Source organism: Zingiber officinale, chromosome 5A (genome assembly GCF_018446385.1).
Source record: "Zingiber officinale cultivar Zhangliang chromosome 5A, Zo_v1.1, whole genome shotgun sequence".
Lineage (NCBI taxonomy): Eukaryota > Viridiplantae > Streptophyta > Magnoliopsida > Zingiberales > Zingiberaceae > Zingiber > Zingiber officinale.
Genome location: NC_055994.1, coordinates 116,843,324 through 116,987,502, shown reverse-complemented (window position 1 = coordinate 116,987,502; position 144,179 = coordinate 116,843,324). Strand labels below are relative to the sequence as shown.

General features: G+C 36.8%; 3 protein-coding genes across 6 annotated transcripts; 2 read left to right on the top strand and 1 right to left on the bottom strand.

Moving 5' to 3' along the window:
- Positions 1-58,489: 58,489 nt before the first annotated feature.
- LOC121983168 (homeobox-leucine zipper protein HOX16-like) lies at positions 58,490-59,743 on the bottom strand. The gene is given in 5 exon segments (XM_042536127.1): positions 58,490-58,610; positions 58,756-58,986; positions 59,431-59,495; positions 59,498-59,557; positions 59,650-59,743. Coding segments are annotated over 5 exon segments (501 nt in total). The 3' UTR covers positions 58,490-58,559.
- Positions 59,744-70,052: 10,309 nt separating this feature from the next.
- On the top strand, positions 70,053-72,222 carry LOC121981459. Of its 3 annotated transcripts, none has more exons than XM_042533988.1 (3): positions 70,053-70,191; positions 71,110-71,481; positions 71,569-72,222. In XM_042533988.1, exons 2-3 carry the CDS (start codon positions 71,110-71,112, stop codon positions 72,166-72,168), a joined length of 972 nt encoding a protein of 323 aa, XP_042389922.1. In that variant the 5' UTR covers positions 70,053-70,191; the 3' UTR covers positions 72,169-72,222. The 3 variants fall into 3 exon arrangements, with proteins under 3 accessions (XP_042389922.1, XP_042389923.1, XP_042389924.1); XM_042533989.1 differs by having other exon boundaries at positions 70,053-70,305; XM_042533990.1 differs by having other exon boundaries at positions 70,053-70,383.
- Positions 72,223-81,041: 8,819 nt separating this feature from the next.
- LOC121981458 (protein CHROMATIN REMODELING 19-like) lies at positions 81,042-130,145 on the top strand. Of its 2 annotated transcripts, none has more exons than XM_042533987.1 (12): positions 81,042-81,737; positions 81,869-81,986; positions 92,556-92,596; positions 92,672-92,922; positions 93,002-93,182; positions 95,793-95,978; positions 96,043-96,210; positions 96,281-96,439; positions 106,414-106,485; positions 120,900-121,036; positions 121,121-121,339; positions 129,573-130,145. In XM_042533987.1, the coding sequence occupies exons 1-12, from the start codon at positions 81,198-81,200 to the stop codon at positions 129,730-129,732; spliced, it is 2,232 nt and encodes a 743-aa protein (XP_042389921.1). In that variant the 5' UTR covers positions 81,042-81,197; the 3' UTR covers positions 129,733-130,145. The 2 variants fall into 2 exon arrangements, with proteins under 2 accessions (XP_042389921.1, XP_042389920.1); XM_042533986.1 differs by having other exon boundaries at positions 129,559-130,145.
- The last annotated feature ends 14,034 nt before the right edge of the window (positions 130,146-144,179 follow it).

The window sequence follows — 144,179 nt, the reverse complement described above, 5'->3', positions numbered from 1 at the left end:
TATAAAATCTGATAAAGAAAATCAAAAATCAAAATACAAACTTAAATAAAAAAATTCAAAATCTGAACATTTTAAAACTCAACAAAATATAAATTATCACCAAGTTAATTATAACTATAAAAGAAATAGACATAAACCTAAATCAAAAAGGTTAAATTGAAGGCCAATAATTCAGGAGGAGGCTCCAGAATAGTTGACACCTCCAAAACTAACATACCCGACAGGGTAACCCAAACAAACTAACCCGGTAGGGTGATTAGGATTAGTTAAAAAGGGACCAGGTTTAACTTGAATCATGGTACTGGTAAAGTTTTTGGATGATAGTACGTTAGGGAAGCTTGGGCATCGCATGTCTAGAAAGATATGGCTTCGATCTGGTGCATTTGGCCAAGTGGAACTGACCGAAGCTACCCTTAAATGGATCCTAACTAGTTAGACCAAGGTTTAGTACTAAGCTCCGTGGATAGGACTATTCGGAAAACTTTGACGGCATGGTTACTCTAATGATGTCCAGATGACTCACCAGAGCCCAGAGGTTTATCCGAAGAATGCCTATTTGTTGAGACCAAAGCTAAACCTGAATCTAACACAAGTTAAACCAAACTCTATAATCAAATCAACTTCATCTCACAAAATTATAGAATTCCCTGATTGATAATTTAGATCGGGTGAGATAAATAAGGTTTAAATTAATTTTTAAATTAAAATTTTGAATTAATTTAAATCTCGAATTAATTAAATTTCGAATTAATTTACATTTTAAATTAAATTTTGAATTAATTTAAATCTCGAATTAATTAAATTTCGAATTCAAAATTTTAATCTTAAACTTAAAAATAAATTTCAAAATTTTAATTCTAAACTTAATTTCAAAGTTTTAATTTTAAACTTAAAAATTAATTTCAAAATTTTAATTTTAAACTTAAAAATTAATTAAGTTTTAATTTTAAACTTAAAAATTAATTTCAAAATTTTAATTCTAAACTTAATTTTAAAATTTTAATTTTAAACTTAAAAATTAATTAAGTTTTAATTTTAAACTTAAAAATTAATTTCAAAGTTTTAATTTTAAACTTAAAAATTAATTTCATAATTTTAATTTTAAACTTAAAAATTAATTAAGTTTTAATTTTAAACTTAAAAATTAATTTCATAATTTTAATTTTAAACTTAAAAATTAATTTCAAAATTTTAATTGTAAACTTAATTTCAAAATTTTAATTTTAATCTTAAAAATTAATTTCAAAATTTTAATTTTAAACTTAAAAATAAATTTCAAAATTTTAATTCTAAACTTAATTTCAAAATTTTAATCTTAAACTTAAAAATTAATTTCAAAATTTTAATTTTAAACTTAAAAATTAATTTCAAAATTTTAATTTTAAACTTAAAAATTAATTTCAAAATTTTAATTCTAAACTTAATTTCAAAATTTTAATTTTAAACTTAAAAATTAATTTCAAAATTTTAATTCTAAACTTAATTTCAAAATTTTAATTTTAAACTTAAAAATTAATTTCAAAATTTTAATTTTAAACTTAAAAATTATTTTCATAATCTTAATTTCAAAAACTTAAAAACTTATTTTAAAAATTAAAACTTAAAGTTTTTTAAAATTTTATTTATCAAAATTTAAAACTTAAAATTAACTTAAATAATGCTTGCTCAAAAATAATCTTAAAAGACTAACTTTAATTCCTACTTACTGTAGGAAACCAAGTGGATTTTGGATAGTGGTTGCTCCAAAAATATGACTGGAGATCATACCAAGTTCACTCAACTCACTTACAAAAGCTTAGGAACAGTTGCCTTTGGAAACAATGGCAAACTTAAGGTAATTGGTATAGGTAATATTGAATTAAAAATAGACTTTATAATTACAAATATTTTACTTGTTAAAAACTTTAAATATAATCTTCTGAGTATAAGTCATTTGTGTGATACTAGGTATAAGGTTAAATTTTTATCTACAGAATGTTTAATCAAATATCTAGATAATCCTACTGTAAGCCTAAAAGGTTTTAGAAAAGACAACATCTATGCCATCAACTTAACCACTTTTTCAATTAAGTGTTATTTAACACAAAAATAAGAAACTTGGTTATGGCATAGGAGGATGTCTCACACCAACTTTAGAAATATAAGAAAATTAAACGGACTAGTTAGAGGCTTGCCAAAATTACCTAACTTGGATTCAACCATATGTAATGCTTGTCAACAAGGTAAACAAACAAAATCCACTCACAAACCAACTAATCAGCCACAAACCAACTCAATATTAGAACTTCTACATTTAGACCTTTTTGACTCTCATGGAGTCAAATCAATAAATGGAAACTTATATTGCTTAGTAATAATAGATGATTATTCTAGGTTTACTTGGGTAAAATTCTTAAAACATAAAGATGAAACTTTTGGAATCTTTACAAACTTTTGCAAACAAATTGAAAACAAAAAAGATCTTAAAATTAAAAGAATTAGGAGTGACAATGGGGGAGAATTTAAAAATCATAACTTTAACAAATTCTGTCTTAAAAATGGCTACCATCACGAATTTTCGTGCCATAAAACCCCTCAACAAAATGAAATTGTAGACAGAAAAAATAGAACCTTACTTGAAGCCTCTAGAACTATGTTAAATGAATACAATTTACCTAAATATTTTTGGGCAGAAGCTGTCAGTACAGCCTGCTATGTACAAAATAGAACAATATTAAATAAAAGACATAATAAAACTTTCTTTGAAATATTTTATAACAAACAACCCAACATAAAGTACTTTAAAGTATTTGGGTGTCCAGCCTTTATCCTAAACACCAGAGAACATCTAGGAAAATTTACTTCTAAAATAGAAAATGAAATTTTTGTAGGATACTCACTAAATAGTAGGGGTTACAGAATATATAATAAAGTCACATTAAAAATTGAAGAAACGACAAATGTAAAATTTGAAGAATCCAAAGAAATCCCAGGATAAACCCAACTCCTACCAATTGAGTTCACTCAAGGTAATCAAGAAGAAACCAATCAACCCTTAAATCATGAAGAAGAAGAACAACCTCAAGAAAATCAACCCCCTAAAACTATAAGAGTGAACCCAAACCATCCAACTGATCAAATAATTGGTGACCCAGACCTGAGGGTCCAAACTAGATCATCATTTAGAAATCTAAGTCAATTCTCTTTAATCTCAAATATTAAACCCAAAATTGTAGCTGAATCCCTACTTGACCCAGACTGGATCATAGTCATGCAAGAAGAACTAGCTCAATTTGAGCGTAACGAAGTCTGGGACTTAGTACCACCACCCAAAAATAAGAAAATAATATAAACAAAATGGGTATTTAGAAACAAATTAAGTGAAACTGGGGAAATTACTAAGAATAAGGCTAGGTTAGTTGCCAAAGGGTTCAGTCAAGTTGAAGGACTTGACTATGATGAAACCTATGCCCCAGTAGCTAGATTAGAATCCATTAGAATGTTACTAGGTTATGCGGCCCATAAGGGATTCAAACTATACCAAATGGATGTTAAGTCAAGCACCCAGGGCATGGTATGAAAGGTTAACCTCCTACTTAACATCCAAAGGATTCAACCAAGGTCAAATTGATCCGACCTTGTTTGTTAAATCATTAAATAACGACATATTTATAGCACAAATATATGTAGATGATATAATATTTGGTTCAACTAACTCATATTTTTTAGAAGAATTTACTAATCTAATGGAACAAGAATTTGAAATGAGCTTCGTTGGAAAATTAACTTATTTCCTAGGATTACAAATCAAACAAACAAATGAAGGAAATTACATTTATCAACACAAATACACTAAAGAATTACTTAAAAATTCAGAATGGAAAATACAAAAGAAATTAAAACACCCATGGCAGTAAACACAATCTTAGGCAATGACCCAAATGGAAAATCAGTTGATCTAAAATATTATAGGAGTGCAATAGGTAGTCTACTTTACTTAACTGTAAGCCGACCTGATATTTTATTTGCAGTCAGTATGTGTGCTAGATACTAAACCTGTGTTAAAGAATCCCATTTGACTCAAGTCAAAAGAATTTTTAGATACCTTAAAGGAATAACTAATGTAGGAATTTGGTATCCTAGGACCACCAACTCTGAATTAATAGGGTATTCTGACTCAGATTATGCTGGGTGCAAATTAGACCGCAAAAGCACAAGTGGTGGATGTCAACTATGTAACAACCCAAATTTTCTCATTTCGAGTCCTAATAGTACTTAAAAATATTTAGAAATGCTTTATAAAAATTCTAGAGATTTTTAGAAATTTTTAGGGTATTTTTATACAATTTTTGGAGTTTGTTTGATATTTTTACCAAAAGAAACAAGTTGCAAAAAATAAAGAAAATTAGCCGAGATTCGAACCTGCAACCTCCGGTCAAACCAAGCCTTAAACAAATCCAGCTGACCAAGTGGTCAAGCAAGCGATTCTGTTTAGAAAAGGTAGCAAATTTATTTAAGATAGTTAACAGAATATTATAAAAGGGATAAGTTGATGTTGGATTTGTCTGTTTAGAAAAGGTAGCGAAGTTATTTAAGATAGTTAACAGAATATTGGATTATAAAAAGGATAAGTTAATGTTAGATTTGTCTGTTTAGAAAAGGTAGCGAATTTATTTAAGATAGTTAACAGAATATTGGATTATAAAAGGGATAAGTTGATGTTGGATTTGTCTGTTTAGAAAAGGTAGCGAATTTATTTAAAGAGTTAAAAGAAATATTAAGTTATAAAAAGGGATAAGTTGATGCTCTATTTTCCCGTGACTTAAACCATTCTCTCCTTCTCTTCTGCGTACGATGACGGAGCTCGGGCAGAAAACGAAAGGGAGTTAGGGCATCATCTCCGGCGGCCGACCAAGGTCCTAGAAGCCCTTTTTGTTCGGTTGTGAGTCCAAGAAGCAAGGTAAGTGCTTCTCACCTGCAGTAGGAGTAGTTTCAGACCTTTGTTTTTCTTGAATTCAAAGCATAAGAAGTGCTTATAGTGCAAATTTTTAATTAAGCCTATAGTGCAGATTTTAATTAAGCTTATAGTGCAGATTTTAATTAAGCTTGTAGTGCAGATTTTTAATTAAGCCTATAGTGCAGATTTTTAATTAAGCTTATAGTGCAGATTTTTATATAGGCTTATAGTGCAGATTTTAATTAAGCTTGTTGTGCAGATTTTTAATTAAGCCTATAGTGCAGATTTTTAATTAAGCTTATAGTGCAGATTTTTATATAGGCTTATAGTGCAGATTTTAATTAAGCTTGTAGTGCAGATTTTTAATTAAGCCTATAGTGCAGATTTTAATTAAGCCTATAGTGCAGATTTTAATTAAGGCTTATAGTGCAGATTTTAATATAGTGCGGATTTTTATGTAGGCTTATAGTGCAGATTTTAATTAAGCTTGTAGTGCAGATTTCTTAGAGCTTAAAATGCATATTTCTTTAGAGCTTGTAGTGCAGATTTCTTAAGAGCTTATGGTACAGATTTCTTTAAAGTTTATAGTGCAGATTTTTGGTGGAACTTATAGTGCAGATTTTTGGTGGAATTTATAGTGCAGATTTTTTGTGGAACTTGTAGTGTAGATTTTTGGTGGAACTTATAGTGCAGTTTTTAAAGAAAAAGATTATAGTGCAGTTTGGTTAAGTATTATAGTGCAGAATTTATGTTTGCATAGTATGCAGAAATAGTGTAGCATAGAATGCAGAATCTTGATTAGTATAGTATGCAGAATTTTGATTAGCATAGTATGCAGATTTTTGTTTATGCATTTCAAAGTTAGAATTTGTTTAAACATTTCAGTTTTTAAAGAAGCATTCTTTTATTAGAAGTATTAACCAGTGTAAGAAAGATAAAGAAAAGAAAGAGAAAGGCCAAGGCCTTAAGTAGATCCCAAAGTCAAGACTTTAGGGATTTTGGCACACAAGGTGCTTAAAGAAAATGCCGAGACATTATATATTAGAAGTAATAAAAGATAATAAGTATTTTACTTTATTTAAGAGGCTAGTACCTGACTTCCGAGGTTGTCGTTAAACAAATCCAGGTGTCCAATTCTGAGGTCTTGGCCTTGGTAGACCGAGGTCTGCTCTTTTAGGATTGGTGGCTCGCTACCCCAACCTATTAGGGAACGCGCATAAGATGGTACTACGCCTGGGCCCAAGAAGAAAGTTGATTATTATTTTAAAGTATTAAAGTATAAGTTTTTAAACAAGTAAAACAAGCTTCACATAAGTTTAAAATCCTGTAAGTTTAGTTTTCTTTTATGCTAGCATGTTTAGCATTTCAGCCTATTTGATTCCTTTACTATTGGATGAACATGAGTAGTCTTCAGTAAGTATTCAGCTAGTTCATGTTATAGATATATGTACATGCATATCGAGTTTTGTGAGTTAGATAGCGCTTACTAAGCAATTTTGCTTATAGTTGCATTTCCTCTTACTGCAGATAAAGGAAAGGAAAAATTATAGCAAAGGAAGGCGACAAGGAGGTGCGGATGGATGTGTGATGCCTGGACTATAGAAGCCTTGGGATTTAGCATAAGAATTTATTAACAAAGAGTTGAGTAGAATGTATTAGATGAGTCATTTAGTCTTCCGCTGCTAGTTAATTGTATGTTTTGAGTTCTCCGAGAGTTTTAGGAATTACTATCAACATGTGTGCAATGTTAGTTAAGTAAAGTTAGTAGTCCAGTAGCGCTCCACCCTCACAGTCCAGTAGTGAGGAGGGTGGGGTGTTACAAACTACTAGGTCCATCACTTGTTAGCTGGTTTAGTAGAAAGCAACACTGTGTTGCGCTATCTACAACTGAGTCAGAATACATAGCCATAGGAGAATGTGTAGCCCAATTATTATGGATGATGCACACCTTAAAAGATTTCAACTTAAATATCATAAATGTAAAAGTCTTAATTGACAATATTAGTTCAATTAATTTAACAAAAAATCCAGTGCATCATTCAAGAACTAAACACATTGAAATTATGCACCACTTTATTAGGGACCATGTCACTAAAGGTGATATTGAACTCAAATACATTGAGTCCAAGTCAAATTTAGCCGATATATTTACCAAACCACTCCCTGAAAGTGAATTTAGTAATTTACGTAGAAAATTAGGAATGTGTTTAATAGACTAGGATTTTCAAATTACAAAATTGTTTTAAAAAATGGTTATTTTTTAGGCTAAAATTATTTCTATTCTTATTTTTTAAAAACTTCCCTATTTTTAGATTTTTAAAACAGTTTTAGCCTTAGACTAATTCAAACTCCTTAGAAAGCATGTACCTATAGGACTAGTTTTTGAGCATCTCACCAACACCCTAGGCTTACCTTGCTTGTGTTTGACAAATATAGAAAAGGGGTGAGATGCATAGGCCACTTGCCTAAGACTTAAGATGCTTATTTCAGTGCATCAATATAAGTCTGGGCGTTAAATACAACATATACATTAATCAAGTTAAGTTATTCAATTTAAACTTAACTTGACTAACCTAGTGAAAACTACTGTCTTCTGACAGTCAGTCAGTAACTAACTGTTTAGACATTTGACTTGATGTCAGGTTTAGGGGGAGGAATAAAATCGAAATCTTTAAAGTTCAAAATTACTTAGGTTTTGGAAAACAATATCTTCTCAGTTTTTGAAAATTCGATTCTACTTAGTCTTTGAAAACTGAGCTTTTCAAATATTTTAAATCATGGTTTTAAAATTAGTATGTTAAACTTTGAAAATTTAATTTTGGAAAAAGAATTTTACAAAATTATTTTAAAAACTCCTACTACTTCATTTTGAAACATTATTTTGATTTTAATTCCAAAAATGTGATCTTACTTTATCAAAATTAGTTATGACAAACTTTGAAAACTAAAAGTAAAATTCAAAATCATTTTTCTTAATTCGATTTAACTTCACTTCATTTTGAAAATAACCCTGAATCAAGTCCTGAAAATTTGGTCGTACTTAATTTTGACAATTTGATTTGACAAAATTAGTTTTGAAAATTACTATCAACTTAGTTTTGAAAATTATTTTAGAAAGTGATTTTTTTTTAAAAACTTATGTTTGAAAACTTGAATTTTTAACTTTGACCTTAAACACTATACTTGAAAAATTAGCTATCTTTCAAAATTACAAAGTTATAAATCAGCTATCTTTCAAGACTTAGTTTTTTTTTAAAGATTTAAGAAATAAAAGCAAAATAATCTATGTTTTAAACTCCCCCAGATTAACTTGACATTATTTCTTACTTTGTCTGAAGTCTATATTTATGTTTACTTAATCCATGCTTACTTTTGATGAATGCCAAAGGGGGAGGATTAGGTGGTTAAGTTAGCTAAACCAAATTGAAAATACAAACTAACTTAAAAATCACATAAATGCAAGTTGTTACTTGTTTTTTCTTGCATATGTTTTCACTAACTTAACCAGGTTGTCATTCCATCAAAAAGGGGGAGATTGTTGGTGCAGTTTGTTGGGGTTGCAAGATTGCAAACATAGTCCCATATTGGAAATACATGGGAAAGATCATGGGTTTATAAGAGAAAAGATATCTCCATTGGTACGAGGCCTTTTCGGTAGAGCCCAAGAGCAAAACCATGAGGGCTTAGGCCCAAAGTGGACAATATCATGTCATTGTGGAGATATCTAAATTCTTTTCGATCCTACAATTGGTATCAGAGCCCGGACTGCCAGAAGGTTTAACCACCGACTGTGCACAAGAGCTATGGTCTGATTGAGCCATGTGGGTACAATATTGACCTCGAACAAAGAAAGTGGGGGCTCCTATGTTCGGATCAAGAGGACCAGACACTAGGCAGAAAGTCCTAGTTGCGACTAGGCAAGGAAGTCCTAGTAGGTCGGGTGGACCGAGGGGCAGGAAGACCTGGTGGGTCGAGGATCGGACGTGGGAAGCCTATGGTCCTTTGTTTGAGGGGGGGATTGTTGGGGTTGAAAAATAATTTTGAATTTTTTAAAAAACTTAAAATTCAAAATTATTTAAAAACTTAAATTTCAAAATTATTTTAAAAAACTTAAAATTCAAAATTATTTTAAAAACTTAAATTTCAAAATTATTTTAAAAACTTAAAATTCAAAATTATTTTAAAACTTAAATTTCAAAATTATTTTAAAATTAAAATTCAAAATTATTTTGAAACTTAAATTTCAAAATTATTTTAAAAAATTAAAATTCAAAATTATTTTAAAACTTAAATTTCAAAATTATTTTAAAACTTAAAATTCAAAATTATTTTAAAAACTTAAATTTCAAAATTATTTTAAAAACTTAAAATTCAAAATTATTTTAAAACTTAAAATTCAAAATTATTTTAAATTTCAAAATTATTTTAAAATTAAAATTCAAAATTATGTTTAAAACCTCTTCAAAATCACGTGGAGCTCATCGGAGGCGCCTCCCATCAAAAGGAGGCGCCCTAGTAAGCGGCGGGAAAATTCCCACCGCTTCGTCTTAAGGTGCCTCGGATCAACCCAAGGCGCCTCCAACGTATATAAGGCGCCTTAAACCTTGTTTTAAGGCGCCTTCAACACCTTATATCAAAACGAACAGAAGCTTTTCTGTTCATTTTCTGCCGACGCCGAGCACGCGATACTCGTGCGTTCTCTTCCCAACCAAGGCGCCTTTTACCTGTTTAATCTTCCTCAATACGTGACAATGCCTCCTAGGTATAATCCTAATCCCTTCCGATCAAGTTTTGCTTAGAATTTGTGCTTATTTCTGTCAATTTTTGGTAAAATCGTTAAAAATAGGAAACGCCGACATGTTGATCTTAATCCAGCTAGAATTCCATCAGCAGATATCAGATTCCCGACTATACATCTTAGGGATACCTTTGCTAATTACATCTTTGAACCTATCAAACCTAGATATGTAAACAAGACTTTTTATACCCAGTATTGTCAACCAACTATTCAAATGATAGAGCACTATCAACTGGATAAATTGGTTTACTGCACCGATACAGTGAACCAGGAGCTATGTGCACAGTTTTATCACAACCTTGAGAGGGTTGATGATAATAGGTACAGCACCAGAGTTTCTGGCGTGGACATTGAGCTTACTCCCACTCTGTTACGCACCACCCTAGGACTTAGGGTTTCTGAGTCTACCTTTCTATGCTACCCCAGTAGGGATCTGCCATTTGGCGATCCTTACTCCCACATTACGTTAGATACTATCTATACGTATTTCTTCGGGGGAGCGAGACCTGCTGACTTGACTGAGTTCAGGTCAGTTACTCTTCGGGTTCAGGACTACGTGATGTATAGGGTCCTGACAGCATGTATTCTACCGATCTCATCTCGGGATGTCCCGAAGATGAGATCTTCACACTCATTCTTCTTGTATGCCCTGTGTCATCGATTTGATATCGATATTGCCCTGCATATGTTCCAGAACATTATCTGTGCATCTGGGACAGTTACCTCCAAGATAGTCCACATGCTCTATTGTCATATTCTGACACGCTTCTTTTCGACCATAGAGGGTATAGATGTGACCAGAGGAACAGTCATTCCTCTTACTATATATGATGAGCTAGGATCCCATAGTTGTAGACTAGCCAGTGCCGATATCATAGCTGATGGAGTTCTAGCGTGGATAGGACGAGCACAGCAGGCAGCTGCCCCTATCGCTCCAGCAGCCGAGGATATACCGGGCGAGGGAGAGGAGTGGGCCGACTTCTTAGCCGAGGATTTGTTTGCTGATCCTTCCTCCTCTGCCGGACCTTCCACATCAGCCGGGCCCTCGACCTCGGCATCACTCTCTGTCGAGGATAGACTTGCTAGACTCGAGGTCGAGTCTATTCAGACACGACGGATAGTTCTCACCCTTCGATCCGAGATGGTTGCCAGGTTTACCTCCCTCCGAGACGAGATACGACGTCTGGGTCAGCCAGCACTGGCACAGCCCCATGCGCCACCTTCCGTTGTTGCTCCGCCAGCTGATACTCCTTGAGTCGATGATCCTACACTTTGATTCGACTATTTTGTGCATTGTATTAAGGACTTTTGACTATGAAACTGTGTATCTATTTTGTTAGACCTTCTTGATGTGATATCTACTTATTTGCATGCTCCCAGTCAACAGTTTACTTAGTTTCAAATGATCTAGAGGTTACTAATTTTTTAAATTTCTAGGAAAATAATGATTTCAAAATTCCAATTTCTTAGAATTTTCAACATTTGGATCTAGCTTAGGCTTTCCCCTAAATATCATGTTCCTCTAGCTTTAAGCCAGAGCATCTCACAGACACCTAGGTCTACCTTGCTTGTGTTTGAAAAACTTAGAAAGGCGTGAGATGCATAGGGTACAGCCTGGACTCAGGAATGCTTATATTTGTGCATCAATATGAGTAGGGGCGTTAAACACATCATAAATAATAATCAAGTCAAGTCTTCCAGCTCTAGCCAACTCTAGCTGGACCAAAGGTTAGACAATTGGGAAAAGTGTGTTTTAATTTTTTTTTAAGCATGATTGTACTTTAAGGTTCTAATCAAATTACTTTACCTGATTATTTTAAGGCTCTGATACTTAATCAAATTAAACTCAGTAATTTAATTTGACTCATGCTTGGACTAAAAAACAAACTACTGCTACTCTCTGTGTCCTAAAACTAAATATTTTTTAATATCAAAGTTTCTTCAAAATGCATATTCAAAACTTAATTACAGTTTTTCAAAACTTGTCCATGTAATTGAGTATTCAAATATTTTCAAATCTAGTCAACTTTTTATAACGTTTTAAAGTTTTCAAGTGACCTCATATTTTATAACTTCTAAGCAAATCCCTTTTTTGAAAATTCAAATACTCATATTTTAAAACTTAGTTAATTTTAAGACTATTTTAACTAGACTTAGTTAGATTGTACTCTAAACTTAGCTATTTGGCAAAATATTTTTTCAATACAAATCATTTCGAAGCTAAATATATAGCTAAGTATTTTCAAATTTGGTAATCTAAGAAGAAAATTTATTGTTATCCCTCTTTGAAAATTTTCATTCAGAAAAATACAAATCTACTTTCAAACTGGTTTATTTTTGATATATGGCAAAGGGGGAGAGTAGGTAAATTAAAGTTAAAAGAAAATTCAAAGTATTTAATAAAAGGAGGGCTTTTATTAAGGGGGAGTCTAATATTACCAAGTTAAAAGTTTCCAGCTTAACTGTTATTGCATTTGAAGTTTATTTACTTAAGCTTGGCTAACTTTATGCATATGTTGTTTTTTTCTTAACTTTGAATTACGTATTGCCATAATCAAAAAGGGGGAGATTGTTGGTGCGGGAAGCATCCGACGATCGAACCTAAGTTTTGATAATGGCAAAGGATTCAAAGTTAAGGTGCTTTGTTATCTGACAGCTTTTGCTGAGTGTTTCAGGAAAGTCCTAACTATGGTTAGGCAAGGTAAAACCCTAGGGGTGGTAACCCTAGGTCATAGGGGTGGTAACCCAAGGAAGTCTTGGCAGGTCGATGGCTTCAGCAAAAGTCCTAGGGTGGTAACCCTAGGTGAAAAGTCCCGATGTCGCGAACCGTGAAAGTCCGAATCGGCCGAAGCGGATGTTCAACGAAAGTCCGAAGCATCGAAAGCCGAGTAAAAGTCCATCGATCCGGAGGATCGACCGGCAATGTAAATCTCCCGAGTGGAGTAGGTGAGGACGTTCCCGTAGAGGGAACAGAGGCGTGTCGACCTAGGTTTCCTGGAAACCCAAGTCGACTTGACATCCGAGACCGTTAATACTTCATTTATAATATCTATTATATTATGTGCTAACTTTGCTGCAAGGTAGTGTTTGGGACTAACGAATCTTGCAGTGCAAAGGAGCAACTTAAAGCCTCGGATAAGCAGTGTCCAAGGCGCCTCCATGGAGCTTGAGGCGCCTGATGCAAGGTCGAACTGGTCAGAAGTCGCCAAGGCGCCTTGATGAACAAAGGAAGGCGCCTGAACACCAAGGCGCCTGTGAACAGGGAAGGCGCCGAGTCTGTGATAAGATTCACCTCCTCATCTCCCGGCCGACTGCTCAAGGCGCCTGTGAATAAGAAGGCGCCTTGAACACCCTTTATAAGGGGTTTCGACCAGCAGCTCCTAACAACGAACTCCAAGCAATCCTTACGCTACAAGCTGCTCTAGAAACACCCAGAAGTGCTGTTACAAGTCCCCGACAACCCGGAGCTTCAGATTCTGCTACTTTATTGTTGTCGGTATAATTTGTTTTAGTTCTTTCAATTGTAATATCTTATTGTACATTTTACGAGCTTATAGTTGTTGCCCACTGAAATCATTTCGAAGCTAAATATATAGCTAAGTATTTTCAAATTTGGCAATCTAAAAAGAAAATTTATTGTTATCCCTCTTTGAAAATTTTCATTCAGAAAAATACAAATCTACTTTCAAACTGGTTTATTTTTGATATATGGCAAAGGGGGAGAGTAGGTAAATTAAAGTTAAAGGAAAATTCAAAGTATTTAATAAAAGGAGGGCTTTTATTAAGGGGGAGTCTAATATTACCAAGTTAAAAGTTTCCAGCTTAACTGTTATTGCATTTGAAGTTTATTTACTTAAGCTTGGCTAACTTTATGCATATGTTGTTTTTTTCTTAACTTTGAATTACGTATTGCCATAATCAAAAAGGGGGAGATTGTTGGTGCGGGAAGCATCCGACGATCGAACCTAAGTTTTGATAATGGCAAAGGATTCAAAGTTAAGGTGCTTTGTTATCTGACAGCTTTTGCTGAGTGTTTCAGAAAGTCCTAACTGCGGTTAGGCAAGGTAAAACCCTAGGGGGGAAAGTCTTGGCAGGTCGATGGCTTCAGGCAAAAGTCCTAGGGGGTGGTAACCCTAGGTGAAAAGTCCTGATGTCGCGAACCGGTGAAAGTCCGAACGGCTGGGAGCGGATGTTCAACAGAAAGTCCGGAAGCATCGAGTGCCGAGCAAAGTCCGGTCGATCCGGAGGATCGTGCTGCAGCAAGTAAATCTCCGAGTGGAGTAGGTGAGGAGGGAACAGTAGGCGTCCGGTCGACCTAGGGTTTCCGGTTGGAAACCTGAAGTCGACTTGGACGGTCCGGAGACTGTTAATACTTCATTTATAATATCTATTGTATTATGTGCTAACTTTGTGCAGGTAGTGTTTGGGACTAACGAATCTTGCGGTGCAAAGGAGCAACTTAAAGCCCTGATGAACAAGGTCCAAGGCGCCCATGGAGCTGAGGCGCCTTGATGCAAGGTCGGAGTCTGGCAGAAGTCAAGGCGCCTTGATGAACAGTGGAAGACGCCTTGAACAATGAAGGCGCCGTGCAATGGAAGGCGCCTTGAGTCTGTGATAAGATTCGACCAGTTCGCTCCTCATCTCCCGGTGACCAGCTCAAGGCGCCTTGGTGAATAGTAGAAGGCGCCTTGAACACCTTTATAAGGGTTTCACCAGCAGCCCTAACAACGATTCCAAGCAATCCTTACGCTACAAGTCGCTCTAGAAACACCCGAAGTGTTATAAGTCCCCGACAACCCGAGCTTCAGATTCTACTTTATTGTCGGTATAATTTGTTTTTAGTTCTTTCAATTGTAATATCTTATTGTACATTTTACGAGCTTATAGTTGTTGCCCACGGAAAGCAATCAAGGATCGCGGGCCTTCGAGTAGGAGTCGCCTTAGGCTCCGAATGAAGTAAAACTTCTTGTGTCCCTCTGTGATTGCATTCGTTATTTCCGCTGCGTATATTTACTTTGATAGTTTTACGATTCCGATACGATCAAAATAGCCACGAGCGCTATTCACCCCCCTCTAGCGCGTCTCGATCCAACAATTGGTATCAGAGCGGGGTCGTTTTGAATTGGTGCAACCACCTTTCAAAACAAATTTTTCGCAGTTTTTTCCATTTTCGGAGTCGAATTAGAGTTTAGCCTTATAGCTATATTCTAATTTTTGTTTCCCTCGAATCGACTTTTGCTCGAAGTAGGTGCAACACCACTCGAGTTCGTTTTTTTATTATTCTTTATTCCAGTACTACTAATCCAAGACTTAGTCTTGGAACATATTCTGTTGTTTTCTTTTGTTACATAATGGTCCAACAAGAGGGTTTCAGCACTGTACGTCCCCCGCTATTCTCCGGAGAGGATTTTGGCTACTGGAAGGGAAGAATGGAAACGTATCTAAAGATACAATTCGAAACGTGGATGATCATAAAGACGGATCGAAACCGCCAATCGATGACGACCAGAAAACTACACCCCGCGAGAAGTGGGACGCTTTAATAAAAAGGTGGAAGCCGACGCCAAAGCTACCTGCACCCCCAGTGTGGTCTTACCAAGAAAGAACTCAACAGAGTTGGCCTGTTCTCCTCTGCAAAGGAGCTCGGGAAAAGCTAATCGAACTCCACGAAGGCAGACGACACCAAGGTAAGTAAAAGAGATCTTTTACTTAATAAATTATATAATCTAAAAATGCAGGAAGGCGAAACGGCGAGTTCTCTTCACGCAAGAATACAAGACATCCTTAACTCTCTTCACGGAATTGGCCAGAAGATAGAAAACCGGGACGTAATAAGGTATGCCCTAAACTCGTTTCCAAGGAATACATTGTGGGCATCAATGGTAGATGCCTACAAAGTTTCCAAGGATTTATCTTCTTTAAAACTAGATGAACTTTTTAGTGAATTTGAACTTCATGAGCAGACTAATGCACAGCCTACCGAGAAAGGTATTGCGTTGGTTGCAGGTACAAGCCGAACCCGGGAACCGAGACCACGACGGAGAACCGAACCAGCATCGGAAGTTGAACCAGACTCTGACGATGAAGAAGGTGACATTACAACCGAGCTGGTAAACCTCGTGAAGAAGCTCTACAAGACGAAAGGATTCGACAAAAGAGATCTAAAGAAGGCAGTAAAATCAAAGGAAGGCCCACAAAATACAAAGATGAAGTTTGAAGTTACATGCTACGGGTGTAACTAAAAAGGGCACATCAAAACCAACTGCCCTAACCTTAAGGAGGTCAAAAAGCAAAGAAGGAAAAAGGTCCTTAAGGCAACATGGGACGAATCTTCATCGGAGGACGACGACGACGAGCTCGAACAAACGAGTCTACTCACATTAATGGCCCGGGACCAAGTCGTCGAATACGGATGCGAGAGCGAGTCTGAGGCAGAGTCCGAGCAAAGCCACGGATCCGTATCCGTTTCCGAAGGACCAGACCCCGCTGTAAGTATCTCCCGGAGTCCGAGCAAAGCCACGGATCCTACACAGTTAACACTAACGATTTAACCCAAGTTTTGATGAAAGACAAATAGGTTAAGTTAGGTTTGTCGTTATGTAATGCTTTGATCGAGTATGCAGACTAAGTTCAGACAGGTTGACGGGCTGACCGGATGTCTGACACGAAGTCCAAGTGGGTCGACGGGCTGACCGGACGCTTGGCGAGAAGTCCAGCTAGGTTGACAGGCTGACCAGATAGCTGGCATAAAGTCCAAGCAGGTCGACGGGCTGCCTGGACGCTTGGCACGAAGTCCAGCTAGGTCGACGGGCTGACCGGATAGCTGGCACAAAGTCTAGATGGGTCGAAGGGCTGACCGAACGTCTGGCAGGTAAGTAAAGGTAAGTCACTAGAGGAGAGTGACTATGAGGATGCATCCCAGTTAAGGGACAGTAGGCGTCGGTCCAGTTTAGGTCCATTTTGGATCCCTAAATTGAGACACTGACTAGGTTCTGGTCTCGGGAAGACAGGACCTAACTCATAAATCTATATAAAATGTCTATAAATATATTTTTCTAACTCTATTTTGTAGAAACAAATGTAGAGCTTCAAATTCTGCACGCATAGCAACTGACAGAGCTTGATTCCGAGTTCGGAGTCAAAAGTTATGACCTTCGGAAGATGAATGTGTCAAACAAGTAGTTGGAGACGACTCGGATTAGCCAGATTCGAACTCTCCTCATCTGATCCGAATTTTTGGGATCTGATAAGCTCTGGAGACCCCTCCAAAGGGCTATAAAAGGAGGGGGTGCGCAAGCTTCAAGAACACAACTCTCAGAATGAAGAATCTGCTTCCTTGTGCTCCTGCTGCGCTGCGATCTCCGACAAGCTTTTCCTTTCTGTTCTATGTCTTTTTATTGTGACCTAGAAACGCCACCTGCTCCAACCAGAACTCGCACTTGGAGAATTTGGCATAAAGCTATTTCTGTTGAAGGGTCTGCAATACTATTCTCAAGTGCGTGTCATGCTCCTCTGGGGTTCTGGAATAGACTAGATTGTCGTCGATGAACACAATGATAAACTTGTCAAGGTATTCTCTGAACACTCTGTTCAATAAGTCCATGAAAACTGCAGGTGCATTAGTCACTCCTAAATGTATGACTACAAATTTGTAGTGTCCAGATCTGGTCTTGGAAATTGTTCTGAGTGTATCACTTTCTTTCACTTCCAACTGATGATACCAAAGTGTAGGTCTATTTTAGAGAACACTATTAGCCTTTTTAGCTGATCATATAGATTATCTATTCTGGAATGAGGGTACTTGTCCTTAACTGCTACTTTGCTCAGCGCTCTAAAATCTATGCACATTAGCATGGATCCATCTTTCTTCTTAATGAACAACTCTGGAGCTCCCCGGGGTGAATGACTAGGACGGATGAAACTCTTGTCAAGTAGCTCCTGAAATTGTTCTTCTAACTCTTTTAGCTCTGCTAGAGAAATTTGGTACAGAGCTTTTGAAATTGGGCTGGCGTCAGGAACCAATTCAATTTCAAACTCCGTTTCTCTGTTGGGAGGTAGTCCAGGTAGCCCTTCTGGAAGTACCTTTGGATACTCACAGACTACCCGAACATCTTCCTGCTTGGGTCTTTCTTGTTATCTTTGTCCTTCCAGTTCTGATTACTTAGCTGGAGTCTCTGTCTCCCCACTGTCTTGTCTTCTATCTTAACTGGCTTGTGTTGCGTTTGTTGTGCCTTGATGTTGTACAGATAATGCTCACTAATGCCCTGCTGACCAACTCTTCAACAATCTGTGGTCGGTGAGTTTCACTACTCACATTAAGTGTTATTTCTGGTCTCAGCATTCGGAGCATCAGTCTGACTCGTTCTTTCACTGTACTTACTAACTCTAGGAAAAGATGAGATAGCCTGTTGAACTTCTTGACTGCTTCTTCCACTGTTAGGTCACCTTGTTTGAACTCTATAAATTCCTCATAGTGCTTGTTGGTGATCTGTAGGTGGAAGTACTCTTCATAAAACTCTGACTGGAAATCAGCCCAGCTCATCTGATTGGCTGCCCTCTTGGTCTTTATCCTCTCCCACCATATACGAGCATCTCCTGACAGACAGAAAGAGGCACACTTAACCTTCTCGACTTCAGGCCAGTCAAGAAGCTCTATTGTGCTTTCAAGTGTCTTGAACCAAGCCTGGGCATCCCAGGGTCAGTCATGCCTGAGAAACTTTCTGGCTTCAGCTTTAGCCACTGTATTAGGGACGCTTCTTGTCTTCTAGGTGTTGTGGCGACTTCCAGGGCAACTGATGGGACTTCAGTCACCACTGGGGTCTCCACATTGATGATTGGGAAAGTGGGAGGAGCTGGCTTCTGATTGGCCATCAGATTGGCAATCACTTGTTGCTGCTCTACTACTTGTCTCTGGAGTTGAGCAACAACTTCAGAGAGATTGGGCTCAGTTGATCTAAGCTCTTCGTTCTCTTGATCTTGGTTCTCAGTACGAACGGTACGGGGATGTCCTCTTCTTGACATCTAGTTATACAGAGAAAAAGACTTGATATCTTCTCTACCCTTTCTAAACATACATATTTGTATATGAATAAAGAAAACAGCAAAAACTCTTATCTGACTTAAGCACTTATAAACAATTACTCTATACTGCAAATAATAATAAAGGAAAGCAATAAAGAAAGAACTTAAATACTTTCTTACTTGAAAACGATAAGGCTGATGCTGATGTGTGTGTGATGCTGGAGAATGGGAGCTACTCTGATACCAACTATAACGACCACCCTTCTTACTATACTATACTACTCTCTAAGGATGACCGTTACTTATATACTAACCCTACTTAACCGGTGTGATCGAAACCACGAGGAATCCCTACCGAAAAATTTCGGCAGAGTCTCCCTTATACCGGTGACCATAAACATTAATACATACACAGTATACACAGCCACAGGCGGTTGGAATATATATCAAACACCCACGCAGTTTAATAAGTGACAAAAACTATAATATCTACCTATTACATAGAAACTCATCACAGCATGCAAACTAAAACACTAATAAACTCAATAGAAACATAGAATATAAAATACAGTCTCAATGACATCAACCATAGAGTACAACTCAATTACTTCTTATCCACTAAACAGGAAAAACTCAAAACTTCCCATATCTCTCCATAGTCCTGGCATCACACACCTCCATCAGACATCCTCCTTGTCGCCTTCCTCTTTACACTTTAACTTTTCCTTTATCTGCAGTATGAGGAAAATAAATCTATAAGCGAAACACTTAGTAAGTACTAATCTATCTCACAAAAACTCAAAAGTGCATAAGATGCAAAGGATACTGAAACTGAAATGCTAAAAAGAAAAGGATAAGCATGCTCATCTAATAGCATAGCACTAAAATAAACTACATACTCATGATATACAAGAATAAATCTGTATGCTGGAAATAAAGCTAATCATGCTCAATAAACTCATAAGGAAAGTAAATGAAAACTAATACTGTATGCTTAGAATTAAAAGAGCTAAACTTTACTGGTTCTAAACATAGGTGATACTTGTTTCATTTACTTATAACCTTATACTTGAAATTAATATTTAACTTTCTTCTTCTCTTTCTTCTCTTTCTTGGGCCCAGGCTTAGTACCATCTTATGCGCGCTCTCTAATAGTGACTGAGGTAGCGAGCCTCCAGTCCTATGAGGATAAAGACCTTGGTCTTACCAGGGCCAAGACCTTGGATTTGGTCAACTGGATTTGTTTAACGACAACCTTGGAAGTCGGGTACTAGCCTCTTACTTTAATTTACTTGTTATCTTTTCTAACTAGACCTTGGTCTTTTTCTTACTTGTAGTTACCCATAATCCTCAAAAGGTTTAATAGGGCACATAATTATTCCACTAAAATACATGACTATTCATCTTATTAAAATAGCAAAAACAACTAACTATATGCTTCAGATTAAAGGGCTATTAAAAGCTAACTAACACATATATATTCATATGTATCAAAACAGGAATCTAGAAACTAAATTATAATTCAATACTGCTCATGCTATTCAAATACTGCAAGTGTATCTAACAAGTAGAGAATTGCAACTAACTGAGCATGCAATAAAACGAAAGCAAGCAAATCAAACTACAAGATAAGCTTAATAGATGTTCATGTTCAAGAAATTCAAGAAACTAACACTACATACTTTAAATGAAGGTTGTTCTTGCCCTTTTGAGTAGCAAGGAAAATACTAAACTCATTTTGACTAAATAAAAGGAAAACAAGTTTGAACTCTCTAAGCATGCTACATTAAACATAAATCAAGGAAAGCAAATCTGAACTCTCTAAGCATGCTACAATAGACATAAATCAAAGGAAAGCAAGTCTAAACTCTCTAAGCATGCTATAAAATAGAGCAAAGCTATGAAATTCTAAAACTGAATTGCATGTTGAAATGCAAAGGAAACTAAACACTGGAATGCCAGATAAGATAGCAAAATAAGTTAACCCTGAATCCTTATAACAGTTGAAGCACAACGCTTAAAATTCCTAAATGCATTCAAATGTAAGCGTGTCGTAGTTCTAGAACAACTAAGCTAACTAGAACATGTTGATCTGCTATACATGCAATTTATCGCAACTAAGCCACCAAAGCCTAATTTGCAAGTTAAAGCTACGATTTATCATGCAAACCTTCTAGAAAAGAACTAAACTCAACAATCACTAGCATACCTAGCAAATGTTATAGAATAGCTACGCCACTGATTTGTAACTCACGGCAGGAAACAACATAACAGGTAATCTAAACATTTCTTACTGTGCTTACATGCTAAGAATTAAAGTGAACTCCTTGTATACAATTAAACTCGGACAATAAACTAGCATGCTTAACATGTATGCCACGGAAGGTAAGTAATGAAAGGGAAGACCCTAGCATATAATCCTGTTCAACAGCAAACCCAAGCAAGAAACTTTCGGCACAGCAACTTAGCATGGCAATTTGGCATAGCAACTTCTAAAAGGAAACCTAACATAGAAATTTCAACACAGCAACCCTAGCTTATTCAAAAGGGAAACCCTAGCATAGAAATCCAAAAAGCTAATGCCCTAACATGGCAAATTCGGTACAGCACACCTTAGCATAGCAATTTAGCACAGCAATTTAGCACAGCAATTTAGCACAGAAATTTAGCAAACCCTAGCATATACTTCTACTCGGCACAACAAGATCCGGAAGCAAGGAAAACAAATCGAAGCTCGGATCAACTCCTACCACAGGTGAGTAGTACTTACCCCTTGTTTGCTTGGACTTACAACCGAAGGAGGAAGATCTAAGGTTTGGATGAGCCCCCAACCGAAGGAGGAAGGAGGTTCTAGGTGAAGATCTCGGCTGCTCTTTGGTGTTTTCGGGCTCCCTTCATCGAGGTAACCATGCACGGGTGAAGACTGGCTGGGAAAAACCTTCGCCGGCGCTGGAGACATGCTTGCTTGCTGCCGCGGTTTCGCCCGAGAAGGAGTCTCACCGTCGCGAGCACACGGGATGGAGAAGGAATTTTAGGGCTCGGGAAAAAAAATAAAATGATTCCTTTTTAATACCTAGGTTTTATTTCTGTCCTGTACTATAACTTAAATATATTTCGTTCCTTCCTAAATTAGCACAACCCGCTGGCACAGTTGGTTGGTTGCGTTCTGCTTAAGGCGCGGCTCACGGGTTCGAGTCTCGGCTGCAACCATTTTTCTTCCTATTTATTTTCTATTCATTAACTACTGCTTAAATAGAATATTTCTCCTTCTTTAATAAGAAACGCCCGCTGGAACAGTTGGCTGGCTGGATTCGGTTAAGGCTCGGTTTAGGTCCACTGTTCGAATCTCGGCTTTGACAATTTTTTTGTCGAAACTTCCTTCGTTTAGTAAAAATATCAAATGACCTCTAAAAATTACATAAAAATACTCTAAAAATCTCTAGAATATTTCAAAAGTATTTCTAAATATTTTTAAAGACATTTAGAGCTTGAAATAGGGAAAATTGGGTCGTTACATGGCTAGGAAATTGTTTCTCAATGAAGGACTTAGGTGAAGCACCTTGTATTCTAGGCATACAGATCTATAGAGATAGATCTAAGAGATTAGTTGGCCTAAGTCAGAGTACATATATTGACAAGGTATTATTACGATTTGCCATGCAGAACTCCAAGAAGGGATTTTTGCCGATGTCACATGGTGTGAGTCTTTCGAAGACTCAAAGTCCCTCTTCTAGAGAGGAGAGAGACCGTATGGATATGATCCCTTATGTCTCAGCCATAGGATCTATCATGTGCGCCATGCTATGTACTCGTCCTGATGTTTCGTATGCTTTGAGCATGACGAGCAGATACCAGTCAGATCTAGGTGAAAGTCACTGGATAGCAGTCAAAAATATTCTTAAGTACTTAAAAAGGACTAAAGAATATTTCTTGATATATGGAGGCAATGATGAGCTAGCTGTAAAGGGTTACAGTGATGTCAGCTTCCAAACCGACTAGGATGATTATAGATCGTAGTCTGGGTTCGTGTTTTGTTTGAATGGTGGTGTTGTGAGCTGGAAGAGTTCGAAGCAGGACACAGTTGCTGATTCTACAATAGAGGCCGAGTATATTGCTGCATCAGAAGCAGCAAAGGAGGAAGTTTGGATCCGCAAGTTCATTACTGAGCTTGGGGTGGTTCCTAGCATAGCCGATCCGATAGAGCTCTATTATGACAACAATGGAGCAATTGCACAGGTTAAAGAACCTCGCTCACACCAGTGGACCAAACACATACTACGGCGCTTCCATATCATTCGAGAGATCATCGATAGAGGAGATGTGAAGATTTGCAGAGTACCCACAGAGACTAACATCGTTGATCCCTTGACCAAGACTTTGGCACAGAGAAAGCATGATGGTCACACTAGGTCATTATGCCTTAAAGCCTACACTGATTGTCACTAGTGCTAGTGGGAGATTGTTAGTTAGAGTTCTAGAGTCAATCATATGATGATTATTGTATGGACTCATTGTATCATATTCCTATATATATAATGACATTTGTTTTGGTTATTATACTTGTATTAGTGTCAAATAACTAAGTATAATAGCGTCCTTGAGTAGAAGGTTCTTATCTATATCAATCGAATGGTTGATTCGATACTGAGATGATATAGAGAACACTACTCTTAATCATTCCTAGTCAAGTATTAACATTCAAGGACAATGTTAATACGACGAGACTAGCGTGTAGGTCTACTCGATGACTTGATCTCACAAGTCATGGATATAGAGATATCAAGTTGACACATGAGTATGCATTGGAGAATGCATACTGAATAACCCGCCATGAGAAAGTATCATGGATCGTTATATGAGTGGCATATACTTTCTCATGTGGATATTAGTATGACTATTAGTCCTTGGACCTAAAGTCACCATAGTTCCCTACATAAGGAGTTGCATACTTTGGCTTCGTCAAACGTCACCCGTAACTGGGTGGACTATAAAGGCGATTACTGGATATGTAACAAATTATGTGGAGGGAGGTGAGTGATGTAGATGGGATCTATCCCTCCTATATAACGGGAGTGACATCGTTATTCTTAATAGAGTGAGACCACTAAGTGCATGACCATACCCAAATGAGTCAATATGAGATATTGAGCTCATTTGATTATAGTGAGTCTACTTGGAGTTCAAGATTTAGATTGATCAGAGGATGACACCGTCTATGCCTCAAATTGATCAACCTAGATGTCAAGGATAGAAAGACACTTGTCATATATTGTGAAGAGTCACAATTAGTAGTCACAAGGTGATGTTGGATCTCAATATTCTTGTAACTTAGGTAGTAATGATGTGTTGCTAGATACCGCTCATTACTTATGCTTCTAAATGGGTTTAGGAGCATTATCAACGTTACAAGAACCTATAGAGTCACACACAAAGGGCAATTAAATGGAGAATAGGTTCATATGATGAACCAAGAGGATTAGGTTCATGTGATGAACCAAATTGGATTAAGAGTAATCTAAATTAAACTAATTGAGTTGGACTCAATTTGATTCATGTGTTCAATGAGTCTAATTTGGACTTGGATTCATTGAATCAATTTAATTCAATGAATATATATTCATTAAATTAAATTGGTTTGAATCAAATGGTTAGATTTGATCAACCATGAGAGAGAAGAGGTCAAGTTTGACTTGACTTAAGAGGGAAGATGAAAGGTCAAGTTTGACTTGACCTTGACTTGACCATTTGCCACCTCATTTGTGAGTTGGCATATGGTGGGCCAATGATGATGTTCCATATTATCAAGATTGGCTTATGTGTGTGCCACTTCATGAGGGAGATCAAGAGTTGTGACTCTTGGTATCCCATGGAGGTTTAAAAACCTCTAAAGTGGTCGACCACATTATTCTATGAGTTACAATTGTGAGAACTCATTCAAGGCTTCATCTTCTTCCTCCTTGTTTCTTCTTCTCTCCCTCTCCTCCACCTTGGCCGAAACCTTCAAGGGTGCTAGCACACTCTAAGGTTTCTTCTCCACCTTTGTGTTCGTGTGGATACACATAGAGGGGTGTTCACTTGACACCCTTGAGATCCGGTGAACCTTGGACGAGCGGGATAAGGAAGGGCTTCGCATCAAAGATATAAACTCCCAAACATGTAGATCTAAAGTAGATCTAGGATTAGAAAACTTGTACATGTAAAATTTTAATATTCGCACGGATCCGGTGGCATGAGATTTCAGGGTTTCCGCAACGCAAAAGCGATTTTTGCTGCTCGAAAATCCCAACAGTTAGAGTGTATACTAAAAGTCTAGCTTTTGTAAACATTTATTTTTTGAAATAAAAGAATCACATTGGTCAAAATCTACATTTATTTGTTAAATGTAATTGTTCAATTAATTTATATAGTAGATAACATGGTGTGTGGTGTCACATACAGAAGATCATGTTGTCGGTTCTTTATAAATTATAAACAGTTGCTCACGACTAAGATGGAAAGGAACAAACCATCGGAATAGTCGTAGTTTAATTAAGTATTAGTTTATCTTGATTAATAAATTACACTGGTACACTCTAAGTGTATTGAGTATGACCATTTTAGGTAAGCTCTTTTTATACTGACTTAATAAAAGAACTAGAACTTAGTTATTATGGAAGTGTGTGCTCTTAATCCTAATATAATAACAAGCACATATATTTAATATTTATTTCTTTGACTTGTCAAAGGTTGAGGTTTAACTCGATAAATCAATATGCCCGATAAGTTGGGAAATGATATTACTTATAGTGTGTGTTGTTGATTATAGAAGGAATTTGTGTCCTAGTTATCTAGGTTGAGAATGTCCCCAAGAGGAGCTCATAAGGATTGTCATGTTAAACCCTGCAGGTGGGCTTAGTCCGACATGACAATGAAGTTGAGTGGTACTACTCTTGGAGCTAGATATTAATTAAGTGAGTCGTCAGTAACTTACTTAATTAGTGGGCATTCGTTATCTTAAACATAGGGAGACTAACACACTCATGATAAGAAGGAGCACATAATGTAATTTGGGATTGGTGCGGTAGTACGATAATAACTCTCTAGGGGAATGAGTTATTATCGATGAACTTGAGTTGTGTGTTCGGGGCAAACACGGGAAACTCAAGCTCATCGGAAGGACAAAACCAATTTCTTCTCGAGTCCCTGTCGTAGCCTCATTAAAGCCTCAAGTCCATCCAAAGAAAGACCCATCTTGGTGTCTAAGAAGGGGGTCGGTCCATTGCTTGGTGACCAAGCAATGGCCGACCACATCTCCTCTTAAAGGGTCGACCCTATGCTTGGTGCCCAAGCATGTAGGGGCCGACCACAATAATTCAAACAAGGAGGGGTGTTTTGAATTTTTAAAATCTTCTCTTTGTAGAAAACTACAAGTTTTAAAAGAGATATTTTAAATTTAAAAACTTTCCTTATTTGAATTAGGCCTTTTAAAAGAAAGTTTAAAAGTTTTAAAACTTTCTTTTTTTAACCATCCTCATGGTTTAGGAAAAAAGGAAGAGAAGTTTTAAAATTTAAATTTTCTATCACCATGTTAAAAAAGGAAATTTTATAAGAGAAGTTTTAAATTTTAAAATATGGTTTTAATTTTTTAAAATTTTCCTTTTTTAACTCATACTTTAGGAAATTAGAAGAGAGCTTGTAAAATTTTATAAGGGATTATAAAATTTTATAAAAAATATTTTCTTCCTCTTTAAGGGGGTCGGCCACCCTTGCTTGGTTCCCAAGCAAGTTGGCCGGCTAAATAAAAATAAAAAATAAAATCATCATCCAATGATTTGGTGATTGATTCAATCAAGAGGAAAGAAAAGGAAAATATAAAGGGAAAAGGAAAAAATAAGAGGAAGATTTTAATTTTGTAAAAATTCTTCCCTTATTTGCCTTGGGCAAGTAATATAAAAGAAGGGGTGAGGAGGCCTCATAAGACACAATTCTTATTCTCTTGGTGGAGTCTCTCTAGGTGGTCGGCCCTTCCCTCTCCCATTCTCTTTTCCCTTTTGCTCTCTTCTTCTTGGTGGTGTTGGTGGCCAAATTTTAGAGGAAGAGGAAGAAAGTTTTTGGGTGGTGTTCATCTTGGAAGATCGTCGCCCACACGACGTCCAAGGCGAGGCGAGAAATACGACAGAAGATCTCGAGGTCATTAGCATACAAAGAGAAGATATAATTAGCAATTGTTTTCCGCATCATGCTAGTTATTTCTTTTTGTAAGAATTCCAAACACAAGAGACATTAGATCTAGTTTTTCGAATTTATTTTTCGAGTTTGTGTTTTCTTTGTTTTTTGAATTTGTGATTCGATTGTTCTTTTTGATTAACCTAGAGTTATTTAAGGAAATTAAATATTAGCTTTCCTTAAAAGGCTTTGTCTAGGCGGTGGTGGTTGCTCCCATATCCAAGAAGGTCATGTGCCTCGCCATGTAGTCCTGGAAGCCAATTTTAGAAATTAATATTTAATGGAATTAATAACATAGGTGGATTTGAATCAATAGTGTTAAGTTCCGCTTGCGATTCAAATCTAAACCATTAAGAACAGATAAGTTAAATTTGGAATCAATGATGTTAAGTTCCGTCTGCAATTCCTAATTTAACTTCTAAAGAACACAATAGGTTATTTAAGGAAAAGTTTGACACTTGTACAAAATTTTTGTACAGTGGAACCGGTACGATTTTCTTAGGACTAACCAACACAAGTTTAAAGCTATTGCTAGCGAATTCTTCCAGACAGCTTCGAGCGCTTCTCCTCCGATCTTCAGGATCTGTTCGCCACTGAGCTCGCCGACACACACCAGATCTTGGAGGCTTAGAGTGGAGTGTTTTCTAAAATCTTTTCTTTTCCTTATGAAATTGGGCGACCTTCCACTAATGTATTCTCTAAATCCTTATTCTGATTAGAACAGACACCAATACTAGTAGCTTTATATATATATATACTACAAAAACACATTCATTCTTCTGTAAGGTTACATTGAGCTTTGCAATCCTTTGGTCTTGTTCAGTTCTTACATAACCTTTAAGTATTTTCATAAATCTAAATAACAAAATAAAATTCACATGAAAGAAGTATTGATAGCAAAATATAATTTGTTGTATAATATTTATTACCTTTCAAATGGATATATCTAGCGGAATTGGACTGATCCATAAAAGCGAGTCTCTCTTGCTAAATGAATTGTCAAATAAATTGAGATGGTAAAGAAAATGGGTGGAAAATACCTTTTGAGCATACATTGAGTTTTAGCAATATTCTTCTTGAGTTATTCTAAATGGTTTTTATCTAACACTCTTTGACATAATGCATTGTAAAATGCACACAAAAAAAATAGAGCATTGCGTTGACCTTTCAGTAAAAGACTTCTCAATGCATTTGATAGTAATTATTGGGTTAGAACATGGCAATCATGAGATTTCAGTCCAATAAACTTACACTCTTCTAAAGAAACACAATTAACAATATTTAAGCTATAGCTATCGGATAACTTTATTTTCTTCACTTAGAGCAAAATATATTTATTTCTTTTTTAGACAATGTGTAAGGTGCAATAGGTAAGTGATACATGTTTTCTTCTTCTTCTTCTTTTTTTTTTTTTTTGAGGATGTAATTCTTCTCTAATTTTTAAGTGTATCAAATATTTGCGAGTATTAACATCATCTTTGGATTTTTTTTTTCCCTTCACTTTTAATATTGTGCCTATGATATTCTCACAATATTCTTTTTAACATGTATCACATCTAAATTATGAAGTAATAGGACCATCTACCAATAACCATCAACACATTTCATAGTATTACTTCAAGAATATAACAAATTATTAAAATCTAATGAATAGAGAGCAAAATAACTTACACCTCTAATATGGAAAATCAAAAAAGTTTAAATTTTTTTTCATATTTGAATTGATTTTTGTACCTTTTTGAACTATCCTGCTTCTTCTTTTTTCATAGTATTGATAGTCTCGTCCTTTTGCTTTTTACCCTAGTTATTTTCGATGTCTTTCACTGCATTAAGAATTTCTAACCCAGTCAAAGGTCTAGGTTTCCTTTTTCTCTCTTTTTTTTCTCATTAAACCACTTTTTTCTAACAAAATGGATGATAAAGAGTAAGGAATTTTCTATGGCTCAAATATGCAAACTTTCTACTATACTTAAGCCACATAGAACATATGCCTTCACCATATATTGTGCAACCAACTTTCCCTTTTGTGGCACATCCAGCTAGGTTTCCATAAGTTAGAAAAAAATGATTGTCCATATCAAAATAGCCTTTAGATTAAACATTGACTTACTAAATGCATCATATACCTCCATACATGTGTTCCACAACTCTTTCAAATCCTCTAAAGGGGTTCCAAGTATACATCTATATCATGTCCTGATCACTTTGGGCCTGGAATCAGTGATGTCAGCATAAGATTTTCATTCACAATACACATCAATGGAGGAAGGTTGTAAATGACTAAAATAACTGACCAACAACTATATCTAGAACGAAGGTCACCAAAAGAGTTGAATGTATCTATTGCAAGACCAAGCCAAAGATTTCTAGGATCTAATGTAAAAGTTGGCCACTTATAATTTATTGTATCCCAAGCTACTAAATCAACTAGATGACACATGATATTATCTTGACTTTGTGGTTAGAGTGTCAAATCAAGTCTTCGGCCTTTTCAATCTTGGTATCACAAGAAAATACCATAGCACCTTTTCAAAAACACTTTTATGAACTTTAGTTGTGATTTTGTCCACCTTCCATCTTGAGGAACCACACTTTGAACATGAGTCCAAATCTTTAAGCTTCTTTATAAATAAACAACAATTGTTTGGGCAGACATGAATCTTTTCATATCCTAAATCAAATTGTTTCAATAGCTTTCTCATTGACTAAATAGTTTCTAGAATTGTGTTTTTTTTCTAGAAGCATGTCACCTAAAATCTTAAGCAGCTCATTGAAACTATTGTTAGTGTAATTATTTGTAGATTTGTAATTGTATAATGTGACGAATGTTGACAACTTTGTATAAGTTGTACAACTAAGAGAGGAGTTTCTGTATCTTCTAATAAATTAACAAACTCATAATCTCTTACCTCAACATAGTATGTTCAACCTCTTCTTTTAGCAAAAAGGCATCCTTATATAAGTGATGTCTCTCTACTTTCATCTTTCTTTTTCCGAACTCGTCTTGAACTACCTTCATCTTGAAATTGTGAAGTATAACTTTTACCATAGAATACCTAAATAGTGTAAAAAAGATCGATCCTCCTAATAATTAAGTGCTCGTACACTTGGTCAAATTTCATATACTTTTTATTTTTACAATGCTTGTAAGGACATAAAATTATTTCACATGTTTTAACATAGTTCTTTGCTTGTGCAAGAAATTTTTGAACCCCTTCTTCATACTTTCATTCCTTATGCATTTCGTAAATGACCCAAATCCTAACATACAAGTTACAATCCATTACTAAAATAAAGAGGAATCCCTCTAGTCTAGTCCTAGCCAAAAAATTAAATACATCCAAAAAGTAATAACAATTTCCATGAAAGAAAACTAGGAACAATATTAGTTAAGCATCATTAGGAAAAAATAAAATATATAACTTTCTTCGTACATCAACAATTGTTTCTATAATAAAAATCATTAAAAACTCAAATAAAATATAATAAATAAGATGATCCCAAGAGTAGATATCCCACTTCATATTTAGAAACGGAAAGGGAAAGAGTAAAATAAATTCAAAGAAAATGATTCCGAAGCTTTTAGTGATTGAGGATTTGACGAGTTGTTAAAGGATCAAGAAAATCGATTGAGGGCTTAGTTAGAGAGAAGAAAGTGAAAGGGACGATGATATTTGGGGACTTACCACTCACCGATTGAGGGTTCAGTGGAGAGAAAAAAGTGAAAGAGCACGGGTGCGATCACGATGAAATATGAGGATTTGTTACTCACTGTAAAAAATTTTAATTTTTTTAAAAATATTAACATCGCTCTATTTGTGCCGTTAATATTAACTTTTAACAACGTGCTCTACGTGATGTTAATATTAAGTTTTAATATATTTTTTTATGTCGTAGAAAAATTTATTAGTAATATATTTTATTTGTTGATTGTCGTTTATATAAATATAATAATATTCAAAAGGCACATAAATGTGTGTACCATAAATAATAATATTAATAGAGTACATTAATGTGTGTGGGCGATGTCATGCTGTTTAAAATCATATTTATTGGAGTGCAAATGGTCGGCCAAAGTTTAGATAACGTTTGTAATGGATAAAGGTTGAATTATTCGATTAGGTCAACCATAGTGGCTAAGTTGGTCAACCAAAATATGCCAATTTTTTATTTTTAAATAAGGATGATCAATTTAATTTCATAAAAAATTTTCACTTATCATTAGGATAAATTAAGATCAAAATATGCTAATTTACAATTATAAATAGAGCCTCTATTGCACGTTTAGGATATTAATTCAACAACAATCAAATCAATCAATACAATAATTAATCTTGATCATTTGAATGAACATGTATGAACACTTTTCGATTTAACTGAATCAATTGTCTTTAAAACTAATCGGTTGAAATAATAGGTTTTTCGAAAGATTTGTTTTTTAGAAAGGAGAAAATATAATGGTTTTTAAAAAGTAGTGGTTCGCCTTATAAATCATAAATGTGTCTTTTTAATTCTTGTTTTTAACTTTAATTTATTGTTGTAATCCTAATTGATTTCAAAAATAATTTTCACCTGAAAAAAAAATTAAAATTTTATATAGCTGCATATATTCAATAAATTTATAAAAAAAAAATAAATACAGAATATAATACAAACAAGCTGAGACTAATTAAGATAGTTTTTTCATTCAATTGATACGCAACAGAGATATTTTGTAATTCCTAGATTGTTGGACAAACAATCTTCTCTGATTGTACTGAGTAGTTGTTTCAATTGTATGGTGAATATCATCCGTTTGAATTTTTTTTTTCTTTTTATAAAAGTTAAAATTGAGATGCACAATGGAAATCTGAAAACCAAAATAAGGACTTAAGTGATTTATTTGGTTCATAGTCCAGTAACTAGTAATCTAAGTCCACGATTCATTTAACCATTCCGAATTAACAATTCACTAAATACCTCTTTCCAAAAACTTTCAGTGAGAAGAGAAATCTGTGCAATGTATAGGAGATAATAACACCTTGATAACCCCTAATAAAATGCAATAAAAAGATTACCGATAATAAAATATATAGAATATAAACATAGATTGTTGGAAAGATTCTCAGCGTAGCAATAGTAGCACTTCACGAATTGAGCAGTAGAGAAAGATGAGAGAAGATGATTGCTCAACCTCATATCCTAGGCTTCTTTTATAAACTTTTCATCTAGTCGATAAAATCACTTTTGGTCGACATACCTTCAAAAAATATCCGGATTTACATCCAGGTTCACAATTTCCCTAGATCATATATCTTCCACAATATATGCTTGATCGGTCGATTGATTCTCCTTATCAGTCAATCGGATATCAGAACTTTCTTTCCTACTTGATCCAATCTACATTTACCACATATATTTTGTTGACAGTCCTCATTATCGATCGACTGAACCTTTGAATTTCCTATTGGGACACTTTAGAGTTAGAGGGGAGGTGAATAGCTCGTCTCGATCACCCGCTTGCTTCGTAGATGTTGATTTTGTTGGTGCGGGAAGCATCCGACGACCAAACCTATGTTTTGATTATGTCAAAAAGTTCAAAGCTAAGTTGTCTTGTTATCTAACAAGATTCACTGAACTTGCAGGAAAGTCCTAAGTGTACTTAGGTAAAAGTTCTAGCTGCAGTTAGACAAGTGAAAAATCCTAGGGGGTGGTAACCCTAGGTCCTAAGGGGTGGTAACCTTAGGTGAAGAGAAGTCCTAACTGAGGTTAGGCAGGTGGAAACCCCTAGGGGGTGGTAACCCTAGGGGTGGTAACCTTAGGTCCTAGGTGTTAGAGTGTATACTAAAAGTCTAGCTTTTGTAAATATTTATTTTTGAAATAAAAGAATCACATTGGTCAAATGTCTACATTTATTTGTTAAGTGTAGTTGTTCAATTAATTTATATTGTAGATAACATGGTGTGTGGTGTCACACACAGAAGATCATGTTATCAGTTCTTTATAAATTATAAACAGTTGCTCACGACTAAGATGGAAAGGAACAAACCATTGGAATAGTCGTAGAGTAATTAGATATTAGTTTATCTTGACTAATAAATTACACTAGTACACTCTAAGTGTATTGAGTAGGACTATTTTAGGTAAGTTCTTTTTATAATGACTTAATAAAAGAACTAGACCTTAGTTATTATGAAAGTGCGTGCTCTTAATCCTAATATAATAACAAGCATATATATTTAGTATTTATTTCTTTAACTTATCAAAAGGTGAGATTTAGCTCGATAAACCAATAGGCCCGATAAGTTGGGAAATGATATTACTTATAGTGTGTGTTGTTGATTATAGAAGGAAACTGTATCCTAGTCATCTAGGTTGAGAATGTCCCCAAGAGGAGCTCATAAGGATTGTTGTGTTAAACCATGCGGGTGGACTTAGTCCAACATGATAATGAGGTTGAGTGGTACTACTCTTGGACTAAGACATTAATTAAAATGAGTTATCAGTAACTCAATTAATTAATGGACATTCGATATCTTAAACACAAGGAGACTAACACAGTCATGATGAGAAGGAACCCATAATGTAATTTGGGATTGGTGCGGTAGTGCAATAATAACTCTCTAGTGGAATGAGTTATTGTTGATGAACTTGAGTTGTGTGTTCGGGGCGAACATGGAATACTCAAGCTCGTCGGGAGGCCAAAACCAATTTCTCCTCTAGGTCCCTGTCGTAGCCTCATTAAAGCCTCAAGTCCATCCAAATAAAAGCTCATCTTGGTGTCCAAGAAGGGGGTCGGCCCAAGACTTGGTGACCAAGCCAAGGGTCGACCACCATCTCCTCAAGAGGGCCGGCCCTATGCTTGGTGCCCAAGCAAAGGAGGGGTCGGCCACTATATTTCAAATTAGGAGGGGTGTTTTTGAATTTTTAAAATCTTCTCTTTGTAGATAACTACAAGTTTAAAAGAGAGATTTTAAAATTTAAAACTTTCCTTATTTGAATTAGGTCACATGATTTTTTAAAAGAGAGTTTTAAATTTAAAACTTTCCTTTTTTTGTAACCATGTTAAAAAAGGAAATTTTAGAAGAGAAGTTTTAAATTTTAAAACTTGGTTTTAATTTTTTAAAACTTTCTTTTTTTAACATCCACATAAGGAAAGAGAGCTTGTAAAATTTTATAAGAGGATTTCTTCTTTTATAAAATTTTATAAAAAATTATTTATCTTGATGATGATGTGGCCGGCCACCCTTGCTTGGTGTCCAAGAAAGGGGTTGGCCATTAAAAGCATCCAATCATCCTTGATTCAATCAATTGAATCAATGATTGATGGTTGAATCAATCAAGAGGAAAGAAAAGAAAAAATAAAAGGAGAAAAGGAAAAACAATAGGAAGATTTTAATTTTTGTAAAAAGTCTTTCCTAATTTACCTTGGGCAAGAAATATAAAATAAGGGGAGAGGAGGCCTCATGTATATCAATTCTTATTCTCAAGTTTGTGCTTCCTCTTGTGGTCGACCCTCTCCCTCTTCTTTTCTCCTTGCTCTCTTTTGTTCTCTTATGGTGGTGGCCGGATTTTAGAGAAGGAGAAAGAAGGTTTTTGGGTGGTGTTCATCTTGGAGGATCGTCACCCACATGACGTCCAAGGCGAGGCGAGGAATACGGCAGAAGATCTCGAGGTTATTAGCATACAAAGAAAGGTATAACTAGTAATTATTTTCCGCATCATGCTAGTTATTTTTCTTTGTATGAATTCCAAACACAAGAGACATTAGATTCTAGTTTTTCGAATTTGTAATGTTGGTGCGGGAAGCATCCGACGATCGAACCTTAGTTTTGATAATGACAAAGGATTCAAAGTTAAGTTAGTGTGTGATCTAACTTGTTTGAATGAGTGTTTCAGGAAAGTCCTAGCTGTGGTTAGGCAGGTGAAAAATCCTAAGGGGAGGTAACCTTAGGTCCTAGGGGCGGTAACCCTAGGTGGAGGAAAACCCTAAGGGGTGGTAACCTTAGGTCCTAGGGGGCGGTAACCCTAGGTGGAGAAAAACCCTAAGGGGCGGTAACCTTAGGTCCTAGGGGGTGGTAACCCTAGGCGAAAAGTCCAGTCGGTTTGGAGGACCGGACTGGCATCAGGTAAATCTCCTGAGTGGAGTAGGTGAAGACGCGTTCCCCGTAGAGGGAACAGTAGGCGTCGAGTCGACCTAGGGTTTCCGGTTGGGAATCCGAAGTCAGACTCGGACAGTCCGAAGACTGTCAGCTCTTTTTCACTTATGAATTATCAGATTATAACATTGTCTTGCAGGGTATGAAATTGCTCGGACTAACCTTGTTTTGCAGGAGAAGCGGCTCCTGGAAAAAGGAGGTCCGGGCGCCCGGGATGGATCCGGGCGCTCGGAGGTCCGGGCGCCCGGAACAGGTCCGGGCGCTCGGGACCAAATTTTATCCCCTGCGCGACTTCACCACGTGGAGCAACCTAGTTGGTTGGCCACGTCACACTCCAGGCGCCCGGAAAGGTCCTAGGCGCCCGGAACTTCATATAAAAAGAGGGTTGAGGTGCAGCTTCAAGAACAACCATCTTCTAAGCATTCTCCATGCGACAAGCTGCTAACATCTCGACTCAGAAGTGCTGCAACGACAATTCGGAGTTTCAGCTTTATTCTTTTTATTGTCGGTACAATATTCTTTTCTGCTTTAATTGTACTTAGGGTGTAATAGATTTTACGAATTATAGTTGTTGCCCACCGGAAATGATCAAGGATCGCGGGCCTTCGAGTAGGAGTCGTCACAGGCTCCGAACGAAGTAAATCCTTCGTGTCTACTTTATTTACTTTTCTGCTGCGTTATTTCTGAACAAGCTTTTACGATTTCGAAAAACGAAATAGCCACGAGCGCTATTCACCCCCCCTCTAGCGCTTTCGATCCATCAATTGGTATCAGAGCGGGGTCATTTTGAATCGGTGCAACCACCATTCAAAATATTTTTTTCGTGGTATTTTTTTTCGGAGTCGATTAGAATTTAGCCTCATAGCTATATTCTAATTCTTTTTCCCTCGAATCAGTTTTTCTCGGAATTGGTGCAACACCACCCGAGTTTGTGATCCATTCTTTTTCCCTACCGCACTACTAAGCCAGGACCAAGTCCTGGGACATTTTTTTTGGTTGTTTTTCGCTTTAGGTAAAACTGAAATGGCCCTTCAAGAAGGCTACAGTACTGCCCGCCCTCCGCTATTCACCGGAGACGACTTCGGGTACTGGAAAGGTCGGATGGAGGCATATCTCCAGACTCACTTTGAAGTCTGGATGATTGTTAAAACCGGATTCGAACGACCATCTGACAGCGCCGGCAAACCACTACCGTATGAGGACTGGGATGTATCTTTGATCAAGAAAGTGGAAGCTAATGCCAAGGCAACCTGCACCCTCCAGTGTGGCCTATCAAAAGAAGAACTCAACCGCGTCGGCCCCTTCAACAGTGCCAAAGAGTTGTGAGAGAAACTAATTGAACTTCACGAAGGGACATCCGACACCAAAGTAAGTAAAAGAGACCTAATTTTTAATAAATTATTTAACATCAAATTGTAGGAAGGTGAAACAGCTGCCCAACTCCATGCCCGGATTCAAGACCTGCTCAATGGGCTTCATGCAATTGGACAGAAGGTAGACAACCGGGACATCATAAGGTATTCTCTAAACGCATTTCCAAGGAACACCTTGTGGGCATCCATGGTAGATGCCTACAAGGTCTCCAAGGACTTATCTACCATTAAATTAGATGAACTTTTTGCAGAACTCGAACTTCATGAACAGACTAATGCACGCCCGACCGAGAAATGGTTGGCTTTGGTTGCAGGAACAGGGAGATCGCGTGAGTCAAAAAACAAGCGGAGAACCGAACCTGAGTCAGAAGAAGAATCAGATTCAGAAGATGACGATGAACTTACAACCGAAATAGTCAACTTAGTAAAGAAGCTCTGCAAAAAGAAGGGCTTCAACAAAAAGGATCTCAGAAAGGCCATTCAGTTTAAAGAAGCCCAACCAAGCTCGAAGGTTAAATTTGAAGTGACCTGCTACGGATGCAATCAAAAGGGTCACATCAAGGCAAATTGCCCGAGCCAGAATGATCCAAAGAAACCCAAAAGAAAGAAAGCATTGAAGGCAACATGGGACGAGTCTTCTTCCGAGGAATCCGACGACGAAGAACTAGAACAGACGAACTTTCTCGCCTTGACAGCCCGGGACTACACCAACGGATCTGGAAGTGAGGACGAATCGGAAACCGAGTCCGAGAGAAGCCGCGGATCCGCATCCGTTTCCGAAGGACCAAACCTCTCTGTAAGTAAAAATCGTTTATATAGCTTAATTAATTATTTAATGCATAAAGTAGCTAAGTCCAAGATTCGAATCAAAACGCTTCTAAAGGAGGTAACACTCCTTAAAGAAACGCCAAACAACGAATCCTTAACTGATCAAGTTCAGACTGGAACCTCAATTCAAGTTCAAAAACTTGAGGAAGAGAATTCCAATCTGAAAAGTCAGGTAAAGGATTTGAAAACTACCCTAGAACAATTCTCCTTGGGATCCAAGAATCTTGACTTGATTCTTGGAACACAAAGGGCAATCTACAATCGAACTGGACTAGTATATAAAAAGAAATATAAATCTTACTTATCCTTAATAAACAAACCAAATAGAAAAATGGTCCAAGCATGGGTTGCCAAGTCCAACCTGATCAATCAAGTTGGACTTGGACATTATTGGGTTCCTAAGGATCAAATACATTACCTCAATAAACCTTATCGAGGCTATGATCCAGGGGGAGCCAAAACAATAAAAATTCGAAATTAATCTAAAACTCAAATTAAAAAAATTCGAAATTAATCTAAAACTCAAATTTAAAAAATTTGAAATTAATCTAAAACTCAAATTTAAAAATTCGAAATTAATCTGAAATTAATCTAAAACTCAAATTTAAAAAATTAGAAATTAATCTAAAACTCAAATTTAAAAATTTGAAATTAATCTAAAACTCAAATTTAAAAAATTCGGAATTAAAATTTAAAATTCAAAAATCAAATAGAAGGAGGGTCCAGAATAGCTGGCAACTCCGAAATCTATTTACCCGACAGGGTAACCGAACTTAATCTACCCGAAATGGGTAAACAAGAGTAGATTACCCGGATGGGTAAATAAGGATAGATCAAAAAGGGTTAAATTTTAACTTGAAGCACAGTACTGGTGAAGTTTTTGGATGATAGTACGTTGGGAAAACTTGGGTATCGCATGTCTAGGAAGATATGGCTTCGACCTGGTGCATTTGGCCAAGTGGAACTAACCGAAGCTACCCTTAAATGGATCCTAACTAGTTAGACCAAGGTTTAGTATTAAGCTCAATGGGTAGGACTATTTGGGAAACCTCGAAGACATGGTTACTTTAATGAGCTCCATGTGACTCACCATAGCCCAGAAGTTTATCCAAAGAACGCTTACTTGTTGAACCCAAAGCTAAACCCAAATCTAACATAAAGTTAAACAAAACCCTATAAATTGAACTAATTTATCTCACAAAATAATAGGATCCCCTGATTGAAAACATTCATCGGGTGAGATGACTAAGCAAATTAAAATTTAAATATTCCTCCAAATTACTTAACTAAAACATCTTCAAATAAAATTAATAAAGATTAGGTAAGATTAGGAACTTACTTCAATCAAACTGTCTTTTGATCCATCAACTACTTTATGTGTAGGAATTGGATCAATGGATGTTGGACAGTGGATGTTCCAGACATATGACTGGAGATCGGTTGAAGTTCACTAAGTTAAAACTAAAGAACCTAGGATTAGTTGCATTCGACAACGATGGAAAACTGAAAGTAATCGGAAAAGGTAATATCGAACTTAATTCTGATTTTATTATTCGAAAAGTACTGTTAGTTGAAAATTTTAATTTCAATTTATTATGTATAAGTCAACTATGCGATACTGGTTATTCAGTTAATTTTACCAAGTCTGAATGTATAGTCAAACATGTCGATAATCCAAAAATCATACTTAAGGGCACTAGAAAAGATAATGTCTACACCGTCTATCTACCATCATCCTCAATAAAGTGTTTTCTAACACAACAAGAGGAAACTGAGTTATGGCACAGAAGACTCGGTCACACGCACACAAGACTCATTTCAAAAATGAGTCAAAATGGACTAGTTAGAGGGTTGCCCAAATTAAAAGTTATTGAAAACTCAATCAGTAATGCATGTCAACAAGGAAAACAAACCAAGTCCACCCACAAGTCAACCAATACGGTTAGAACTACCCATCTACTTGAGCTCCTTCACCTACATCTATTTGATTCACATGGAGCCAAGTCACTAAGCAAGAACCAATATTGCTTAGTTATAATTGATGACTACTCCAGGTTCACCTGGGTAAAATTTCTAAAAACAAAAGATGAAACCTTTGAAATATTTAGTAATTTTTGCAAATTAACAGAAAATGAAAAAGATACTAAAATTAAAAGGATAAGGAGTGATCATGGAGGAGAATTTGAGAATCACAACTTCACTGAATTTTGTGAGATAAATGGGTACAAACATGAATACTCCTGCCCTGGAACCCCCCAACAAAATGGTTTAGTAGAACGTAAAAACAGAACCTTACAAGAAGCTGTCAGAACCATGTTAAACGAATATAATCTGTCTAATCAATTCTGGGCTGAAGCAGTTAGTACAGCATGCTACATTCAAAATAGGATCTTAATTAATAAATTTCAAAATAAAACCCCCTATGAAATTTATTATAATAAAATTCCTAACTTAAACTATTTAAAAGTATTTGGGTGTAAAGTCTTTATTTTAAACACTAAAGATTACTTAGGAAAATTTACATCAAAAACAACCCCAGGAATATTTTTAAGGTACTCGACCACTAGTAGAGCATATAGAGTATATAACAAGAATACCCTAAAAGTAGAAGAAACAACAAATATAAAATTTGATAAAGACACTATAGATGAAACTGAGGATACAGAAAATGCTAATCCAATAAACAGAGAAGATGATGAAACTCAACCTGAACCTATTGAATCTGAAGAACAAATCACTAATTCAAATGACATACGACCAACCAGAACAAGCACAAATCACCCATCTGACCAAATCTTGGGTGATCCAACTGTAGGAGTAAGAACTAGGTCATCCTATAGAAACCAGAGTCAAATAGCCTTAATTTCAAAAATTGAACCCAAAACCATAGAAGAAGCCCTACCAGACCCAGATTGGACTATAGCAATGCAAGAAGAATTGACCCAATTTGAAAGAAATCAGGTATGGGAATTAGTGCCTAAACCCATTAACAAAACCATAATTGACACTAAATAGGTTTTTAGAAACAAATTAAATGATCAAGGTGAAATAGTAAGAAATAAAGCCAGGTTAGTAGCCAAAGGGTTCAATCAAATAGAAGGACTAGATTATGATGAGATCTATGCTCCGGTAGCAAGACTTGAATCCATTAGGATGCTGTTGGCCTATGCAGCACACAAAGGATTCAAGCTATTTCAAATGGATGTAAAATCCGCATTCTTAAACGGATTTATTAAAGAAGAAGTATACGTAGGTCAACCCCCAGGATTTGAGGACATAGAACGTCCAAATTATGTCTTCAAATTAAAAAAGGCCCTGTACGGACTAAAACAAGCACCTAGGGCTTGGTATGAACGACTGTCCAACTATCTAATATCAAAAGGGTTCAACCAAGGTCAAATAGACCCAACCCTTTTTGTAAAAACCTTTGAAAACGACATCTTTATAGCCCAAATTTACGTTGACGATATTATTTTTGGATCAACCAACTCAAAATTTCTAAAAGAATTTACCAAACTAATGGAAAATGAATTTGAAATGAGTCTAGTGGGTGAACTTAATTTCTTTTTAGGGTTACAAATTAAGCAAACCAAAGATGGAATTTATATTTATCAAACCAAATATGCTAAGGAGTTAATTAGTAAATTTGGAATGGAAAACTCAAAAATCATTAATACACCAATGGCTACTAATATTAAAATTGACTCAGACTTGGAAGGTAAAACAGTAGACTTGAAATATTATCGAAGTGCGATAGGAAGTCTACTGTACCTAACTGCAAGTCGACCAGACATCATCTTTGCAGTAGGTATGTGCGCAAGATACCAATCTTGTGCAAAAGAGTCTCACTTAACCCTAGTAAAAAGAATCCTTAGGTATGTTAAGGGAACCCTAAACGTAGGACTTTGGTACCCTTGATCTAACCGGCTACTCTGAGTCTGACTATGCCGGGTGCAAGCTAGATAGAAAAAGCACAAGTGGCAGTTGTCAATTTTTAGGGCAATGCCTAGTAAGTTGGTCAAGTAGAAAGCAACACTGTGTTGCCTTATCTACCACTGAAGCTGAATATATAGCACTAGGTGAATGCACATCTCAATTACTATGGATGATGCATACCCTTAAAGACTATCAACTTGAACATCAAAAAACAAAAATCTCAATCGATAACATAAGTACAATAAATCTAACAAAAAACCCAATTCATCACTCAAGAACTAAACATATAGAAGTAAAACACCACTTTGTAAGGGATCATGTAGCTAAGGGCGACATTGTACTCAACTATGTTGAGTCAAAATCAAACTTAGTTGACATCTTTACAAAACCCCTACCTGAACTTGAGTTCAGTACACTTAGAAGACAAATAGGAATGTGCTGGGTAGAATAGATTTTTTATAACTTCTAGGCAAAACTGATTTTTCAAAATCCCTACTTTACTAGACTTTCAAAAGTTGGATTTAACCTATGATTTCCCCTAGAAATCATATTCCCCCAGGACTCAGCCAGAGCATCTCACAAACACCTAGATTTACCTTGATTGTGTTTGTAAAACATAGAACGGTGTGAGATGCATAGGGTACAGCTTGGACTCGAGAATGCTTATTTCTGTGCATCAATATGAGTCTGGGCGTTAAATACGTGATTAAAAAGTAATCAAATCAAGTCTTCCAGCCTTAGTCAAATCTAACTGGATCAATTGACTTGACTTGACTAACCAAGTGAACACTGTTGCCCTCTAGGCAATCAGCAAGTAGCTAAACGGTTAGACAGTTGGTGAAGGAAATAATAAGTTTAAGCATGTCTGTACTTAAGGGATCTGATACCTGATCGAAATAAATCTTGACTCATGCTTGGACTTTAGGGCTCAGATACCTTACTAAAACAAATGGCAAGCTATTAAAAGATAAGGTTATCGCTTCTCCTTTGCCTTAAGTATTCTTGAAATTCATTTCAAAAACATGCCTTAAGCAGCTTTCTCAACAACTTTCTCCAAATTTAAAACTTTCAAGTGTCCTCTACTTTGAAAATTTTTGTTCTTGTTAGAAAGGTATTTAAGCTGAAACTTTTTCGAAAATTCGTTAAGTTAAAAAATTTTTTTAGAAAATTATTTAAAACTTTGAAATTTTTTTAAGTTAAATTTTTTTTTCCTTGGAAATTTTCTTTAAAAACCTGGATATATTTTTTTTCAAGAAAATTTCTGAAGTTGAAAATTTTGTTTGAAAATTTTTGAAGTTGAAAATCTTGTTTGAAAATTTCTGAAGTTGAAAATTTTGTTAGAAAATTTCTGAAGTTGAAAATTTTGTTTGAAAATTGTTGAAGTTGAAAATTTTGTTTGAAAATTTCTGAAGTTGAAAATTTTGTTTGAAAATTTCTAAAGTGGAAAATTTTGTTAGAAAATTTCTGAAGTTGAAAATTTTGTTAGAAAATTTCTGAAGTTGAAAATTTTGTTTGAAAATTTTTGAAGTTGAAAATTCTGTTTGAAAATTTCTGAAGTTGAAAACTTTGTTTGAAAATTTCTGAAGTTGAAAATTGTGTTTTGAAAATTTTCCTGTGAAAATTTTGGAAACTTCTCAAAATACACTAAGTTAAAAAGAGCTCCTTTTTGCTATATCTCTTCAAGCAAAATCAATTCTAAGGTGTTGCCTTTCACTTGCTCCTTGCCTAAGGTAAAATGTTTTCTGCTAAATTCTATCTTAAAAAGTTAAGTTTTTCAAAACTAGCTCATTTTTTATATATGGCAAAGGGGGAGAGTAGAGAAATTCAAAATAAAAATATTTTAAAGGGAGCTTGTATTAAGGGGGAGCTATGGCTATTAGTAAAAATTCAAAGAGAATAACTTATATTAAGGGGGAGCTATGTTTATGCTTATCTTGCTATCACGCTTATCGTGGTTCTTGTGCTTATACATAACTGCATATTTTTTACTTAACATTGAATTTCGGTTGCCATTATCAAAAAGGGGGAGATTGTTGGTGCGGGAAGCATCCGACGATCGAACCTTAGTTTTGATAATGGCAAAGGATTCAAAGTTAAGTTAGTGTGTGATCTAACTTGTTTGAATGAGTGTTTCAGGAAAGTCCTAGCTGCGGTTAGGCAGATGAAAAACCCTAAGGGGAGGTAACCTTAGGTCCTAGGGGGCGGTAACCCTAGGTGGAGGAAAACCCTAAGGGGCGGTAACCTTAGGTCCTAGGGGGCGGTAACCCTAGGTGGAGAAAAACCCTAAGGGGCAGTAACCTTAAGTCCTAGGGGGTGGTAACCCTAGGCGAAAAGTCCAGTCGGTCTGGAGGACCGGACTGGCATCAGGTAAATCTCCTGAGTGGAGTAGGTGAGGACGCGTTCCCCGTAGAGGTAACAGTAGGCGTCGAGTCGACCTAGGGTTTCCGGTTGGGAATCCGAAGTCAGACTAGGACAGTCCGAAGACTGTCAGCTCTTTTTCACTTATGAATTATCAGATTATAACATTGTCTTGCAGGGTATGAAATTGCTCGGACTAACCTTGTTTTGCAGGAGAAGCGGCTCCTGGAAAAAGGAGGTCCGGGCGCCCGGGATGGATCCGGGCGCCCGGGACCAAATTTTATCCCCTGCGCAACTTCACCACGTGGAGCAACCTAGTTGGTTGGCCACGTCACACTCCAGGCTCCCGGAAAGGTCCTAGGCACCCGGAACCTCATATAAAAAGAGGGTTGAGGTGCAGCTTCAAGAACAACCATCTTCTAAGCATTCTCCATGCGACAAGCTGCTAACATCTCGACTCAGAAGTGCTGCAACGATAATTCGGAGCTTCAGCTTTATTCTTTTTATTGTCGGTACAATATTCTTTTCTGCTTGAATTGTACTTAGCGTGTAATAGATTTTACGAATTATAGTTGTTGCCCACCGGAAGCGATCAAGGATCGCGGGCCTTCGAGTAGGAGTCGTCACAGGCACCGAACGAAGTAAATCCTTCGTGTCTACTTTATTTACTTTTCCGCTGCGTTATTTCTGAACAAGCTTTTATGATTTCGAAAAACGAAATAGCCACGAGCGCTATTCACCCCTCCTCTAGCGCTTTCGATCCATCATGTAATTCGAGTTTTTTTTTTTTTGTTTTTCGAATTTGTGATTCGATTGTTCTTTTTGGTTAAACCTAATGTTATTTAGGATATTAAATGTTGAATTTCTATTAAAGGCTTTATCGAGGCAGTGGTGGATGATCCCATACCCAAGAAGGCCTAGTGCCTCGCCATGTTTGACCTGGGAGCCGATTTTAGAAATAAATATTTAATTAACTTTATAACATAGGTTGATTTGGATCAATAGTGTTAAGTTTCGCTTGCGATCTAAATCTAAATCATTAAGAACAGATAAGTTAAATTTGGAATCAATAATGTTAAGTTCGGTTTGCGATTCCTAATTTAACTTCTAAAGAACACAATAGGTTGTTTAGGAAAGGTTCGACACGTGTACAAAATTTTTGTACAGTGGAACCGGTACGATCTTCCTAGGACCAACCAATAATTGGTATCAGAGTTAGGGTTTGCCTCTGTGTGTTTTGGTTTTCTATTAATTATGCACATGTCATACATAATTTAGGCAGGATAATAGTAGGATGTGCTAACTTTGTGGTTGCAAGCTCCAACTATTATGACTTATGGTTGTTATGTGTGATTGGACTCTTGGACATGTCAAGGGCATTTTATTGTGTGTGCATGATTGTAATATTAAATACAGCAGGAGCTGTATTAGTTATTAAGATTTTACATTTTTGTTTCGATCTAAATTATATGCACATTCTCTTGTGGAATATAGGATCGATAAATGTAAAATTCTATTTTTGTCGCGGATCGTATCCTTACGAGGCGTGGTACTATTGGAGCACCAGAGATGCAGCGGAATAAGAAGCAAGATGGATGTGGCGACAGGACCCGATTGCGGTGGCCAAAGATGGCAGCAGCTAGGGTTTGCAGCACACGGAGGGCAGTGATAGAAAATGTCATAATAGTTGGAAAAATATTTTTCCATATTTGTTGCTTTATTTGCTGTGATGTGTGTTCGCATAGTTTAAAATTCCTCACCTTAAATAACTAAGTGGGAAAGAGATTTTTAAATAAATTTCACGGTCTCCATTGCTGGTTTGTAAGTGATGCAACAAGCTTGTGTGTTGGCTCTGAGTGCCTCCCTCCACAACGAATGGGTTTGTTGCGGATCACTAGATCAAACTTCCTTTATGGATGATTATAGGAAATTATTTAGGAGCATGTGATCTTCTCCAACTGAAGGGGCACAATCCTATTTAATGGACTAAGTATCAAGTAATGGTATACACTTAGACGCATTCAATAGTATCTTCCCCAACGGAGTCACTGCTATTGTTTTGTGTGACCAAAGGAAAACCAACTATTAATTTTATTTTTCATAAAGTTAGGATGACAAGATAATAAAATTAATGGATAAGACCCTCCTCTTACAAATGTGGAATTTGTATACGTCCACACTAACGTGGCATGCAATATTCACGGTGTTTTGATGTGTTGGTAAATTTAAATAGTATTGTTTGGGGAATCAATATTATTCCAAATTTAGAGTCTTGACCAAAGTTTATTTTGTGATTCTTAGGATGACTTTCAACCCACTGGTCATTATACTAAAAGAGAACAAACTTACTGGTCCAAACTATATAGATTGAAAAAGAAACTTGGACATTGTCTTAACTACCGAAAGCTATAAGTTTGTACTATCAGAGGTATGCCCAGATACACCTAATAGTGATTCTACCCCAGAGGAGATTGAGTATCATAAGAAATGGGTAAAAGCAGATGAGATGGCGCGATGTTATATTTTGGCTTCAATGTCAAATGTATTGCAACATCAGCATCAAGATTTACCAACTACTTATGATATAATGAACAATCTTAAAGAACTCTTTGGGCACCAGAGTCGGACTGCTAGGCAAGAGGCAATGAGAAAGTTAATGACAGCCACCATGTCAGAGGGTACACCCATAAGGGATTATATCCTCAAAATGATGGCTTATCTGAACGAAATACAAGTCCTTGAAGAAGAAATCGCTGGGGAAACCCAAGTCAATATTATTCTCCAAACGCTACCCAGAAGTTTTGAGCAGTTCCGCCTGAACTATAACATGAATAAAAGGGAGTATACGTTGGCAGAACTTCTGACAGAACTACGGACAGCAGAAGGTATATTTCGTCATAGTTCTCAGATTCACTATGCTGAAAATAGTTCTACTTTTAAGTCGAAAGGCAAGAAGAAGAAGAAACAGGTTGTTTCAGCAAAGAAGGTGAATAAACCTCTAAGAACAGGACCAAAAGCTGGAATGAAGAAGCCAAAGGGCAAGTGCTTCATCTGCAAGCAGGCTGGACATTGGAAAGCAAACTGTCCTCGTAGGAATCAGAACAATAAAGGTATATCTCATACTCTAGTAGTTGAAACATGTTTAGCGGTGTTATCTACCAGCACCTCGTGTGTAGATACAGGAGTCATTGATCATGTTTGCAACTCTTTGCAGGGGTTCCAGTAAACCCGACGACTATTTGAAGGAGAGATAACCGTCTACATGGGCAATGCTACTAAGGTGATGGCTGTTGCAGTGGGAAACGTATACTTATCTTTTGATAGGAATAGAAGTTTGGTTTTAAGAAATTGTCTTTATGTACCCAGTTTCAGAAAGAATTTAATTTCAGTTTCGAAACTGTATTTGGATAGATATTCTGTTTCTTTCAATAACAATGTAGTTATAAAGAGAAATAAAGTTATTATTTGTTCTGGTGCATTGGTTGGCAATTTATATACATTAAATCCAATTTCTCCCATAAAGCAACAAATATAAATTAATAACACATCTTCTAACTCTAATAAGATAAAAGAACCTTCGAAAATGAACCAAACATATCTTTGGCATCTAAGGCTTGGTCATATTAACTTAAGTAGGATTCAAAGACTTGTAGTCAATGGACTCTTGGGTTCATTAGAGTTGGAAAACTTTCCAACCTGTGAATCTTACTTGGAAGGTAAAATGACCAAGAGACCTTTTAAGGTCAAAGGGTATAGAGCCAAAGATGTATTAGAACTGGTTTATTCTGATTTGTGTGGTCCTATGTCAATCTAGGCAAGAGGTGGTTATGAATACTTTGTCTCTTTTATAAACGATTATTTAAGATACGGATACATTTACTTGATGCACCGCAAGTCTGAATGCTTTGATAAGTTCAAAGAATATAGGGTTGATGTGGAGAAACGTCTTGGTAAAAGTATCAAGACACTACGGTCTGACCGTGGAGGCGAATACCTCTTTGGAGAATTTAGGAATTACTTATCAAAAGTCAGGATTCAATCCCAATTGTCCGCACCTGGTACACCCCAACAGAATAGTGTGGTAGAACGAAGGAATAGGACTCTTATTGAAATGGTTAGATCGATGATGAGTTATTCAGAATTACCAAATTCGTTTTAGGGATATGCTCTGGAAACAGCAGTGTACATTCTGAATATGGTACCTTCTAAAACAGTTCCTTCTACTCCCATGGAATTATGGAATGGGTGTAAGCCTAGTCTGAATCATATCCGGATATGGGGTAGTCTAGCACATGTGCTGAAGGGAGATAATGACAAGTTGGAATCACGTACAGAAGTATGTCTGTTTGTGGGATATCCTAAGGGAACGAAAGGGGATTTGTTTTATAATCCTAAAAATCAGAAGATCATTGTTAACACCAATGCTCAATTTTTAGAGGAAGATTATGTAATGAACCATAAGCCCATGAGTGAAATTGTACTAGAAGAAATAGGAGAGGGCACGTCTACTTTAGTACCAACAATACAAGATGAAGTACCACAAAAGACTACAACACGTGTCACACATGATACACAACCAGAGATAGTGCCTCGTCATAGTGGGAGGGTTATGAGGCAACCAGAGAGATTCATGTTTTTGGGAGAGTCTTCGGACTTGATCCCGAGTAAACATGAGTCTGATCCCCGGACATATGACGAAGCACTCCAAGATATAGATGCAGTATCTTGTCAAAAGGCAATGAATTCTGAAATAAAGTCTATGTATTCTAATAAGGTCTGGGAGCTTGTAGAACCACCAGATGGTATAAAAGCCGTTGGATGTAAGTGGATCTACAAAAGGAAAAGAGGGACAGACGTGAAGGTAGAAACCTTCAAAGCAAGGCTTGTTGCGAAAGGGTATACTCAGAAAGAGAGAATCCATTATGAGGAGACTTTTTCGACGGTAGTCATGCCAAAGTCTATCCGGATACTCTTATCCATAGCCGCTCATTTGGATTATGAGATTTGGTAAATGGATGTCAAGACAACTTTCCTTAACGGAAGTCTTGAAGAAAACATCCATATGAAGCAACCAGAAGGGTTCATTGAAAAAGGCAAAGAGCATCTAGTGTACAAGCTCAATCAGTCCATTTATGGACTGAAGCAAGCTTCAAGATCTTGGAACATCTGGTTTAATGAAGTAATCCAGTCATATGGATTTATTCAGTGTCCGGATGAGTCTTGTGTATACAAAAAGTGTAACGGAAACGTGATGGTATTTCTTGTACTATATGTAGATGACATTTTGTTAATTAACAACAATGTCAAAGTGTTATCGGACGTAAGGATATGGTTGTCCAAACAATTCGATATGAAGGACTTAAGAGAATGTGCACACATCTTTGGGATCAAAGTCATAAGGGATCGCAAGAAAAGGATGTTGTGTCTATCTCAAGCTTCATATATAGATACAATCCTTGCTCGTTTTAGTATGCAGAACTCCAAGAAAGGTTTCTGACCTTTTAGGCATGAAGTAACTTTATCTAAAGAGATGTCTCCGAAGATATCAAAAGAGATAGAGGACATGAAGGCAGTTTCTTATGCTTCGGTTGTGGGAAGCCTAATGTATGCAATGCTGTATACGAGATCTGATATCTGTTTTGTCGTGGACATGGTTAGTAGATATCAGAGTAACCCTGGACAAGGACATTGGATTGCTGTAAAACATATATTGAAGTACCTGAGAAGGACTAGAGATTATATGCTAGTTTACCAAGCAGACAATTTGCTCCCTGTGAGTTACACGGATTCAGACTTCCAATCAGATAGGGACAACAGTAAGTCTATGTCAGGCTATGTGTTTACTTTAGGAGGTGGAGCCATTGCATGGAGGAGTGTTAAGCAGAAATGTGTTTCAGACTCAACCATGGAAGCTGAGCATGTGGCAGCCTTTGAGGCAGCCAAAGAAGTTGTATGGCTCAGGAACTTCCTAATGGACTTAGATGTGATTCCTGGTTTGCCCAAAATCATCACAATTTATTGTGATAATAGTGGTGCAATTGCAAACTCGAAGGAACCACGAGCCCATAAGGCAAGTAAACATATAGAGCGCAAGTATCACCTGATACGAGACATCGTCAAGCGAGGAGAAGTTGTGGTCGCCAATATTGCATCTCACTACAACAAAATTGTTAAAAGACAACGCCATAAAGACAACGGTTTTAGAAGGAACTGTTGTTAATTTGGTAAAAGACAAAGGTTTTTGACAAAATCGTTGTCTTTGAGCGCCCGAAAAAAATAAAAGACAACGGTTTTGTAAAAACCGTTATCATTGAGTAACTTTTTGTAAAATCAACAACACCTTTTACAACAGTTTTCTAAAACTATTGTCTTTAAGCACATTTTTAAGGGTCAAAGACAACAGTTTTAATAAACCGTTGTCTTTGACTTTATTCTTTCGCCGTTTTTCCCCGCTTCGTCGTTTTTGTTGTAGCAGTGATTTGCTTCCCTCTCTCTGAAAATTTTTTGGTGCCCTGTTTTCCCCCCTTAGACTACCCGAACACTAAACCTCTCATCATACTATCTTTCTCAGGAGCGTGGGTGGTTGCTGCGGTTGCTTGTGCAGATTGCTGGGTGGAGGCGGAGGCGGAGGTGCTCCTCCTCCTCCTCTCTTCTCCGCCTCCCCCTCTCTTCTCCTCCTCCTCTCTTCTCCGCCTCCCCCTCCTCTTCCACCTTCTCTTTACCTAAACTTCTATAGGAGACGAGGTCGAGATGACGCACCTGCGATCCCTACCTGGCGCCTCCAATCGCCTTCGCCTCTTCCAGATCGACCTCCTTGATCCGGACTCCATCCTCGCAGCCATTCGCGGCGTCTCCCGGGTGTTCCACCTCGCCTCGCCTTGCATCATCACTCGCGTCCAGGATCCCCAGGTCCGTATTTTCCCTTCCAGATCTCCTTTTCCTTATTCTAACCTCGTTTCCTTTCTGATCAGAGGGAACTACTAGATCCAGCGGTGACGGGGACTCTCAACGTTCTCCACGCGACCAAGGAGAGCGGAGTGCGCCGGGTGGTCGTCACATCGTCGATCTCTGCCATCGTCCCCAGTCCTAGATGGCCAACGGATCGGGTCAAGGATGAGAGCTGCTGGACTGACCTTGATTACTGTCGGCAGAAAGAGGTGAGAATTTAAGATCACATCACAAGCCCTAAGATGCCAACTACTTGGCCACAATCAAGTAGTACACCAATCCTAAAGCTTGATTACGGTCGCAGCAGCCATTCTGACAGATCCTAAAGCTTCTCGTCTCACTGATCTTCTTCCCTGGTAACAAATCCTCGCCCTTTTCTTTCTTTAGATCTTCTCCTCTTTTATTTTATTTTTTTCACTTTTTCTGTGCTTGTTGTATTTGTGTTTCGTAATCAGCTACGTTTTCTTTGTGGATGATTTCATTTCTAATTCAGTTAAAAAAAAATTAAAAATCTTCGATTTAACAGAAAATGATTTTTTACCATTAGGTTTTGTGCTTTTCTATCTGAAATAAGGTGCCTAAACTGTCTATTGTTTTGAGCATTCCCTCTTTGGTTTCATTTGTTAAGAAAATAAAAACAAAGAATGATTTAGGGAGAAGGGAAGGAATTCTGTGCCCAAATGTTTCATTGTTTATTTTGTGAGATGGAAAAGAGATTAAAATGAATTAGAAGCAATAAATTCCTTGCGCTTTGGATTATTTCTTCCTTCCAATTCTGCAATCTATGTAATGAGTAGCACTCAATGTCTCAATCCCTCAATTCCACAAGCTAAATTCAAATATAATAATAATCTCTAACCTTCTGTTGAATTATTCTGGAGATAAAAGTCATATTAGATGTATTAACCTTTCTAACTAGTCCTCAGTTTTTTGTGTAGAATTTTCAGGTGCTGAACTTGTATTTCTTACAGAAATTCTCATCTCATCAACATTCTCAATGCTGAAATCCTCTCTTCACTCCCTTTTCTTCACTGCTCTTATTTTCCTTTTTGTTGCTCACATCTCTTATTCGATATCATTCGAGACCACTGTGCTTCTTGAAATAAAAAATCAGTTGGAAGATCCTCTGGGTGTTCTTGAGAGCTGGAGTTCCTCCCAATCTCTGCGAGTTTGCTAGTGTACACTGTGACATTGATTGTGGCCAAGTAGTTGGCATCTCCCTCCGAAACATCTCTTACACTCATTTCTCAATAGATTTTAGGTATGAGAATCACATTCGAAAGACTATAATGACTACTTCATATAGGTTGGACTAGGTAACATAGTACACACACACACAAGACCAAAATTTTGAGCTACCTAGTCATTTTTGTGGATCTAATGTTGGTTCTTTTCACCTACTTCTAACAAATTAAATGTCCCAAGTTATCAATTTGTTACCCTTCCTGCTTTCAGGAAATAAAAAGGCAATTAGTTATCTTTCCACTAGCCTAATCTGTTATCTAAAATGCTTATTTACAAATTACATAATTCCTCACCATAAAATGTTGTCGAACCAATATTTAATGTTGTCATAAATAGATTCACCATACTTATTCTGGGAATTGCCACCACCCATTTCTTTGTTCTTCTAAGCTCTCAGCTTTTACTGCTAGTCTTTATTTTTGGCAACAGTTTGAAGATGGTCTTTGAATCTATTATTTTCTTATTCGCAATGCACCCTTTTGATGTCGAGGACCGCTGTGAAATAGATGGAGTTCATGTACTTCTCATCTCATACACATTCTCGTAGTATGGTAAATAGTTTCTTAAAAAAATTTCTAATTTCCAGATGTTTGTGGAGGAGATGAATATCTTGACTACAATTTTCTTGAGGTTTGACAACCTTAAGGTTACATATCTGAACACCGTTCTGCCTACTATGCCGCTAGGCAACTTTTACCGGAGTCTAGATATCGGTGAATCTATCGACTTTTGTATTCATGTCGCAACTCCTGTGGAAAAGATTGCTATCATGAGAGAATGAATACTGGGGTAAGAACTAAGAAATCTACACTTTTACATGTTCTCACAAAGTTTTGAATGTTAACATGTCATTATTCTGGTTCTTCAACTTGATTTTTTAAGAATAGTTCCAGCTTCAGATCCACTTTACAATATTTCCAACGCGACTAATCAAACTCTTTTTGCAAGTATTTGGAGAACAAGAAGGAGCACTGGTATCCCTCCACAAATTTGGCAAACTATTCAGTTATGCTCCTTAGTTTCACTATAAAGATATACCAAATCGCTGTCAACATTTCAATGAGCTTCCCTGGTGGAAAAGTTAAGGTTGAAGCCTCAAGAACGAATGAGTGTCCTCAGTGAGGTATGTGCCGATCTTTAAGATTGATTTTGTTGGTATGACCTGTATGCTATTTTTCATGCTTATCCTTGGATGATAGGCTTTGAGGTTCAATAATTATGATCCTAACCCACTCCTACATGCATGTGGCGTTAGCATTGTCACTACTTTTACTCAAGTAGGAGGCATAGTATTACAACCTCCCCAGGTATAGTTTTATGTTTTGTATTTATACTTTTACGTATTATTTGAGGTTATTTATGACAACTAAAGCAAATGTTGCAGCTCAGAGTTGGCAATGGAGAGGACTTTATTCCATCAAGGGGGAGATGGAATTTTAACCAAAAGGTGTGTTTTTTTTCTTTCAATGAGTTTATTCTTTAAATTGTTAGGACTCTTGTATTGAAAAATCTGGACTGTGGTTTCACTTAGAGGTCTGACTATTCTTTCCAAGTTAAACTTGTGAAAAATCTAGGTTAACCAGACTCCATCCAATCCTACCAGACAGGATTGGCGACTGGTTCCAGTTTCAACTTGCTAAAGTGAATTGTTCAAGATTTTGAAACTTGTCTTTTTTTATCATAAATAACTTGGACAACTTGCTGGAGAAAATTGAGAGACAAAAGGACCTTGATAATATAAAGGAGTGCATTCAAAAGGTATTTTATTTCAATTCCATCTTCCTGCATTCTCTTATTTCGTTATGTACCACAGCGTCCGAAATGCCCAAGAGTTGTTTTATAGTCCATAGGGGAAGTTCTTCTGCTGTACCTTCGCGAAGGAGATATGTAGATCTCAAACCTTCTTCCAATCACACATCCATCGAGCTGACAGGGGCAGATCGGCCTGGCCTCCTCTCTGAAGTTAGTGTTGTTCTTACTGATCTTAAATGCAATGTGGTGAGTGCTGAGATCTAGACACAAAACACTCGAGCTGCAGCAGTTATGCAGGTGAACGTCGGGATGAATTCAGCTATAACTGATCCTCAAAGACTCTCTAGAATCAAACAACTACTTTTCAATTGGTTTTGGCAAGGATTATTCTGTGGTCACAATACGGTGTAAGGATAGGCCGAAGCTTCTTTTTGATACAGTTTGCACTTTAAAAGATATGCAATATGTGGTTTTCCATGGAAGTTTATTTGTAATGGGATAAATTTTATTTGAACATGAGATATGTTTCTTCTTTTGTGATTGTAATTCTTGTATAACTATAACATTTTGAATAATATTGATGTGGAGAATATTCTTTCTTGATTATGATTCTTTATTATATATTTAAATAGAAATATGATATATTGGTATTAAATATAATAATTTAAAAGACAAGGGTTTAAACCCGTTATTGTTGTCTATCACCCTCAAAGACAACGGTTAAAAACTGTTGTCGTAGCCCCAAAAACGATTATAATTGGCAGTGTTATGTTATTAAAAATGCTCTAAATAACAACGGTTTTAAACCGTTGTCTTTTCATTCAAAGACAACGGTTTAAAACCGTTGTAAAACTTTTGTCTTTTCATTCTACGACAACAGTTTAAAACCGTTGTCGTAGCCCCCCACTTTTAACAACACTGCTAATTACAACGGTTTTAAAGGCCTACGACAACGGTTTTTAACCGTTGTCTTTTAATGTTTTTGTTGTAGTGTCTGTAGATAACCTGGCAGATCCTTTCACTAAGGCCCTTCCGACGAAAGCTTTTGATCGGCATGTGGAGGGGATGGAAATCAGATATGGCAGCATAGTCTTTTAGTATAAGTGAGAGATTGTTAGAGTGTATACTAAAAGCCTAGCTTTTGTAAACATTTATTTTTGAAATAAAAGAATCACATTGGTCAAATGTCTACATTTATTTGTTAAGTGTACACTATAAGAAAAAAGCCTAACAACAACGGTTTTTCACCGTTGTCGTAGCCCATTTCGAACTGTTGTTAAAGGCCGTGTTGTTAAAAGGGGTGCCCAAAGACACCAGTTTTTAACCGTTGTCATTAAAGGCAAAGACAACATTTTTACAACGGTGAAAAACTGTTGTCTTTTCCTTCAAAGACAACAATTTTTCACCGTTGTCTTTGAGCGTATGCCTAGGCTCTTCAACAACAGTTTTGAACTGTCTACGACAACGCCTAAAAAACGTTGTCTTTTTTGCCAATAACATCGGTTTGACAACGGTTAAAAATCGTTGTCTTTTTAGTGAACAATGTTAATTAACATCAGTTTGTCACTGTTGTCTTTTAACGCCATTGACAATAGTTTGACATATTTAAACTGATGTCTTTGGGTACAATATACAACATTTTGACAATAAATAAAAAACTTATTAATCTTTTCCTACTCAACGGTTTATAAAAAACATCATCATCCAGTGCAAATTTCATCCAGTGCAAATTTCATTGATAAAAAACCTACATAATCAATATTTACAATGCAAATTTCATTAAAGTACCAAACATCATCATCCAAACATCATTAAAGTACCAAACATCAACATTCAAACATCACAAAAGTTTACACAGCCAAAAGTTTATATATATCACACATATATATAAAGTCCAAAATATCATGTTTTGTTGGAGCACATCTTCTCTACCTGTGCATCTTCTAAACAACCTGTGCATCTTCTAAACTGCAGCCTTTTTTGGTTTCTCCTCCCTCCTAGCTTCTCTTTTCTTCTCCTTTCACAGAAACGAGGTCATTATCTTTTCCCTGAGGTAAATAGCATATGATTGCAAGTTAAGTCATTTCCCAGAAGTAAATGGCATAAAAAATGGATCTCTTGGAAATTTCACACCTGACCTCCTATTACAGTTTTACAAAAACTCAAAGAGTAGTATGTCTTAAAAGACCAGCTATATGGCTTTACAAGTAACTCTTAAGTATGGTAAACCAAACCTATCAACTTTACATATACCAAAAAAAATTCTATCCAATTTGAAGTCTAGCGAAACTCCATCCACTATGGGTTCAACTGCTTTGTTAGCGAGATAATCCGCCAGCAACTTAGTGTTCAAAAACCTCCAAGCAAAAACTGAAATTTTTGGAGACAGTAACTTGCTCCACACAGCTAACCAAATCCCGTCAACTTGATGAGTCTTTCTAATTAACGTCCATGCAGACTTGGATGAGAAAGCTCCATCCAAAGATAATTTCCAGATCTGCAAGTCAGGCTCTCCCCTCAGAATATAAACATCAAGAGCTTTTACAACCAAATCAGGCGTAAGCACCTCTCTTAATTTGAGAAGAACCCATCCCTGCTCATCCCACATAGAAGACACAGACCTACCAGGATCTCCAACCATATTACAAAGCTTAAACAAAGGACCTACATCTAACCATGTATTAAACCAGAAATTAATATGATCTTCACCTAAACGACATCTAATCTGCTCTTCAACTACGTTTCTCATCTGTAACATCCTTTTCCAACAATGTGAAGCTTTGTTTTTGAGTAAAACCACCACAGGAGAGACTGACCCACAGTACATGCTAGACAGAAATTTCGACAAGTGTGTTCTCTGCTCCCAGAATCTGCACCACATCTTCCCTGAAAATGCATTAGCCACCTCAGATAAACTTCTCACTCCCAATCCTCCTTCTAGCTTAGGTTTACAAATATCTTTCCAAGAGATCCAGTGAATCTTCCTATTGGAACTGATAGAACCCCAGAAAAAAATGGCCATAATCATCTCAATTTGATGTAAAATACCCCTTTCGTCACTATTAATAATGGAGGCATCTAAAAAATGGATTCTTCCTACCAATATTGAATTACTTATGTTACAGGGTGATATATGCAATCAAAGTTTGGACCTCAAACATTAAATTTCTCTGTTAGTTACTATACATGGTAAAAGCCCCGTTAGACATACATTAAGTTGCAGTTAGGGAATCAACAAAAAAAAACACACTTGCTTTGATATTTCTGCTTGCATATTCTTTTGCAACAGTCTTGGTGAGACCAATCACTCCTGCCTTTGCAGGACTGTAATTAGCTTGGAATACATTACCGACTAAACCAACAACAGATGCCCCTGCTCAATTGAGTGATATTTTAATATCTCGAAAAAAACTAAAGCATAAAGATGCTGCAGTAACAAGATTATTACCCTTCTAAACAAAGACATCTACATTATAAAATTGAGATCCAAATTGTTTGTTATGTGAACCAAAATACAGTATAAATATTTGACAAAGGATTAAGGTTAATCATTTTTTATATTTGACAAAGGATTAAGTTATCGGTTTGTATTTGATGTTGGTACATCAAGTGTGCAGTTTAGTCATCCCGATTGGATTTGGTAAATGGACTCAGAGACAGATATCTCCAAATCAAGTGCAATCAAGTATAAGCAGCATGTATTCAATTTAACTGAATATTATTATTGTCAAATACAATAAGATGAACTCATGTATATACCTATTCATAAATATGATCTTGTATGCATTCGGCTATCTCAGAGCGCACTTCATCAATTTCTTCTTGAGAGTACTCTGCTTTTGTGAACTGTGAACACACATAAATTATATGATCTTAAAGAACAAAATATAATTAATTGGAAAAAAATAATAACTAAATAACTTCTAATTATTTGAGATGATAAAGATAATATTACTATCGATGGTAGTGTATCCCCCTCGATCATTGCATTTTCTTCAGTAATTTGTCTCATAAATCTCATCACGTAATAACCACATTGGTTCTCATCTGGCTGCCTAGGAGCCTACGTTAAAGGCAATTGATATTGTTAATGATAAATATACACATACCTTGATTGATTGAAATAGAAGTACCCATACCTTGATTACTTCCCATTGTACATGCTTTCTTCCTTTCCTTCCATTGTTCGAATTAAGCAATCTTAACGCCTTTCATATATACATTCAACATAGTTCATATATACATTCAACATAGTTCCATTGTAAGTTCTTACCAATACTCAAAGAAATGCCTCTTTGTGAAGTCCTCAAATTAGAAGGAAACAAAAATGACATTTTTTTATAGCTAGGAACAAAAGATTGTAGATAAGTGCAGTGACCAAGCAATCTTCATTACAATTCACCACCTCCAAAGAAATAGGCTGGGGATGCATAACAAGCAGGCACATAATAATTGCCACCATCGGTAAATTCAGACAGAACAGGGTGCCGACGAACCCTCTGAAGGAGTCCACATGCTTGACGATTTAGCATTACTCGATCCAGTATGGGCAACAGAAACCTAAATTTCAGAAGCAACCATTTACTTGCAACAATTATGTTCAAGGTCCAGAGATAGCTTATGCAAGAAAAAAACTACACTGAATAAAAACTATTACCTGCTTGGTGGCTTCAACAGCATCTTTGGACTTCAGCTGAGGATCCAAAGACAGCTTCTGCAATAAATTGGAAGCTTTTGCAGTGTAGCGTTAAGGATAATACCAACCAGACAAAGGGATCTTTTTGGCAAGAAAAGCTAAAAGCTAAGATGACCGAGAAAGTGCGAAACTGAAATGCATAAACTAACCTGATATAAGTTTCTCTATGATTTTAGGTAAGTGCTATAAACCATTAGTTGAACACGTAAACAAAAAATAACAGCATTCTGATCATTCTTAACAAAATAAGAAGAGCAAACATACCTTTTAGCGTTAACCATTTATGGAAGTTAATGGAAATGTAAGATGCTTAAAACTATAAGTTTCAGAAGGAAATGAAGATTCGAAGAGTCTTCATCACCCCAGAATATTTCACCTAGTTAGTGTTGATGAAAAATAGCAAACACTATAAACAATAACTTAGAAATAAAGCTGTATCAAATTAACAAATAAGGCACTCATAGTCCAACTTGCAAAATTGGGAGAGACTCTATGGATCTGAGGAGAAAGAGGGGAATTACCTCCAACCGCAATCCCTCGTTGTCCTTGAAGAGGGCAGCATGATCAGCAAGGAGTGACTCATATGAGGACTTGAGCCGATCAAAATCCTGCTCAAGTTGCTTGTTCTTCCACCTTGCAAGGAACCACACTACAACTTGCCTCGGTTGCATGCCTAGCTTTCGAGCCAGTTCGCTCTTTCGCTCCGGCTCCAACTTGTTCTCCTCCTCAAAGCTACGTTCCAATAAATTTACCTTTGTTGGAGAAAGGAAGCCGATCATTCCCGCATCCAAATCAAATATTCAGCGACAGAGCAAATGGAGTAAAATAATGAGAAGTTGGTCGATAAGTATCTTCTTATTACATCTTACCACTAGTAAACCCAACGAAAAATTTACTACAACTACGTTGATCTATCGCCAATTATGCATTCAATGATCTAACGCCCAGATTTGGATATGAACAAAACAAACTTTTTACTATACCAAAACAAGACAAACCAACAGGCTCTTTCCTCCCAAAGTTGGTGGCATGATCACATGAGAATCAAAATCATTATTTCTTAAAAGAAGAGCATAGCTCTCTCCAAAGTTGCTGGTAAATAATAAGGGGAGCCAAAAAAGGAATATGGAAGTTATCTTTTCTTTAAACTGTAAAAATCTGGTAGCTTGATTCTGAAATTTGAGTAAAGGAGTAACCTGATCTGGCGTTAGGCGGCGCTTCTTCTCCGACAGCTGCTCCTCGTAGTATTCCTCCTCTAAATCTCATCCGGTTATGTGAAGAACAGCCTCTTGGTGGCACCATGCTCCTCCGCCGACCTCAACCCTTTAATTCCGCCCCAAATCGAACAGCTTATTATAACTAAAACCAAATCCAAGTCGAAGACAATGAAATAGTAGAAGGAATAGTAACAGTACCTCGGAAGATGGAGTTCCCATCGCCCAACACGAGTAGCCGTGCGCGAGTGGACGACAAAGAGGAATCAAATATCAGATGGGGTCTAGAATCCATCCTCTCTTCTTAGATCCTAAATGATCAACAGATCGGATCTGAATTGAACAAATATGACTAGAAAAAAATACTACGCGTCTGATTTCTCCCTCCCTTGGATCCCAACCTAGTTGGATAGATCGAAGGGATCTGTCGATCGGCTTAGCAGGAGAAAACGAAGAGGGAGAAGAACTTGTGGCGGAAGAAGCTGGTGCTCCACAGAAGGCGCATTGATGTCTCCATGGCGTGGTAAACAAAGGTTAGAAGAGAGAGTTTTTACAAACAATCGAGTATGCGTAACGAAAGGTGAGCCATCTCCAACTTACAAACAGCTATAATTGTGTATGTGTAACCAGCAGCTCCTAGATTCGAGTCGTTTGATGATTTAGCAAGTATCCCTAACTAAACTCCTGCAAGATCTAGGATCAAATAGTCAACAGCTTGTCTGTAGTATCTTTGGACTTCAGCTGAGATGACCGGCTAAGAAAGAAACACGAAAAGAGAAAGGAAATGGAACCAAAAGCGATCATTCACGATCGATCGAGGAACCCCCGCATAAACCCTTCCAAGAACCCTTGAAGCTGAGGCGATAAGCAAGGAGAAGAAGGAAGGATACAGTCTGCTGCAGGGGTGACGGGCGCCATGAAGGAAGAACTCAGCTGGATCAAGAGGCGATGGAATGGAGAGCCGCCACTGCCACGGGAGGATTTGAGAAGGAGACGACGAAGACAGTGAGTGAGAGAAGCCTTTAGTTTAGGGCTTCAAAAACAAAGCGGCGATTCAAATACCGCAAGAACAAGCAGCGGCATTTGACACACGATGAAGGGGAAAATAGGGTTCGGGTAGGCTAAGGGGGAAAATAGGGCGCAAAAAAATTTTCGGAGAGAGGGAAGCAAAGTACTGCTACAACAAAAATGACGAAGGAGAAAAACGACGAAAAAATAAAGTCAAAGACAACGGTTTATTAAAACTGTTGTCTTTGACCCTAAAAAAGCAGTTAAAGACAACAGTTTTAGAAAACTGTTGTAAAAGGTGTTGTTGATTTTACCAAAAGTCACTCAACAACAATGGTTTTTACAAAACTGTTGTCTTTTATTTTTTTTAGGTACTCAAAGACAACGGTTTTGTCAAAAACCGTTGTCTTTTACCAAATTAACAACAGTTACTTCTAAAATCGTTGTCTTTATGGTATTGTCTTTTAACAATTTTGTTGTAGTGGTAGTTGTTCAATTAATTTATATTGTAGATAACATGGTATGTGGTGTCACACACAGAAGATCATGTTATCAATTCTTTATAAATTATAAACAGCTGCTCATGACTAAGATGGAAAGGAACAAACCATTGGAATAGTCGTAGAGTAATTAGGTATTAGTTTATCTTGACTAATAAATTACACTAGTACACTCTAAGTGTATTGTGTATGATCATTTTAGGTCAGTTCTTTTATACTGACTTAATAAAAGAACTAGACCTTAGTTATTATGAAAGTGTGTGCTCTTAATCCTAATATAATAACAAGCATATATATTTAGTATTTATTTTTTTAACTTATCAAAGGGTGAGATTTAGCTCGATAAATCAATAGGTCCGATAAGTTGGGAAATGATATTACTTATAGTGTGTGTTGTTGATTATAGAAGGAAACTATGTCCTAGTCATCTAGGTTGAGAATGTCCCCAAGAGGAGCTCATAAGCATTGTCGTGTTAAACCCTGCAGGTGGACTTAGTCCAACATGACAATGAGATTGAGTGGTACTATTCTTGGACTAAGACATTAATTAAAATGAGTTATCAGTAACTCAATTAATTAATGGGCATTCGATATCTTAAACACAGGGAGACTAACACACTAATGATGAGAATGAGCCCATAATATAATTTGGGATTGATGCGGTAGTGCGATAATAACTCTCTAGTAGAATGAGTTATTGTTGATGAACTTGAGTTGTGTGATCGGGGTGAACACGAGATACTCAAGCTCGTCGGGAGGCCAAAACCAATTTCTCCTCTAGGTCCCTGTCATAACCTTATTAAAGCCTCAAGTCCATCCAAATAAAAGTCCATCTTGGTGTCCAAGAAGGGGGCCGGCCTAAGGCTTGGTGACCAAGCCAAGGGTCGGCCACCATTTCCTCAAGAGGGTCAGCCCTATGCTTGGTGCCCAAGCAAAGGAGGGGTCGGCCACTATATTTCAAATTAGGAGGGGTGTTTTAAATTTTTAAAATATTCTCTTTGAAGATAACTACAAGTTTAAAAGAGAGATTTTAAAATTTAAAACTTTCCTTATTTGAATTAAGCCACGTGGTTTTTTAAAAGAGAGTTTTAAATTTAAAACTTTCCTTTTTTTGTAACCATGTTAAAAAAGGAAATTTTAGAAGAGAAGTTTTAAATTTTAAAACTTGGCTTTAATTTTTTAAAACTTTCCTTTTTTAACATCCACATAAGGAAAGAGAGCTTGTAAAATTTTATAAGAGGATTTCTTCTTTAATAAAATTTTATAAAAAATTATTTCTCTTGATGATGATGTGGCCGGCCACCCTTGCTTGGTGTCCAAGCAAGGGGCCGGCCATTAAAAGCATCCAATCATCCATGATTCAATCAATTGAATTAATGATTGATGATTGAATCAATCAAGAGGAAAGAAAAGGAAAAATAAAAGGGGAAAAGGAAAAACAAGAGGAAGATTTTAATTTTTGTAAAAGGTCTTTCCTAATTTGCCTTGGGTAAGTAATATAAAAGAAGGGGAGAGGAGGCCTCATGTATATCAATTCTTATTCTCAAGTTGGTGCTTCCTCTTGTGGTCGGCCCTCTCCCTCTTCTTTTCCCCTTGCTCTCTTTTGTTCTCTTGTGGTGGTGGTCGGATTTTAGAGAAGGAGAAAGAAGGTTTTTGGTTGGTGTTCATCTTGGAGGATCGTCTCCCACACGACGTCCAAGGCGAGGCGAGGAATATGGCAGAAGATCTCGAGGTTATTAGCATACAAAGAAAAGGTATAACTTGTAATTATTTTCCGCATCATACTAGTTATTTTTCTTTGTATGAATTCCAAACACAAGAGGCATTAGATTCTAGTTTTTCGAATTTGTAATTCGAGTTGTGTTTTTTTTTTGTTTTTCGAATTTGTAATTCGATTGTTCTTTTCGGTTAAACCTAATGTTATTTTAGGAAATTAAATATTGAATTTCTATTAAAGACTTTGTCGAGGCAGTGGTGGATGATCTCATACCCAAGAAGGCCTAGTGCCTCACCATGTTTGACCTGGGAGCCGATTTTAGAAATAAATATTTAATTAACTTTATAACATGGGTTGTTTTGATTCAATAGTGTTAAGTTTCGCTTGCGATCCAAATTTAAACCATTAAAAACAGATAAGTTAAATTAGAATCAATAATGTTATGTTCCGTTTGTGATTCCTAATTTAACTTCTAAAGAACACAATAGGTTGTTTAGGAAAGGTTCAACACGTGTACAAAATTTGTGTACAGTGGAACCGGTACGATCTTCCTAGGACCAACCAACACTAGGAAGTGGTAACTCTAGGTGGAAAGTCTTGACGGGTCGAACGCTTCGGGCAAAAACTCTAGAGTCGAGGGGACTCAAGGTTGAAATCCTGGTGTCGCGAACCGGGTGGAAGACTGGATGGGTCATGGAGCGAACGCCCAACAGAAAGTCCTGAAGATTCGAATGCTGAGCAAAAGTCCAGTTGGTCTAGAGGATCAATCTGTCAAACAGGTAAACTCTCCTGAGTGGAGTAGGTGAGGACGTGTTCCCCGGTGAGGGAACAGTAGGCGTCAGTTTGATCTATGATTTCCATAGGTGAAATTCGAAGTCAGAATCGAACAGTCCGGAGACTGTCAAAATAAGTTTCTATTTATCTTATTTTGTTGTACTAATTTTATTTTGCAGGATATACCTTGTTTGTAGACTAACATGCCTTACAGGATGGAAATTACACAAGAAAAGCCTCAGATGAACAGTCCCAAGGTGCCTTCCATGGAGCTTGGAAGCGCCTCAGGTGACTTGGCTGGCAGCCCTGCAGCAAGGCACGAGGGTGCCCTCCATAGAGCTTGGAGGCACCCTGGACGCTGCTTGAAGGGCGCCCTCCATGGAGCTTGGAGGTGCCCTCAGGCAGATAAGCAGCGAAGATGCGGAGCTTATCAATGTGGTTGACTCGACGGGTTGGAGGCACCCTCCATGCGGTTGGAGGCGCCCTTAACAGGATATTTAAGCCTGGTTCGAGTAGTAGCTTAGACAACACTGGAAATCGTAATCCTTCTTCTGTGTGCTTCTTAAAAAATGATCCGACAACACCGTAACTCAACTCCAACAACCAGAAGCATTCAATTCTCATTTCTTACGTATCGGTATAATCTTTGCATTAATATTATACTTCAAAGTTGTAATATTTTCCAAAGCTATAGTGATTACCCATTGAAAGTACTCTTACATGCGGGCCTTAGAGTAGGAGTCGCCACAGGCTCCGAACCAAATAAATCCTTGGTGTTCATATATTGTTTTTATTTTTTCGCTGCATGTTTTACTTTTAACGAACGAATAGCCACGAGCACTATTCACCCCCCCCTTCCTCTAGCATTTTCGATCCTATAGATTTTGCAGCAGATAAACTCCAAGCAAACTCCCAATGCTAACAAGAGGATTTTCTTAGTATTCATCTCAAGATGAGGTGACTAATCTAAGGATCCACATACAAGCACACTCTCCACTATCAAAAACACTCATTCTTGGAACAATCCTGAGTGGAGAAACCTCATATAACTCAAACAACAAGAAACAACTTGAAACAAGAAGTAAATACAGGAATACAAATGCAAAACCTCTTCTTTCTTGATCTCTTGTTGATGAAAATACCTCTAGACCAGTTGGAAAGTGCAACAACACTCATCTTCCAAGCTTGAAGTTTGGCGAACAGTAGTGGAGAAGAAATCATGTAAGCACTGTTGTGTTTAAATCTCGTCATCACCTTTATACTCCATGATCTAGGGCTCCCAATCGATTGGACTTACTTCCAATCGATTGTCGCGTAAGATATGAGCAATCCCAGTCATCCAAAAGTTGCAACCTGTGCAATGATCATCTCCCAATCTACCGGCCGATCGATTAGGAGCATCTGGATCGATCGGTTGATCGATCCGATGCGCTTCTGTGTTCTCACAGAAGACCCCGGAATCGATTGATCAATCAATTATAGCTTCCTCCTATCATCACGAGAAACTCGACCCCAATCAATCGATCGATTGGAATATCCCAATCGATCGATTGATCGATTGGGGAGCACACTGTGTTCTTCGCGTGAGCAGCCTCTAATCGATCAACTGATCAATTGGTCGTTGGTTCAATCAATTGGCTGATTGATTGATCAACCCTTACTTGGCTAACTCAAGTATAGGGTTTTGAATCTCAACATCCGGTCACGCGTGACCTGTTGGGACCTCCTCATGCCTAGCATCTAATCAACGTTGATCTGCTTGAACATCATCACCAAGTGTCCGGTCAATCGTTTGACCCACTTTGACTTTTCTCCTCGTGTCAAGTGTCCGGTCAACCATGACCCACTTGGATTTATCGTCTCGTGTCAAGTGTCTGGTCCTCCATGATCCACTTGGACTTCCAAACACTAGGTGTCTTGTCAACCTTAACCCACCTGAATTTCCATTGCCTGGTTTTACTTACCAAGACTTTTCTCCTGGTTTCACTCACCAGGATTTCCAGTTCCTAGCTTCACTCACTAGGATTTTCACTTGGCTTCACTCACCAGGATTTTCCAAGTGCCTGGCTTCACTTACCAGGACTTTCCATCACCTAACTTCACTCACTAGAGCTTTTCACTTGGCTTTACTCACTAGGATTTTCCATCTGCTTAACTTCATTCACTAGGGCTTTCCACACCAAGTGTCTGGTCTACACTGACCCACTTGGATTTTCCTCTTCTGTCAACCTTTTCGTTGGACTTATCCTTACCTAACCTCCAATTAGGACTTCCTAGTTAAATATCTAGTCAACTTTGACCTATTTAACTCTTCTTCATATCAAACTGGTCAAACCTTGACCAAAGGAGAATTACACCAACAATCTCCCCAAACGGACAATTGCATATGCAATTTACATACATTGTCAAAAATCAAGACTCAAGTTTGAGCCAACTCAAGCTTAGTCAACTTGGTCAACCTTAACCCAGGGGAAATTGTACCAACATTTCCTTTGTTAACTAATTCGATCATATCCAATCTCTGTTTGCCAAATGTGTTATGTCGACTGATTCTCTTTATCAGTCGAATTCGGATATGATTTGTACCTATCTGCTCGGATCAATTGATTGAACCACCATGTTTGGTCGACCGAATCCTTCGGTCAATCGAAGTTTTTTTATCTACGAAATAAAGTTAATATAATATACATTATAAACATAATAGCAATCTTGCAAAACATAGTTAGAAACATATTTATGCATGAATTCATCTTACAGTTAAAACTATCTGATCTCGATTTAGAAACCTTCGTTGATTTTTTCAACCAGATCAACACCTAAGGTTGTTCTCAAAATGAGAGCACGTCCTTACATCTTCTTTTCAAAAGGACTTCTCTTTCTCTAAATTCTTACATTACTGACCCGCAAACATCCGGTCTAACTGACCTGTTTGGGTTTCTTCTTCTACTCAGTATCCGATTAACCCAATCCACTAAGACTTCCTACAACACCAAGTTAGTATAATAGATAGAAGAAGTAAGTTAAAATAGTGTTAGCAACACTATCAAATATGCTGGTCCAGTCGATTTAATGCGATCAATCGAAAATCTTGTTTCGATTACACATACTTAAAGTTTACTTCTCCAAAACTTCTCACTACCTAAAGTTTGCTTCCTTAGTATTTTTCTCTTGCTTTAAGTTTACTCTACTAACACTTTTCACTACCTAAAGTTTACTCCCGTAGATTTTTCTCTTGCTTAAAGTTTACTCCTCCGAGACTTTTCACTACTAAAGAGTCACTCTTTTAGGATTTTTATTTTATTTAGAGTTCACTCCTCTAAGACTTCTCACTTGCCTAGATTAGCTTTGACTTGTTAGGACTTTTATCTTTGTCAGTCATTCGGTTAACCTTGACTTGAGTATATTTTTTTCTTACTAAATATCCGATCAATCTTGATCTAATTAGACTTTTCCCTTGATCTAAGTCAATTTTAACTTATAAAGACTTTTAATTAACTTGATCAACCCTGACCAGATCTTATTAAATAAATATCAAAACATGGAGCTATATTACAACAACATTAAAAACTTCTAGCATTTCTAGAAGTGAGAAAAGGAAAAGGAAGGAGGCGAGTAAGGGAGAAGAATTTAACTATAAAGGTGGATTAAAAAGAATCTAATTATGAAGAGTAGTAAAACAAATGAGGAAAAATCGATAATGAAGGCTAACTGACAAGAATTTTTTTGTTATAAATTCAAATAAAAGGAATATAGTTATGAATGTTGGTAAAAATAGCAAGGAAAATTGTCAGTAATAAATCCTAAAACGGATCAGGTGTAGAAGAAGAAAAAATAAATAAAAAATTAAATCTAGAAAATACCGAATTATCATATCAATAATTTCTAGAGATAGTTGATAAATATAAAGAAAGGTAAATATAAAAATCTAAATATCTAGTACCATGTTGTATATAAAAAAAAATATCAACACAAGTTATTTTTTCATAAAATACTATACTTTTCTAATAAACATTGTAAAAACTCTAATATACTTTTCTAAACAAATTTATTTTTTTTAAAAAAAACATTTTTCATTTAAAAACTTTACAAAATCATATTTTTATAGAATAGAGGTTAAAATACATTTTTAAAATTATTTAAATATTTAACTATAAAATCTTAAACCTTCATAATTAAAAATATTTCAATATGCACCTTTTAAAAAATAAAATATAATAATTTAAAATTTAAAATATAAAATATAAACATTTTAATAAAAAATCAAAAGGATGTCTTAGTTATCCATATTTTAAAAAAAATCTTAAAATAACACCTCATCTATAATTTGCTATTTGAAATGCTCTTCTATGTTTATTGTTTGGATCAGAGCACAGCGAAAGACATATAATGAATCATGGATTTTTTCATGGTACATATAGTTTTACACATAATAATATAAAAACATACCACGAGTCCTCGATAGGCTTGAATGATATCACTCGACTGATAAGAGTCTCACGTGTGACTCCTCTAGCGGTATCCACACACACTAGATCATGAACTTGATACGATCTGTTAGGTGCTAGCCTCTTGAATCGACAAAAGACTTGGAAGCACTACAATCTCTTCCGGTGGAAGAAAAACGAAGAAGAAGTTGACGAGGGAGAAATGGAGAGAAGGAATTCTACTCTTGCATCTTTCCGAGAATGACTACTTATAACCTCCAAGGAATACGAAGAGTTAAGGTATTAATTAATTCATCATTTATGATATTCATTAATTAGGAAGATGAAGAGTTAAGCTCCATAAATTCTTCATTTACAACCTTCGTTATGATGAATTTTCAAATTCTTTATTAATTATCATTATGATGACTATTCGAATTCTCCATTAATCATCATGATTATTACTATTCGAATTCTTTCTTCTTTAGATCAAATAAATCTATATTTGATCGTGATCTCGACTAGCTTCCGATACCATTGTTCATGTCTACATGCTATGCGTGCGACCATCTAAGTTTTATACACGAAGGCAGTGTAAATCCATACATAGACTAAGGTAACCGTCTAGCAACAATTTTTAGCCACCCAACGCGATAAAATTAATATCAGTCATAAACGGTAAACCACCATGAGTCGATTACTATGTAATTCAATCTCTTCATCTAAACCTACATCCCAATTAATTCGATACATTATGCATCATTACCAAATTAATTATTTTACTTGATTTCCAAGATATAATAGACTCCTCTTGAATGATAAATCATTCCTCTCATGACCATGGATTTCGAGTCACTAATATCTCTATCAAGTGACCAGGATGTTAACTCCTAATCCAAGAGAGCGTTAAATCCTCTATTGACTCAACACTATTCTCTCTACGCTTTACCATACACCCAACTACCGTATTAATCACAATCCGATTAAAGACTACTTTTAACAACGTCAAAGCACATAACTCCACGCATAGAATAAATGAAGGGTTCAAGTCAAAAGATCAGTTACACTCATTCATAAGAGGAATAACCAATGATGCTTAATATGTGGTCTCCTCTTGAGCGGTCGTGTCCAGTGTACCTCTAAATTCAAGACATCCCAAGTATAACTTGGATATCCATCCCTCGGTCTATCTCGACCTAGTAATACTCAGCGTTGATCTAGATATCCATGTTCCCTCTAGATATCTATCCGACCAAGGACGATTTTTAGATTAATATACTCATTAATCTATGGGATTTTATCATTAATCATATACATACAGAAAAATAAATAATTAATGATAAATTTTTACCTTTATTAAATAATTATCCATAAAATATATAAAGAGTGTCTTGACACATAAGTACATATACTAACATTTATATTAAAATAATTTTTGACTAAGTTTTACTATGTTAGTACAACTTTGATGTTCTACTTTGTGGATTCATCATTCTAAAAGCATGAGCAACTTTGAGGGGATTAAAATGGTATAATTTCATTTAAAATGGTTCTAACTGTAGCATACAAAGATACTTTTGGAATTAAATTATATTATAGATGGAGCTTTGTTTTAATAAATTTTAAAAATTAATGACCTACACCATGCAAAAAGAATAATTCGGATTTTTTATCTAAATATCTGATCTTCTCCTTATTCCTTTTAAACGACACACTTTAGATACTATTAAATTTACGTTCATAATTTAAATTTCGATAAAAACGTTACATTAAACATATTTAAATTTAAAACAGTACCAATTTAAGGAATCAAAACTTTTAAATTAAAAAAAAAACTAAAAACAACTCCAACATTTATAAAATACCTATATTTTATCAAAGAATATATCTAAACTTAAAATAGCACAAATTTACTATTTTGACAATATCTAACGTCTATCATTTTGGAAGGACCGAAGGAGATCAGGAATTCAAGACTAGAATTGCAAAAACGAGAACCTTTTAATTTTGTGTCAATATTTTTAGTATTTTTCACTGTTATGCATGTATAATAAATTTTAATGTGTAAAAAATATTTTAAATTATTTTATTTATTATAAAATTTAAAATTCATATTTTATAAGTATAAAACTTTTAAAATCAAAAGAAATATAAAGTAAAAGAGGCTTACACTCGCTTGGGCAATGCGGGGGGTCACGTTTTGTTTCTAAAACTAGAAAAACATAAAACGAAAGCAATGCCCTAGGAAAAACGTCGGCCTTCCCTGCCCGCCGGCATTGCCCATCGCCTTCGATCCTCCTCACCGTCCTTGTCCTCTTCTGTACTCTCTCTCTCTCTCTCTGCGCTATACCTCAAAATCAATTCGAATGGAACTTGTTAGCTTTGGTTGTGCTGCAGGCTGTCGCCTCACGATATCATACTCACCAAATCTCTTGTTCGTCATTTTTCTCTTCCCCTGTTTCGATAGGATAATTGATTCGAGGCAGAAAAAAATAACATTCTAGCCTCTCATGTAATTCTCTCTGGTGGCTCAAATAAGATGCATGTCAAAATTAGTATCCCTTTATATCTTCGATTTTGCTTAAATCTTTAGCGACGTTTTTGCATCTTGTGCTTCTGTTAAAGCTATGCACAATTAATCTCTGATAGGGTTTGATCATTTGTTAATCAGTAACCAAGAGTTATTCTTCTGCTGTTTGTTTCTTACTGAACTATGGAGATTGGCATACCATTTGGATATCGGTGTATGCCCAAATTAATGTTCTTTTATCTCTTCAATTTTGTTTGAATCCTCAGACAACATTTTCCTTTCCTTTTAGACATACTTTATTCACTAACCGGAGTGACATTCCCTTTGTCCTAAAGGAGTTTTATTTTCTGTCTCTGTTGCTAAACCAGCATGCTTGTATAATTTAATGTAGCCCTCTAAATAACATTTACCTTACTCATGCCCATTCATTATTTAATGTTTATATGTTTAAGCTTTCCTTCTAGAAATGCAGTCTAATTTACTTTTTAAACAGTATTTGTTCTACCAATCCATCCTCTTAGAACCTTAACTATGTGACCAATATCCATTCCATTTTAACCTTGTTCCCTAAACTAATGTTCTTCATCTATTTGTTTGTTGAGATATTTTACTTTTTTTGCATTTTGCAATTTTTTACACAGGTACATACTTTTTGCTTCTTAATTCTATGAATTAGCATTGACACATGCATTTTTATTCCCATGTTAGATGGCTGATATGGGAAGTGATTTGCAAGGGGGGGAAGACAATGATATTGATGTAGTTGAAGAGGGTGGTTTTAATGTAAGTGTATGGCCAGATGAGATCGAAGAGAGGTTCATCATGATCATGGAGGCTGAAGTTGCTAAAGGCAACAGAACATCAACAACATTTTCAAAGCCTGCTTGGCGTACCATAGAGGAAGCACTCAATGCACAAACAAAAAGACACTACACTCATACACAACTCAGAAATAAATTTAATCAGCTAAGAGCCCGACAAAGGGAATTTTCAAACCTAATAAAGGAGTCCGGACTTAGCTGGAACTCTATGACAGGCTCTGTATCTGCTAGTGATGAAGTGTGGGAACGTTTATGTAAGGTAAATTATCTCTTTGGATATTTAAACACATTTCCTTTTCATTAGTTTTTCTGAGTCAATAAAGTAGTGTCTTGTGACTCAATGTAGGTGTACAAATCTGCAAAGAGATTCCGTAAGAAGGGATGCCCAATATTTAATAAATTATGTTATATATATGGAGACATGGCAACGTCTGATTTTAACCAGAATATTTCAAGTTGTGACCCCCATATAACTAACAATCCTCTTTTGAATGGTGATTCCCTGGACAATGATGATAGAGAGGAAGTGGAGGGAAGGAATTTGGAAGCATCATTTACTGAGAACTCTGGTGGTCCCCGTGCACTGCCTGCCATTCCTATACGAAGCCAGTCTTGCACTCCATCGATCTCTCATCGGGCAAAGAAAACTACTTATTCGATTCTGTCTCCTTGTGTGAATTCTTCAAGTGAAAATCTGAAGATGTCTGGGGCTACAGATAAAAAATTGGAAACTACTTCCTCACCATCTAGGTCAGTTTCTGCAACAGGAGCTAGTCTCAAGATGCTTATAGTAGAGAGCATGCAAGCACTTAATGCATTAGAAGGGATAGATGGACTGGCTTATTCAAAGGCAGTGGAGAGATTTCATGAGGATTATATGTGGATGGAGTTATTTCTGCAGATGACAGATGAGAGGAAAAAAGATTGGGTTTTGAACATAAAATAGTGTTGATGTAGTATCTACTTTATTACCTTCTATTCTTTAGCCCTTTCTTTAGGATATGAATTATGTTATGGAAGCACATATTTGTCATGATATTTTAGGCTGAAATATGATGGTGTTACTTATGTGGGCTATTTTTTCCCATTTAATTCTATTATTATATAATGTACAAAATTGGCTTAGTCAAATATAGTTGAATATTCAGTTTAATTCTGCCAGTTATGTAACAGTAATATTGGCGTACACCTTGGTGTTGATTGAGAAAAATTTGTGATTCTATTTTGATTAATGGACATGTATTCATGAAAATCTACTAGAAAAAAATAGCCCAAAGAAGGATCTTGACTTTTTTGTGATTTGAAGCTATATATAGTTTTAAACATTGGCTAAACTGTATTGTTGTGATTAAGGCAATCTACTTGTGACAAGGATTGAGAACCAAACCATTTTGCAAACTCAATGAACCAGATTGACTTGATTTAACAATTTTTAAAATTGAGTAGTAAATTTGGTCAGGTTTTAAGTTGTTCTGCATTGTAAATTTTGCATTATTTGATGTAAAATTGATATTATAATGGTGATAGTCATGTTTAGGCTGAGGTGAAGACATCCCATTACAATATGAACACTTCCAAAATTGATGTGCACATCATTCTGGTGAAAATTTTAATAGGTGTGAGCTGGATAAGACTGGTTTTAAGACTGTGAGCTTAAAGTTTCAATTTATTCCTTTTCCATACAATTTATTCCTTTCTTTGTTGATGCTTGTTGTTCTGTGTTCTCAAGGTACTCTGAAGATGGTTTTTCCTGATATCTTGTCTGTATCTTATCAAGGTTATCTTCTTTTATTTGTACTCAGTTAAGTATCTGAAGTATTCCTTTAAGTCTTATTCTTTCTCACAAAGAAGTTTCTTTAGGTTTGAAGCTTTTGCTTCGACTCAGAAAAACTTGATGTATTTAACACCTTGAAGGTGACAGGTAGGTCAGGTTGTAAGAGCCTTCATTGGGATGCCAGAGGTCTTGGGGATCAATTTAGTCTTTTATTGTTTACTTGGGTGAGGTTCATCTCTTCCTTCTGAGATTTTTGTCAAGAGGAATTAAATCAAAACTTTATATACAGCTTGGTATACATGCATTAGTTTTTATTAGCTCAAGTGCATTTCAAAATGCAAGATTTACCTTGGTGCTCCAGTTACTACTCAGAAAGAACAATAGTATTCAATTCTTCAATTTTTATAATTTCACTCAGCAGGTCTTGGTTGTAGAGATCTTCCATGTAACCAACAAAATAGCTCAAGAGCTTGTCTTTCCTGTGTAATGATGGATGGAAACTAGAACACTTGTTTTATAAAAGAATGTTGCTTTGCCTTGATATTTTTGTGTTAGGTGCTTGTAAAATAATTCCATAACTTGTTCTGCACTCAATATATGAAGCATTTTCCGGAAGGTGGATTAACTTCAAACTTAATTTAGTATATGAATTGGGTGTATAGATAATTAGAGATGCAGGGCTTGGCCCTACTATACTAACATATCGTTAAAGCATTTGCCATCGATCTGAGTTGATTGACTGGTCTAGCATAGTTTAAGCTAGTTATCATAATGAATCTTTACTAGGAGACAAGATCATTTTGGAACTGCAGGGATTACTAGACCTGGTGCATAACTGTGTCGAGTTTATTAAATTTTACTGAGTACTTGTGTGCACTTTTCAGCTGGCTGACTTAGATTGATTCTTCCGAATCAGTTATACCAAATTTTCTATGGCTTACATTATCAGTTCACTATCTAAAATTGCAAGAGTTTCAGTTTCAGTTGACTGTAAACTTGTAATAGACAGTGTGGCTTACCTAACTCTCCAGATGCAAGTAATAGTACATAAATAACTGGAACTGCTACTTAAAGATTATGCAAGAGGGTAGGAGTGAGATCACCTTTGTCAGAATTTAGTCATTATTTGCCAAATCTTTCCTTTGCAGCTGCGGAAACTGTAGAGTTTCTGAAGTAATTTGCATATCCACAGGTAGTATTGGTTTTATGTCTGTTCAATCTGCTCCTCGCTCGTTAGTATTTGCTAGAATTCATACCTCTTTATTCCCTGGACTAATTAGCTCACTTTTCTGTCCATTATGTTTCTGGCTTGTAGCAAGTTGTTGCTCTATTAATTTTCCCTTGCAATTGTAGCGCATTTGGCTGCCGAAGCAGAAAGCATTTTTCAAGTTGGTTAAATGGAAAAGAAAAAAAAAAACGTGTTTTGAGAAATTTGTGATAGACCTGATCCCGGCGGTCTGAATCTGTAACTGGGTCTTGACCTGGTCATCGGGCCTAAACCGTAACCGGTCTGGTTCAATGGCCGAATTAACCATTAAAAATAGATTTGAACCCACCAGATCTCCTAATTGAGGAACAAGATTACTTACCAATTAAACTGCATTAAATTAATATTTATGAGTGATAGTTAATTATTTGATAATTAATTATTATTCTTTTTTATACCTAAAGATATTTCTTGTAAGTGCTATTTAAAAGTGTAAAAAAAGATATTTCATTTAAGTGTAATTTTAAAAGTTTAATGCAATTTTGAAGGTTAAATTGATGGTTCAAGGATGGAATTGTTTTTTAACAATTTAGATATTTGATTTATTTACATCCTAGGGGGTATATAGACAATTTAAATAAGTATAAAATTTTTAATTATTTTAAATTTTTTAATATAATAATCTTGAACCGTATATGAATTGTGAATCAGTACGTAATTTTGAACCATCAATCGTAATTATTTTGAATGATTAAGATTACGATTAAGGGTTGACTCTTTAGAAAATATCGAATCATTCCAAACGGTGAATTGATAGTTCCAAATAGGATAGGATCTACTATGAGGCGATTGCCTGTTTTGTCTTTGAAAGGAGTCTGATCAAAATCCATTATCAAAGAAAAGCTATATATATATATATATATATATATATATATATATATATATATATATATATATATATATTACAACCTTATGATTGAGGGAAAATAATATTACAAATACAAAATATCGAATTTAAATCAGTTATCTAATCTGTCAAGAGAGAGCAAGGTGTTTGAGAATATTGACTCAAACTAGAGAGCTCGAGGGCTTGAGTCGAGCAAGTGCTAAGCTTAGTTAAGATTTTTAGGAGACAAAATCGAGTTGGGTGCTCGGGACACTAGGTCAAGTTAGAAAACTAAAGAAATTGAGTCGAGTCAGGGGAACATTAGGATGAGTCAGAGAGCTCTTGACAATCGAGTCAGGGAATTCCAAAGCGGGTGCCGCAGTCCATAAACGAATGTCGCAAGCGCTGTCCATCAAGCAACTTGCAGTGTACTGAACAAGTTGATCAATTGCCGTTTGAACGCCCACATCTTCTAGTTGCACATCCCACATACCAAAATGCACTCGCAAAGGAGAAATTGTGAACGACTCTCATACTTGTAAACCGTCATTGGAGGGCAATAGAAAAATCCCCTTCAGACATTTTGATCTCTAGCATGCCCAAAACACCAATTCCATGCTACTTGAGATGTTGCACTCCTTTTGCTTAAGAGGCTTGTAAAAACCTCTTGTATTCCGGCTAGCGATCTTCATTTGTGCACACAAACAACACAATGCCTCCTTTGCGTCTAATAGATACGGGTGTCATAAGTCATGTGTTGTCCTCATCAACTATAGATGCTACTCTGAGGTAGAACTCTCCGAGATGGAAGTAGTAGTTCCTAAAGTTGAAGAAGAAGCCACCACAATGGCTGAACAACTCGTTTCAAATTCAGCACGAGTCGGGTGTACCTGCCCACTCCGTTCAACATTGCACGGTTCTGGAATGCAACCCTCCACGAACTAAACGACCTATTGTTCCTAGGCTCCTGCACAACACATGTTGCACAGCCAGACCAAGTAGTATAACTTGTAGCCCTCCACAAGTTGAACAACCTAGTATTCCTAGGCTCCTGTACTTGTAGCTGCAAGCTACTCGTATGGCTTAGCAGCAGCTTATAGCCCTTCTTGCACCACTGCAACCTCTATCACAACAGTCGGCTCCAACAACACCCGACAAGCAGACTGCCCTTGATGTACTGGTTCACTAAGAAACCTCACCATGCGCACAAGAAGTGTGGCACGCACCAGCGGCTCAGTTGGTTGAATGCCCTATTGTTGCTATTATTGATGATTCGAAAGACAATGGTGAACTAGGTTACACGGAAGCTATGTCATCAGTCATCGCAACCGCAAGGGGCACTACACCACTGCCAAACCCACCAACTGCCTAGCCCTTGTTGTCACCGTCTGCATTTGTCGTTGCTTGGATCATGCCCACTGTCCTGCGTGTCAAATCCGACTAACCGAGCAGACACATATTATTACAATACTATTACAGTAGATATGTGAGCAAGATTAATAATCTTGTACTAAATAATCGCATTTAACAATTGTCAAAAAAATATTAGATACTTTAAAGGAATTTTAAATGTAAGAATATGGTATTCTAGGATTAACAGTTTCGAACTTATAAGTTATTCTAATTCAAACTATGTTGACTATAAATTAGATAAAAAAAAATACAAGTTTTTGTTAGAGATCATATAACCAAAGAAAATATTGTACTCAACTATATTGAGTCAAAATTAAACCTAGATAATATATTTACTAAACTCCTACTTGAGGCTGAATTCAACACTATAAGAAGACAATTAACAATTTGTTTAATATAATAGAATCCTTTTATTTGGTATATACTACTACACATGATATCTTATATGCAAATTGAACTAGCATAAGATCTAACTTAGAATTCATAAATCTATAGATCTAGACAACCTTTGCATCTCACAAATATGTAGGATTAACATGCTTATGTACTAAACCACATAGATGGACATGAGATGTTAAAATCTATCCCTAGTTCTAGATGTAAATAAGTACATTGACATGAACCAATGGGTTTAAAATTAAAATGAACGCTAAGGTAAATAACTCCAAATTAAACTCAATGATAATTTAATATCACTTGAGTAAAGGAAAAAGGGGTTAGACATTTTGATTAAGGACAATTATTAGATGAATTATTATTTTGAAATAAAATTATTTTTCAAATAATTTTTAAAAATTGTATTATTGCCTTGGAAAATATTTTTAAAAGCTTTTCTAAAGATTTTGATATTATTTTGTTAAAGGTTAAACATTATTCCTTGAAAAATTACAATGATCCCTATTTTCATGTATGCCAAAGGGGAAAAGATTAGTTTAAAGTTGAGTTGAGAAGAAAATAAACTTAGAAAGAAAATTGAACTGAAACTTAGACTTAAATTTAAATTAAGTTTAAATTAGTTGTCTCAAATTTATTTGAACTTTCAACTTAAAGCATAAATTAATTATTTACCATTTTTTGTAAAGTTTAAGTTGTTAAAAGTTACCAAATCTAGATCTAGTTTAATTTAAACTCTAAACACTGTGATCTAAGTTTAAGTTAGCTAAATCTTTCTAGTTTAAGTTTTACTATTTGAGCTAAAATTAAGTTTTCTTAAAAAGCATGTTAAACTTTGGTAAAAGAGAGGTATGTTTTTTTTTTAACTTTAAATTATGTTACTAAACATCAAAAAGAGGAAGATTGTTAATACATTTAATATCGATAGTCAAACTTATATTTTGATGTCTAATAAAGGGTTTTAAAATTATACATTATCCATTTAATATATGAGTTAAATGTGCAAGTCACTTAACATGGAAAGTCCTAATAGGTTAAGAAGACTGAACATTAAACATTGAAAAAACCTAGTGGGTTAGGAGGACCATACACTAGGCAAGAGAGTCTTAGTGGATTAGGACCAAACGTGGGGTAGAAGACAGGATGAGTTGATCTGGTGGAACACTTGATAGGTAGCTAGATCGGACATCAAGGAAAGTTCTAGTGGATCGATTGAACATTTAAGTAGAAGAAGTCCAAATAAATCAGCTAGATCGAATTTTTGGCCGTTAAGTTGAGGATAATGAGTTTAATTAACTATCCAAAAAGAGGGCTAATGAAAAGTTTCAAATAGAAGCTTAAGCACACTTGGTTGATTCTAACTTAATGAGACTTAAGTGGCAGTTAAGCTAGATGACTTAGAAGGATTGCATCATATGTGTTGTAATTGACAAAATTAAGTCGAGTATCTCTTGAAGAGGAAATATAATCTAGTCAACACTCCAATCAAATGATTGTTATTGGTGTAATATCCCCTGGGTCAAGGTTGACTAGTTTGACTAGACTTGAGTTGGCTCAAGCCTGAGTCTTGATGTTTGGGTTTCGATATTTGACAATACGTGAAGATTGCAAGTGTGCAATCGTCCGATTGAGGAGATTGTTGGTGCAATTCCCCTCTGGTCAGAGTTTGACAAGATTGGTGTAAAGAAGAGTCAAGTAGGTCAAGACTGACTGGATACTTGACTGGGAAAGTCCAAACCGGAGATTAGACGGTTGGAAGTCCTAGTGAGTGAAGCCAGGTAAAAGTCCCAGTGAGTGAAGTTAGGCAGTGTGAAAGTCCTGATGAGTGAAGCCAGGCAAAAGAAAATCTTGGTGCGTGAAGCTAGGTGAAAATTCTAGTGAGTGAAGCTAGGTGAAAATCCTGATGAGTGAAGTCATGCAGATGGAAAGTCCTGGTGAGTGAAGCCAGGCAAAAGAAAATCCTTATGAGTGAAGTCAGGTGAAAATCCTAGTGAGTGAAGCTAGGTGAAAGTCCTGGTGAGTGAAACCAAGCACGTGGAAATCTAGATAGGTCAAGGTTGACCGGACACCTAGTGTTGGGAAGTCCAAGTAGGTCAAAGGATTGACCGGATACTTGGCACGAGGAAATCCAGATGGGTCAAGGGTGACCGAACATCTGGTGAAAGTCCAAGTGGATCATGGAGGACCGGACACTTGGCACGAGTCGGTAAGTCCAAGTGAGTCAAGGTTGACCGGACACTTGACACCAAGAGAAAAGTCCAAGTGGGTCAAAGGGATTGATCGGACACTTGGTGAACGAGTCATAACAGGTCAAGACTGATCGAATGCTAGGCATGAGGCTCCAATAGATCACGGTTGACTGGATGTTGGATTTGGGGACCCTAGACTTGGTTTAAGCAAGTCAAGAGGAGACCAATCGATCAACCGATCGATTGGCACTGCACTGCGACAAGCAGCGACCCAATCGATCGGTCGATTAATGGGGAGCCTTTGTCACAGGCATAGAATGCTTCATAATCGATCGATCAATTGATTGGGCACCTGCAATAGTAAAATTGTTACTTTGTGATCAAAATGTTATGAGTTAGAATCCTGAAATAGTCTCTTGTAGAAAGTAGAGTAAGACTTCAAAAGTTTACTAGGGCTTGAAATTTGAAGTGCCCATATTTTGAGAGGCAGAGCATTATGTCTTGGGAGGTGATTACCGATAAATAATAAACACTTGGGCAAAATAATATCATCTTAAGAAAAAAAGACTTACTCTTCTCCTGTCCTCAACCTTAAGGTCCTTAACACTCTTATCCATAGGGATGAGCTTATCCAAAGAGGTGCGTCGATATTCGAAGGGATAACTTGACAACTACTAGATTAAGTTGGTAATGACAATATCAAAAAGAGGTATGCCTGTTGCCTGAAAGGGTATGTATAAATAGGATAAAGTCCATATTGCCATGCTGAGCTCCATTGATTCAAGCCGACGGCTTATTGTTGAGTTGATTAACTGGACCTAGCTATTGGATCAACACCGCTAATCCATTGACCATAAATTCTAACAAGAGGTGCTACGACAAGTGTTGCTTCTATTTAGGGTTTCGACAAGTATTACTTCTATTTAGGGTTTCGAGAAGCGATAATCTTTTATAAAGTTTATTATATCATTATTTTTTACTATATCTTTTGTATTGATGCAAAGATAAGAATAGGTAAGAGGATTCTTCACATTTTGAGAGTTTCCAGTAAAGAGAAAGATAATAGACTTGCATTGAGACAGAATCGTAGAGTTGAGAATCCTGCTGGGCTTTTTGTTTTTGTTTATGTTTGTTTTATTATATTGCGTACTAACAATCGAGGTAAGCACAATTAGCCAAGTGCTATTTATCCCCTCTAACACACCTCATCAATCTTATAAAGTCTTTGCCTAAGTTAAGAGTTGCTCTCTTTACGTACAATCTCTTAACACTCAACTTACTTAAAAGCGTTTACCTATAATTCTTTCACCACGTGTGTATATATATATATATACTAGGTTGAATGGCAGATATGGGCGGCCCTGGTGGACGACACTCACAAATCAGTCATTGATTTTTTATTTTATTTTTAACCTCTTGATTATGTCAATAAATTTTTACCTTTAAAGCTTAGAGTAAAGTGTGCATAATATCATTCAAGAGAGGTGTTATGTTGCACGACGCCCTTTACGAGATGATATCTATGACTCATTGAAAATAGAGAGGCCCAAATCACTTACGATCACCCTAACTCACTTCTAGACACCTTGACTCACTCAATCGAGCAGGACAATCATGGACCGCAAGTAAAATAATATATCAATATTTTATCTGTCAAATCTTGCACAACTTTTTATATATATATATATATATTCTTAAAGAGGATAGGATTTATATGTGAAATAATATAAAAATAATAATATATTTTTCTAAGATGTAAAATTAATTAAAATTTCATAAAAAGTTAAAATTGCATACTCTAAAAGTTATTTTTTATTGAAATAATAAATCTTTATTTTCAAACAAGTTTTTTTTAATATTAATCTATTAATATAATTAAATTAAATTATGTTAATTTTAGAACTTATTTTTATTAATTATATTTACTACTTTTCTGGTCTCCCTCCGCTCTATCTCGTCTCGGACTGGACGCCACTGCAGTCGGCAGTCTTGAAGCGGTAAATACGGTCATATGGTCTTAAAACCCTTCTCCCTCTCTCTCGACTTCCCGCCTCTCAATCCATCTTAAACCCAAATCGTAGGCCCTTGTTCGATCACTTCCCGATCTGATCATATGAGGCGCGCCTTCGATGAGATCTCCGATGACGAGTGGGAGAATCACACCTTCAAGCCTTCGAAGGTCCTCAAGAGGACCAATCTCCCATCTCTTCCCCCCATCGAATCCTTCGCCTACCAGCCCCATGCCCCCGGGGGAACCGGGTCACACGATAGCCCCGTTAATTTGGACGACGAGGACGAGGATGAGGGCGACGGCGACGTAAAGGTGACGCGTTCCCCTCATGGCTGCGGCAGTCGGGGTAGGCGATTCGTGGTGGATGACGATAGCGACGTTGATGAAGTGGTCGAGGTCCGGCCGGCTGCGCCTGATGACGAAGAGATCTCGTGGTCAGAGGATGAAGCAGACATCGTGGAAGAGGAAGCAACGAACCTACAGGAAGACCTAGAAGTAGAAGAGGTGGACGTCGTTGGTCGAGCTCTCCGCAAATGTGGCAAGATATCATCAGCCCTAAGGGAGGAGCTTTATGGTTCCTCCATTTCCAATTGCGATAGATATGCTGAAGTTGAAGCTTCTTCGTGCAGGATTGTCACTCAGGTACTTGCTTCAACTTTTGCTAAATTTTCTGGACAACCATTCGGGTGGCATTGATTAGCAGGCTTCTCTTTGAAAATTATCGTTTTCCTTATGCTCCCATCTGTGCTTGTTTCGGTTGGTGATGCATCTAGGAAGATATTGATGCTGTTTTTGCTCGTGAGGAATCTGATTTTGAGCCAAGTTTGAAGCCTTATCAGATTGTAGGTGTGAATTTTCTTCTTCTGTTGTACAGAAAAAGAATCGGTGGAGGTAAATTATTGTTGATTATTGATTATTGATTATTGATTATTAACTAGTAGATTCATTTTCTGTTGAAACATGCTTCTTCAAGTAAAATCCTGTTAATATTTCTGTCCTTTTTGAATTCTTGTTCCTGTTTGTAAGAGGATTTGTTTTTTCATTTAACCTTTTTTATTTAAAATGAATATGAGAGGCAACCACTACACTATTTCCCATAGAATAATTTTGATAGTCAAAACATTGCACTCGATGCCTCTATTTCTTGCCCTGTGATAATAGTAAGGTTAGCAACACTCTCTAGATAATATTCTGGTTTCAAAAATTGTATGTAGGCAGTGATGCATTTGACCCATAGCATAGAGCATATATAGTATCCAAGGGACTATGTGGGCAATATTAAAAATATTAAAAAAATATTTGTGCTAATAAAATATTAAAGAAGACTAACATACTCCTATAGTTATTAACTCATCTAATTCCTACTTCTACATAGAAAGTAATATAATAATGCCAATGATATAATGTAAAACACATGATGTGTACCCCACACACACACACACACACACACACACACACACACACACACACAAAGTTGTATGTACAACAACAACAACAACCAAGTCTTTTCCCACTAGGTGGGGTCGGCTGTATGAATCCTTTTACGCCATTGAGCTCTATCTCCTATTATATCATCATCTATATTTAAATAAAATTTATCTTGTTTTATTGTTGCTAACCAATTCTTTTTTGGTCTTCCTCGTTTGATATGCATGTTTATCATAGTTTCACATCGCCTAACTGGAGCATTTATTGGTCGTCTAAGTACATGTCCGTACCATCTTAAACGTGTCTCTCGGAGTTTTTCCTCAATAGATGCAACTCCAACTTTCTCTCTAATGCTCTCATTTCTTATTTTGTCCATCTTCGTTTGTCCACACATCCACCTTAACATCCTCATCTCTGCAACTCTCATATTCTGCTCATGTGCTCGAGTCATAGCCCAACATTCAGCTCCATATAACATAGCAGGTCTAACTGCGGTTTTATAGAACTTACCTTTAAGTTTAAGAGGTACTTTACGTTCACATAAAACACTCGACGCTCCCCTCCATTTCACCCATCCTGCTTGTATTCTATGTAAGACATCTTTCTCAATCTCTCCATCATTTTGTAAAAATGATCCTAAATACTTAAATCTCTCAGTTCCGGGCAGCTCGTCCTCTCCTATCTTAACAATTGTTTCATTACTTCTAATATTGCTAAACTTAAATTCCATATATTCTGTCTTTAATCTACTAAGCTTAAAACCTTTCTCTTCTAGTGTTTCTCTCCAAGATTCTAGTTTAGCATTTACTCCTTCACGTGTCTCATCTATCAAAATAATATCATCTGCAAACAACATGCACTACGGTACTGTGTCTTGAATGTGAGCAGTGAGTTCGTCCATAATTAGTGCAAAAAGATAGGGACTTAGAGCTAATCCTTGATGTAACTCTATCTTTATTGGAAATGCTTTAGTTACTCCGCCTGAAGTCTTTACTCTGGTCGTTACTTACACACAAAGTTGTATGTAAGTAATTAATATTTAAAGTGTCTATCACTTAAAAAAATAAATGTTTAGGTTGACACTTACAGGACAGAGGTTACCAAATCGAGTGGCCTAAGGGTTTAAGTTAATTTGATTCCATCACATGCAAGTTAGATAGGCCATATGTGATAATATGCAGCTGCTATGTGGTCCCTTTCGAAATATGCTTAGGTGGTTATCTAACTGGTCCAACCTGGGCCTTTTTATAACCATGGATATAATGTTAGATAGTCCTAGTCTTTGCATTGCATGATTGACCGCTCTTTCATGTGTTGACTATCTTTCTTGTTGAAATTTGAAGTCTAGCACATCCTTGCATTGCATGAAGTGTTTGTAGGTGCTTAGGTGGTGTGAGATTGAATCACTACATAATGCATGTGGTATGTAGATGTATATATGGTGCATATGCTATCAGCTTCACGAAATCATTTAGAATTTGTTTGGGGACCTAGCCATTAGGGAATTTTATGTAAATTGACATTCATATATGGATGTATATATTTTCTTATATTCACAAGCGAGGCTATATATCTTGGTAGAGTAAGAAACCCAAATAATTTCCCACAACATCACACATTATTAGTTCTTTTAGCAATCCGCAGAATTCTTTTGGTTCCTTCTTCTTTCCTCAAGATTCTGCTTATTCATTGTGATTTTCAGACTTCATTGTGATTTCCAATTTTTTTTTGTTCTTCCTGACAATTACTTGAAAAATTCCTAGCTATTTCATGAGTTCCCAGCTCAAATCTCTGTTTGCTTTGCTCAATACAGATTATGCAGATTCATTCTATTCTAGGCAGATTAGTTTGCTTCTTTTTTACTTAGTTCCACAGTAATTTCTCAGCTTCTGCAGTATTATTAAGTTCTCTATTTTTTTTTCCTTTTCTGTACCTTTTATTTTGCTTCTTCTGTGCTTCACCATGGGTCTCTTCATTCTTCACAATAATCTCTTTTAGAAGCCTAGATTTTTAGATTTTCAGTAGATCTAGAGATGAGAAAACTGCTATTTGCTCAGGATGCCTCCATCTTCCCAAAATGGTCTTCTGTGTGGTAAGCCAAAATCATATAGAGTTAGTATACCTATTCCATAGTGCATAGGTGTTATGTGGTATGTGGGGACTATATGGTGGAGCATATGTTAATTAACATGATTTCCATACATTAAATAATGGGTACATTTCATGCTGATAAAATATATAATCAATATTTTAACAATGTTAAATAGATCATATATATATAGGATCCATATAATTGCTATCTAATTTGTTTTATCACTTGCAAAATATATTTAATTTAATAATTATAAGTTACAAAATAAAGGACAACCCGATGCATGAAGCATGGTTTAAAATTTCGAGCGAGTTTTAGTTTATGATTGTAATGATACAGTTTCGGTATCGTATCATATTGTGCCGATATGATTATGGTATTTTTTAAATATAAAATATAATAATAAAAAATATTAATTATAAATTTATTTTTAAATTCGAGTAGTTGAGTGTAAGTTTGTTTAACATTGGGTGGAGTTAATCGAGTCAAGTGGGTTTAAATTGACCTTAATTTGGATTTATTTTGATTAGTTTAAAATTGAACCAAATAATCTAGTTCAATCGTATCTAATTAAATTAATAATATATTTTTAAAAAAATTAGATATTATTTAATCAGGATTAATGGTATTTTCTTAGTTATTTAATTTTCCTTTTCTCTCTTATTCCCATTTTTTCCCTAATTTTTTTGATTTCTTTTCTCTTTTCCTCTCATTCTTTTTTTTTTCCCAATATTTTTCCCTATTTTCCCTGATTCTTCTCCTACGAGTCCTTTTTTTCTAACTTCATTCCTTTTTTTCCCATCATTCTATTTTTATTGATTTCTTGTTTTTTTTCTTGATTCTTCCCCACTCTCTAAGGATTCCCAATTGCTCATGACTCTCATCAACTCTCGCTAGAGTGCAACATTTCAATTAATGGTGTGCCCTCCATCACCAACCAGAGACGCCTGTCATTGGTGTCCATACTCCTCTTTCTAGTACTTCTTTGTTTACTATGTTTCTCTTTTCGCTTCCTTTTTCTTCTCTCCCACTCCCTCTTTATTTTTTGTTGTCGCCATTGTCATTGTACTCCCCTCCTGTCTCTCCCTTTGTTTTAGCTGCTCTGTCGTGTGTCAAAGTCATCTTGTGTGCTGGTCGGCGGGTGAATATTAAATTTTGCGTGTGCCAATCCACATAGTTCGGAAACCATGAATATAACTATATACTCAAATTTAAAATTTGATATTATCTTGTATGATGATAATTTACAAAAGAAATAAAACAATTCTCTTAATTTATGCAGACTTGTATTGTATGTCAAGAGGTGTCGAGTGTTGGTATAAGACAATATTTATCAACATAATTGACACACACATAAGAGATTGCCTATGTTGAGTAGTATTGAATTTTGTTAATTTATCATAACTATACATTTTGATTGTTTTACACAGTACTGTACGAGATTTTAAGCCGTGTGCAATACAACAACAACCAAGCCTTATCCTACTAGGTGGGCTTGGCTATATGGATCCTTTTACGCCATTGAGCTCTATCTCCTACTATATCATCATTATACTTAAATAAATTTTATCTTGTTTTATTATTGCTAACCAAGCCTTTTTTGGATTTTCTCTTCCTCGTTTGATATGCGTGTTTGTCATAGATTCGTATCACATAACTAAAGTATTTATTGGTTGTCTAAGTACATGTTCATACCATCTTAAACGTGTTTCTTGGAGTTTTTCCTCAATAGATGCAACTCTGACTTTCTCTCTAATGCTCTTATTTCTTATTCTGCCCATCCTCGTATGTCCACACATCCACCTTAATATTCTCATCTCTGCAACTCTCATCTTTTGCTAATGTGCTCGAGTTATAGTCCAACATTCAGCTCCATATAACATAGTAGGTCTAACTACGATTTTGTAGAACTTTCTTTTAAGTTTTAGAGGTATTTTATGGAATACCCGGCGCTTTCCTCCATTTTAACCATCCTGTTTGTATTCTATGTAAGACATCTCTTTCAATCCCTCTATCGTTTTGCAAATATGATCCTAAATATTTAAAGCTCTTGATTTCGGGCAACTCATCATCTCCAATCTTAACAATTGTCTTATTACGTCTAATATTGCTAAACTTAAATTCCATATATTATGTTTTTATTCTACTAAGCCTAAAACCTTTTCCGTCTAGTGTTTCTTGCCAAGATTCTAGTTTAGTATTTATTCATTCACGTATTTCATCTGCAAACAACATGCACCACAGAACTGTGTCGTGAATGTGTAGTGAGTTCGTTCATAATTAGTATAAAAAGATAGGGACTTAGAGCTGATTCTTGATGTAATCTTTTCTTTATTGGAAATGTTTCAGTTACTCCGCCTGAAGTCTTTACTCTGGTTGTTATATTTTTGTACATATCCTTAATTAGTTCAATATATGTTACGCTAATGACTCTCCTTTCTAAAATTCTCCATATAATTTCTCTTGCGACTCTATGCAATACAATGTTAAAATTTTACAATTTTATTTAAGAGTTGGGAATTTATATTTGTTCTTTTCTTATTTTTTCATCTCCTTTATACAATTCTCCATTAGCATCATATGTTGAAATACCGATATGGTACCAAAACATTTTTGTTTTAGTTAAAGTTGAAACTCCAGCAGCTCGAGATTTTGAAGCTTGACTATATATATATATATCTATATATATATATAGGAATGATATATTGCCTACCTTATGGTGCCCACCCCTACCCACCTAGTGTATTTTTTGTTTTCACTTCCTAAACCCTAAATACTATACCCTAAACTCTAAGGCCTAAATCTTAAACCCTAAGCTTTAAAAAAAACACACTAGGTGGACACAGGTTGGGCACCATAAGGTGGGCAACATATCAACACACACACACACACACCTTGTGATTTGTGAATACATGCACCCCACAAGGTGATTGTGTCATTTTGAGATGCAATTTTGTTTGTAAGCTTACCATATCCAAAATATTCTTTTTTGGAGTCTTCAATGGTTGACAGTTTACTATTTCGAGGAGTAGTCCTTAAAATGCATATTTTAGATGCAAATGAACCAACATTTCATTTCATGATGATATAAGTTATGTCGTTCAACATTTTATTCATTTTTGACCCTTCTAAAAGTGAAATCAGATCATTATTATTATTTAGAACATTTTAGAAGAAACAAGTGTTAAAATGGATATCTATGGTGTGAGTGAACACGCACATAGACCCAACCTCGGGTCGGTTTCTATTTCGATCCATTGAATCGGAGGTTCAAACTGCCAATTCAATGGTGTTTTTTTTTTAATTTTAAATCTTCGCGCCACTTGCTGTGGGTGACAACTGCTTACTGTGGATGACGACCCCGTGTCGGAGGTAGCCGACGACAAGAATTGTACGATATGTATTTTTTTGATTTTTAAAGCCTTACGTGACCGCTTGCCAGATTTCCTTTCCATCACTTTTCTTTGGATTTTTTTTTCCATCGTGAGCCATCGCAAATCGTGAATCGAACTGTAACGGGCGGTTTCGAATGTTTCAAACTGTAATCGGTGGTTTCGAACCGTGAACCGTAATCGGTTTGGACAGTTAAGGTTAATGCTTGACTTTTCAAACCGTCAAACTGTTGGTTCCGTTGATTTGGCGGTTCTAAATTGTGGTTGGGTCTACACGCACATAAGGAAGGTTGAATATCAAAATGAAGCAACAAGTTGAGCATTTTATCCTTTTTTGCACCTAATAAATTTCAAAACTAGTTTGTCAGCAAATGTGAGTTGGTTAGGTTATTTTAACAAAATACCCTAAAATGGACATTTTAGGTGTAAATGTTTCATTTCAAAATGACACATGAAGTTGATTTTGAAGTCAATTTGGTGGGGGTAGGATTGCATAGGCTAAGGGCAAATTGGGAAATTAAAAAAATCTAAAGTAGGGTATGATATTTATTTGATAAATAAAGACAGTATTTATTTAAAGCTTAAAACATAGGTTTGAGCTAGTAAATTGTTCTTTTGATTTTATTTTCTAGGAATGCGACTCAATTCTAGAAATTTTTTGGTGTATGCTCTTTTTGTCAACATCTTTTGTGGAAGAGAGTTTTTAAGCTCTGTGATGACTCAATAGATCCAGAAGGATTGTTGCAATGTGCAAACAACTTTTGAGGTTTACACAACTTGCAATACAACTTCATGAAGGCTTTTCCAACTCATGAACACTTTGTGAGGACTGCACAAGATTTCTTCAACTAGTCAATAACAAATCTTGAGTGACTTCAACTAATTTGAGAAGAAGTTGTAGAATAGCTCGATTTCCTTTTTTTATTTCCTTCCCTCCACCTTGAATTTGCCATCAATTCCAACTGAATTTGTCTTGTTTTGATTGTTGGTCCGGGTAGGTCGGTTGGAGAGGGTCGAGTTGCCTGAAACACAAGAATAAAACACCTTCTTGATCTTTCGACTTAGATTAGTAATGCAATTATAACAGAAACAACAACTAAAAAAAAACAGTAAAAGGCACCAGAGTTTACTTGGTTACAACCTAGATGGTTGTTAATCCAAGGCAAATGAACGCTCACTAAGAATCTCCTTTATTGAAGGCGAAGAAACCTTTTACACTCGTTAATAGCTCAGAAAAGACTAGGAAACTGAATACTGTAGTTGTTATCTTTTTCCTAGGTTCAGGGGTCTTTTTATAACCCCTGGGAAAAGTTATCCGTAGGCTGAAGGCGTCTTCCATAGAGCTAGAAGGCGCCTCCAGCGAGGCCAAAGGATACAACTTTATCCTTTTCCGCAACGGCCATATTGTCTGGTTGAAGGTGCCTTCCATAACCTTTGAAGGCGCATTCGCACTGTTCATCGAAAGCACCTTCCATGGCTGGTTGAATGCGCCTTCAGCCATTGAAGGCGCCTTCTGCCTGAAGGTCGCGGAGGCACCTTCAACTCCTGTTGAAGGCGCCTCTAGTAGCTCCATAGCTCCACTTTAGTTCTTTCACTGCTCCGATCGCCTGGGTGATTTCGGCCAACCGAAATAGGGCTCACCCGAATCCAATTTTGGCTTTCTCCTTGAGCAAGCTTCCGCTTCAGCTTCTCATCCCTTGAATGTCGCGCACGCCCTTCTCGTCCACCGGCGTACTCTTCCGCAGCGTCTCGTCCCTCGGATGCACCGAGCCCGTCGTCTCTCTCCTGTGCCGTCCTTCTCGCTAGCCGCGTCTTTCGCTCGACTTCCTGTGCTCCTAAGCTCCTGCACACTTAGACACAAGGATCAGAAAATAACAGGACTTAACCTAACTTGGTTGATCACACCAAAAACACCTTGGGGTTCCAACATTGATTGACCAATGAAATTAATACAGAAATTTTAAATCTTGGCACAAAGTGAGGTTCACAATCTTGAGTTGTGTCAGAGCTTTAATCTTAGACTGGAACAATTTTATGTTGGCATCGTGTAGACATTTCGCTGGATGGTGTTGATGGAGAATTGGAGGTGAAAGGTTAAAGAATACGAAGAAGAAAAAGAAAAATGAGACAACTATTTAATGTCATACTTTGTTTTCTATTTCGAATATATTTGGAATGCTATAGGTTTGACATTATTTGTATTGTCACAAGATAAAAAAATAATAACAGTATCTCAATTTGAATTCATCGTGTTGTAGCAAACCAAGAGGTGTTCAGCGTTGGCATGATGTGATACTCTTTGATACAATAGACACAACATACAGGAGATATTTTTGCATCATAAACATTTGTAGATTGCTATAGCTAAATTTTTATCAAATATTTTGGAATAATTTCTTGAAGTTGAAGTTGTTTATAAATCTGGGGTATCTCTATGTTTTGCGACAAGGTAGTTTTTTGGAGGTGAATCGTCAGATACTTTGATTTTTCCAAATCATATTTTTTTTTGATTAGATGATGGTGATGATTGCTCATATGATCAAGGATTGCCCAGAAAGCTCATTTTCTATGTCGAATGTCTTTTTTTGTGTGGTATGTTTCAAATCAGCATGTAGAAGCTTAAGTTCTACTGGGATATAATGCTGAAAGGTTTATACTTTATTAAAGGATGTAAAGGAAAATGGAGTTATTTATAAAAAAACATATTCATGTGTACAATTAATTTTCTTAGCCGACTCCACCTAGTGGGATAAAACTTGGTTGTTATTGTATTTATACTTTATGCTTGGTCTAATATTTATAGAAGGTATATTCGAGGTTCATGTCTGAGTTAATCTCTGATTATGTAAATCAGCATGTAGAAACTTATGTTTTATTGGGAAGTAATTCTAAAAGTTTTGTGCTTTATTACACTGTATAAAGGAAAAGACTTATTTATAAGAAGTATATTTGTACAGTTAATTCTTAGATTTTGTTTATGCTTGGTGTATTATTTATAGAAGGTCTATTTAAGTTTAGGCTTTAAGCATATTGTTACTTTTTCAGTACTTCCAAAGTGCTGACATATGGTGCATGTGGCCAATTGGCAACGGAGTGAGGAAGAAAATGAAGAAGAAAAAAGAATAAAATACAATTACATAACTAGAGGTAACATTTAATGTATTTTTCTATGTTGGAGTTTATGTCCCAACTGGAATTGTATGGTTTCAACACCATATTGTGCTACAGTTGACAGAGACATTAAGTAGCTGAGCTAAATTTAGATAAGTTTTATTTTTTTAATTCCCCTTTCACTTAATTTATTTAGTTGTAAAAATAAACTAATATTAACTAGTCGAATTGAAAATTTCATATTATATCGTACCAATAATTGATACATTCTACATGTATTCTAACACGCTGAGATGAATTTGGATAAGATTTACTTATTCAATTTTGTTTAGTTAAATTTTATACATTTTAAAATGATTATATAATTAGTAATTGAATTAAAAATAGTTTTATTCAACTTCATGTCAAAATGAATTTATATTAGGTTTATAATATTATTCCACTTATTTATAAAAATAAAACTATAAGAATTAGAGAATCAATTAAATTAATTTTTTTGATACATGGCGTAGTGTGCCAAGACGTGTCATACCAGCATGATATGACTTATTGACATACTTGATACTGGTGGCATCGGATTTTTGAAAATTATTGCAACAATACTTTTTACTGTGCCACTTGACATGTAGGAGATTGCAAATCATTGATTTCAAGATTTTGAATTACATAACATCTATAAGATTATTCAATCTTTTCTTAACACTGTAGTTTTGTAATGACAAACTAATGAATACCAATTTTAATAATCATGTGGCTATCCACACTTAACAATTCAGTCTTTCAAAAATAAACTAAACACATTAGACAATTCAGCCTTTCAAAAACACACTAAACTCATTGAAATTGTCTGCCACTTCATTCAATATGCCATGTCCAAGAAGAATTATACTCAATGCATTTTCTCAAGAACAGATGACCAAAATTTTTAACAAACCATTTAATGGAGCTTGGTTTATGTTAAAAGTTGGACATTGTCATTTGGTATTTCGTTGTTAGGCTTTGAATTATGTAAACAGGTTGTAGTCTTTCTCCTCATGAGGATAACAAAATTGCTATTTCTCAACTATTATAATGTCAATATTGTTTAGCACTTCATCCTTTGGAATGTTAAGAGTTGATGATATCTTAAGGATTAGTTTCCCGTCCAAAATTAGTAATCATTTTCTAATTCAAAATTATATGTACTATACATTAAAAAAATGCTGCTATGATGTATTTGATTTACAGATTCATGGAAGTTGATAATATGTGTCTGATATATTTTTTTGTGATGGCTTATTTCTTAAAGTATTATGAGAAAACAGAATCAATTAATTGAGCAATTTGACCTCTACTGTGTCTATTGTTGGCTGATGCTTTCTCATTGGTTTCACATTTTTTCTTTAACTTCACTTATAAAACACTCGTATAGGCCTTCTAACTGTACCTCATTTTCAGCCATCTTGGCAGATGAGATGGGTCTTGGTAAGACAGTGCAGGTATGTCTAGCTCAATGAAAGTTTGACCTCATAATTGAGATTGGATAAGCTTTGATTACTTTTTTTCTCATCCAGGCAGTGACATATCTAAACTTGCTAAAGCACTTGAACAATGACCAAGGTCCTCACCTAATCGTCTGCCCAGCTTCAGTTTTAGAGAACTGGAAAAGAGAATTGACTAGGTGGTGTCCATCACTCTCTGTCTTATTATTTCACGGAAGTGGGAGAACAACTTATTCAAAGGAATTAACCTCTCTTGGCAAGGCTGGCTTGCTTCCTTCCTTCAATGTATTACTTGCATGCTACTCATTGTTTGAACGACACAGGTTTGTTCATCCAAATTGTTTATTTTTTTGAGGATTTGATATATAATTTGCAATGAATATTGTGATGTTTAACTTTCAGCTCACAACAGAGAGATGATCGTAAGGCATTGAAGCGATGGAAATGGAGTTGTGTTCTAATGGATGAAGCTCATGTTTTAAAGGATAAGAATAGCTTCCGATGGAAAAACCTTATGGCTGTAGCTCAAAATGCACGACAACGCCTAATGTTAACAGGAACCCCACTTCAAAATGATTTACATGTATGCCAACAGCCTTCTTGGAGCTTTTTTTCTCTGTTTAAACTTGTGACTTGCTTAGAAAGCAAAAAGCTAAGTGAATAGTAAACTTAATGCTGCTTTAATGAGTTTGGAAATGTTTTGACTATATTCCTATAAGTCCAGGCACCAAGTTTTCCCTGCATTATTATAGTTCATTCTTGTTTTTAGGGTGATGTCAGTAATGAAACCAAGAATAATTTTATACATGTATATAATTTAGAAAGTACTTGTTTTTAAAGCAAAAAGAGTTTCTATAATTATATACATGTATATATATTTATATAGTACTTGTTTTTATTTGTATACTAATTGTAGAAAGTAAAAGGCCATCTTCATCTAAAACTCTCCGGTCACCATATCAACTCTTTCCTTTTATGTTGGCTTATGAGATGCTCTGGTTTTCTTTGTATTATTTATTTGTTTCTTTTAGAGACACATGTTTTCTTATGAATATTTTCTGAATTATGTTCATTGATTATGTAACATTAGGCAATAACATATATGATGAAATGATCTTAAGAGGTTCAACACTATATGTCAAGAATATAACTTTGGTCGATATGGCTTGATATAGGCAGCTTGTACTTGTGAGTTCTCCATGTTGATACTTAGACAACCTTTCCCATAGTACGGATAGTGACCATTGGAAGGAAGAAGCATAGGACAAAGGGGGAAGGGAGGAGGATAAGGAAGATCGACATATCATATACTCCTTCCCTACGACATATGTCAAAATGGGTCATTATTGGTACAACCTTGCTCCACTAGTCTCCACTTAGGCACTAGAGTTGGCATAGTGCCAAGATTTGAATTCTTTCTATAGATAGCATGATAGTGCGCCTCCAGAAAAAAGTTCAAAATTTCACTCATGTATTTTTTTTCTTGATGCAATTGTGCTTCAAGTTGGTCATGATCAACCATGGTGTTTTGATGTTTGGTTTGACCTATGTGTTTAAGTTTGGTTAATATAGTTTGTCAACTAGGTCAAGGTTAATTGAATATTTGACAATCCGAGAATGCCAACAAGTGTTGATATATGAGAAGTAACAAGTGGAGGTTGTGAATGAAGTGCTAATGGATTAAAGTTGTCTCGACACTTACACTCCAAGAGTCTTAACAGGTCAAGGTTGACCGTATGCTTAGCAAATGGAAGTCTTAATAGTTCAAGGTTGACGCGATGTTTGGTAAGTGAAAGTTTTGATAGGTTAAGGTTGATTAGATGTTTGGCAGTGCAAGTCTTGGTAAGTTAAAGTTGATTGAATGCTTGACAGAGAAAATCTCAAAGTCAAGGCCTCTTGCAAGCGAAGTCTTGGAAGTAATGTTGATCATATGCTTGGTAGAGAGAATCTTGGAGGGAAGGCCTCTTGACAATCTAAGGAAGTCTAGGCTAGGCTTCTTGGCAAGACAAGAAAGTCCCATAGGTGAGGCTTCTAGTAAAGAGAAGATTGGGATGCAAGGGCTGGGCTCTTGGTAAGATGAGGAAGTCCCGGAGGAAACACCACTTGGCAAGATAAAGAAGTTCCTCGATTTAGATGAGGACATGTCCTTAGAATTGATCACAGTTGATGATTTAGTAGACTTGTGGTAGTAGGATTCACTCAATGCGTTTGTGGGTTGACTAGAGAGTTGACTTAGGCTGATTTATCAGTTAACAACATGTTTCTGTTTGTGGCTTAGTCAACTTTGGACAGTTAACTTGGTTGGATTTAGTTGATTGGTTGGTCCAGTGAGAAAACTAGAATAAGACTGTTGAGTTGATAGGTGCAATCAAATATTCTACCAACTATATTACATCAGCTTATTGAGAGATGGCTCATTCGATTTAAGTTGTTGGAAAGCCAAACAGTCAACATGAAGCATATGCAATTGTGGTAGACCAAAGGTAGAAGCTGTCGTATAGAACAAGTTGCTGGTAGAACATGAAGGCTATAAGTATGCCCCCACGGGCATAGCGCAGTTGGTACTTGGGTGGCAGACTTGTTGGATTGGGCATGGGTCGATTCTCGGGGGCTTCATCGCCTTGGGTTATGCCCTCCCACCTAGGAGGCCGTTGCGTACCATGATTTACCTTGTATCTTGTCGTGGGGTTGACGATACTTGACCGCTTGGGATGAGTGATATCACCTTTGCCGGATGAAGGCTACAAGTAAAGCAGCTTTGGAGGTTGTTGAAAGCCAATAAGTATGAATGAATATAAGTAAAAGCAAGTCCAAAGAAGATCTTTAAGGTTGTACTGTCTTTGTTGTATTCTTATTGTATTACTTAGATTATCTTCTTGTTTTTATCTTGTAAGAAAGGTTTGTATGAGGTTTCTATACCTCGGAAGTTTCTGAGAAGGCGAAAAAATAGAAGTGATTCAAGGGATGACTTACCAGCGAGTCATATGCCATAGTGTAAGAAGTAGGGTCTGGGGTTCTGAACCATGAATAGACAAGTGGTAAGAGAATTGTTTGTATGCTTGAGTTCATTTTGTCTATGCAAGCATTTCCTATATTTCCTTGTCTTCCATTTGTCAGATGCATTGGCTAGTATGTCATAATTCTGCTCCTGAGTGATCAACAACATTGTGATAACATGTTTTAACATTTGCAGGAGTTATGGTCATTGTTAGAATTTATGATGCCTGATATTTTTTCCACTGGGGATGTGGACCTGAAAAAGTTGTTGAATGCAAAAGATAATGATATGATCTCACAGATAAAATCCATTTTAGGGCCATTCATATTAAGGCGCTTGAAGTCCGATGTTATGCAGCAACTTGTTCCAAAGATACGACATGTAAGCCTTATGACTGATTTAACTTTGGTTTTGCACGTTCAACATGCATTCAATACTTTTGCAGGTTCATTATGTTCACATGGGCTCGCAACAGTCTATGGCATATGTTAATGCCATAAATGAATACCGTGCAGCTTCCCAGGCTCGGGTCTCAAAGTCTTCTGCTTCTGCCTCTGGAGTTGATCTGCTCCCCAAACGTCAAATTTCCAATTATTTTATGCAGTTTCGCAAGGTGCTTAAAATTTATTTCATTTTTACATAGAATATGCTTTTGAACCTGATGAATGACATTCTTTTGTCAGATTGCAAATCATCCATTGCTGGTTAGACACGTGTACAGTGATGAAGATGTTGTTCGTGTTGCTGAAGTGCTGTATCCAAAGGGTGTATTTGGTTTTGAATGTAGCATAGAAAGAGCCATCCAAGAGATCAAGAGTTATAATGATTTTGAAATTCACCAGGTATAATCTTCCCCATTCTATGCAATCATTATTCCCTACTAGCTTTTTGAATACGTTATGAACATTAGATTTTTTTATTTGCTTTTAGTTGATGTCCTTTGATTCTCGTAAAGTCAAATACCACTTCTTAATATCATGCTGGCTGTAATGGAAGCATTACATTTTTTTATATAGTTGATTTTTACAGTTGATGTAAATTCCAGAATGTTGTTACAAGTTTTGATAAAAATTTTTGGTAACAATTCAAGGAACCCTGGGTTTTGTTACTTTTTATGACTAATTCTAATCATCACATTACATTGCAAATTTTGTTTTTTTTAAGGTTTTAAAAAAAAACTTATATTTTTTTTAGCAAATCCACACTATTCCCCTCCACCTCTCCCAAAGGTGGCTTTCATTGTCTACCTTATAAATTGGAACAACAACTCCTCTATTGCGGGTATCTTTTAGACTCACACTCAACCCAACACCTGCTAGTCTATCACAACGACTAGAGAAGATCTTTTCTCTACCTTTCATTGAGTTTAAATTTAGTGATCAATGCACCTTGCACACTATTTAGCATCTTCAAGACCATCCTTCTATACAAATGAAATCACATTTCCACTAACAAAATCCTATCTCCCACTCAAAGGATCATCTCTTCCTACATTCAATTGTAACCATGACTTGTGCAAGTTCGTTGCAGCCTACAATTATAGGACTGTTTTCCTCTTTTCCCTCTCCCCTTTTTCCTTATCTTAACAATAAACTTGACATTTCTCTTTAGTAGAAGCTTACCTCCCTTACCTTCAAACCTCTCAGTCTTGTCATTGCTGACGAGCAATTATCATCATGTTTTGCTGTTAACAATACTAGCCATCTTTACCTACCTAACCACTATCCTCATTGTTAATAAAAGTAGTTGTAATCTCCTTGACTCACATTTGATCAACGTTCAAAATTTCGTTCCGTGCCGGGCGGAACGGGCGAAACTTATTGTTCCGCCCGCACATTGAAATCGGCACCAAGCCAGCGAAGGTTTCGTCGCGTCATCACGTGCGCCAGGAAGAATTGCGCGCGCATGAGACATCATGGGCAGCATCGCCAGAAGCGTTGCGACATTTTTGGCGGCGCCAAAAGCGTTGCGGGACGCTTCCGGCAGCGAGCCGGAAGCGTTGCCGAACGCCTCCGGTGCCGTTGGAGGTGCCGCCGGACGTCTCCGACACCGTCGGAGGCATCCGTGGGGTCGCGGTCGCGGTCCCCACAAATGATTGTGAAAACGAAGAACCTATAAGTTACTGTACACTTGTAGGAACAAAATAAAAACATAAAAAATATGTAGTAGCCACAAAATTGGCCGTAAGTTACTCTGCCTTTCCGTTGGCCACGAAATTGGCTTGCTCCTTCTTAGTCCAGTGGTATTCTTCTTTATCTTTTGGGACTGTAAAACCGTATTTCATTGTTAATAAAATATCGAAATCCGTTTTAAAAAATACCTCCATTCGGCGTTTCCATGTAGTGAAGTCTCCGTTGAATTTCGGGGGGGGGGGGGGGGGGGGGAATACTTGCACCGATCATCGTCTTGATCTTTGCTGCTTTAGACAGCGGTTAGTCCTTCTGAGTTTGTTGGGCTCTGATATCACTTGTTGGCACAGCGGGCCAGCAAGAGGGGAGGGGTGAATTGCCTGAAACAAAAAAAAAAAAATACCCTCCTCGTTCTTTTAACTCTAAAAATGCAACAATAAAAAAAAGACAGAAAATAGAGAAAAGACTCAAGAGATTGACTTGGTTACAACCTAGGTGGTTGTTAATCCAAGGCGGTTGAAAAGCTCAGAAACAATCTCCTTCTCTGAAGGCGGAGAAGCCTTTTACACACTAAGAAAGCTCAAACGTTGTTAGGAATTGAATACAAGAGTTGATGATTTATTTCATAGCTCCAGGGGTCTTTTTATAGCTCCTGGAAACTCTATCTACAACGTTGAGGGCGCCTCCACCGAAGCATTTGGATAAATCTTTATCCAAATGCGAAACGGTCATGTTGACTGCTTCGAGGGCACCCTCAATGGCCTTGAGGGCGCCTCGGACGCTATGGAGGGCACCCTCCCGCCTGAAGAGGTGGAGGCGCCTTCAACACTGCATTGAGGGCGCCTCCAGCTTGCTTTTCCAGCTCCTTTTAACTTCTTTTCTTCTTCCGAAGCTTCGATCGCTTGGGTGATTGCCGCCAACCGAAATAGAGCTCACCCGAACCCAATTTCCGGCCTTCTCCTCAAGCAAGCTTCCGCTCCGGCTTCTCGTCCCTCGAATGTCGCGTACGTTCTTCTCGTCCATCGGTGTACTCTTCCGTAGCTCTTTCGTCCCTCGGACGCACCGAGCCCGTCGGCTCCCTTTTCGTGCCGTCCTCGTCAGCTGCGTCTTCCGCTCGACTTCCTATGCTCTTAAGCTCTTGCACACTTAGACATATCAAAACAGGACCTTACCTAACTTGGTTGATCATATTAAAACAACTACGGGGTCCAACAGATACCTATTGTATTCCAATAATGCTTAGAATTAACTAGCTTTTCTTTATTGTTGCTATTAATCTTATTCATGCCCATGAGAGTGGATTTCAGCTTTTTATTCTCCATCCCAAACTTCTTTAGTTGCTTCTTTACATACTTCGATGTTGCATATGGATTCCTTTCTTTGTTTGCCTGATTTGAAGCTCAAAACAAATTCAATTGAGCTCCTAGGTTCTTCTCAAAGTCACTCTCCATAAGAGTAACAAACTTATTCAAAAATATTTATCAATACAACCAAAAACAATATCATTGATGTAAACCTATGTGATAAAAACACTTATTTTTCATGATTTTTTATAAATAACATGTTATTTATAACTCCTCTTTTGAATCCACAAAAAATCAAATATGAGGAAAATTGTTTAAATCATATAAAACCTTTTATATGACATAAAACCACGACCAAGATTCAACATGTTTTATAAAAAAATTCATTAAATGTAATTTAACATATCCATGTGACATAAAACCATGGAAGGGTGCAAAAAGGTAATAAACTTGGAAGACTTGAAATGTTCTATGGGTACATATGTGTCATCATTGTTCAACCCCTTGGCATAGTTAAAACTTACAAACCATTGATTCAATTTCATTTAACTTGTTCATGTGCACCCAATGACTACCAATAATCGTAAAGCTTTAGAACTAACTTCTGAACTTTATTTCTCTCCTTTTTCTTGTCAAACACCTAATCAACATTGTCTAATGCTTCATGCTTTTTGGCTAAATGTGATATATTAATGCTACATTATTATTTAAATGTTTGAAAAGTGAATGACTCTGTATCCTTAGTGATGGATCTCCCACAGTTGATTATTGAATGCTTGGAATCTTATTTATATGCTGGAGGAAAGCTTATAGATGAAGTAGTCTAGCCTTTTTCTCCTTTATTAAACTTATTTGATTCCGCCCTTGATGTGTGTTATCCATGTCACTTAGGCTTGTCTCCATGTCCATTTGAGTTTGTTATAGACTTTCTCTTCCATGTCATCATCTATAAGTGGAGCTCGGGGTACACATGTGTAGATTCATCAAATACAATATTAGATAACTCTAAAAGGCAGCCCGGTGCACAAAGCTTCCGCCATGCGGGGTCCCGAGGAAGGATCCATTATACGCAGCCTTACCCTGCTTTTTGCAAGAGGCTGTTTCCAGGATTCGAACCCGTGACCTTTTGGTCACATAACAACAACTTTACCGTTGCGCTAAGGCTCCCCTTCACAATATTAGATAACTCTAAATTTCAAAAATCACTTATTGTAAATACTATAAGTTTTGCTTGATAAGGGGTATCCAATGAAAATACCCCTATCAATTTTTGGTATTAAGAATATACTCCTAACAATCAAATACTTGAAAGTACTTGCTTTCTTTCTATACCAAAGCTCATAGACATCTTAAATAAAAATGGACGTAAATACACACAATTTTGAATATTATATACTTTGCTTATTGAAATTTTCAAATTTTCAACTATTCAATCTCCAAGATTTTGACAACTATGAAGCTCACGAGGAGCTTACTGAAATTGGAAAAGTTGACTGGAAGATGAGCTTACACTAAAAGAAATGATCTAACTTATCCTACTAAATATAACATACTGTTTTAAACAAATTTGAAATTTAAAAATTTAAACTTGGAACTAAAACTAACTTAAAATTAAACCTTAAAATTTTAAGAGGCATCATTATTACTATATCTAAACTGTGCAGATATTGCAAAATTATTAGCTAAACATTTAATCTTCTTCAAAGACACTATATTCTCTTATTTGTGTCTATCAAAGTGATTTAGTAAATATATCTGCTAGCTGATCATTTGAGTTGACAAAACTAGTAGATATTTCTCCGGATATGACTTTCTCTCTGACAAAGTGACAGTCAACTTCAATATGCTTTGTTCTCTCATGGAAGACTGGATTTGAGGCAATATGCATAGCAGCTTGGTTGTCACATATGAGTGACATTTGTGTAACCTCTCCAAACCTTAGTTCCTGAAGCAACTGTTTTAACCATATAAGTTCTTGACTAGCAATAGCCATAGCTCGATATTCTGCCTCTGCACTGGATCTTGCCACAACATTTTGTTTTTTGCTTTTCCAAGAAATAAGGTTACCTCCGACAAATATACAAAATCCAGAAGTGGACCTTCTATCAGAGGGAGATCCTACCCAATCTACATCAGAATATCCTACGACTTTAGTATGTCCTTTGTCTTCATATAAAAGACCCTTTCCTGGTGCTCTCCTGATATATCGAACAATGCGAGTCACTGCATCCCAATGTTCTTTGCATGGAGAGCTAAGAAACTGACTTACTACACTCACTGCAAATGAGATATCCGGACGAGTAACAGTAAGGTAGCTTAGTTTCCCTATCAATCGCCTGTACCGTTCAGGATCTGAAAGAGGCTCCTCCTGATTTGGTAGGAGCTTGACATTAGGATCCATGGGATTGTCGTCTGTCTTTGAGTTTAACATTTCTGTTTCTTCCAGAATATCCATTGCATACTTCCTTTGGGATATAATGATCCCATCTTTAGACTGTGCCACTTCTATCCCTAGAAAGTATTTGAGTTTGCCAAGATCTTTTGTCTGGAAATGTTTAAAAAGATGTTGTTTTACTTGTGAAATTCCAAGATGATCATTACCTGTGATGACAATATCATCAACATAAACCACTACATAGATGCAACCAGTAGATGAGTGACGATAAAAAACAAAATGATCAGCCTCGCTTCGAGTCATGCCAAACTATTGAATTATGGTACTAAATCTACTGAACCATGCTCTGGGTGACTGCTTGAGACCATATAAAGATATACAAGACCAAAAGACTCCTCCTGAGAAGGTTGCTCCATGTAGACCTCCTCGAGCAGGTCACCATGTAGGAATGCATTCTTGATGTCCAATTGATAGAGAGGCCAATGTCGAATCACAACAATGGACATGAAAAGGCGCATAGACATCTTGGCAACAGGAGCAAGAGTGTTCTCATAATCCAATCCAAAGATTTGAGTATAGCCTTTAGCGATGAGGCGAGCCTTAAGTCGGTCAACCGTGTCGTCTGGACTAACTTTCATCGTATACACCCATCGACAACCAACAACTGACTTCTCAGGTGATAGAGGAACGAGGTCCTAAGTTCCATTGCGCTGCAAGGCACACATTTCATTGAGCATAGCTTGCTTCCATCCTGGATGGGCAAAGACATCACCTGCAGTCTTTGGAAGAGAGACAGACGACAAAGAAGAAAGACAACAAAAGTAGGAAGGAGAAAGACAATAACTCAAGGAAATATAATGAGGAGAAGGATTACGAGTGGAATGCATACCTTTCTGAAGTGCAATGGGAACATCAGACTCATGAGATGGGACCGGAGGAAGCGGCGAAGGACTTGGCTCCAAAGATGTCAGTGTTGGTCGGCGGCAAAGCAGAAGGAGGACGACGCTGATAAACCTGCAAAGGAGGAGACGAGGCTGGAGGTGATAGAGGCGCCTCCGGAGGATAAAAGATAGTCACTGGTGCAGGTGGAGAGGGAGAAACCTCGACCTGTGAAGCGGAAGGACCAAAAAAAGAAACCGACTCAAAGAATGTGACATCAGTAGAGATGAAGTACCGACGAAGAGTAGGGGAATAACACTTGTACCCTTTCTGAGACCGCGGGTACCCAAGAAAGACACACTTATGAGACCAAGGAGATAGTTTGTCAATGCCGGGATCAAGAGCATGAACAAAACAAATAGAACCAAAGACCCGAGGCGGTAGAGGATGAAGGGACTGATGTGGATAAAGTACCTGATGAGGTATTTTATCCTGGAGAGTGGATGAAGGCATGCGATTGATGAGATAACACGCAGTAAGTACGGCATCACCCCAAAACTGATGAGGGACATGAGAATGGAGAAGAAGAATCCGAGTGGTCTCAAGGAGATGACGATTCTTGCGTTCTGCAACCCTATTCTGTTGAGGGGTATGAGGGCAAGACGTGCGATGGAACACACCATGAGATATCAAGAAGGTACGAAACTAAGTAGACAAATACTCGCGTGCATTATCACTTTGTAAAGTTCGAAGAGAAGTGCCAAATTGAGTTTTTATTTCAAGGAAAAAGGATTCAAAAATAGAAAACAATTCTGAACGATCCTTCATTAGATATAACCATGTACAACGGGAAAAATCGTCTATAAAAGTAACAAAATACCTTGACCCCATTGTAGAAGAAACACGACTCGGACCCCAAACATCAGAATGAACCAAAGCAAAAGGAGACATAGCCCGACTCTCAATACGAGGAGAAAAAGAACTACGAACATGCTTACCTAATTGACACGACGCACAAGATAAAGACTCTAAGTGAGAAAGACTAGGATGTAACTGTTTCAACTTATTAAGACCTGGATGTTCCAACTGAACATGAAAAAGAAGTGGAGATGCCGCCGCCGAACCAACAAAAGAGGGTTGGTGAAGTCGATATAGGCCATGAGATTCACATCCGAAGCCAATCATCCTCTCCCTACTCCGGTCCTGTAGGGAAACAGACGTGTTAGTAAAAGAAATGACACAATCAAGAGATCGAGTAAGTTGACTTATTGACAATAAATTAAAAGGAGCGCCGGGAACATAAAGAACATTATGAACTGAAAGAGATGAAGAAGGATGAACAATACCAATACCCTGGGATTGAGTTTGGGAACCATTGGCCATGGTGACCATTGGTAAATTACCAGAAGTAGTGAGAGAGGAAAAAAGGGATTTATTACCAGTGATATGATCGGTGGCCCCAGAATCAAGAACTCAAGGACTCGAAGAACGAGATATGCCAGCAAAAGAAGTACCAGCGTCTGCAATGGTAGCAGTGGAGCTCAAAGCCTGTCGATCCTCAAACCATTTCAGAAAGTCAGTATAGGAAGGTGTTGAAGTCGAGTCAGGTGTTAACTGTGAAGTGGAAGCTGAAGGAGCAGCAGAACTTTGAACAATCTGAGCAGCATGAGGAGGACGACCATGTAGACTCCAGCATTTATCAATCGTGTGTCCCGGTCGGTGGCAATGATCACACCAAGGGCGTCCTTTGCCACCCTTGCGAGGTGGAGGTCCTTTGTGTCGAGAGACCAAAGCTGACGAGTCAATAGGAATAGAAGAAGACATCGTCAAGACTTTGGCCGGGACACGGAGAAGAGTCGCCCAGGTATTTTCCATGGTAGCTTCTGTGGGGCTGCCTAGGATCTGGTCACGGACATGAGAATAATTTGTGGGCAGACCATATAAAGCCAAAGACATAAAAAATTTCTTCCGATTTTCAAGCTCTTCAACAGGATCGGCCGCAGGTGGTAGCAGTTCATTGAAGTCACAAAGAAGGCTAGAAACTGAACCCAGATAATTTGACATTGAATCCTTAATCTGATTGGCGCTGAGGATAGTCATGAGATCTTCACAAACTTGATAGAGTCGTCGAGAGGTGTTTGTAAATAGTTGTTGAGCTTGCGTCCAAACAGCTTTGCAGGTTTTGTGAGTACGGAAGACATTCCTAAGAGATGAATGGATGGTGGCTCGGATAATACAACACAACTGAGCGTCAACCTTCTTCCACAGAGGACGATCGGTGTCTTGAATATCTTCTTCAGTTTGAGTGAGATGTGTCTCATATCCCTGTCCAACAAGCCAAAGTTCAATGTGAGATGCCCAGGAGATATAATTTTTACCATCCAACTACTCGGAAGAAAGGGGTGCAGTAATATGGTTGGTAAAGATTGAGATATCTGGCTTTGGGGCGCCAGATGTAGCCATGAATAGAACTGTGGACCGGACTGCGCTTGCTTCTTCTGCCCAATCGGATGAATCCGGGAACGAGAACAGCCACTGGAAAACTCGCAGCAGGGTAACGTGAACAGCCACTGGAAAACTCGCAGTAGGGTCGGATGAGATGCAGAAGCTTCTTCGGAGAAGCCCTACTCCAGCAGGAACTCTTCGAAGCTTGCTGATGGATGGGAAGGAACTGGAACGCCACTGTGCCACCGATTCTTCCCCTGCCGGCGAAGAGTTGAGCTTGAACAGGGAACGTCACCGCTGTCACTTTCAGCCCGCAGCACTCGTCGCCGTCCGTCGCCGCTGGAGAGAAGAAGAGGTGCCGCCGGCCGGAAAGAAGAAGAAGAAAGGAGAAAACGCTGTGGGGGAAAGGGGAGCGCCGTTGTGCCCTAGCCGCGCGAGAAGAGGAAAACGCGAACAGAAGGGCGTCGGGCGTCCACAAGGCGGAGCTCAGCTTCCACGAACTAGCAGGCGAAGCTCGATGCTGGAGAACTCGCGCGGTGCGGCGCTGGAGAAGAACTCGCGCGTCGTTGGAGAAGAACTCGCGTCGCTGGAGAAGAACTTGCGCGTCGCGCGGTGCGGCGCTGGAGAACTCGCGCGGTGCGATGCTGGAGAAGAACTCGTGCGTCGCTTGCGGAAGAGAAAGGCTCGGTAGAAAGAGACGGCGTGGATAGAGAAAAGAAATTAGGATTTTAACTTGGCTCTGATACCATGTTTAAAGTAAAACCTAGAATCTGGTGTCATTGGAACCCCCACGAGTTAGGCCTTTATATAGGAAAGAAGATATACACCAAAAGACACAAATACCCTTTTACTTATTCTAACAATAATAAAGTGTTTACTATGAGTGGCCATAGTCCATACAATTACTTGTCCATGCTGAAGTCTGCCTGTTCATACCAAAATACTCATAATTATGCCTTGAAATTGATCATGTGCTCTCAATATCATATTTAACTTCTGTCCATTTTGATAGATTTGGAGGCCAACTTCACTAGAGTAGTCAAAAGATACATTGTTTTTGCATGAATATATATATATATTTGTTTTATTTCCTGTGTATATTGAGGATATATATGGATTGTCAATAAAAACATTTTTTCTGAATTTGAAATTCCAAGCCATGAAAGCTGTGTTTACAGTAACTATATAGGTGAGAGATATGTTGATTAAAGCCTTAAATAGGTCTACAAGTGCTTGAAAACTTTTAAATAGGGGCAAGATTGAAGGACTATGCTGGGTGGCTTTGGCTAAAATACTATTCTATGAATTATTTGCTATTATTAGTGAGACAGAATGTACTTATGATTGATTCTCAAAGTATTACTGTATTCAGCTGTTTATTTTACTAGCGCATCAAGTGCTAATCAGAAATTGGGAGCATTGCTCGCATTCTTACTTGTCACACTTGTATGCTTCACTTGAAAATAATTTGGGCATGATGAAGTCTTAGGACTATTGCCATTACTGTATTCTTGTACAAGATACATTGCACTTTATGGCATATCCATTCTAATTTTTTTTTTCTTGATCATGATAAGTTGTTAGGAGAAATGACGATGAAATGTTCATTCTCCCTGTAATCTGTATGTCTTTTCATTCATCTTTTACCCTTTTTTGGTTTTCAGCTACTAATTTTACATGGTGACAATGACACAAAGATAACAGATGAACATATCTTGGGATCAGCTAAGTGTCAGGTATTTGCCCCTTCTTTTACGCTCTGTAATATAAAAAGAATATTGTTATACAGAGCATACTAGTAAAGATAAAGAAGCATTGCAAAAATTATCAGAATCAGAATATAATCATCATTATCCATAATTCTACCTGTCATTTAGATTTTGAAAGGTTTTATCACTATTAATATTTAAATCAATTAAATCATTTTTTTCATTATAATTAATTGAACTTTTCTATTTTCACCTTGTACCTATTATAATTTTCCATACTAATTGATTTCTCTTATAGGATCAATTTAATTCCTTTTAGAATGTGGACACTATTTCACTATTTTTTTTATATTATCATGGAGCTACATCTAGAAGGGCAACCTTGGCGCAATGATAAAGTTGTTGCCATGTGACCTTTTGAGTCGCGAAAACAGCTTCTTGCAAAAATACAAGTTAAGGTTATGTACAATTGACTCGATGTGGTCTGACCCTTCCTCAGGACCACTCATTGATGGGAGCTTCGTGCACCGAACTACTCTTTTTATTATGAAGCAACATCTAATTGATATCAAATTTTATTACCTTTTTTCCTTTCTAGAATAAGAGACATTCATCGTAACATTGCCTTCTTTGCTACCTTATTATTATTTTTTTATTTTTGCTGCTTCACTGCCAATGCTTTGATCGTATGACATTAGCATACATGGAAGATAACTAGTAAATTAATGTCACAACAAACTCTAGTTTCTTAATAGCTTTCGAAGTATCTTTACAAGTAGTATCTCTATATATATTTCAAAAGACATTTACAAGATAACCTCTTTCTAAAAATTTATAAGAACTATGATACTCTCCACTTAAATCCCTTGTAAAAATGTCACTTGAAATATGCCTTTATTTGAAAACAAATTATTAACAACATACTGAGTATATAGTTGTAAGAATTAAAGTAACACAATTAATAATGTATATTTTGTTGAATTTTATCTTTAAACCTTTAATATTAAGCAAAAACCAATAAGAGTTATTGAAGACTAGTGTTCTAAATGACGCTTGAGGCAACCACCTAGGCGGGCGGGAGGCAAACATCACCCACCCCTTTTTTGTCTAAGGTGGCCTTTTAAGGCGATCAAAACAACGGTAGGTTAAAAAACACCCTTCGCATTGATTTCAAAAGATGCTAGCTTTCTATTCCTTGATCGATCGTCAAATGGTGGACTATCAGGGATCACTTCGAAATTCTCATGTTCATCATCTAGTCCAAAATCTCTTTGTTCTTCCTCTAAAATTACTTCAACATTTCTTTCTGCAGCAGCAGAAGCTCTTTGACCATTTGCCCTATCATGAGCAAACAACTCTAACAACTTCTCATAATGAGGTGCAGGGGTATATCTCCACTTCTTGATTGATGGATTAGCCTAGACAAATTTAAACATAATTAGAAATACAATAGTAACTACATTTACTTACTGTTGGTCCGAGTGAAGCAAATCAATCAAGTAGGCAGGTGAAGCAGTGTAACAAGAGGGAAAAAAGAAGGGATTTTTGAGCCTGGATTTGGCTATCATGCTAGCAAAAAAACATCCCGTCAAATTTTATTTGCTAGTTTCAGCTTGCAGAAAGCTAGAAACTGCACGTGGAGTTCTGGTTTTGGCTATTACGCTGCTAAAGAACTTGACAAAAATTGGAGTTTGTAGTATTCCTCCAAAACTGGACTACATTCAATTAACTCCATCACCTCCTAAAATTTGATTTTTTTTATTAATGTCTTACATAATACTTTTTCTGAAATATACAAATGCATGTCATACATATCTTCATACTTTTTATGAAATATACAAATGCATGTCATACATATCTTCTATCATCTACAAGCAAAATGAACTTGTCAAAAGTGATGTATCAAAAGTGATGTAGATAATGTATCAAGACATTGCCAAAAGTGACCTAGTTTGACCAAAATATTTAGAAGAAAATAAATGGAAATAATTGATTGATGAATTACTCTAGACAATTTTAAACATAAGTAGAAATACAGTGGTTGACTAAATATGAATTAATATTTATAATTAATACTTACATCAATAAGTTGCTTCCAAACTGCCTCCTCAGCCTCAAATCTTCTACTTTCAGCATGCCATTGAACTCCGCTTGCATTCTTAAATAAATCATAACATGAATTGAAATGACTTTTCAATGTTTTAATTTTGTTCTTCAAATTATCCTTCGTTAATGGGATTTCAATCTTTTCACTACAAATGACAACTATATCTTTGTACGCAGTAGATGTGAAAGTGCCATCTATTCGATCACCATTAACTTGTTCTAACATAGCATCTATAAAAATTCTATCCATCTCTTCAATCCACTTAATCACATCTCTCTTGACTTGTTCAATTGGTGTATCCATTCTTAATCAACACCTACATCAAATGCACACATGAACATGAAAAAAATCAAAGCTTATTCACAATTGTAAACTTTCAAGTACAATAATATTGGATTGATAAGCAAATTGCATGTATACAAAAAAATTAAAATCCAATAAATGAACATCTAACATTAAGATTTATCAAAAAACATATTCAATCCATGACATTGTTCGAATCAAAATAACCCTTCAGAAAACATATTCAATCCATGACATCATGATTCTTTTGATAATTTTCTAATAAATCAAAATAACCCTTCTTTAGTTAATATTGTAATCTAACCACAACATTAGCTATGTTATCTCTAATCATGCTTCCTTGCCTCCGGTCATCGTCCTGTCTTTCATTGTGACTCACTTCATCGTTAGAAGTTGCACTCAATTCACGATCCACTTCATTAATTGATCTCTCATTTGGATCCACCCCCATTAAAAAATTATGAAGAATACAACATGTTAAGATAATGTCTGTACGAATGTCAATTTCATAATGAAGTTCTGTTCCACTAGTAATAATTGGAAATCTCTTCTTTAAAACCCCAAAAGCTCTCTCGATTGCACTTCGAAGAGATTCATGTCGAAGATTGAATAGCTCTTTTACATTTGTAGGGTCGCACCTCGAATATTCTTTCAAGTGATAATGAATTTCTCGATAAGGGGTAATCAAGTCCCTCTTCAACATAAACCCAGAATCAACTAAATAATATTTACCTACCACGAAATCAAAGATATAAGTTAGTCATATTTACTTCAAATATTGTCCACTAATGAACATTAATTATAAACTAGATACCATGAGGAATTATCAATTTATCACGTCTGGATAGGGCATTTTTTATGTTTCGAGAATTAGATGCAATTCCTTCCCATCCGGCTAGGACATATATGAACTTCAAATCAAAGGAGCATCCAACCAACACATTGGTAGTTGGCCAATCCTTTCTTCCTCTATATCGAGGTGCATCTACATCAGATACCTTAACACGTATATGAATTCCATCTAATGCATCAACACAATCCTGCAATTAAGAGACAATCGACATATGTGGCTACAAAGTATATTACAAAACTTATGAAGTTCAAAATGATTAAAAAAATACCTTAAAGTAAGGATAGAATCTGTTGCTACTCTCTATATGTGGAGGAATTTCAGATCCATTTGGTTGCTTTATAAATTTAGCATGAAGACTAATAATGGCTTTCAAGACTTCATGAAAGTGATTACTAGTAGTCCTTGTACTATGACAAAAGAAAAAACTCAATTCTTGATTTTTGACATCATGACCGAGCAAATATAAAAATTTAGCAACCTTTTCTTCAACACTTGAATTGCTATTGCCTTTTACCCTATTGTTGTGCTTTAATATTTCACACAAGCGTCTAAAACCATCCAAATTTACCCTAAGAATACTATGGCATGCGTCGCTAGAAGTCATCAGATTATGCAATAAAACATGTCGAACATTATCTTTTTGCTCATTACACTCCGTCAAACCCCTATCTACATATTTTCTCATCTCCTTCAACACCATCCAAAGACCAACTATACAATTCCTATTTATAAAAATTTCATCATCCGAACTACCATCATTCTCGTGACAATAATCATTAATATTTTGATCATCTTTTTCGCTATTATCCCACTCCATCTTATTAAACTTGTACAAGCCATATTTTGGTCATTTGTAGAGAGGTAAATCACATATGGCTTTGCCTTTGAACAGTGACCATTGCATGGGAGAGGGCTTATCTTCGTCTTCCTAAAATTTATGTTTGGTGTCTTTATCTAATTCTACTTAAGGTGCATATATGTTAGATACGATAATAGTTTCTTTTGTTACCACTATTTTGAGAGCTATAATTGTATCTCCTTTCGTAACTACTCATACTACCTTTTCCCTTAACAAACTATCTACAACAATACTTATTTTATTTTTAATTTTGCTCTTTCCTGTTTACCACCACTTCAAATATGGGGTTTCTATTATCTTTTACTCTCTCCCCTATCCGTTTTATCTTTTGTATATACAAAATATTAATTTATCAATTAATCATCGTATTTGATACCTCTATTGTTTATGAAGGTTCCTACGTTCCATGTTCCAAATATAAAATAATCGATATTTTATATAATGTTTATAATGTCTGCTATTATCTAACCTACCGTGTAACAACTCTTGCATATTGGATACCATGGATTGAAATATCGAACCGTGTTGCCCGAAACGGGTGGTATTTACCGTTTTGATGCGGGATCGACACTGGTACATATCGATGACCGTGAGATTGTTGCGAGGTTGTGGAGGGTGCCCTTCGTGACCTCATGGTGGCCCTCTGTGCCCTTGCGGAGGGTGCTGCAACCCCGCGATTGCCTTTCATCATGGCATGGATGGTCCCGTGACATGTGGAGGCCGCTGCGACCGCTGCCTTGATGGAGACGCTCATGCGATGCCCAGAAAAGAAAAAAAAATTAACTGAAACTTAGGTCAATAATTTCAATTAACTCCCAATTATAAATAAATAATCTAAATAGATTTCATCAAATTCTAATAAAATTATTCCATTAATTTAATATATATTTTATTTATTTATGTTAATTTTAAAAATATATAACAATGATTTTGTAAATTTTTTTTTGTAATTTTAATTTTTAATATTTTTTTATTTTTAACTAATATATTAAAAAATGCCAAAATCATATTAGTACGATACGATACTGTTCTAAAACCGTATCATTTCGGTCATAAACCGAATCTTCGATACGGCTCGAGATTTTAAATCATATTTAATACTACACTCAATTTCACATGAAAATGTATTGATGCTTGCCAGCATATTGGTTTAATGGATCTATATATAATATTTGCTTTAGGTTGACTGGTAACTTAACTAACACTATTCTTCTCTTTTATCCGGGGCATTGGAACTAACCATAGTGGAGTTATTTGCCATGGGCAGACTTATTAATCAAAAAGTATCAATTAAGATTAATTAATAATGTAAATAATGTTATTTTCTTATATTGTCTTAATCACATGCAATATAGATTATATTAATCAAACCTTAATATGTGTGCTATATTAGACGTGGAATTTAATTTACAAGCAACTCATCAAAATTAGCCATACAAGATTTGAAAGCTTTTGGAACAACCTTAGTCTTAAATTCAATTACTCAACCATACCATTATCAACCTATGTGTTACCACTGTCAATAAAATATGTTGATTGGGACAACTTTAGCCTTAAATGTATCATTCATGGACCCTCCTATGTGTTACCTTAGCCTTAAATTCAATTACTCAACCATACCATTATCAACCTATATGTTACCATTATCAATAAAATATGTTGATTGGAACAACTTTAGCCTTAAATGTATTGTTCATGCCCCTCGGGCTTGGTGCTGTGTAAGCTGCTTTATAGGACAAACTTCAGGTTCTCAGGTCGATTCCTAGTTGGGACTTTCTGTCCACAGTGGGAAGAAATCTGGGATGCTGGCTACAAGTGGCTGAACATGTGTGCTTCCGGATTTATCTTGGTGGCCGGTGGGATCGGTCACTTCAAGATTTGTCGGTTTGAAGAGCTGGATACTTGGATTACCCAAAAAAAAAAAAATGGATCCTCCTATGTGTTACATTTTTATCAAAGAATATGCAAGTTTACCACCTTTCCATGGATGAAATTTACAACGAATCTAAATATTTGCACTATGCATGTTATTTACTCAGCCTCCTTTAGTATAGTTATGGTGCATAATTAAATAATTTTAAAAAATAAATTTTAAAACTCAATTTAATCAAATTTACTAGAATTGGTTTTAGGCACTACAATTCCTTCCGCTTAAATGAATTTCGTCCTAAAAATTTTAAAACTTACATAACAGTTCCGGATAATGACTCCTCATGTCAGACTCGGTCCCAAATAGCCTCGTCAGAATGATTCAACCATTTGACATTGGCCATCCTGATCGCCCTATTCCGCAGATTCCTCTCTTGCTTGCCTAAGATTTGCATAAGCTTCTCTTCGTAGGACAAGTTTGGTGTAAGCTGCTACGACTCATAATTCAGTACATGCGAAGGCTTCGACATGTACTTCCTCAGTATTGACACGTGGAACACATTGTGCACTTCTACAAGATTCGGCGGTAAAGTCACTTTGTATGCCAATACTCCCACTCTGTCTAGGACCTCGAATGACTCAATGAACCTGGGCTAAGCTTGCCCCTCCCAATCGCATAACACCCTTCATGAGTGCTATCTTCATGAAAACGTGATCACCAACAGCAAACTCAAGGTCTCTCCTTTTATTTGCATAACTCTTTTGCCTACTTTGAGCCGTCTTCATCCGATTTCAGATTCTGACTACCATTGCTATCTGTTGTATGGTCTCCGGACCGATCTCTGTCCTTTCCCCTACTTCATCCCAATGGATAGGCGATTTGCATTTCCTCCCGTATAAGGCTTCGTATGGAGTCATACTTATTGTCGAATGGAAACTGTTGTTGTAGGTAAACTCCACCAACGATAGCTTCTTCTCCCAACTTCCCGGATAGTCTATCACGCATGCTCGAAGTAGGTCCTCTAGAATTTGTATCACCCTTTCAGACTGCGGATGAAACGTTGTACTGAACAATAACTTCGTTCCCATGGCAGAATGGAGACTCTTCCAGAATGTCGAAGTGAATTGTGGATCTCTATTTGACACTATAGAGATTGGAATGCCATGCAATCTGATTACAATAATAACCAAGTCTTATCCCATTAGGTGGGGTCGGCTATATGGATTTTTTTACGTCATTGAGTATGCCATGCAATCTGACCACTTCCCTAGTATATAACTCTGCATACTGTCATAGAGAAAGTCGTCTTTACTGGTAGACAATGTGCAGACTTGGTGAGATGGTCAACTATCATCCATATAACATTGGATCCTCTCTCTGTCCGCGGTAACCCCACTATGAAATTAATCATGATATTTTCCCAGTTCCACTCGGAATAAGGAGTGGCTTAAGTATCCTCGTCGGCCTTTAGTATTCTGCCTTAACTTGCTGACACGTTAGACATTCAGATACAAAACGTATAATATCTCGTTTCATACCCGACCACCAATACAACTGCTGTAGATCTCGGTACATCTTTGTACTTCCTGGATGAATGGAAGACGGGGTGGAATGAGTCTCAGTCATCACATCGACTCGCAAGGTGTTCGATCCTGGCACCAAGAGACGACCTCTGAACTTGACGATACCATCCTCCACCGTGTAGAGGGCACGCCCCTTGGCCTCATCTCGTTGCCTCCACTTCTGCAGTTGTTTGCTCATCTCGAATACAGTCTCTCAGTGTAGGATGCATTGTTAAAGTAGACAATTGGAGAGCATTGCCCCTTGCATAAATCTCCAGTCCAAACCTCTTATGTTTGGAAAGTTTTTTATACCACCATCTGTGCTATAATGGCTGTCTTTCGACTCAAGGCATCTGCAACGACATTAGTTTTTCTCGAGTGATAGCTAATCTCGCAATCATACCTTTACAAGCTAAAACCAACGCCTCTGCCTTATGTTCAGCTCTTTCTGTGTGAAGTACTTAAGACTCTTGTGATCGGTGAATATCTTGCACTTCTCACCGTACAAGTACTGTCTCCTAATTTTCAAGGCCAAAACCACTGCTACTAACTCTAGGTCATGAGTTGAGTAATTTTTCTCATGCAACTTCAACTGTCTGGACACATAGCCAATAACTCTCATGCTGCATCAAAACTGCACCCAACCCAAGCTTAGAAGTGTCAGTAAACAACACAAAGTCCCCTTGCCCTGACATGGATAACATAGGTGTGGTTGTAAGTACTTGCTTCAATTCGTTGAAGCTCCTTTGACAGGCGGCTCCCCACTTGTACATAGCATTCTTTTTGTCAACATTGTCAGTGGTACTATAATGCTCGAAAATCTCTTAATGAATTTCCGGTAATAGCTCGCAAAGCCCAAGAAACTACGAATCTCAGATGCATTCCTAGGCATTGTCCATTCTTTCATGGCCTCTACCTTCGACGGATCAACTTCTAACCCTTCCTTCGAAAGGAATGCTACCCTTTTTAACCAAAACTCGCACACACTTACTGGACTTCGCAAATAGTTTCCTGTTTTGCAAAATCTGTAGTGTTGTCCTCAAATGTTGACTATGCTCCTCTCTATCCCTAGAATAGATTAGTATGTCATCTATGAAGACAATGATAAACTGATCGAGATGTGGCTGAAATATGTGATTCATGAGATCCATGAAGATCGCCAAAGCATTGGTCAACCTGAATGACATCAATAGGAACTCATAATGCCCATACTGAGTTCTGAAGATTCCCTTATGTAGCTTCTTTCACCTTCAGCTGATGATACCTTGATCGAAGGTCTGCTTTGAAAATATTGCAGTGGTAATTGATCAAATAGGTCTTCGAATCTCGAGAGTGGGTACTTATTTTTCACTGTGACTCGGTTCAACTCTCGATAATCAATACAGAGCTTCATACTATCGTCCTTCTTGATAAACAGTACTGGCGCACCCCACGAGGAGAAACTAGGGCGAATGAAACCCTTCTCTAACATCTCCTGGATCTGTTCCTTCAACTCCTGTATCTTTGGGGGTGCTAATTGATACGGTGCCTTAGAAATTGGCACCGTACCTGGCATAAGGTCAACGGTAAACTCCACCTCCCTCGGGTGGAATGGCAATAACGTCATCAAGGAAAATATTAGGAAACTTCTTGACCACCTTTACCTCTTCCAATGATGGATTGCCTATAATAGGGGCCAGAATCAAACTGGCTAAGAAAGCCCGACAACCTTTAAGAATGAGTTTCCTTGCTCTTATACAGGATATCACTCTGGGCAAAGCCGAGCATCTCGATACTTCAAACCAGAATTGCTCTTTTCCGTTCTGTCTGATCAACACTACCTCTGCTAGTAGTCAATCAATATCCCATTCTCAGACAACCTATCCATTCCGAGTATAACATCAAACTCTGGCAGTGGCAATATGATAAGATTGGCATAAATTGGGTGACCGTGGAAGTCAAGCTTAAGCTCTTTGGCCATGCTGGAAGACCAAAGTGCTTCCCCTTATGGGACGGTCACAGTATAACTTACAACAAGTTTAACAGTTTGAATGCCCTACGTTTCACAAAGGTCTTAGATATGAAAGAGTGATTAGCCCTGAATCCAATAATGCCTTAGTGGCTACCCCTACTATGGAGATTTTTCTTGCAGGTGCTTGGTCACACGCAATTTCCTCATGACTTCAAGGTAGGTTCAAAATTTTAAAGATTCAATCACTAATAATGGAAAAAGAACTAAATTAATGCTGATGAGTAAGTATATTTGTAATGAGTGTCATTACACATATCCGCCCTAAAGCAGGCTGCTTCAATTGCGGGCAATCATTGGATATGTGTCTAGCAACTCCGCATTTGAAGCACTTGTTCGATCCCCACATGCATGTACTGTAAGGCTTGCGCTTGCACTCCTTGCATAAGGGCTTTTACTCAGTGTTAGGGGTGACATGCTTGTGAGGTTGTTGTTATGTGGCTCTCTGAACAATTTCTTCCCTTGCTGTAGTTGCACTCATGGTGGCCTCTTCCTCTGCATCTCACAAGCAATGTCCTTCAAAGCTTGCTTAGTTCGCAAGGCCCTAGAAATCGTAGTAGAGTACTACGTAGGGTCCTCCATCATGACATCACTACGAATAGTCGGTCGTAATCCATCCATAAAGTTCTTCGGCTTCTCCGCCGCATCCTTGGCAATTAGGGGGATGAAATGACACCCCCGATTAAATTTCCTCACATACTCAGCCATCGATAAGTCTCCTTGCCTCAGGTTCATAAACTCCCGTGTCATCCGTACATCTGTAGTGAAATACTTGGCATAGAACACCTTCTCTAACCCATCCCATGATAGCATATTCATATCCACGAAAAGCTCCGCTCCTTCTCACCATAATAATGCATCCTCTTTCAGTAAATAAGTAACACACCTTACTCGGTCAGCGTCACTAAGGGCCATGAATTTGAATATCACCTCTATAGATTGAATCCATCCCTCGACAACTAGTGGGTCAGTCATTCCCGTAAAATTCTTCGGATCCATTTTCCTGAAATGCTCGTACATTGCCTCTGTGAGGAGTCTCAGCGTGCTGTTCCAACAACTAAGCCATCCCCTGAAGCACACGATCTCCAATGTCAGACATGATAGCGGTGGAGGCGAAGGTTTCTGAAGCACTCGATCCCCATTGTCAGATGGCGGTGGCTGCGGAGGCGGAGGAGGTTGCGCCTCTTCATACCTCTCCCCATGGCCCCTATTCCTCCTTACGTACCGTCTAGGAGGCATCCTTGTACACAGTCCAAAACAAGCACATAAACCACATGCATTTTAAGATAAAAGGTACATCAATTAGGTTCTTAAATTCCTCAGTGTGACTTATCTGAACTTTTAAATTTATAAAGGCTTGACTTCTTGAGCTTCTCGCAACCGGTAGTGTCACACCCTTAATTAGGATCATGCTTTGATACCAATTGAAACATCCTAACACTTTATGATTTTTAAGTTTTTTTTTAAACATTTAGTACCAAACATCTGAAATTTCGTAATTTAATAACTCAACTCCAATGTCATGCATTCCGAACATGTTCAACTAGAAACCCAAATAAAAAAAAGAAACTATTTGCGTCTGAACATCATAGTAGTAAATGAATATCCAAAAGATCGAAAGGTGCAACCAACCAATTAAAGGGTCGTAAAACATCTAATAATCAACTTACATCATTGACTCAAAAAAGAAAACTCAACATCCTAATACGGAGAATGATATAAACTGAAATAAAAAGGCCATTGGGTGTGCACTACTTGGTACGAGCTAGCTCATCCATCAAGACTCTCCGTCCCCTCATTACCTGCACCATATAAACCTAGTGACATGGTTTAAAGTGCCGTGTGGAGACGGTCGAAACGGGCAAAACATCTCATTCCGCTTAACGACCGACACCGGCACGACCCCAACACCAGACCCACGACAGTTGCGACGTGTTGCTTGACCTCGTGGCTGCAACAGAGGGGTCAACACGACCTCGGCACCAGACCCACGACAGTTGCGACGTGTTGTGTGACCCCGTGACTACAATGGAGGGGTCGGTTGACCTCGCAACAACATCAGAGAGGTCGCATAACCCTTTCGCTATCGCCACAGAGACGTTGTGCGACCCTGTGGCTGCTGCAGAGGGGTTGCACGACCACCGTGGTTGCACCGGAGGAGTCACGCGAACCCCGCGGCTATGGCTGAGGGGTCGCGCAACCACAAGGCACCGCCGAAGTAGTGCGAGCTCGCGAGTGGTGTCAGATTTCGGATTTTTTTTAATTAAACTTAGGTTAATTATTTTAATCAACTCCTAGTTATGATGAAGATAATCTAAATAGACTTTATTAAACTCTCATAAATTATTTATTTATTTATTATCTATTTTCATATCTTTTTTTTTTTAAAGATTATTTTTTATATTGTTTTTTTTAAAAAAAGGGTAGCCCGGTGCACGAAGCTCCCGCTATGCGGGGTCCCGGGGAAGGATTCATTGTACGCAGTCTTACCTTGCTTTTTTGCAAGAGGCCGTTTCCAGGATTCGAACCCGTGACCTTTTGGTCACAAAGCAATAATTTTACCATTGCGCCAAAGCTCCCCTTCATTTTTTTTATATTGTTTATTTTTTAAATATTTATGTTAAATATTTTATTTTTTAATTAATATATTTTATATTTAAAAACACTGAAACTATATCGGCACAACACGATACGGTATCAAAACTATATCGTTCCGATCTAGGACCGAAACCTCGGCACGGGTCGAAAGTTTTAACCTTGCCTAATGAGTCTAATGACTCAGCCAGTTCAACATTTTATAACAAGAAATAACTACACATACACATGTTTTTTAATATATCTTTAAGGAAATAACTTGAACATTTAAAATGAAATTTAGAATTTTCTGCCATCATTTAATTCCATGCACCTTCATACTGTAATTTAATAACATCAAACATTTACTTTCACATCAACATTAAACTTCATAATATTTAAATGAGTATAGTTCATTAAAAGTGGCTCTTTTACATCAACCTTCGTTCGTTTGGCCAAATATTTTCCTTAGTACTAGGTTTGGTAGTGTTACTCTGTATCCTTTAAGCCGGGTTCCACAAGCTTTGGTAAGGTTTCCGATATCCTCTAAGTCGAATCCTTACCATAGTACTAGGTTTGGTAGGGTTTTCACTTTTCCGGTATCCTCTAAGTCGGGTCCACTTGCCTTAGGTAAGGATTTTTGGTATCCTCTAAGCCGGATCCCACAATCCTTTTTTTTTTTTGATTTGATAAAGAATTTCAATATCCTCTAAGCCAGACTCCTTTACTCGTCACATTGTCACATTCAGCAACAAGAAAAATAGCTCACCTTTCATGCATTGATAGTCATTAAAAAAAAAAAAGATAATTTACTTTGCATACAAAACAATCTACTTTTCATGCATCAAGAGTCGTTGCTAAAACAACACGGTTTGCTTTTCATGCATAAAAAAATTAAAAAAATATAAATCATTACTACATGATATGTTAAATGAATTAATTATGCTTAGTCATAAATAAAAAAGTACCATCTTTAAGTGTTAAAATGAAACTTAAATCAGCATGCAGACAATTAAGAAATAAATACCAAAAAAAAACAGATTTCCAACTCGAAAAACAACATTTGAACTTATCAAAACAAAATATATTTCCAGCATGAAAAACAACTGTCGAACCTGCCAAAACGATACAAATTTTCAGCATGAAAAATAGCAGCTGAACCTCTCAAAACGAAACAAATTTCTAGCATGAAAAATAACAACCGAACTTCCCAAAACAAACAGATTTCCAACATGAAAATTTCTGAGCAAGAAAGTCGTAGAAATTCATCAAAACCTTCTAAGGATTGAAAAACAAACTTTTTAACAAAAAGGCATGCAACCAACCTCAACATTCATACTACGACCCATATAGTGTAGACAAACATGTTAGAAAACTTACCTTAGCATTTGGTGTCTGAGAAGATCCTTAGCGAGATGTAGGGGAACCGATGTTAAGTTCTTTGATAAGGTTCTTCCTCATTCTCCTCAAAGGTTGCTAGGGTTCGGATGGACGGCGGCGGCAACAAAACAAACAAAATGAGGAAACCTCAATTTCTCTCATCAAGGGATTTATTTAAAATGTAGGGAAGAGAGGTTTTCTAACAAATTGGGTTAGGTCCGTTAATTTTATTACTTAGCATGTTATTTACCCAGCCCCCTTTATTATAGTCATGGTGCATAATTAAATACTTTTAAAAAATAAAATTTAAAACTCAATTTAGTCAAATTTTCTAGAACCGGTTTTAGGCACTACAGTGTAACATAATTTGATAGATATTTAAAGCTTACCCTTGATGTAAATCTAGAATTAAAATAAACGTATTTGTCACAATCTCATTACCTTAGCACTAGTAACTATTTCATCACACATATCTTTTGTCACATCTATATAACTACTTCTTTATACCCCCATCACAATAATTGTTTTTGGTTTCTATTATAAAGTTAATAAAAATCATATGCCATTCACTATTTTCCTTCTCTATATATCTTGCCATTAGTTGTCTTGTTAAGTAATTAACATCTATAATAGATCTTCCCATCATAAATTAAATTGATTCTCATAAAGTTGTGTCATATCTTATTCTTTTCTCAATAACTCTTTTTCAAAGTTTCATGTTATGATTCAGCAACTTGTTCCTATATAGTTAGGTTATTAGTCTATATTTCTGTCACTTATATGTACTAAGAAAATTATTCCTCCATTCCTCATTCCTTGGGCATCTTCTTGATTCTCAATATTTATACCATGATCTTCCAAATCAAATTAGTACAGTTTGATTTGAATTGTTTGCTTATTTTTCAAATTTGACAACTTCCATTAGGTCTTGGCAGAACTCCTACCTCGTTTGAAAAAGGAAGGGCACAGAGTTCTGATATTTAGTCAGTGGACATCAATGCTTAACATCCTAGAGTGGGCATTAGAAGTTATAGGTGTAACTTACAGACGTATGGATGGAAGGTAGAGTCATTTTTACTTATTTTTCAATTCATTCTTTGGATTTAACATATTCTAACTTTTCAGTGAATTCTTGATTCATTTCAGTACTCAAGTGCTAGAAAGACAAACTATAGTGGATACTTTCAACAATGATTGTTCCATATTTGCATGCTTGCTCTCAACTAGAGCTGGAGGACAGGGTCTTAACTTGATTGGAGCTGACACAGTTATCATTCATGATATGGATTTTAACCCACAAATGGACCGACAAGCTGAGGATCGTTGTCATCGCATTGGCCAAACTAAGCCTGTTACCATTTATAGGTATGAAATCTATTACCTGCGTATATGTATGATAAGTGTGTGGATATGGAGTTGGTATAAGGAGTCAATCATTGCTAATGGAGGGTATTAACTATTTACAAGTGGTATAATTTTCTTTTGCAAGGCTGGTTATGAGTCTAACTTTGCTTAAATGGGCTAAATGCAAAGACTCTGAGTGTAGGTATTAGGCTCGTCTACCTTTATTTAACTAATTGGTCATTTATGGATTTCAAGTCCAGGAGTGATAGGAACAGTTAAGTCTTTACGCTGACAAAATCTATAATTGAGATGACTAGAAGAAAGTGAAATATCTGAGAGAAGGAAATAATGCAAAGCTAGTGAACTACACGATAAAACATGGTTGTCTATTTGCATGATTGATCTATTTTGTCTCAAATCTAATCGCCATTCAGTCCTTTTCTTTTTCTTGGTGATGAATAAATCTCTCTATGTACGATTTAGATCTCTAATATTTCTTAAAAAAGTGATTCGAGTGATGGGAGTTTGTACAATGCATCTAAGATTGAATGAGATTAATATTCAAATATTTCTTCATAAAATGTATTAATTTAACCCTATAAGTAGTGCCACCAACTATAGCACGGTACCACTAGAAGCAGATCCTAATATTTCTTTAAAAACCCTTTAATTGTTTTATAGCAACTAGAAAGGGTTGTAATTGACAAGCATAAAAAAGTGAGTTATTTCTTAGGATCCTTAACTGTTAATAGGTTATGTATAAACACACTTTATTTTTACATAAATTTATATGCTTAAGAAAGACTCCAAAATTCCACCCCAGGGTGGAAGTTAAAAATCAGCACCTTAAATATACAATACATTTAGGCTAGCGCACATAAAATGTTAAGGCTAGTTGCACATAACATTAAGGTTAGTTTACCACGTGTTCAATTAAATTGAAAAGCCATTTTGCCAATGTCAATTCCATGACCAAGGAATACCCCTATTAAATTGTATCAAACCAAGCCAGAGGTAATTACCAATAGAAGACATTAGGATAGAGGGGACCCCTCGAATGGGATCAACTAATGGACTAATTGGTTGCATACCTCTGGGAGCCTTTGGAAATGACTATAAAAGCGTAGCGAAGATTGTTTATAAAGAAACACTCATATCAATTTACATTCATATACATAAAAAAGTCTCATTTTCTTTTGAAAGCATGTTAATGATTTCTTTGAAATAATGTGATAATATTTGTAGAGAAGAAATTGAAATAAATATAAAGAGAGCATCTTGGATCTATGACTAAGGCATTTGCATTAAGATTTCGATATTGACGGATGTTGTATCCATATGCCTCACAGATAACGTAAATGCAATAATTTATCCTCAAGAAATGGAAATGTTGAAGGGCTAGATTGTAAATTGCTAGATTTTTTGTATTTCTATTTTTTCAAGGAAAGATATTAGCTACAATAAAGTGTTATTTTCTGGCAAAAGCTTTTGATAGAACCTAAGGAAAAAAATGAAAGCAAGGAGATTTTCTTGTTCCTAAGGGATTCAGTTAAGATGATATCAAATATTTTTTAGAACTCCCATGATGTATGATGGAATCATCAATTATTCAAATATGAACTACATCATTGCACCATCTTTTTGAAAAAGAATCTAGGTGTCACCTGGGCACAATTAGCTAGGTGTTGCATCACTTAATAGGTGGCCTTTGGTAAGCAGGGGTTTTAAAAGATGGAGTACGTGGACTGCCCTACCTAGGTGGCACATGTGGTTTGCCTCAGAGATCTATATGAAGTTAGATAATGAAAATTAGTTTTGTTTAGTTTTGAGGTTCAGTTATTAAGAAAAATTAAACCCAAAATCTTCATATTTGCCACAAACATCTAACTTCAACCAAGCCTATTATTTTTAGCAACACCAGAGCTCTCTTTTCGTGACCATTTTCTAACCTTTTTTACTTTTTATTTTTGGCTAAAATTTCTTTTGTTCTTTAAGTTTGTTCTCCCTCCTGTTTCTTTTCCTCATATATTTTTTAGTTTTTCAACATTCCTCCTAGCCATTTAACATTTCTTTCTAGATTTATTACTATTTTTCTTTGCTTTTTATTAGTATTCCTTATAAGGTCATTCGTACCTCTATCCTCTTCATCCTTTTTACTCTATTTTCTACCTTACCCTATTTTCGCTTCTATGGATCTTATATTTTTCACTCTGTTACTTTAAATCCATTAAATAATCTTTTATTATATTTATAGTTGTAATGTATGATCCTATTTTAATAATATTGCCTAGGCTGCTGCCTAGGGCCCTTGAAATGTTTTTAATACCTTGAATTGCACAAAAAAGGGTCAAATTATAATTGTTAATATAGATGCTATAGTTATATCCATTAAGCCCTATTACCCAGTTTGGTAGCAACTATTTTGTTAGGATATGTGGCGCTACGAGAGGAGGGGTAAATATCCATAAACAAAGATAAAAAATCAAAATGAATAACCCTTGTATAAATTACAAGGCTCAAATAAATTTATAAACATACAACAGAAATTAAAAAAAAAACAATATTAATAATTTAACACAATTCAGACACTCTTGTCCTACTCCATGGCTTTTTGAGTCACACCTCAGAAATCCCTTTAGAAAATTATTCTTTGTTAAGAGGTAAAGAAACCTCATACAAATATAAAAACAAGTACGAAAATAGAAACTTATAAAAAAGAAACTCAAGGAAAAAACATCTTAAATTTTTTGAGGTTTCAACAAGAGTACCAAAAGAGTATGAATATCAATATCCTAAGATGGAGTGTTTTTCTTGAACTCCCCTTGACTCCTCTATTCTAGCCTTCAAACCAAGCTTGGATAAATATCACACAATTATTTTGTTTGAATTCAGTTGACTGAAATGCTAATAACGAAATCCTTATGCTAATTGCACTTGTTTAATCAACTCAATATTTGTTTAATAGACTCAATCCTATTTAGTTGATTCAACCAGATAAGAATGCAAATTTATTTGCCTACTGTTAACATTTCTAGGCGGCTTGAAACCATGTTTAGTCATTTTATATCTAAATTAGTGGACTTAATTGGATGTGACAAGAACCTTATTCATCCAATGATTAACTTAAAACTTCTATTGAATGAATTCAAACACAGAGCAATTTTTTTGCAACAGCTAACTTCCTAATTGACTCAAATAACTTTAATTGACAAAAGCTGAAATAGAAGTCTTTTGTTTACGAGTAAGGGCAGCTTGGTGCACAAAGCTCCCGCTATGCGGGGTCCCGGGGAAGGATCCATTGTATGCAGCCTTACCTTGCTTTTTGCAAGAGGCTGTTTCTAGGATTCGAACCCGTGACCTTTTGATCACAAAGCAACAACTTTACCGTTGCGCCAAGACTCCCCTTCTCTTTTGTTTACGAGTAGAATGCCAACAATTGTCTTCCAAGTCGACTCACTGCTTAATCGATTAAAAATACATTCAATCAATTAAAGTTGCTTGAGGATCTTAAGATAACTTGAGATCAAGATTGTTTGTTGACTATGACATAAAACACATGTGCTTGGTCTAGTAGATGTCTAGGTAGACTTCTACCCCAAAAAATCAAGTTTAGAGTCCCTCATAACCTCTTAAGACTCACTTATCTTCTTAACTAAAGGTTTTTCCTCCCAATATTCATTTGCTTTCCTATAGGTCTTGTCTCTAGGTTTTCATCCATCCACCTAAAGGTTCCTTCTTTAGGTCTTTATCAACGATGCTAGTCGTGCTTGTCCAACTTGACCTTTTGAGCATCCAACCAAAATCTTTTGGATTTTTGCGTATCATACCAATTATGAGTCAATCAACCTGGACCTTGTTGGACTTATGCTAACACCTTATTGGATTGATCCATATACTAAAACCTCTTGAACTTTGCTAACATTTGTTGAACTATTCTATCTGCCAAGATCTCTTGGGCTTGTATCTGCCAAGACCTCTTGCATTTTTATCGACACCTGTTGAACTTCTTCATTTGCTAAAACCTTTTAGACTTTTTCTTCTGTGAAATATCTTATTAACCATAATCTACTTGGGCTTATCCAACTTGCCACCTTAATACTTGTTCAGTTATCACCATACCTGCACTTGCCTTTCAAGCTTTTGCACCTACACGCTTAACAAATATATCTTAATAAGCATAACTAAAACCTTTTGCTAACTACATCAAAACAAGCTGGTCAGACTCGATCACTTGAGTCATGTTTGTACCAATACTATTCGTGACCATTATGGTAAAAAATGTATGCAAAACTTCTACCCTAATTATATGCTTTGGTGTCTCGAGTAGTAAAGTCCAGTCAATGAAATAATTTGTTCTATAGACAATATCACTTTTAGTAAAGGTCATAATGTTAGACAAATCATCACAATATGAGACAAAAGGTGAGGTCATAAGTGCCACGCTTCCGGTAGACCAGAAGGTATCCCACCCGGTGACAGTACAATAAGAAAGAGAAATCCAAAACCAATTACACAGAGCACCAATCAAGACAATTGATAATTAACCGAACTACTAAATGTCCATGCATGTATGTATGTATATATGTGTGTGTGTATGTATGTATGTATGCACTACAAAACCAAAATAGAGAAAAAGTTTAAAACAGTTAACGCCAAAACGAAATAAAGAATCACAAAACAACATCAAACCAGGACCAGCAAGCTAGGATCTCCAAGTAGTTCTAGACACAACTATCTGACTTTTTAGTAAAAAATACTCCTTTAACATGCAAACTTGGGGTCAAAGGAAGCAGAAATTAAGCACAAATTTCTTAGTGGGTAATCAGAAAAGAAGTGCATGAATTTAATATCTTAAAGAGGTCAAGGGAAACTAACGAAATCATTTTTAATACCACTGAACATTTCTCTTTGAATTCTTTGTTAACTTTTAGAAATTAAAGAACACTAGTTATCGACCTTTGATCATTTTACTAGATGGTCATCATCCAGTCAAAGCATAATAACAACAATTAGATTATAGGACAACAATAAAAGTAAGTCCATAACAAGTATAATCAAAACAAGCAGGGTGTAATGCAATCATAATTGTAAATCCCTAAGAAGTGGACTACTAGAGCCAGTGTCCTTAAAGTATATTAATGTCATATGAACTAAAAGCCGTCAAAATAGATACTGACCATGAGCGACTACACGCTACCACGTTAACTTTGTGGGTGGTCAGGATGCATAGATAAAAATCAACTACGGGCGACATGTTACCACATCAGCTTCGTGGGCAGTTGAGTTTTCATTATTAATTGCTAGAGTTCATACTATTGTAATTAAAAATCAATAGTGAATATAAGTCTTACTAAATCAAACATAGCATTATAGGGTTTATCTACTAGAATTTTGGCTATGACAATGTAAATTAACAATTAGCATAGGTTCAACTAATTCAAATATGGTATCCCAAGACATACAGGTAAGTGTAGTACAATATAAATAATAAATAATAAACAAAGTTACCTAGATATCAATAAGTATGGAAGGACAAACAACAAAAATGATAGGTGTCAATCTGAGGAGTAACATAGAGCATCAGTTGTTAGTTTTGTTTTTTTAAAGCACCCCTTTCGAAAACAGTATTACAACTTATATAATCCTATTAATTAACTATTCATGCACCAAAGGTAAATTGGAAAGGTCAAAGGATAGAATTACCCACCTCACTTCGTGACAACGTTCTCTTGATCGTCTATGAGGAGAGCACTTTGGAAGTAAAAGGAGAAAATAAATATATATATAAGAGGGTAAATGGAAAGACGTTAGGGTTCATATTGATTCTCTTTTTTTTTTTTGTTGATTCATTATTATTATCATATTATTATTATATATTTTTTTTTGTTGATTTAATTGATTCATTATTGTTATTATTGTTATATATATATATATATATAACAATAAGTGTGTATGCTGTAAAATTGATTTTATATAGAATGAAAAAGATATATCTAGTACAGTCATAACTATAAAATATGATCATAATTGAATGTCTCATGTATTGTATGTTAGGGAAATGATGTTGCTAAGTGTTCAGATTTGACCATGTTGCTTTTTATGCTTTTTAGTTGATGCATTTGACGATGTTGCATCAAGTGTACATGGATTTAACACATTGCACATAGAGTTTGCAGAGCTTATGTAGTCAACAATTGTAACAAAAGGTGATTACTTTCATTTCAGGTGCCTCTCACAGCTCGTCCCTAGGTTATGTGAAGGGACGTAAATCACGGGGTCAGCTTATAGTCGACCGCCAAGTGACTAGATGGTGGGAGTTTTTTTTTTCAGCTTATTTAGTCAACAAGATTGAGCATTGAGTGGTTGTGGATGTAGTTATGGAGATCATGTGTGGCTCGGAGGCCTAGTATGAGTGTGCTTGGTAGATGCAGAGGAGTTTGATGCATATTATATCAGAGGCCTAATGTGAGATGATTTAGGGCTAGGATTTAAGCATAAGAGCATTAGAGATTATGTGAGTTAAATGTCATCTTAGGGCTTATTTTTGGGTAGCATTATTGTTGATGATGTGTTTAGCTAGATACTACATATTGGCTTAGTTTGAAGCCTTCCACCAAATGACTATTGATCCCAAGTCATAATATGTTGCTTGATCAGTCCCAAACATTGCCTAGTTTTACAAGTAGGTAAATTGAAGGATGGATCATCGATTGGTTTTTGTTGAAGGTGAGTTTAGTCAACTAAAGCATGTCAATTAATCGAGTGAAGGGTTCAATAAACAAAATATTCCTGTTCAAGTATCAGTTGGTTGGAGAATTGAGTAGGTGACTTGAAGGGAAATCTAGTGTCGACTAATCATTAGCTGCAAAATGTTAACATTTGCTTGATCAATTGAATGGAGAATTTTTAATCAATTAGAGTTAGAAAAAATATAGCCATTAGAGTCCCCTTATAAAAATTCTTAAGAAGCTTTGAGCTGCATAGAGGTTACATAGAAACATACTCATTCTCTAATCAAATGCTAACATTGCTCAAAGGTCATCAAGGGGACAAGGTTGAAGGCTTCAACTCAAACTCTTGGTATTCTCTCTACACTTTCATTGAATTTGAGAGGATATTATTTAAAAGATCTCAAGTTGGAATTGTAAGAGTTTTTCCCCAATGCATCTTGTGAAGGGGTGGTTCTAGACATGTTATAGGATGGATTTAAAAGATATCTAAATTATGTTAAATTATTGTGTTAGTGTATGCTGTGTTTGCGTACTTATTTACTTGACAAGATCAAATCCACACGATCACCTTCAAACAACTAACCGTGTTTTGCATGACTATTTGCATTTAAGTGTGTTGCTTATTCAACCGTCTCTAGTGAGGTGCATTAAACCCATCCACTGATTATGATACTACAAGTATGGTGAGAAGAGATATATTTTGCATTCTAGAGGGGCTATAACTAGTACAGTAGTGTCTATTTCAATAGGAAATGCTATGGTACCTTTGGATGTTGTTTAAACTATTGAATTTGTATAATTAGAAGCAACCAATTAGGCTTGCGATGAAAGCTAGAAATAATCCAATTTGATCACCACTTTGAGATAGATCTTAATAGAAAACTATTGATTAACGACAACTGAAAATTGAGTTTAGGAATTCATTTTAGAAAATTATTAACTCTAGAGATATGTTAATATGGAGAAGATAAAATTGTTTAAAGCATGCACAAAACTGGAACGTCCTTTTTTCCAACTGGAGAATGGGTTATTCACATGTAATGGTCAAAGGCTAATTGAAAGCTAAATAGTGCTGACTAAGAAGCCTTGGAGAAAAAGAGATGTCTCTTGAGTTAGCATAACATGTGGAACTATCAATATAATTTCAGTCATTCAGTAGCAAAAGTATATATTTCAATTTCCAATTGCCTGGAATTACAGTGCTACTTGTGGAGTACATAGTTTTTTCCTTATCCCTAATTTACTTTTCTGTGGCGTTAGAGACTGCCATCAGTTAACAGTTCGCTTCAGGCAGTGCAACTTTCTTATATGCAACAATAGTACATAATGGGAAACATCTGATACAATAGTTCCTTTGACATTCAGAAACTTGTTTATATTATTCTTTGCACCATTAAATTAAAGTGAATTTTCTGGACGCCTAAATTGTGTTTTAAGAAATTTACATGCACAATTGTTAGTAGATCCTAAGGCTACTTCTATCATGGGACTTCTCATTTCTGTACTCAGTTGTCTGTTAACAGGCTTGTTACCAAGGATACTGTTGATGAGAACATATATGAGATTGCAAGGCGGAAATTGGTTTTGGATGCTGCAGTCCTTGAGTCTGGAATCGAGCTGGATAATGAAGATGTTCCTGAAAAGACTATGGGAGAAATTTTGGCATCACTTATTCTCATTTGAAATTTACCCAAACCATAAAGTCAATGAGATTTGATCACATTTCTGATGGACCTTACGTCCTAGAGCTGATTCAAATCCCTCTTACACTGAAAGTTGAACCTCCTTTGCAGTATCTTCATTTGGTTCTTTTATTTTGCGTAGTAAGTTACAGTAAAATTAATATCTTTCAGTGTTTTTCAGGAGAAATGGCCTAAGGGAAAATGTCTTTTTAAGTTTTTGTTCGATTATCCCAGTCATTTAAGTTTCTATGAACAAATTGACGGCTTCTACAAGACAAAATGAGATGCAGACTGACTCAAGTCAAAACAATTGGTTTTGTGGTTGACCTCCATACTATTAAGTGTACAATTGTATGATACAGAATACAGATCTCATTATAAATGATGGGGGATTTGCCCATTCTACTTTGATCAGATTATTCTTTTTTCCTTGTAACATCATTACAGCAATTGGTTTTTTTGCTGTCACGATAAATTCATGTGGCAAGATGCATATTGCACTAAAATGACTAACAGATTAAATATAGTGAACAAACAGATCGCCGGCGCTACATGTTTCAAATACCTTCTTTGAATTCATGCTACTTTCCTATTCAGGTTAATTGCACATTTTGTCAAGTAAAACGCTTAAACTTGCATTCATTGTGGTCAAATATTTGTTTCTATGGGGCGCTTAGTTAGTTAAAGGGTGATAGATTTATTATAATGAGTAGAGATTAATTTCTAATAGACACATGTTCTTAAAAAAAACTTTTTCTACCCTTTAGCTATTTGGCAGTTGGTTATAAATTGATCATGTGATTTATCTCTCTTCACACGGACTGTAAGGAATATCTAAGATGAGCGTAATCATCTTTATTACAATTGGGGTCAAACATTCTATATAAAAATGAACATTTGATTGTGATTATGTTTTAATCAACTGATTGGGAGAGATTTTTGAAGCCATCTTTTCCATAGTAAATTCTCACTAGAGATTAGGAATGTGTTGTTGGTGTAGCTGTCTTCTAAGGGGCGTGCTCATTGAATCATTATAGTTGGCAATAGCTGGATGAGGGATTGATGACTTCTTGGTCATGATTATTTAATTGCTTCATTCTTTTGGATGGTCATAGCACTTTTTTAGATAGTCTAGATATGGCAATATTGTCGAAAATAATTGTATGGTCAAAACGAGAGTTAAATTTAATTGCCCTACTTATATTTTATAAAATATGATGACTTTGGTGCCAACTTTAAAAAACAAAAGTGATGACTTTTGTACAACCATTCATTTTTGTGCTCAGTGAACCTCAACTTTTTGGAACTTTTTAGTGAGAACTGATGAGACGAATTGATTGGTTGAATTTTTAAGTATTTGAAGTGTTGAAAAGAAATTGTTTATTTAAAATGGAGGGGCATGATCAAAGGATGGACAAGGGATGCAGCACTTGTTTGAATTCGAGTTTTAGAACTGTGCAAAAAAGAAGGATACCATCAAGGAGCTTGTTGGTAAAATTCTGAACATGGTGTGTAAAATTGGAGATCAATTTGATTATGATTCAAAATCAACGATTCAATAGCTCGGAATTAACAGTTTAACAGTTTAGATCTTTCCAGTTCAATAGTTCAAAGAATCTTATCCCTTAATCTCAATCTTCAAAGATGATTATGATTCACAATTTACAATCATTGTTTACAGTTTGATTTATGATTTATGATAGTTCAAGATTATGATTTATATATATATTTATATATATATATATATATATATATATATATATATATTTTAAAAAATATATAAATATAAATTAAAAAATGTAAACTTATTTAAGTTAATCTTTTTATATAGGGAATTAAAGTCCATGTAGTTGTGACTAATCCAAGAAAAGGTGACTAATCCAAGAATCCACACACACAAGCACTCTCCACTATGAAAACACTCCTTTATGGTAACTACCGAAGGCAGAAAAGCCCTACAACACTCTCAGTACAAGAAGAAAGAAAGGAAAGCAAATACAATTGAAATCTTACAAGATTTACACTGGAAACCCTAACTCTAGCTTCTTCTTCTTGTCGTAGATCGCCTCTTGACTTGGACGTGCACAAGCACTTGCCTCCAAGAACCTTCAAGAACTGGTGGTGAGAGCTCGGAGAAGTTGCTGTGTAGATCGGAGAAGAATCGGGTGAAGCAGTGCTGAAGAAGACGCTCGCAACGGCTTTATCCAGCGCCAACGGTTGGATCCCAATCGATTGAATTGCTCTCAATCGATTCGATTGGGGAGACTTTGGATAGATCGGTTGATGGATCCAGAGCGCCTCTGTGCTCTTGGAAATCATTTGAATCGATTGCCCAATCGATTCAACATGTCTCGCGCGATTTTCAGGGCTATCGCGCGATTTCCCAGCCTCCCAATCGATCGGGTGATCAATTGGGAGGGTCTCTGTGCTCACGGCGATGACTCCCAATCGATCACTTAATCGATTGGGCTAAGGTTTCTTCGCGGCACCTCACCCAATCGATCAACCGATCGATTGGGCATGATTCAATCGATCGGTTGATCGATTGATACAACTTGATTTACCCTAATCAAGTCCCACAGACCTAAAAACCCAACATCCGGTCAACCATGACCTGTTGGGACATCATGTCTAGCATCCAGTCACCCTTGACCTGCTAGGACTTCCTCACCAAGTGTCCGGTCAATTCCTTTGACCTACTTGGACTTTTCTCCTCGTGCCAAGTATCCGGTCAACCCTTTGACCTACTTGGACTTCTCCATACCAGGTGTCTGGTCAACCTTGACCCACCTGGATTTCCACGTGCCTGACTTCACTCACCAGGACCTTCACCTAGCTTCACTCACTGAAATTTTCATACTGCCTAGCTTCACTCACTAGGTTTTTCACCTTGTTTCACTCACCAGGATTTTCCAACTGTCTGGCTTCACTCACTAGGACTTCTCCTCTGCCTATCTTCACTCACTAGGTCTTTCACCTGATTTCACTCACCAGGACTTCCCAGTCAAGTATTCAGTCAGTGTTGACCTACTTAATTCTTCTTCACATCTAACTGGTCAACCTTGACCAGAGGAGAATTATACCAACAATCTCCCCAAATGAACGATTGCACCTGCAATCTCCATATATTGTCAGTCTCTATGTATTGTTAAACATCAAAACCCAAGCATCAAGACTCAAGCTTGAGCCTTCTCAAGCTTAGTCAACCAGGCCAACCTTGACCTGGGAATATTGCACCAACAATCTCCCCCTTTTTGATGTTTGACAATACCTTTAAGTTAGGTTAATCCCATAACCTCAACTTCCTTTCATGCCAAAGTATGAATGAGAGTTTTCTTCATTCTCTCCCTTTCCTAGAGGGCAAACTCTCTCTTTAGATAATGAAGGCCTAACTTAAACCCTACACATTCTCCCCCTATTGGCACACACCAAAAAGAACTCTCCCCTTGAAGAGTTACTCACCGTTGTTCACAACTTCACTCGTTGTTCACAACACCATAATGAAGGTCTCATACCCTTCATTATCTTTAACATTCACCCTTGAGCATTAACCAATCCAACAATGAAGGTCCCATACCCTTCACTGTATTAAATGCTCACCCTAGAGCATTATTCCATGTTATGATGCTCATCCTATTTAGAACCCCACAATGAAGATATCCACGCTCCATTATTTTTCAATGCTCAACCTTGAGCATTATTTTTCTAAACGAAGGTTTAACCACCTTCAATGGTTTCGGAAAATAAGTTCCATGTCCTTAAGGAGTAACTCTCCCTACAGACATACTTCAAACTTCTGTCATTCCACCAACAATGACTTGGAATCTCCAAATATTTAGGAAATCCAAATTTAGAAGTTTTGAGGTTCAAAAATTCTAAATTTAAACCAAACCTCAACCTAAACCTCTACTTAGTCTCCCTTAACCAATCCAATCTTGTTTTCATCATGAAAACTCCCCCTAAATGTATACAAATGTGTTTTGAGGGGTTAGGAATGGTTACCTAGACTCAAGATGGTCTAAAATGTTGAAATTAAGCTTTCCCAGCCGAAATCAACACTTCAATCGATTAAAGTTGGGGTTTAAATCGATTGAAGCAAGTTCAATCGATCCATGGATCAATTCAATAGGTGTGGATCGATCAATGGATCGATCCAGTGAACTTCTGTTCGTGATATCACTCCTCTCAATCGATCACCCGATCGATTGAGGCACTTCAATCGATTGGGTGATCGATTGAATGCCTGATATCCTGAAAGTCTATTTCAGCGAAGTTTAAAAACTCCCTAGAAATTCTATAAAATTCTAAAATTCATGAAAATTCATGCAGACATTACTTAGGGTATACACTATCAAGGAAAAATAGTTTTATAAGAAAATACTTCCTATTTTCAAAGATTGACACAAACTTGAAAACTTCTAAAAACTTTAGTGTTTTCTTTAAGTTTGTGTCTAACTTTTCAATGATGATTACTATCAAAAGATAGTCTTCATTAAGGTTTTCCAAAGCATTTTAAAATTATTTTCAAAACCAATATCCAACCGTGTTTTTTGGGTTCAATGCACATGACTTGTACATTAGCTTTCCCAATGATTGGAATACACATAACTATATGGTTTGATAAACCTAAAACTCAAAAGAATGCACTAAATCAACATCTTGAGTTTCGTTCATCGTCCTAACATCTCACTCGTATATAATGTGTACTAAAATACATACAAGTCACTTATAGTTGTTCGTGAGATGTAAAGTTTGATTTTGCCCTAAACTAGGGATCATGCATGTCTACCTAGACATTTTGAGATTATGAACATCCACCTAGGATGTTACTTGTTAGTGAATGTCATTGTCCTTAATTGCAAGAAATTTAAAAAATAATGCATGATGTGTTATGACATACATCAAAATAAATTATTTTTTAAAAGAAAATTTGCTACAACTACATGATGTATGTATAACATGACATGATATTTTTATATTTTTCATAATAAAGCATGAATGTAAAAATGATGTCATGACATGTGATGGGCAAACAATCGTGGCAAGTTAGCATAAATAAAATATACCTAGATTATCTATTTAAGTATCCTTAAACCTTAGCTAACTTAAAATTTTAAATCCTAGATTGCCCATAATTTCCCAAGAAGATACCAAAACCCAACTCGACATTTCTTTAACTCTTGATTAAATTTGCGCCAATTAAAATTAAGCATATTTTCTCAAATTGTAGCACGTTTTACTCTTGCAAAGAGTAAATAATTAAATTAAGACCTAGATTTGCTTTTAATTCTCCAATAAAATGTCAAAATCCAAACTTGTGCCAATTTAAAAATTACCTCAAATTTCTCAAATTATGGCACATTTTGCTCTTCTTCAGAGTAAATGAAAATCCACTTCATTTTCAAAGGTTAATAATAACCTTGAAAATGCTCTCCGAGTGTCAACTTCATCAAAGTTGGGTTAACTACCCTTCCAATTAGAGTTGACACTCTCTAACCCATCTAAGGAGTAGAGAAAATGCTCCTAGGAACCCAAAACCTATTGGTGCTCCTTGGATGTTCTAGGTACTCACTAGAGATAACTTCCCTAGATACCTTCCTAGTGATCTTGTTAGGCTTCTTATAAGCCTTGGTCACCTTTTCTAGGTCAACTCTAGGCATGACTTCCCTTGTGACCTTGTTAGTGACTTTCTTAGATCTCTTAGAAGTCTTAGTCACATTTGTTGTTGCAAAGATACTCCTAGGGATAACTTCCCTTGTATCCTTGACTTGACCACTAGACTTAGAGTTGGTTCTATAGTTATATGGAACCCTATGATAAGAAGGCACATCCTTCTTGGTTTTAGGTTTGTGTCCCAAACCCCTATGGCCATTGGATGACTTATGTGCTCCTAGACCTATTTTATGCTCTTTTTGCCCTTTTATGGTATTTTCCATCCTTATTAGGGGCTTGTCAATTTTATCAAGCCTTGACCTCAAGACTTGATTTTCTTCCTATAAGTTCCTAGATTTTGGTTTTCATTATGTCCTTGAGCATTTTTATTTTTAGGCTTATAACTAAAATCCTTAGAGTTCTTGCCTAAATTTTTATCTACTTTCCTAACCTTAGGTGTGGTAGTTTTAGTATGAAGAGATACATGTTTTTCCTTAATGCTATCATGCTTTCTATTTTTATGGTAAATAGCATTAAAATGAAATAAATTAGAGCTAGGATGCTTTTTACCATTATTTAAAGGGGTCGGCTCAATAAATGAAACATTGGGTTTTACCTTGGAAGCTCCCCCTTGACTTGTGCTTCCTCCTTTAGCTTTGACCGCTTTTTTCCCCTTTGGACATTGGCTCCGATAATGTCCGTTTTGATTACACAAGAAGCACACAATGTGCTCCTTGCTCTTCTTAGTTGTGGGGGCGATCTCCTTAGGCTTCTTCTTGCCCTTTGGTGCCACTTGACCCTTTTTCTTAATTAATTTAGGCCACTTACTCTTGTAGTGCCCATGTTCCCTACACTCAAAACATATAATATGTTTTTTATTTTTAATTAAAATATTTTTACCTTCGCATGTAGGGATGACACTTGATCCTCCATTTGATGTCTCTTGATTTTTTGAGGATGCATCTTCTTCTTCTCCACTTGACCTGGATGTAGAGGCTTCTTCTTGATCCGGCAATGATGATCCACGCTCCCCCTCAATCCTAGAGGCGGAGGCTTCTTCCTCTTCATCATCAGATGTTGAGCATCTCTCAACTTCCGAATTCTCATGCTTATAAAATAAGGAGTACACTCCTTTTCCTTCATCTTCGTGCTCTATTGATGATGGACTTTCTTCTTCTTCCTCCGGTGTTGGGCACCTCTCAACCTCAGTGACATCTTCCTTTTGGTCTTGATTTAATGAATTACCCTCTTTTGATTCTTCTTGGTTTGGTATAGTGGAGGGGATCTCATGAACCTTTGCCAATGTGATCCAAAGCTCCTTGGCATCCTCGAATTCTCCAATTTGAGCCAAAATATTGCTTGGCAATAAATTGATCAATAGCTTGATCACCTTATCATTTGCCTCGCTCCTTTGAACTTACTCTTGGCTCCATTTGCTCTTCCTAAGGATCTTGCCTTTTGAATTTCTTGGAGCTTCGAAGCCTTCCATTAGAGCAAACCATTGCTCTATCCCCACCATCAAGAAATTTTCGATCCTTGATTTCCAAAGATCGAAGCTTGTTGAAGTGAATGGTGGAGGCACCCTTGTGTCGAATCCAAATTCCATTTGAAGTTGAACTCTTGATAAAATCTTTGGCTTGATGGAATTTGCTTCAACTTCTTTACCCTCTAGCCTTGTTGCCACTTCCGGCGATGATTCCGGTGAAGAGCGACCTCGCTCTGATACCACTTATTAGGGTCGAAATGTAGCTAGAGGGGGGGGGGGGGGGGAATAGCTCGTCGCGCTCATCGTTGCTTGCTTCTTGGTGATGATATGCAGCGAGAAGTGTAAGACCGATGCGGCCGGCTAGAAGGGGGGTTGAATAGCCCTGAGTAAAACACAACCCTTTCTCGGACAATTAAGCTAACACTTAAAAAAAAATAGATTAATCAGAAAGTAAAGCATAAAAACGAGGCACCGGTTTTGACTTGGTTACAACCGGGGAGGTTGTTAATCCAAGGAAGATTGTTACACTAAAAACTCCTTCAGGCGGAGAAGCCTCGTTTACAGCAGTGTAGGCACAAAAAGAAAGAAGCTAATCAAAGAAATGGAAGCACACAAGTGTTGTTTACAATTTCTGAACTAATGTGAAAGCTTCTGGACCAAGGCTGTATTTATAGCCTTGGTCGGGGCGCCTGGAAAGGTTCCGGGCGCCCTGGGGGGGATAAATTTTATCCCCCAACGTTCAGATCGAGATAATTCTCGATCTGGTCAACATTACTGTTCCGGGCGCCCGGAAGGGTTCCGGGCGCCCCGGATGGGTCCGGGCGCCCCGGTCAGTTCCGGGCGCCCCGGACCCCGAAAGTCAACACAGTTGACTTTTTCATCCGGGACCGCTTCTCTGGTTCAGTCCCGCTTCGGTCCGGTTCTTCCGCTCCGGATCCGCTCGTTTGGGTGATCTCTGCCTTCCGGAAAAGGGCTCACCCGAACCCAACTTCCGGTCTTCTCGAGCGTGCTTCCCTCCGGCTTCTCGTCCCTCGGAATTGCCGCGTGTTTCCTTCTCGTCAGTACTCATCCGCAGATCTTCGTCCCTCGGACGCTCGACCTTCTGCGTCTCTTGCTCCCGAGCAATCTTCCGCTCCGGTTCGTCCCTCGGAACCACCGCCGCTTCCTTCTCGTCCAGCTCTTCGGCTCTCTCCCACGCCGTCCTTCTCGCTAGCTGCGTCTTCCACTCGAGTACCTGTGTTCCTAAGCTCCTGCACACTTAGACACAAGGTTAAATACACAGGACCTAACTTAACTTGTTGATCACACCAAAACAACCTTGGGTTCCAACAATCTTCCCCTTTTTGGTGTGATCAACCCAAGTTAAGCTAGGGTTAAAATAGACATAAAATTGAATTAAGTAAATTAACTTAAATTGCAATTTAAGTGCACAAAGATAGAAAAAAAATTAAATTCTATCTACCTCCCCCTAGACTTATACTTTCCCTTCTCCCCCTTTGATCACAAAAAAAATGGGGTTCCAAGAAAAATAATCGAAGGGTTAAAGACTTAGAAAAAATATTTCTAAAAAAATCTAAGTTTTTAAGAAATTTAGAAAATTTTTCTAAGTAATTAAAGCTGAGATTTCTAGTTTCAAAAAAATTCTTAACTTAGGAAAAAATAATTTTTGAGAATATTTCTAAAAAAAATTCTAAGTAGGTAAATTGAAATAAAATGTTTTGAATAACCTTTTTCAAGCACTAATTAATTCTTGTATTAATGCTTCATTAGTAAGTTAATTAAACATTTGTTTCAATATTTTGGCCTCCAGGTCGTGGCGAGGCACTAGGCCTTCTTGGTTATTGGAGCAACAACCACTTCCTTAGACAAAGCCTCATAAAGAAATTATTTATTTAATTTTCTCACTTAAAGCGCTAATTTTACTTTTAAAATTAATTTAAGCATGATTTAGGAACCCAATATAGGTTCCAACCTACTGGATTAACTAAAAAGTTTTTAGGGACATATTTTCTAGAGATATTTTTAATTTGTCCCTGGTGATATCTATAATACCAATTCAAATTATTGAACCTTCTAAAATTGGTTTTAGATGAGCAAGCAGAGTTTTTCAAATTTTCTACTTGAAGAATTAAATTTTGAATTTCTAATTTTAATTTTTCATTTTCTAAATTTGATTTATCTAACATTTCTAACGGACAAGATGTAGCTAATATTGCTTTTAAATCTTTATTTTCATTTTCTAATTTGCAGCAATCTTTTGTTAAAATTTTAACGAATTTAAACATTTTATTTGGAGGAAGAGATCGTACCTCACTTACCTTGTCGATCTCGTTGTCGGTTTCTCCCCCTGAACTGCTGCTCTCTTCGGACGTGGCTCCCCCTTCATTGATGCTTTCGATGCTCATTTCGGAAGAGCTTGATTCGCAGTCGTCGTCTTGATGACTCGCCATTAATGCGAGCCCGGAGAACTCCTTGACTTCTGATTCCGACGACGTATCGTCCCACGTCGCTTTTAGGGCCTTGCGATTTTGGATAGGCTTCTTACCCTTGTCCTTCCCGTTGTTCTTCAGTTTAGGGCACTTGTCCTTGACGTGCCCTTCTTCATCGCAATGGTAGCAGCGGATGGTTCTTTTCTTTCTCCCCTGCGGATGGTTAGATTTCCTAGATTTACAAATATTTTTAAATCGTCTTACCATCATTACCATTTCCTCGTCGTCGAGAGAAGATTCTGACTCAGGTTCGTCTCTCGAAGCTTTAAGGGCGACATTATTCTTGGGCTCCTTCGGACCTGCACATCTTGACTCATGCACTTCAAAAGTTGAAAAGAATTCGTCTAATGAAATTTTTTCTAGATTTTTTGAAATGTAAAAGGCATCTACTAGTGATGCCCATTTTGAGTTTCTAGGAAAGGAATTTAGGGCATACCTTAGCGAATCTTGGTTACTTACCTCTCCTCCGAGATTCGTAAGTCTGGTGATGAGTTCCTGAATCCTCGAGTGTAGATGTGCAATTGTTTCACCTTCTTCAAATCGGAGGTTTGTAAGCTGGTTACGAAGTAAATCCCTTGCAAGTTTGGCTTCGGATGTTCCTTCGTGTAACTCAAGGAATTTATCCCAAAGCTCCTTTGCCGAGTTGTAGGTACCGACTCGATTGACTTCTTGTGTTGGAAGTACACTTAGCAGATGAAATTCTGCTTTCTTGTTTGCCACGTGGTCAGCCTGCTCCTTCTTTGACCATTGATTTCTTGCTTTGCCCTCTGGTGCTTCATAGCCAAATTCCATTGTTAGTAATAAATCATAATCTGTTTCAAGAAATACCTCCATTCGCTTTTTCCAGCTAGCGAAGTCCCCTTCGAATTTTGGTGCGTGGATATTGGATCCGGCCATCTTGTTGCTTCGTTCGGCGGTTAGTCCTCCTGAAGCGCCTCGGCTCTGATACCACTTGTAAGACCGATGCGGCCGGCTAGAAGGGGGGGTTGAATAGCCCTGAGTAAAACACAACCCTTTCTCGGACAATTAAGCTAACACTTGAAAAAAATAGATTAATCAGAAAATAAAGCATAAAAACGAGGCACCGGTTTTGACTTGGTTACAACCGGGGAGGTTGTTAATCCAAGGAAGATTGTTGCACTAAAAACTCCTTCAGGCGGAGAAGCCTCGTTTACAGCAGTGTAGGCACAAAAAGAAAGAAGCTAATCAAAGAAATGGAAGCACACAAGTGTTGTTTACAATTTCTGAACTAATGTGAAAGCTTCTGGACCAAGGCTGTATTTATAGCCTTGGTCGGGGCGCCTGGAAAGGTTCCGGGCGCCCTGGGGGGGATAAATTTTATCCCCCAACGTTCAGATCGAGATAATTCTCGATCTGGTCAACATTACTGTTCCGGGCGCCCGGAAGGGTTCCGGGCGCCCGGAAGGGTTCCGGGCGCCCCGGATGGGTCCGGGCGCCCCGGTCAGTTCCGGGCGCCCCGGACCCCGAAAGTCAACACAGTTGACTTTTTCATCCGGGACCGCTTCGGTCCGGTTCTTCCGCTCCGGATCCGCTCGTTTGGGTGATCTCTGCCTTCCGGAAAAGGGCTCACCCGAACCCAACTTCCGGTCTTCTCGAGCGTGCTTCCCTCCGGCTTCTCGTCCCTCGGAATTGCCGCGTGTTTCCTTCTCGTCCGCCAGCGTACTCATCCGCAGTCTTCGTCCCTCGGTCGTCGACCTTCTCGCTAGCTGCGTCTCTTGCTCCCCGAGCAATCTTCCGCTCCGGCTTTCGTCCCTCGGAACCACCGCGCGCTTCCTTCTCGTCCGCCGGTGTACTCTTCCGCAGCGCCTCGTCCCTCGGATGCACAGCGTGCCGTCCTTCTCGCTAGCTGCGTCTTCCACTCGAGTACCTGTGTTCCTAAGCTCCTGCACACTTAGACACAAGGTTAAATACACAGGACCTAACTTAACTTGTTGATCACACCAAAACAACCTTGGGTTCCAACAAGAAGAACATGAAACAAAAATACAACGCTAACATAAAGGATTTATTTGGTATCCACCTCAAGAAGAGATGACTAATCCAAGGATCCACACACACAAGCACTCTCCACTATAAAAACACTCCTTTATGGTAACTACCGAAGGCGGAGAAGCCCTACAACACTCTCAGAACAAGAAGAAAGAAAGGGAAGCAAATACAATTGAAATCTTACAAGATTTACACTGGAAACCCTAACCCTAGCTTCTTCTTCTTGTCATAGATTGCCTCTTGACTTGGACGTGCACAAGCACTTGCCTCCAAGAACCTTCAAAAACTAGCGGTGAGAGTTCGGAGAAGTTGCTGTGTAGATCGGAGAAGAATCGAGCGAAGCAGTGCTGAAGAAGACGCTCGCAACGGCTTTATCTAGCGCCAACGGTCTGATCCCAATCGATTGAATTGCTCTCAATCGATTGGGGAGGCTTTGGATTGATCGGTCGATCGATCCAGAGTGCCTCTGTGCTCTCGAAAATTATTTGAATCGATTGCTCAATCGATTCAACATGTCTCACGCGATTTCCAGGGCTATCGCGCGATTTCCCAGCCTCCCAATCGATCGCCCGATCGATTAGAGGCTCCCTATCGATTGGGTGATCGATTGGGAGGGTCTCTGTGCTCGCGGCGATAGCTCTCAATCGATCACTTGATCGATTAGGCTAAGGTTTCTTCACGGCACCTCACCCAATTGATCAACCGATCGATTGTGCATGATTCAATCGATCGGTTGATCGATTGATATAACTTGATTTGCCCTAATCAAGTCCCACAGACCTAAAAACCCAACATCCGGTCAACCATGAACTGTTGGGACATCATGCTTAGTATCCGATCACCCTTGACCTGCTAGGACTTCCTCACCAAGTGTCCGGTCAATCCCTTTGACCCACTTGGACTTTTCTCCTCGTGCCAAGTATCCGGTCAACCCTTTGACCTACTTGGACTTCTCCATACTAGGTGTTCGGTCAACCTTGACCCACTTGGATTTTCACGTGCTTGGCTTCACTCATCAGGATCTTCACCTAGCTTCACCCACTAGTATTTTTATACTGCCTAGCTTCACTCACTAGGTCTTTCACCTGACTTCACTCACCAGGATTTTTCAACTGCCTGGCTTCACTCACTAGGACTTCTCCTCTACTTAACTTCACTCACTAGGCCTTTCACCTGGCTTCACTCACCAGGATTTTCCAATCACTCACCAGGACTTCTCCTCTGCCTAGCTTCACTCACTAGGTCTTTCACGTAGCTTCATTCACCAGGACTTCTCAGTCAAGTATCTAGTCAGTCTTGACCTACTTGACTCTTCTTTACATCTAACGGGTCAACCTTGACCAGAGGTGAATTGTACCAACAATCTTCCCAAATGAACGATTGCACCTGCAATCTTCATGTATTGTCAGTCTCCATGTATTGTCAAATATCAAAACCCAAGGATCAAGACTCAAGCTTGAGCCTTCTCAAGGTTAGTCAACCTGGTCAACCTTGACCTAGGGAATATTGCACCAACAATGTCAAGGTCCATAGGAGTCTTAGAAGAGGTGCTAATCGGTTTGGAGTCGAGGGAACCATGGAGAGCTTGGCTATGGGCTTGTTCTCCACCTAGGGCGCATAATTTGTGGGACAACAGGCTAGGACTGAGTATGGGCTCTGTGCAGGCTGGATACTGATTTGTCATGGTCCAGGAGAGTCCTAGGATGATTGTAAAGATATAATCGAGTCGTGGTTCGAGTTGGGGAGGAACTTTTTAAGGTTTGAGTCAATTAGGGTCAAAAGCGGGCCTAGGATTTGTATGGGAAGTTAAGTCATGTTGAATGAGTCGAGAGGCTTGACAAAATGTTTGAGGAATTTTTAGAAGTAAAAAAAAAATGTATATGGAATTATTTAGGAAGGGCTCGAGTCGAAGTTTATGGTAAAGAGTCAAAAGGGTAAAGTTTAGGAGTTTATGGGTATGATAAAGGGTAAAATAAGAAAGTTATGTTTGAGAAAAAAAAAAAATAGAAGTCCTAGTAGTGTCCCAAGTAACCATAATAATTGCTTGAACAATTATATGAAAAGTTTTATGTTTCGAGACTTTATGTTAAATGTATGAAATTTTCGGATGCATGCTTATTTCATGAAAATGAGAAAAAGTCATTTATTTTTAAAAGAAAAAGAAAGGAAAGGAAAAATATTTTTTGAGCAATGTGATTTGACTCTAACAAAGAGGATATGTAAGGAATCCATGAAAATGTGGGAGGTGAATTTACAAATGATTGATGGGAATACCATGAGAGAAAAGACCTAAGAGGGAGTCTGTTTACGGGAAAAGGCCCTAGAGGGAGCCTAGTATTAGATTTCCATATTTAGGCCAAAGGGATGTGACAAAAAAGTAGTCGTTGAATTTTGCCGACTGGTACCATGATTTTTTTTATAAATTGATTAATCAAACAGAGGATAAAGGAGTCACTTTCAATGAATAAACTTCACCTAAAATGTTTATGATCAATGATGAGGAAAAAGTTATATCTCGCTTAAAGTATTTTAAAGATTTATGTGAATGTAAATGCAAATGATTTTAAAGTTAAATGTAGTCTTCTTAAAAGTTTTTTAAATACATATAAATGCATATTTATGTATTAGTTATTATGATTTGAATGTGTTGAGTCATTAGACTCACTAGATTTGAATGGTTGCAGGTGAGGATGAAATTGAGGCATGAAGCTCTGACTCTTGATTGGATTGGGCTGGGCATTATACTCTCGAAGACCTTGTATTTTCACATAAAATTATGGTTTATGATTTTATGAGAGGTTTCATGAGAGA

Excerpts from the sequence above, each read along its gene's own strand:
- LOC121981459 (XM_042533988.1), top strand. The coding sequence starts at position 71,110 with ATGGCTGATATGGGAAGTGATTTGCAAGGGGGGGAAGACAATGATATT. Across the intron at positions 71,482-71,568 it reads TGTGGGAACGTTTATGTAAG|GTGTACAAATCTGCAAAGAG; the intron begins GTAAATTATCTC and ends GACTCAATGTAG.
- LOC121981458 (XM_042533986.1), top strand. The coding sequence starts at position 81,198 with ATGAGGCGCGCCTTCGATGAGATCTCCGATGACGAGTGGGAGAATCAC. Across the intron at positions 96,440-106,413 it reads ATGATTTTGAAATTCACCAG|CTACTAATTTTACATGGTGA; the intron begins GTATAATCTTCC and ends TTTGGTTTTCAG. Across the intron at positions 106,486-120,899 it reads TGGGATCAGCTAAGTGTCAG|GTCTTGGCAGAACTCCTACC; the intron begins GTATTTGCCCCT and ends AACTTCCATTAG.